The sequence below is a fragment of the Sminthopsis crassicaudata genome, chromosome 2 (assembly GCF_048593235.1).
Source record: "Sminthopsis crassicaudata isolate SCR6 chromosome 2, ASM4859323v1, whole genome shotgun sequence".
NCBI classification, from domain to species: domain Eukaryota; kingdom Metazoa; phylum Chordata; class Mammalia; order Dasyuromorphia; family Dasyuridae; genus Sminthopsis; species Sminthopsis crassicaudata.
The window spans coordinates 633627957-633770326 of NC_133618.1; the positions used below are offsets into that span (position 1 = coordinate 633627957).

General features: G+C 52.0%; 3 protein-coding genes across 3 annotated transcripts in view; 1 reads left to right on the forward strand and 2 right to left on the reverse strand.

Annotated features, from left to right (window-relative positions):
• Positions 1-15761: 15761 nt before the first annotated feature.
• PALD1 (phosphatase domain containing paladin 1) lies at positions 15762-99586 on the reverse strand. The gene is made up of 20 exons (XM_074296529.1): positions 99449-99586; positions 65425-65639; positions 63721-63823; positions 61744-61923; positions 61080-61244; positions 60378-60538; positions 59002-59077; positions 58611-58762; positions 56795-56894; positions 56558-56650; positions 53593-53688; positions 52072-52206; positions 51639-51755; positions 51362-51544; positions 50918-51100; positions 47621-47761; positions 47152-47223; positions 43997-44137; positions 21984-22139; positions 15762-16149 (listed from the first exon to the last, which is right to left on the reverse strand). Exons 2-20 carry the CDS (start codon positions 65607-65609, stop codon positions 16000-16002), a joined length of 2589 nt encoding a protein of 862 aa, XP_074152630.1. The 5' UTR covers positions 65610-65639; positions 99449-99586; the 3' UTR covers positions 15762-15999.
• Positions 99587-124774: 25188 nt separating this feature from the next.
• NODAL (nodal growth differentiation factor) lies at positions 124775-132724 on the forward strand. Its single transcript, XM_074296530.1, has 3 exons — positions 124775-124974; positions 129820-130544; positions 132213-132724. Exons 2-3 carry the CDS (start codon positions 129828-129830, stop codon positions 132363-132365), a joined length of 870 nt encoding a protein of 289 aa, XP_074152631.1. The 5' UTR covers positions 124775-124974; positions 129820-129827; the 3' UTR covers positions 132366-132724.
• Positions 132725-140867: 8143 nt separating this feature from the next.
• The window catches only part of EIF4EBP2 (eukaryotic translation initiation factor 4E binding protein 2), a 19590-nt gene continuing 18087 nt past the window's right edge, over positions 140868-142370 (reverse strand). Inside the window, exon 3 of the mRNA XM_074296531.1 lies at positions 140868-142370. This exon is cut by the window's right edge and continues 540 nt beyond it. The gene's annotated coding sequence lies outside the window, so the exon portion shown is untranslated.

Consider the following 142370-nt stretch of genomic DNA (forward strand, 5'->3'; position numbering starts at 1 on the left):
TGAGAAGAGCTAACGTCCAGCTTCAACCCTCCCCTCCTTTTTGGAGCTGATTTTGAAGTCAGGGAGCATGAGTGAAGGGAACAAATGAATGAAGCATTTATTAAGCACCTACTGTGTGCCGGACACTAAGCTAATCCCTAGGGAGATAAAAAGTCAGACAGTCCCCAATCTCAGGAAGCTCATATTCTAATGTGGAAGGTTTCAGATTCAAATCAGATGGAAAAATCCCATGGTCCTTAGGGGGAAACAGCCAATGACAAAACACCAGAAGAAGATGAGTATTTAAAAAAAAAAATGAGTCTCTGTGGTAAGAAGCAGCTAATATCATAACCATAATCATAATGGGAAATGATAAAAATGATGCATTCTCTGGTTTCAGCTCAGTTCAAGACAGTAGTGCTAAACCCTATGGCTTTATGGGCAGGTTGAATTTCCTTTAAGAAATACATAAAATAACACAAATTCTATCATTTACAACACAAAATTTTATAATGTAATTTATTGGTGTTTTTATTTTTAGACTATAGTTATTTAAAACATTTTTCTGCTCCTCTCCACCCCCTCCCCTTTGTGGGTGAGATCCTGCCTCATGACAAATAAAAACTGGTTAAAGTTTAGGGGTTAAGTGGGGGATTGGGCTCAGTTTTTTGGGGGTGTTAAAGCTCAGTCTGTGAGCAGGATTTTGACTCATTTCAGGGGCCTGAGTCGAGGCTTGGCTTGGGCAAGGGGTCAGAAGTTGGCCAGAAACAGATTTAAGCTTGCTATTGGGAAGAAATTCCCATGATCAGAACCTTCCCTAAGTGGAATGGACCATCTCAGGAGGTCAGGGCTTCCCCCTTCACTCAAGGCCTTCCAGCAGGTACAGGATGGCCACTTATTGGGGAAATGGTAGGGGATCCTTGGTCCCTTACGGAGTAGACTCTGCTCATTTGGTCCTGGGCCAAGACTCTCCTGTCCATGGTGTGCTCTTCTCCCAAAAGTCATGGGAACATGTAATCCTAGTGTTTTCCCCATTTTACAGACCAGAAAGTTGAGACCCAGAGAGCTGAAAGGACGAGCCTGTGATCACAATCTGTACACCAGAATCAGCAGGAAATGCACCAGACTCAGAAAAGGGGAACCCAGATTCATCGTGCCTGTGGCACTTACCAAGTCACGGTACCCCTCTGCGCCCAGTCTGTGTAAGACAAAGGGGTTAGGAGATCATCTCGGGGGGTCCCTCTTCTAGCACTCCACGCTGTGCCTCCCCTCCTGGGTGGGATGTCTGGGTAATCAAAGAGAAGGCAACAGGCTGAGCACTCCAGACTTCTACACCCACCGGGAGCCTCTGCGCCTCCTCTCACGCACTCTGCACCAAGAACGAGACGGTCATCCTTTACTTCCTTTCTAAGGGAGCGGTCGGGCACACTCCCTGTCCCCAGCCAGAGTTTTGAGGTAAGGTCTAGACAAACCACACAGATGCCAGAAATCAGGTAAGCGATCCTCTCTCAACTGGGGTTCTGCTCTGGAGGCAAATTTGGGTGAATCAGAGTTAGGGGAGGGAGAAAAAAGGAACCCCTGACCCAAATCATTAAGTGTCACAGCCAAAATGGACCTCAAAAATATCAAGCCCCTTCATTTTACAGCTAGGAAAACTGGAGAACCAGAAAGGGAAATGACTTATCCAAGATCACCCAAGATGGAGCTGATAACAGAATCTGGTCCTGACCTTTCATCACGGTGAACTGTTGTTCATCATCGTCCAGATCTTAGAGGCACAGAATATCAGAACTAAAGGGAACCTTAGAATATAGAATATTACAGCTGAAGAATATAGAATATTACAGCTGGAGGGAACCTTAGAATATAGACTGTCAGAGCTAGAGAAAACCTTAGAATATACAATGTCAGAGCTGAAAGAAACCTTAGAATATGCACAGAATGTCAAAACTAAAGGGAACCTTAGGAATATTATAGTTAGAAGGAACTTTAGAACATAGAATGTTAGCACTAGAAAAAGCCTTAAATATATGTAGACTGTCAGAGCTAAAGGGAACCTTAGAGTATAGAATGTCAAGTCTGGAGAACATTTTCGAATATAAGATGTCAGAGCTAGAAAGAACTTTAGAACACAGAATGTCAGAACTAAAGAGAATCTTAGAACATTGAACAGCTGGGACAAGCTGGAAAATTCTTTAGAATATGCACAGAATGTTAGAGCTTGATGGAATCTTAGAACACAAAATATTTTAGCTAGAAGGAACCTTAGAATGTCAAGTCTGAAAAACAATTTAGAATATAAAATGTCAAAGTTAAAAAGAACGTTAGAATCTAGAATATCAGAGCTGTAGGAAACCTTAAAACATAGAATGTCTATACTAGAAGGAATTTTAGAACATAAATATCAGAGCTAGAAGGTCAGGACTGTAAAGAGCCTTTGCATATAGAATGTTATATATAGCTAGAGGGAACCTTAGAACATAGAATATTACAGCTGGAAGAAAGCTTAGAATATATGTATATACATATATATATATATAAATATATATATATATATAGAGAGAGAGAGAGAGAGAGACAGACAGACAGACAGACAGAGACAGACAGACAGAGACAGAGACAGACAGAGACAGAGAGAGAGAGACAGAGACAGACAGACAGAGACAGACAGAAAGAGACAGAGACAGAGAGAGAGACAGAGACAGACAGAGACAGAGACAGGCAGAAACAGAGAGAGAGAGAGACAGAGACAGACAGACAGACAGAGACAGACAGACAGAGACAGACAGAGAGAGACAGAGACAGACAGACAGACAGAGACAGACAGACAGAGACAGACAGAGAGAGACAGAGACAGAGACAGACAGAGAGAGACAGAGACAGAGACAGACAGAGAGAGACAGAGAGAGAGACAGAGAGAGACAGAGAGAGAGAGAGAGAGAGAGAGAGAGAGAGAGAGAGAGAGACAGAGACAGAGACAGAGAGAGACAGAGAGAGACAGAGAGACAGAGACAGAGAGTCAGAGCTGGAGGGAACTCTTAGACATAAATTTCAATGCTGGGATGGACCCTAGAATATGGAATGCAGAATGCTAAAGCTGAAATAGAGAAAACTAAGGGTCTTTAGAACACATAGAGTATTAGTAAAGAGAAAAAGAATCTTGGAGATGATCTGGCTTCTGTGGATCGACTTCCAGGAGCTTGTACACAATATTGGAAACGTAGTTTGATAACTGTTCTTCCATTCAACTGACTTCCCTTGTAGTCGCAAGTGTTTTAAGTTGTGCATTTATTTTAAAATGTGATTCTGAAAAGGGCCCATCGGCTTCAGCAGGTGGCCAGAGGGGTCCAGGACACACACAAGAGACAGTCCCAAGCCCCTGGTCTGATCCAATCTCTTCATTGTTGTTAATTCTTTCTTGTTGCTGTTTAACAAGCATTTCTCTCCCTTCCAGCCCATCCCAAAAAGAAAAGAAAAAAGAAAAGGAGCCAAGCAATGAAAGCCCCACATTTTCCACGTCCAAAAACGCACGGCTCCTGCGTCTTGAGTCCATCGCGCCTCTCTCATCAGGTGGGTAGATGCTCCATCGCCGAGCTGCTGAGAGTGTGCCAGCTCCTTCCTTTTATAGCCAAGGAAACAGAGCCAGCCAAATGAAGTGCCTGCCCATGGCAGCTAGTGAGAAGTGGGGCCGACAGTTAACCAGGCCCCCTGATTGAAAATCCATGTTCTTTCCACTCCAAAGCAACGGGCTCTAACCACCCAATAGGAAGGGTAAGAAAAAGACCTTTCCAGATTGTTCAGAGGACCAAGTCTTTCCCTAAGTGCCCTCCAAATTCTCCTCACTGACTTTCCTGGAAGACAGACCCTCTCCTCCCCTGTCAGGGGGGCTGGGGGTAAAGACAGGGATGGCACAGGGTGGGTCTAGGAGGACCCCCAGACACCCTAGCCCAGAGAGCTCATCAAAGGCCAGACCCTCCCGCAGGGCCCAGAGGAAATTGTGGGAAGCTAGTCTTTAATTATACCCACTCTCCCTGCAGGCCAAAACTGTCTCCCTATTGTGCAAAGCGCTCGCGCGCGCGCACACGCACACACACACACACACACACACACACACACACACACACACACTCAGCCAGTCCCAGGACAACAGTGGGGGCCAGGACCTCCTGCTGGTGGGAGGAGGGGGGATCCAAGATGGGACCAACAGGGCTGGGCTGAGGGACTTAAGAGATTTTTTGGTTTGGTTTAATCATATCTGTCATATCTAATTTGGGGTTTTCTTGGCAGAGACACTTTACACTTTCTCCAGCTCATTTTACAGTCGAGGAAACTGAGGCAAATAGAGTTAAAGGGGTTATGTGACTTGACTAGAGGCGCCCAGCTAATAAATATTTATGGCCAAATTTGAACTCAGGTCTTCCTGACTCGAGGTCCAGCGCCTGCCCCAGCACATAAAATAGACTCTCAATATAGAGAGTATGTTACAATGGAAAAAAACTCCAGATTTGGAGTAAGAGGGTTTGGGTTCAAATCTTAGCTTTGCTGCCTGTTGGCTGTGTGACATCACATAAGTCTTTCTCGCCTTTATTTCCTTATCTGTAAAATTAGGGCGTTGGAGAGGGTGCTAACAACCTGCGAGGCTTCTTGGGATACCAACAATCCGGGAGGTTTCTTGGGGAGCCCAATAGTTTTTGAGGCTTCTTGGAGCACCGATAACCTGGGAAGCTGCTTGAACACCAACAGCCTAGGAGGTTCTTGGAGAGCTAATGGTTTGAGAGGCTTTGTGGGGTGCCCATGGCCCAGGAGGTTTCTTGGGGCACCAACAGCCCACAAACTTTCTTGGGGCACTTATAGCTTGCAAAGCTTCTTGGGGCGCTGATAGCCCAGGAGGGAGCTGGGGGAACCAACAGCCCACGAGTTTTCTTCCTCTGGATCTATATGCATAGGACCGGGCTGACTCCCTTTGAGGCGCCCTAGCTTCTCCACTTCTTCTGCCTTCCTCCTCCCCAAACGGTCCCCTGGGACAATGGAGATAGGGGCAGGGGCCACCCATTCGCCCTCTGCCCAGAAAGCTGCCAGCCTCACTAGAGAAAGCTCAGCTGGGTCGGGCTGGGCTCAGGCCCACCAAGGACAGCAAAGAAGGGAGCCAGGAATCAGGAAACAAGGAGTTGGCCAGGGGACAGCCCCAGCGCCTCGGCCTAGTGAGGACGCCAAGCCTTCCCTGCCCCTCCCGGCCCAGCGTTCTGCCTGGAGCTTCGTCCTCTCCAAGGCCCCACGGAGGGCAGGCAGGGCCAGACCCCGGGCCCGGATCCCGGATCTGGAGCTTTGCCTTGGCACGGGGGAGCCCCAGGAGCCCAGGTTGGGGGGAGGCCTCTGAGCAGGGAGTAGGTGGGTCAGCATCTGTTCAGGGGATTCTGGGCCATCCTCCCCGCTCCTGGGCCACATGCAGCTTTCCACATCTGGCCGCTTGATTCCACCAGGGACTCAGCCAAACAAGCGAGCTAGACCAGCCTCCTCCTGATGCCTTTTCCAGGTCTCCCACCGCCCCCAGGACCACGCTGGACTCTAAATAATCCCTCCCCCTGGATTTTGCAAAGTGCTCCCCTCAAACCACCCTGAAAGTCTGACAACTGTGAGCAGGACAACTTTTGGAAGGGAGTGAGAAGGGGGGGACCAGTCATTTCACTGGTGTGATGCCTTCAGAAGGAGAAAGGCTCCTCTGCCAACGCAGACTGGCATCTGCTCTTCAAGTTACAACCTCTTCCCGCCCTGTCTGAGCACTGAAAAGTTAGGTGATTTGCTCAGTTGTTCCATCAATTGGTGTCAGGGGCAGGACTTGAATCCAGATCCTCCCCCGCTCCTTTTCCACCACACCCAGCTGCCTCTCAAATCTAGCATGGTTATCTTTCATTGGTTTTAGGGTCACACAGGTAGAAATCGCAGCACAGAATCTGAACCCAGGGCTCATGACTGTCAATTCATCAATGGTTCCCCTTCTTGTAGTACTCCCAGTGGCTTACAAAATACCTTGCATACAGAAAGTGTCTAACTAATGCTTCTTAGATTGGAGATATTAGGGTACGTAGAAAAAGGGGGAAAGGATAGATTTGGAGGCAGATGACCCTAATCTTACAGTAATACTTACACCAATACTAGCTCTGCCTCTCCTTAAAAGGAGTTTTACTTATATATAGGGATAATGGTATTGCAATCCCTCCCTAACAAGAAACAGCTGCCAAATATAGAGAAGGAACTTAGAAAACCCTAAGGCATCGCTAGCACACCCCGCAGGTGGCTAATAAAGGATCGTTCAATGATTATGTAAATATAAAGTCTGTTTTTATTATACCATAACAGATCATTGCTTTTCACCTTTCTTTTACATAGCCCTTCCACATGGTTGGAGGAGGGTGCTCAGAAAAGGGGGAAGAGGTGACCCCATGAGCTGGAAAATCTACCTAAGATTGTTTGACCCTCTTTTCATACCAGAGAAGAAATTGTGTTTATTTATGGTGTTTGAAGATAAAATATGTTGATATTATATAATATTACACATACATGTATGAGTTTCTAAATGTTTTCTGTGCCATCTGCCGGCCTTCAAGGGTCATCTTTAGCATCCACAAAATTCCCCCAAAATTCCCATTTAACTTCTTACACTGACCCTCGACATATCAGAAACCCAGATTGGGAAAGTCAAGATGTGTGAGGGATGTATTGTATTCCCATTAGAATGCCTCTCTTGACTGGTAAAGAAATATAGATTGAATCTCCCTCAAAGCTTGGGGGGGGGGGGAGGGACGGAAGCAGTTTGGTTGAGTGACTTGCCCAGGGTCACACAACCACATCCTCCTAAGCCAACAATAAAGCCGAGGTCCTGGGGCTCCTCCCACCCCCACACAATGAGCTCACTCACAATTAGGAAAGGAACAAAAAGGAGGAAGATGGTGGGTAAAAAGGCAACTGAAGAAGGATGTTTAACTGAGAGGAGGACGTGGCAAAATGAAACTGAATGGGTCAAGCCAAGAGATAATCTGCTCGGCTGACTCACAGGAAACTCATGTTTCTTGTGGGTTTGGGGGTGTGCCTTAAAACAGACAGGGGTCTGAATCTAGAGGCGGAAATCTCCAGGCTTTAAGGGTTTCAACAAAGTTTCCCCTGTTGCCTCATGGCCCTTCTTTCTCATCAGGGGTTCCCCTGTTTGGCTTGGGGCCACCCTCCCTCCTCAGGCTGGGGGAGCAAGAAGAGCCAGCTAAAGAGAGAGCTTTTAGCTTAGCTGATGTCCATCCCCCCGTGAGAACATAGGTCAGGTCTGGGACAGAACTTAGAACCTCCAAGAAAGAATGTCAGATCTGGGAGAGATCTTAAAACCTAGAACCCACGAGAACCTCCAAGAAAGAATGTCAGATCTGGGAGAGAACTTAAACTCTAGGACACATGAGAACCTCCAAGAAAGAATGTCATATATGGGAGAGATCTTAAAACCTAGAACCCACAAGAACCTCTAAGAAAGAATGTGAGATCTAGGAGAGATCTTAAAACCTAGAACCTATGAAGAGCCTTTGGAAAAACAAGCCCACCAAGCTCATGACGGAATTGATCCAGCCAATCTGGGAAGCAATTTGGAAGCAGCCCCAAAAAATCTCTGACTCAATAATACCAATGCTAGACCTATACCCCAAAGGGATCAAAAGAGAATAAAATGACAGGTAACTACCGGCTCTTCTCAAATAATACAATATTATAAAGAAAAACAACTTTAGAACTCTGGTCAGTCCCATGACAGGACCAGAGATATGAGTACATAAAAAGCAGAATGAGAAATCGATTTGGGGATGTGATCCATGAGGGAGTTTGCTTCCCTTAATCAGGATTATTGGTTATAAGGGATTTCTTTTTCTTTTTTCTTTTTTTTAATTCAATGAAGAGTCCGGGGGAAAGGGAGAAAATAGATTATTTTAATTTTTAAAAGAATCCAATTGAAAATTTTAATTAACAAAACAATAGAGCTGGTGTTAGAATATAGAACATAAGATAATGCAATAGCAAGAGACTTTAGAGCATGGATTAGAAAATTTTGGAACTGGGAGGAACCAGAACATAGGACTGAGAATGCCAGCCCAACCCCTTCATTTTATATAAAAAGGAGGCAGTCAGGAGAGGTTCTAGCCCCAAAAGTTATTGCAGCCCAATGGGGGATATAGTTATCCGAGTATCCGAGGAGGGAGGAGTTCCCAAATAGAGGAGTTCCCAAATACCAGGGAAGAATAGGGACTAGAAGAGGAAGTACACAAGATTGTGAGTTTGATTGCATCCCCCAAACCAAATAAAACCGTTTCATTAACTGCTCTGCCTTCCTTTTGCTCCTTCCACCATCCTTTCTCACCACCACATATTTGCTCAAGCCAGTCCTTCCACCTGGAGCACCTTCCATCTCCATACCATCAACCATGATCCAGATGAGATCATCTGATTGATATTCTAGCAATCAAGTCCCCAAAGTCATGGGGATAGGAAATAGCAAAGTCATAATTAGAATGCAGGTCTTCTACCTCCAAATCTAATGATTTTTCCCATTTGCACTACAATGTGCTGCCTTCTTCAGGGCTAAGCTAAGGATGTCTTCTCAGAGCCCCTCTTCCTGCCATAAGCACCTCTCTTTCCCATGTGATCTCATAGCACTTAGCACACCTCCAATTTGCTCTAAAGAAATGGATTCTTAAGTCAGGAGGACCTGAGTTCAAATCTGGTCCCAGACACTTAACTCGTCCTAGCTGTGTGACCCTGGACAAGTCACTTAACCCCAATTATGTCAGCAAAAAAAAGAAAAAAGAGAAAAGAAAAGATATGAATTCTTTTGTGCCTGCCCTGGTGTTGGGTTCTGACTCTCATTCACTTTTATGCTGGAATTATGTTTCTGTCAAGTTTTCCTCATGGTCCAGGTATACAATGACACTTAATAATTACTTGGAGGGTAGTGCATCCAAATGGCACGGTGGTTGGAGTTCTGGGCCTGGAGGCAGGAGAACCTCATTTCAAACCCAACCTCAGACACTAGCTGTGTGACCCTGGGCAAGTCACTCAATCCCGTCTGCCTCAGTTCCCTCATCTGTAAAATGAGCTGGAGAAGGAAATGGCAAACCAGTCCAGTATTTTTGCCAAAAACAAAACAAAACAAACAACAACAACAACAAATGGGATCACAAGTGTTGGGCTGAACAAGAGCCAGTCAAGGTGCTCCTTACCACTGGCCAGGAATATGGCATTTATTGGAACCTACTTGGTTCTGGACTTTAGCAAAAAATAAAAGAAGAAAGCTCTTGCATTAGAATTCTAAGCCTCCACCCCCTTCATCTGTCAAAGGCCCGCCGATGGACTCAGGGAGCTCTGAGAGCCTTCCAGTTCTAAATCCGAGGACCTTCCGAGGAAAATTGAGAGGAAAAGGAAGGAGCACAGGGAAAAGCAAGGCCCAGGGAGCATTTCTGCAGGGACAAGCGGCCACCGAGAGGTCAGGGGACTTGACCGGATCAGCCAGGGCAGCTGTGCTAGAAGCAGGCACTAAGCACACTGACTCACCCATTCCTGTGCAAATGAAAAGCAGAACGGTTTGGGGAGGGGCGTAGCAGTGAGGTCCAAGAGCCCCAGCCGTGGGGGTGGCTGCTTTTGGGGAAAGCTGGGCTCTCCTCTACAGGTGAAGGTCTGGAGGATAGGAAAATGGTTCCAAGCTCAGCAGAACATTCTCCCAGAGGCCGGTTTCCTTGGAAAAAAGAAGGCAGGTCACCAAACCCTCTGCCTCCCCTCTGCCTGCAGCCAGGGTCGTAAAAGTACACCAGCTGTTTGGCAAATGGCAAGCGACTGAATCACTCACCATGTTGCTCCTGTGCTCAGAACACTCTCCTTGGTTCGGAGAATCGCTGGAGCTCAGATAGAATGAGGTCAGAGACCATCCCGGCCAAGCTGTAAGAATCCCCCAGAGGTGGTCGGCCCCCCAGTCACTGCTCGAAGATCCCGGCACAACGGGGTTCTTCTATTGGGAGGCACCCCTACATTAGGCCGAAATCTGCCTGGGCGACTCCATCATTATCCACTGGGGCCCAGAACCAAAAAGCTAGGATGGCCCATAGGGCCCCCACTGCACCCCATCCTACCCCCACTTTTCCTTCTCGCCCAGTTCTTGGCCTGAGCCTCCATCCCACCCTGGTTGCCCTCCCTGCAGTGCTCCCCACTTTAGCCATCCTCCATGTAATAATTGCTCCAGACAGAACAAACAGCAAGGCTCTCATCTCCCTGAGGGAGTGTCTTGGGAGAACCTTGAACTCTCTGAGCTAGATCCTTGAGGCCTTTCAAGCCCATCCCTCCCTGTCTCCACATGGTCACTCTCAGCAAGAGACCCCCTGCCTCCCGAAGCAGTCTATTTCTCTTAGAAATGACTGGAGATCTTAAGAAATGTCTCCCTATGTCAAGCCTCAGTTTACCCCTTTTGCTTTTTGGAGCCAAGGAAAACAAACCCCATCTTTCTTCTCCATGACTTCCTTCAGAAACTTGAAGACCATCATCTAAACAAAGCGTCATGAGGTGCTAGACTTATTAATGGGAAGGCTAATCCCACCCCCTCATTTGACAGCCAAGGAAACTGAGGCCCACTGGACGCCATAGCGAGGCAGCTTTGAATTCAGGTTCTCTAATCCCACTGTCCTTCCTTTTCAGAACCTTCACTGATCCTCTTCCCCCACTCACCCTGCTGCTTGTCCCTTTTCTGGATGGGCCCAGGTTTGGGGATGTCTTTCATAAAAGGGGCCCCCAAATGGTTGGGACCTCAGGGTGAGCCTGAGAAGGACAAGGGAACTTTGATGCCCCGGAGGGGGATGGTGACAGGGTCAGTTACCCCACATGGTCAGCTCCCTGAGGCATCTTCTCTGAGTCTAAATCTCCTAGTCTGTAGGGAAGAAAAAAGGTCCAGTGACAATGCTCAGCCAAAGAGTCAGGGAAAACTGAGTCCAGATTCCTGTCTACACTTGTGTAATTTTGTGATCCTGAGCAAGTCATTTAATTAACCCTTTAATGCCCCTGGGCAACTCCAAGATTATGCATTCTAACCAATTCAGAATGAGCTTTATTTCTAAAACAGTAAATACCTATAGATATAACCCACAGAAACAAAATCTCTTGGACTGACCCTCAGTCATTTTTAATAACAGAAAGACCCCGAGAATAAATGTTTGAGATGCACTGTTCTAAACAAATGGTTGCATCAATGTAGAGTTTGATGGCCTTATTGGGAATCCTTTATTTTATTGTATTTTTTTCCCTGAGGCTGGGGTTAAGTGACTTGCCCACGGTCACACAGCTAGGAAGTATTAAGTGTCTGAAATCAAATTTGAACTCGGGTCCTCCTGAATTCAAGGCTGATGCTCTATCCACTGCACCACCTAGCTGCCCCCTTGGGAATCCTTCATATGGACGAAATCCCAAGTATTGCTTTAAAATTTGAGGGTTAAGTTGCCATTTTTGTCCCCCCAATACCGCGGAACAGCATCTCCCTCATGAAATTTGCATTCGTTTTTATATTTTTTAGTCTTTAGACAGGGTGGCCACGTTTTCCTGCCAGACTGTAAGCTTTTGTCTAGTTCAGCATACAGTAGGGGCTTAATAGATGCTTGCTGGTGGACTGGTTGAGTCCATAACGGTGGCTTCCTGGCCATTCTTTCACCTATTGTTATCCCTGCCTTTCCACAACCTTGTAAGATACTTCGTGAGCCACTTGGGCGCAAATAATCCCGCCAGAACCCCTCAGATAACAAGCTGGGCTTGCAGATCTCATCGGCCTGGATCAGTTTGATCACTGTGACAGGGGAGGATGACAGGACAGGATGTGGTCGGTTGGGGGGCAGCAGAGGCCTTTGGCAGAGTCTGGAGGGGGGAACAACCACTTCCTCCTCCCACCATTCACCCCTCCCTGTATCCTACTACAACCTCTCCTGGGGCTCTCTGAGGACTGGATTTGAACTCAGGACTTCCTGACTCTAGACTTAGTACTCTAACCATTGAGCAACCCAGCTGCCCTACATGGGTGTGATATATTTGTGCATGTTATATCTGATCATGGGAGAGAGAGGATGGAACTTGAATTTAATAACCAGAGGGAACTCAGAGGATGAAAATTCCTTCCCCAATAAAGATCAATAATTGGCCTTTATTTTAAGAGTTTCTGAGCAGTTTGAAGATAAATGTCCTGGCCAGGATCACACAGCCTTTGTGTATCGGGGTGGATTTGAATTCTGGTCTTCCTGTGTAAGGCCAGTCCTCAGAGAAAGAAATGGGCCCAGCGGCTCTCAGTCCTGTCATCTCCCTCCTTCCCTCGCTTCGGAGCGGAAACCACCTTTGGGGCTACGTGTGGTCCAGCCCACAAGTCAACCTCTGGATCTCTTCTCGGGTTCTGAGCAAGAAGCATTTAGGGCCAGGCTCGGGACGATGGCAGCTCATTCCGTCATCTCCAGAAAGACCAGGGTGAGAGTTCCTGGCTGTGTGAGATGTCTCTGAGACTCAGTTTCCTTAGCTGTAAAATGGGGATCCTGGCAAAGGCTGGAGAAACAGAAGCTATTTATACCAGCCCTGTGTTCCAAGGGGTTCCGGCCTCCTCCTCCTCCTCCCCAACCCCAAACTCTGATATTTTAGGTCATAGTATCCAGCTTTTGAGGTAGGCTCTCATCACCTCACATGGACCTTTTACTCAGTAGGTGCTAAATAAATGCCCCAATGGACTGGAAACTGAGACTCTGTGTCTGACTTATTTTCAGCTTTCTGACACTCAGTTCATGGTCGACTGCGTATTTGGTTTGTGAGCCCAGAATGTTTACACTCCAAGGGGCCCGGCCTTGCTGGGATCTGAATTGCCACTGATGGATGAAAGCTGCCCTCCCGAGGGCCTCTGGGAGCTGAGCCCACCCTTTGGTGCTGGAGCCCACTCCTGGAGAGGGATGAAGTGGCTGCAGACAGCATGAAGCTGGGGGGCGGGGAGCCCACCCCTCCCACTCCAAGAAGCATTTCATCACGCCAAGTGGCCATTCTCAACGAGGGGGCTTTGGACCCTTTACAGTTTTACTAGTTACTGAAGACCCCAAAGAGCTTCAGTAGATATGGGTTAGTTCTATTAGTGTTTGCTCTATTAGAAATGAAAGCATCTTAATATCATTATGAAGACGATTTTGATCTCTAGAACCCCTTGAAAGAGTCCCAGCCCCAGCCTCAGGTCCCCCCCTTTTAGAATCCCTGGTCTAAATTTAGCAAGAGGAAGGTTTGGGTTCAAATCCCACCTAACTCTTACTAAGTGCACACTCCAGCTCGAGACAGCCCTTAATTTTTGTTCGTTTTCTCATCTGCAAAGCCAGGAGAACGGTCCCCAGCTCCCCGAGGTGACCGAGAGGCTGCTGACGTGCTTTGCACATTAAATCCTACAGGAATATGGAATATGTAACAACAGTTGTTATTATTGCCGCTCTCCATGAAAAATGCAGGATTTCCTCTTGTCCAAGTTCTTACTTAGAGCTGGTCTTAGAGCGGGATCTCCAGGAAGCCCCCAGCCTCTGACGCAAGCATTCACCCCAGGCCCCCACCGCACTGCCCCCCACTGCGTGAAACTCACGCCACCAACTTTGGGGCTCCACACCCGGTCTGGGGCCTTCCTCTCTTGCAAGCCAACACTCGGAGCCTTTATTAACCTGGAGTAAATGGGTCTATTCATTCAGTGATGGAGTGGCCTCTGTGAATGAAAGCCAAGGCCGAGTCTCACTGAGTCTGAGGAGGGAGGAGGAGGAGGGAAGAGGAGGAGGAGGAACAATTAGGGGGATGGTCACAGGGGCAACGAGGAGGCTCATGGATGCATTGAAGGAAGACAAAGGGGAGACTGGTATGGGGAGGAGGAGGAGCTTGCAGTAAGAGGGGGAGCACAGCTTGACCCTGAGCTTCCCGGGGAGCACTAGAGTGGGTCAGTGCGACAGCAGACAGAAGGACTGAGGCCTGAGCAGGCTGAACAGAGAGAAAGGAGGCTTCCAGTAGGAGCACAGCCCTAGAATTAGGAGAGCCCTTGGAGCTGATTTTACTGATGGGGGAGGGGAGCTCTCCAAGACCACAGGGTCCTCTGGTTTCAGACACCTGGACGGGCTCCATGTTCAAAACTGCAGCTCAAAAGCCCAAACCCAAACACGAGTGAACAAATCTGCCCGACAGGGGCACGTAGTGTTTTGTAGATGGGGAAACTGAGGCAACGGGGGACGTAAAGTGGGCGCTCCCGCACAGCTGCCCGGCCAGGCTAGCCGAGAGAAGCCCTGACCTCCGACCCTTCATTCAAACTTTGTCTCGACAGATAAAAAGACAAGGAAGAATTGCTCCTTAGGTCCGGCTCCTAGCCCAAAATTCCCTCTGCCCTCCCTGGCAATGTTCCCCAAAGGTACCCCCGTTTCTTTGTACCACTCGGGGGGCAGCCCCCCTCCAGACAGAGGTCCCCTCCCAGCCTCCTCCAGAGGAAGCCCCCTCCTCAGCCCCTGGGACTGCTCCTTCTCCTGTAGCCCCGGCCTTCCAGGCCTGGCTCACCCGTCTCCTCCAGGCGGTCTGTCCCTCTCCTGGACAGCCCTGCAGGCCCAGGTTATCCCAACGCCTGACCCCCTGCCCCCGCCTTCCCTGGGCTGCCACTGTGCCCACCGGGCGCCCGGCCAAGGGGGAGGCAGCCCTTGCCACCTGCGTGTCCCCTCCCCGCACCGGGCTGCAGCTTGGGCCCAGAAGCTCTGGGGCACGGGGGTCTCAGCCTCAGCACCCACAGGAGGCAGGACGGCGGGGGGCAGGACGGGGGAGGGGCAGGATGGGGGGGGAGACGGCCGGGGGCAGGATGGGGGAGGGGCAGGATGGGGGGGGGGAGGACGGCTGGGGCAGGACTCCAAGGCTCGGGGCTTGGCCGTCAGCTCCCGCAGCCCCTTCAAGGCCAGCTCTGATCCTCTCGCTTCCCTCTGGGACCCCTCCCACTTATTACAGGTCATGCTGCCACAATGGTCTCCCCCCACCAAACCGCAAGCTTGGGGGCCCATCCGTATCCTCCGGGGTTGGCCCAGGGCCCGGCCCACTTCTGGATCGCCTGGTTCTGGGCCCTCTCCTAGGCTGCCCCTCTTCCATGGGAGACACAAGCTGCTATAGCTCACAGTTACCCAGCATTTGAAGTCTGCCCGCAGACAGTATTCCCGTGAGTCTTTGGGAATCAAGCTTTAAATGCATAAAACAAAATATACCCCCTAGGATTGTTGCATGAACAGCTCCTGGACCGCAGGCTAAACCTTCTGCCTCTACAAGAGTACGGCTCTCCCCGTCCCGGGACCCCCTTCTCTGGCAGCTGCACCTGGGGCCTCTCCCCCTCCTCCTCCAGGTTGTTGGAGCCGTGTCCTGGCCCCTGAGCCCAGGATCGGAGATCAGAGGGTGGGTCAGGGTGTGACCACTTCCCCGGGACTCAGTTTCCTCATCTGTAAAATGGGCTGTTGGACTAGAGAAGACCTGGTATGCGACTCCTGCCCCGCCCCACGGCCCCGCACGTCTGCACACAGTAGGTCTGCACAGCGTTTGCGCCCAGAGACCAGCGAAGGATGGGGGGAGGGGGGCCTTCACGGAGCACTGCACTTGGGGGCGGGGGGAGGGCCAGCGAACATCAAAGGCCCAAGACTAACCACCCCACCCCACCCCCACCCACCCCCCCTGCGGCACACCGCGTGCGCCACCCTGCCGGCGCCCAGCCATCGCACGCCTTCCCTTTACAATGCGGTTTATTGTGTGGAAGAAGGTCCCTCTCAAAGCTCCCTTTATAAGTAACGCGGGTCCCCCCGCCCATCCCCCACCCGGCTCTCCGGGAAAGGAGAGGCCTTTTCCTTCAGGCCGCGGCCCCGCCCCTTCCTGCTCCTGTTAAAGACGAGGGGGAGGAGCCCCGGGCGGTGGGGGTGTCCCGGGAGGCGGCAGCGGCGCAGTGGGCGGGGCGCCCTCCTCCTCCTACAGGAAGTCCCCCAGGAAGGGCCCGGGGCTGAGGCTCTGCTCCTGCCACCGGTAGCGCAGCCTGGACAGGGACTTGTCTTCGATGGCCTCGAACTCCGTGAAGCCCAAGCGGTTGAGGATCTCGTAGACTCCGGCCCTGGCGGCCACCTGGGAAGAAAAGAGACGGGCCGGGAGGGAGGCGTCAGGGGGCTCGTGGGCCCGCGCGCCACTGCCGCGCTCGCGTCCCTTCCCCCCAACCCCCACGGTCCGCCCCGCAGAGCGCCGGGCCCTCCCACCCCCCTGCACCGGCGTCTCCATCCCAGGGCCTATATCTGTAAGGCGCTTAGCCCGGCGCCGGCATGCAGTAAGTGGCTAATAAATGCTCCTCCTCCCTTCCCTTCCTCTGCAGTCACAGAATTCTCCACAGAAAGGACAGGAGGGGAGGGGCCCGCACCCAGGGCTGAGGAGTCAGTTACACTTTCTCCAGATGGAGAAACCGAGGCCCAGGCCCGGGGGAGCCTCCCGGGAGCGGCCTCGGTGCGGGGAGAAAACGGGGGCCATGGGCCCTGGCTCCCACACAGGCCCGGGAGGACGCTCTGAAGCCCCTCTGGGGAGGAAGGGGCCACTGGAAGCGCAAAGATGCGGGGTCAAGTTCTGGCTCCGCCATTTCTGCGCTGATGAAGCCGACAGGAAACGGAGAGGGCAGGGGGGCAGGGGGGCAGGGGCAGGCGTTTGCCTTGGAGCGGAACCAGGGCCGGCCACTGCCATCCCATTTCCACGTGGGGCGGGAAACCTGGCGGCCACTTCTATAAACTGCAGGGCTTTCCCACTGCGGCTCTGGGGAGGGGACCCTAAAGCCACCTGTTTTATGGACAGGAGGTTTAGGACGCGGACAGAGTCTGCGGTGGGCGAGTCCCTGGCACTCCCCCAGCCGGACCTGCGCCTCCTGGCCCCGAACGCCTCCGGCCTTTTAAAAATGACCGGCTCTTCGAAAACGTCTCCGAGACGCCTTTTGTTTCCACAGTTGATAAAGATGGTTTTATAGTGTGTGTGGTTTATTCATCTACACGCCTGCTTTTAGTGTGTGTGTGTGAGACAGACCGAGACTCGGTGATTCTGGGTATTCCCCATCCACCCCCATGGAGCATTCTCTTTCTGACAAAAGGGGAAAGAACCAGCTGAGCCTGGATCTGGCACCGCACGCAGCGCTCCCCACCCGCGGGCCCCACCTCGCCAATTTCACCATTCAGCCAACTGCCGGGCGCTCCCTGACTCAGTTTCCTCCCGCTAACATGCGGATTCTCTCACCTCCCTAGTTAGTTTCCAGGGGGCCTTGAACAGGACTTCAGGAAACAGACCAGAAATAAGCTGAGTCACTGAATGCTGCATTTCAGATTCACCCAAAGAATTGTGTGCAATGTGCTATCCGAAGCTAACAGCTAAGAATGATCATTTACATGAAGAGTCCAAGTTCGGCACAGTTTGCACACATGCGCTCCCTCGATCCTCCCACACCCCGGAAGGCCGGAGTGTCTCCACTTCAGAGCTGAGGAAATGGGCAGACACAGAGGGAGGCGCTCGGGTCACGCGGGGGAGTCTCCGGCGGCATTAGAACTCGGCTCTTCCCGAGCCCAGCCCCGGAGCTCTGCGCGCTATGGCGCCGCCTGGCTGTCCTGGGCGGTAACACAGTGTCCCAGAAAAACCAAGGGACTTAGTGCTGGTCTTGCGGCCCCGGGGGATCAGTTTTCTCCTCCAGGAAATGGCCCCGTTCTGACTAGCGCCCCCCCCCCCCAGGACAGCCTGGCCAGTGGCGGGCTCCTCCTCAGAGTCTACACAATCTCAAAGGGAGCCAGTGCCATTCATTCGGATATTATCAGATTTTCCATCCAGGCTCATAGCCCCTCCCCAACTTCAGTCTGGGGTCTCTAAGATTCCTCCCTCGGCTCTAAACGCCCCGCCTCCCCCCTCCTCTTCCTGCGCCCTCCCCTCCTTCCCCCAGCCATCCAAAAGCCCGGACGCCCCTTCAGAACTCCAGAAGGGCAGAGCTCGGATCCCTCCTCCTGCCCCGAAGGCTCCGCCGGCCCCTGCAGGCCCTTCTGGCCCCGGGGTCGGCCCCAAGGCCTGTTGGCTTTGGCACTGCCCCAGGCCCACAATGCGGCCTTGTCCGAATGGCCGCCAGCCCGTGAGACCCCTCCAGCCCGGGCCCTTCTCTCCCCCCATGAGGAGGGGGCTGGGAAGAAGCGGAAGAGACCCAGCCCCTCACACTCACTGGCTCCTTTAATTTAAGCCAGGGCCCAAGAACAGAGGGGGTTTCAGGCTGTACCTCCGCTTGGGGCCTCCCTGGGGCTGCCAGCCCACTCCACCCCCACCCCCTTCTGACCTTCCCGCTTTTCAGGGAGAAGGGAGCAACTGAACGAAAGGGAGGGGAGGAAAGGGGTAGCCCTTCTGCCTTGCGTGTGAGATCACTCCCCTTTCTCTTACTATCTCTAAGGGGCAGAGGGGAAGGGCCAGGCCCCCCACAAGACAAGGTCCTAAGGGGCTCGTCCAAGGAGGCCCGGGGAAAGCCTCCCTGAGCCTCAGAGAGGGCTTGGAGGTCAGAGCGAATTTCAGGGGTCATAGGTCTCTTTCGGAGGTCATGGGTCTTGTCTACGTTTTGCATCTTGTGACAGAGAGAGGGCTGGGTTTGGAGGCAGAAGCACTGAGGGCTAGTCAGTCCAGCAGCACCTACTATGTACAAGGCACTGTTCTGGAAGATGGAGACCCAAAGCCAACCATTCTCCAGGAGGGAGACGCCACCAGGGTGAAAAAGGAAATGGAGGCCGTCCCAGAAGTCTCCGGCCACTGGGAACTCCTTAGTGCCCAACGACACTGGCCAGACTCTGGGGACCCCTTATGCCAGGCAGTCCGAGGAGGGACAGCGCGCCAGAGCCGGGGCCCAGGGAGGCTTCCCGGGGGAGTCACGGAGCACGGGGCCAAGTCCCAAAGGTGACAGAGTGAGCAGGGGGTGCACTTGAAGGAGGGGGGCCAGCCTGGGGACAGTCAATCTCACTGCCCGAGAGATGCGGCAAGCGACCTCCAGTGTGACCCAGCTTTCTGGGGCGATCTCTTAGCGACGCCCCCTTTTCTGCACTCCCAACCCACCCCTAACTCTGGCTCGGACTCCTCCAGGCCTGCCAATGGGGTTCAGTTAGACCAACTGGCCTAATTAGCCTAAGTGCCAGGAATCACTCCCCTCGGCTTCCAAAGAGACCTTCCTACCTACATTTACGTCTGACTGTGGCTCTTCCCCACTCACCCAATTGCTATGGCTCCCTAGTATCATTCTGGCACTGAAGAGCCTCCCCGGCTCTCCAATCTTTCCTCGCTGCTTTTCTAAGCAGAGTCACTTTCTAGGGCGGCCTTCTCTGGGCATCGGGCCCATCTGAATGTCAGCCCCTGGGGCAGGGATGATTTCTGGGGGTTTGCCTTTCTCTGTACCCCTGGCACACAGAAGCCCTTGAGAACTGCTTGCTCGTTAACTGATAGAGGTCCAGCTCCAGGATTCTCCCTGGGACTCGTGCAGCTCTCTCTGCACACAGTAGGCACTTCACAAATGGTGGCCGACCCCTGAACTACCATACTCTGCCTTAGAACTGGCCCTGGGACCTTCCTTCACCACTGAGGGCACTTTTAGCTGATGGCAAGCAAATCCGTGCCCATGAGCCCGGGACTGCTGTGGCCAGGGTGGCCACGCTCCGGCTGAATCAGTCCCGATTCATCCCTGTACCTGGGCCTCTGACCAGCCTGGTTGTCCGCTCACACCTCTCGGACGGGAGAGCCTTTGCTTTCCCCCCTAGATCCCACTTAATGAAACCATCTTTCCCTCTTGTCCCAAGGTTCTCACCCTTCATGGGCCGGCCCTAGGGCATGAACCAAGCCTGGCGGGGTCAGGGGTGAGCTTGGGAAACGGCGGGAGGGATGATAGACCTTCCTGCAGATGGGGTAATTAGCAGAGGGCTGGCCCTGGGGGAAGCCAGCATCATAGGGTACTCGGGTCATTCCAGGAGGCAAAGGCCCCTGGGGACCTCCCTCCTACCCACAACGTGGCTATTTCAGCAGCGGCTGCGGCTCGGAATAGGCAAGAGGAAACCCACGGTCTGGAAGCCTGTCTCCCCATCTAATTTAAAGTCAGGGGCCTTGCCCTGGAGAAGAATCCAGTCCCACTATTCTCTGGGACTCATTTACAGTTGCTTCTCCCCCTCATTAGATGTCAGATTGCTTATGTATTATAAAAAAAAAAGGGGGGGCCAAATTAAGGTTCCATCAGTTTTGAAACCCCAAATGTAGAAGGGAAGCATCCACAGAGGCAGGAGGCCAGGTTCAAATCCCAGCTCCAAGAGGCACTAGCAGGGTGACCCTGGGTCTGTCCTGGATTTTCCTGAGCCTCAGTTTCCTCATCTGTAAAATGGGAACAGGGTACAAATCAGAAGACCCCTTTAGGGACTGTCCCCTGCCTCCATATCAAGGCCCTCTGTTGAGAGGTGCTGGCTGTTTCTGGGCCCAGAGACCACCCTCTAAACACCACACTGGCCCTGAGGGAATCCACTGTGGCAGACACAGCAGCCCGAGGGCCCCCAGAAATCCAAGGACTGTGCAGGGGAGGGAAGATCCTCCTGGCTCAATTCCATAAAACTCCATCAGGGGAAGGACCTGAGATTTGCCAGGTCCTGCACTCGGCTCTGGAGTCAGAGACAGCAAGGAGCCAGGCTGGAGTGCAACTGATCAAACAGGGCAGAGATCAATAGTGGGGAGGGGGCTGCACAAGGGGAGAGAGCAAGGCAAGCAGGAGGGGAGGGATCGGACAGAACCCAGACACCGCCATCCAAAGGAGACTCGGGGTGGGGACAAGTTTTCTGCTGCAGGCTGTCACTGGGAGACTTTCTCCAGAACAGGAAGAACTCTAGCCTTGGGATGCTGAAGCTGGGAGTCGTGAAACCCGAGTTCGAATCCCTGCTCTGAGGTTTCCTCACAGCCCTGACACATCCAAGCCTGGGCAACTAAGACTATTTTCTTCATCTGTAAAATGGGACCATAATGCTTTCTACTGCCCACCTCCCAAGGCCACTATGAACAAAGTAGGTTGTACATTCTGAAGTATTCCATGTGGCATTGTGGGTAGAGTGGTGGACCAGGGAACCAAGAAGCCTTGAGTGTGAGTCCTATCTCCAGACACTTACTGGCCTGGACAAGTTGCCTCTCTGTGCCTCAGTTTCCTCTCAGTAAAATGGGAAAAATAAAATCACTTCAGTCCCAGGAGTCTTATGAGGAATAAATGTGATAACAGACTGCTAGGTGGATGGAGTGCCAGACCTGGAGTCAGGGGTCTTCGAATTCAAACCTAGCTATGTGAAGTCACTTAATCCTGCCTGCCTCAGTTTCCTCATCTGTAAAATAAGCCAGAAAAGGGGATGGCCAATCACTGCAGGAGCCTTGTCAAGAAAACCCCCATGGGGTCATGAAAAGTCAGACAGGAGTGAAATGACTGAACAAACTTTCAAGTGCGCGCGCGCGCGCGCTCTCTCTCTCTCTGTCTCTCTCTGTCTCTCTCTCTGTGTCTCTGTCTCTCTCTCTCTCTCTCTCCTTCTCTCTCTGTCTCTCTCTGTCTCTCTCTGTGTGAATCTCTGTCTCTCTCTCTCTCTCTCTCTCTCTCTCTCTCTCTCTCTCTCTCTCTCTCTCTCTGTCTCTCTCTCTCTCTCTCCCTCCCTCCCTCCCTCCCTCTCTCTCCTCTCTGTCTCTGTGTGTGTGTCTCTCTCTGTCTCTCTCTCTCTCTGTGTCTGTCTCTCTCTCATATATTATGTATACATGCACATATATTACATATACATATATATCATATGTGAGTATGTTGGGTCTCATTATTCCATATCCAAGGGGGACTAGCAGAACGCATGTCCCTCAGTAAGAAGGGGAACATGGGGGCCCTGCCCCAGCGGAGTGGGGTCCCAAGGTGGGCGGTGACTCACCTCCAGCATCCAGACACTAAAGGGCCGCTGCCAGGAGCCCGGCTTCTCCAAGTGAAGGTAGGCGTTGAAAAGGATCAGGAAGATGTAACGCTCCAGGTACTGCAGGCTTCTGAGATGCAGAGTCCGCGCTTCCTGCTCCTCCTTGGCCGTTTTTCCCTGGAATAAGGAAAGGAGAAGGTCTGGAGTGGATTTGGGGGAGGAGGGGCCGTGCAGGTGGACGTGTCCACTAGGACCCTTTCATGCCCTCATATCCACCTCTGTCTCCCGAAGGACCAGGCAGGCAGCCTGGAAGGACGGAAAGAGTCGGAGTTGCTCATTTTGGAGAGTCCCAGCCCAGGAAAACGAGCGCTGGATTTGGAGTAAGAAGGTTCAGATCCCAGATGCCCCCGAAATCGGCCTGCCATCATAGAGAGCTCAAGTCAGAGAAGACCTGGGCTTAAGTCCCCGACTTTCCAGTCTCCTCACCCACAAAATGGAGGTATTCTTGTACACCCTACTTTGCAAGGCTGTTAGTTGTGAGCATGCTTAAAGCAAACAAACCAAAATGGACATTCTCACAATGGCAGGGGAAGTAGAGCATGGTGGAGAGCCAGAAAGACCCGGTTTACAGACGCTGGCTGTGGGACCCTCGGCGAGCCACTTAACTATTCAGCCCTGCCCCCTTTTCCTATCATCAACTGGTAATGAGAGCCCTCAATGGGAGCTCCCTGACAGTCAAATCAGAGGTTCAGTCCCCTTCCTGAAACAAGCGGGCCAGGCAACAAACCACTAATACTTCCATCGGATGGGGAAAATCTCGCCAGGGGTTGGGAAAAAAGGCACTTCCCCCAGCCCGCCCTGTGCCCCCCGGCAACTCTCGGCCTTGCAGGGCCACACTGGGCAACCGCCTCAGGACAGCGTTCGTGCCCTATTCCTAAGTCACCATCTGGGTGGTTGCTGGTGGTTGTTCCGCAAGAGTGACCTCTGGGGCAGGCCCTACCCACCGGGGCGCAAGGGGAAGCACTTCACCTCTCCACCCCCAAGACCACCAGAGCCGAGGGCCTTGGCTCCGGGTCCCAGCACCAAGAAACCAGCGGGCTGACGCAGTTCTGCACAGCAGGAGGGCGGGTCCCCTCCAACAGCTGGACTACAGCTGGAGGCCTTTATCAGCCAGCCCGGGCCCAGGACATCTGAGCACATTCTGTTTCTCCCATGGGCTTCTGTGAGATTTCTGGGTCATCACACCCACCCTATCCCTCCTCCTTCCTACCCTCAAAGGGCAGGACGCCAGAGCCAGAAAGGACTGTCAATGTTCTGGACCAAGTCTGACATCGCACAGAAAAAGAAACCGAGGCCTTGAGTTCAAAACCAGGACAGACAGCTGGGTCACTTCCCAGTGTCCATGAGGGCTGCTCCATCACACACACCCAGGATCAAGCAATCCCTCCTCTACCTCTGTTTGTCAGCAAGATCAACAAGCCCCAGCCTGGGAGCCAGTGGGGAAGGGAGGGCCAGGTTCTGCCCCGGAGGCCATCCGGGAGAGGGCAGAGCCTCCCGGCCCAGAGGGACAAGGAGCCGAGAACCAGAAAAGCCTCGATTTGCTTTGGTTCCCTTGAACTTCATCTGGGCTTAAATTAATACAAAGGAACTGAAATACCAACAGAGCTGGGGAGGGAAGGGGAAGCATGTTGGCAAAAATGCAACTTCCCCCCCTCCCCTCTCTGTTAGTATTTCCTTCCCAGGGACCCTGAAGCTCAAAGTTCTGCATTCGAGGCCTCCGTCCTGTTCCTCACAAATCTGCTCCCAGGCCCTTTTCGTTGTACAGCCCAGAATTCAGGATCCTCAGGTCTGGAAGGGTTATTTAGGACCATCTAATTCACAAGATTACATTCATGTATAGGGGGAGAGAGTCCAAGAAAGGATCGATTCCCATTGGACAAGCAGTTATTTAGCACCTATTTTGTGTTGTTTGTGCTTGTGGCTCAGGGAGGTGGCCCCATGACACTCGAGCGCACTGCACTGGAGGGAGGGAGGGCTGGGCAAGGTCAGGAGCAGTGGCAGCCACAGACCAGGAAGACTGCAAGTGGTGCTGGGGGCAACGGGAGACCTGGGACTTTTTAACCTAAAGTCTTCAATAGGCCTCAGCAACACCCATTCAGTGACAAAGGCTACAACTAGGAGCTACAAAAGACCTGGCCCTCCAGAAGCCCTCATTCTACCCGGGAAGACCACCTGCATTCGCTTTTCTGCCGCTCTCCCAGGACCGAGTCAGTCTTTCTGCATCCTTCCAGGAGTCCTCGAGGAAGACTGACTGGATCCTCCTGGAATTTCACAGAGCCCTTGGTCTGGGCCTCTTTCCTCCAGAGACATAATTATTAAGGAACTTGTTCTCCCCTCGGGCAGACCGTAATCTCCTGGGGCCTGGGCTGTAGTCGTGGAACTGACCAGCCCAGTTGCCTATGGCAGGACAGGACAGAAAGGAAGTTCAAGCCCAGACCCCCTCACTCCACAACACCAGCGTCACGAGTCCAAACCTCACCTTGGACAGTTAGTATCCGAGGAACCTTGGAGCAGCTGCTTAAGCTCCCCGGGCTTTAACTGCAGCTCTAGAGGGCCTCAAATCCACGCCTCCATTCTGAAAGCTCCTGGGCTGGGGGTTCTCCTCCCTGCCCCCACCACATAGCCAGAGCATGCCCACCCAGCCCACGAGCACCCAGCCCTCAGCCTCCGGGCGGCCCTGCTCCCCACGCCTCATCCCTCTGACCGGGGAGCAGGAAAAGGCCCGGCCAACATCTGGGCCACTGTGGCCCGATCAGCAAGGCTGCAATTCACTTCTAAATTCAGGGTATGGTTTAAAAGCGGACGATTTCATTTTTCTCTCTCTTTTTTTTTTTAGCTCCGTTGGGACAGTGCGACACACACATCCTCTTGCTGAAGGTAAAAGACAATGACCTTTTCTTCCTACAAGGGTCTCTGGCTTTTTTAACTTCATCCGGGCCGGCAGAGTTTCCAGGACAGGACCAGACCAACTGCTGATAAAAATGCCCCAGCTGGTGTGCTGCTTGGCTGGGCAGTCACTCCGTAACCGAGGCTGGGACGGGCTAATGTTAAAACCTTAGGGATCCTTGGGTCCGACCCTGGCATTTGCAGCAGGGAATGAAAGCCCATAATGGTTGAGGAACTTAGGGAAAGTCACACAGCAAAAGGCAAAAGCAAGATGGGACTAAGGGAGTCAGCCTGGGACGGGCAGGGGCCAACTGGGCAAAACCCATCGGAAGAGCCACACGTTTGTGCTATTTAATCTCAGGGAGGCAAGCCGACTGCTCCCCAGATCTCTAATGGGTTTGGGGGCTCACTGTTCACGATGGCGTTCTCCTCCTCAGACTCTCCCGTGGCCCTGTCGCCCACCTCCCTCTCAGCTGAGGAGTGGCCTTCACCAAGAGACATGAACATGTTTGCCCTGACCCCCTGATCCTCCCATTTTCCTCATTTTTCACCTGAGACCCCTGCCCCATTATCATCTTGTCACTTATCTGCCAAGGCAAATGCCTCCCTGGCACCCCGATCCTCTCCCCTGCCTCGTCCACCCCCTCACCCGTTCACCTTCAATCTCTCACTCTCCTTGCCGATGTCTCCCTCACCCTCGGAAACCTTTCTCTAGCACAGACCGCCTCTGTTACCCACCCCCGTAATCTGAATGTCTTTCCCCCCAAAGTTCCCGAGAAAGATGGCATCTCCACCATTTTCTTTCCTTCCCCTTTCTGCAGCTTGGCTTCAGGGCTCAGCACCGTTGGAAGGGCTCTCTTCCCCCAATCCCCATCTCTACTCTGCAGCATCTGGCACCGAGTCACCCTCTCCTGAACACCGTTCCCCGGGGTTTGTGAACAGCACTCAGAAATCAGCTCGAACCCGAATCCCATCCCAGACTCCCAAGAATGGTTGAGGGAACAGATCGATCCCTCTAGAACCCTCTCTCCAAGAGAGCAGAACGGTGGCTCTGGCCCCAGCCTCCCACTTCCTCCCCAGCCTGCCCCCGACTCCCTTGCAGAGGGAGGAGTGAGGGGAGCAGGGGCCAGAATGTCCCACTTGGTGCTACAGGCAATGATAATATTCATCACCTTAAAGTTTGCAAAGCACTTTACAAACATCTCTCAGTTCATCCTAACAACAACCTAGGAGGCAGATGCTGTTATTATTCCCATTTAACAGATGAGACAGACAGAGGTCAGACTAGCTTGCCCAACTAGAGTCACACGGCTAATAAGTGTCTGAGGCTGGACTGGAACTCAGCTCTTCCTGAGTGCGCTACCCACTGCACCACCTAACTGTATTACACTATAGAACAGAGGTCCTGGGTTCGAATCCTGTCTCTGCCTGCACTGAATGACCCGAGTTAGTGTAAGAAGACAGGGATGGACTAGAGCAGGGCTTCCTAAATTTTTTTCTCCTCGTGACCCCTTTTCACCAAAAAAATGTTTACATGACCTCGGGGATAGAGGTATATAAAATAGGTTTACCAATCAGACATTTGCTGATAGTAAATCATAACTCGGTGACCCCCACATTTAGTTAGGAGACCCCAGAGGGGGTCATGACCCACAGTTTAAGAAAGGGGATCCAGACCCTCAAACTCTCCTCGTGCAGTCCTGCTCTCTAAGATCCCCACCTGACGTGCACCACTGAGGACTTAAGCTCACTGACTGCACCCCTCAGGAACACAGCAAGGAAATCTGGGAAGTGCTTTGCAGATGATAAATTGCCACATAAATGCTATCATCATTTATCATTATTAATACAGGGTTAGTAGGGAATCCCCTCCCCCCCAAATCCTGGCTGGCATCTCCATGGGACCCTCCCCCAACCCCCTCCCCCACCAACAACAGTCAGCGCAGCAGGATAGCCCGCCGGATCTATTTTGAGCTGGGTATTAAATGGTTTTGGAAAACGTTACTTCCCCTCCATCATTTTTATATGACAGCTCACGGCATTTGAGCGCCGCTCTAATTACACGGCCTGGCCCTCCAGACACGTTACCTGTGGGAATGGGATGGGGGGGGCACCCCCGCCAGGGCCTGAAGCTGAGCTCATCCTTTTTAATTCTGGTCTTTTTAGAGAAATATCCTCAGCTGAGAGTCCCCTTTGGTGCCTCCTGAGGGCACAGGGGAGCTCGGGCCACAGTACCGAACAATCGCAGATTAACTTAGGATGTGGCCTTAGAGGCCCGTCCTGTTCGTTTTAGGGATGCAATAACTGGCCCGGGAAGGTTTAAATAAGCTGTCCCGAGTCACAGGCCAGCAATACCTGAGGCAGCATTTGAACCCAATGCCCTATCTGACATACAAGAACTGGCCCTTCTCATTTGGCTCAAAATAAAGGCTGGGTCACAGCTCGGGGGTCCCATCCACGGCCCGGCCCAGCTTAGTGCAGCTCCCAAGATCCAGCCAGGAAGTAACAGATTTTCTTGACCAAACCACTCATTAAGACCGCCCATTAAAGTAATCCGTCCACCTCCCTGGGGTGCTGACCCAAGAAAAAGGAAGCATGGACCCCTGGAGCACAGCTATAAGGGATCCCATGAGTCCTTGGTGAACTGACCTGTGATCCCTGAGGTTGGCAAAATAATCCAGCGATGAGCACTTATTAAGCACCTCCTGTATGCCCGTAGCTGTTCGAGAGGCTATCCATACAAATCCATGCTGCTCTTCGGGCCATTCTCTGGCCTCCTGGAGTTTATATTCCTACTAGATCCCAACAGCTGACACTTCCACATGAAGCTTTCAGGTTTTCACTTTATGGACATTCTCCCATTTAACCCCCACCCTCCCTGTGGGGCAGGTGTTTTGATTTAACCCCATCTTACAGACATGAATATTAAGGCTACAGGCTTGGCTAGATTCACACAGCCACAAAGTGTATGAAAGAGGATTCGAATCCAGATCTTCCTCAGTCAATAACATTTATTAAGCCCCATTAGATACCAAGTACTCCCTTAGGTACACTAATCAGGAGTCCAGAGACCAGGACTAGGAAAACCCAGTTTTTAGCCTTTATTCCCTTTCTCCTCTCTCTTCTTACCCCCCTTCAGTCTGGCTTCCAACTTCATCACTCGGCTGAAACGGCTTCATCCAAATTTGCCGGTGATTGCTGCTAGAACGCCTTCACCTGGGTCCTCGGCTTCCCGACTTCTCTGACCCCGACACGGCCCAGCACCACCTTCTCCGGCACTCCCTCCTCTTGGAACATCAGGAGACGCCGATTCTCCTCCTGCCTGCCCGACCGCGCCTCCTCAATCACCCCTGCTGGACCTTCATCCATCACGCTCCTTATTGTTGGGTCCCAAGCCCCCCTCCCCAAGCCTCTATCTTATTCTGCTAGAGGATCTCCTGGATCCAATTAGAATCTCCTTGCTAATGATCTCAGATCTAATTATTCAGCCCCAACCTCCTCTCTCTCCCGCTGCCAGCTGGGATATCAGAGCTCTCCCCCCTCCGCCGCTCCAAAATGCAGTAACAGTGTCCACCCTGCCATTCCCTGCACAAAACTCCACGCCCTGCGTCCTCCCTGGGCAGGCCGGCCTTCACATAGGACATCCCTCTTGTCCGTCTCCTGCCTTCTTCCCTCCAGTCCCAGCTAAAATCTGCCCATTCTCACCCCTTGTGACGCTAGGAACTTATTTCTGTGGAGACGCCACCAGGCTACGCTCCCTGTGGCGAGTTTGTACCTAATTGTGTACAATTGCCCCGCCCCACCCCTAGTCCCTAATTTCTCAACAAACTAACTAATGTTTATTCTTTTTTTTGTCGGGGAGATAACACAATACCTAGAACAAAACAGCTGCTAAGTAAATGTTGACAGACTGAGCCTGGGGATGATCATCACAGCACCTACTTTGGAAGGTGGGCAGCTGGGAAGCATAGTGGATGGGCACTACACCTAATTGGGAAGGCCCGAGTTCAAAACCAGTCTTGGACATGAACTGTGGGATCCAGCCAAGTCACTTCACCCTATTTCCCTCAGTTTCCTCATCTGTAAAATGGGCCAGGGAAGGGAATGGCAAGCCAGTCTAGTATCTTTGCCAAGAAAACCCCAGAGTCCCAAAGAGCCAGAAACAAATAAAATGATGTAATAACTACCATCTTGAAAGCTGGTCGCACAAATCAAATGTGATCATCCATTTCATTAGCAAAAGAAACTCCTCAAGGGGCACAAATTTCTAACCACACAAGAGAGCACATTTTCTTAAAGGGCCTCCCAGAGCACGACGAGAGAAGTGACTCACTCAGGATGGAGTCAAAGGCAGGACTTGAACCCCCCTCTTTTTAGCTTAGACACAAGTCTCTGTTCACCAAGTCCTACCACCTCTGGATATATTCAAAGGGCTTTGCAAACATTATTATCCATTACAGTAACTTTGGCCAGAACCCCACAGATGACCCGTGCAGAGAAGCCCCGTCCCCTCAGGGGCAGAGCTCATCAAATGCAGCAGCAGCGTCAGTTTGGATTTCATGCTTGGCCAAGGGCAGATGAGGGATGATGTCACAGCTGGACAAGAAAGAAAGGCCTGATCAGAAGCCGTTGTTGACCCAGAGGTCACAGGGCCACAATCTGTCAGTGCATTCTAGGACATGGGCAGGGGAAAGAACGTTTAACTCACAGAATAATCCTAGTGCTGAAGGGAAGGCAGGACACCAAAGGGGGTCGGTGACCCTGTGCAAATGACTTGACCCTGCTTGCCTCAGTTTCCATATCTGTAAAATGAGCTGGAGAAGGAAATGGCAAACCTCTCCAGTGTCTTTGCCAAGAAAACCCCCAATGGGGTCACAAAGAGTCGGGCACAATTGAAAAACAACTAAATAACAACAAAGTAGTAGAAAGAAGTGTAATGTAAAATCAAAAAGACCTGGTTTCAACTCAAAGCCTTCTTCTACTCCCTTCAAGGACCTAATGGTCCTTGACTTCTGTTTTGTCTCTGTTAGAAAGTCACCCATCCATTTTTAAAGTTTTTCCAACAAAAAGTATAGCTTTACTAAACCCCTTAAAAATAAAATTTCTTTAAATTTTATTTACTTTTTAAGCCTTAACTATGCACATAATTATCATTAAAATATTCCTCTGAGGGGAAACATTTTGTTTTGTTCTTAACTCTTGGTACCATCACAATTAAATGTTTAGACAATGACTTCAAACTCCTTTTTAAGTTCTCACAGTCATTATGGCTTTTCTAAAATATAGCACATGGTACTGTCCCATTCAGAGGACTGCCATGATCTATCTGTAAAAGGACAGGCTATTGGAGACGTCTGCCCCCAGGATAAGAGCCCATCCCTAGGATGTTCCACGAGGGGCTTAACATCACTCATCTTTAAAGCTCTCTTAGTCCTAGATCCAAAGATAACACGGAATCCTGGGTAAGTTACTGCACCTGTTTGCCTCAGTTTCCTCACCTGTAATTCTCATTTAATATTTTTAGTCTTCAGTAAAATTCTGACTACATCCCTGGCTGACCATACATACAGATTTCCATTATCCTAAGTTGGGGTAGCTAGGTGGAGCCATAGTGCACAGGCCTGGAATCCCCTTCCTGAGTTTAAAATGGGCCTCAGCCACTTACTAACAGGATGACCCTGAGCAAGACTATAAGTGGGATTTTAATTTCAGGTCCTCGAATTTCAGATCCTAGTACCTTTACACATCTACACTGCTGGCTTGCCCGGGGTTACACAGCCGGTGTCTTGGGTGGAAACGCCAGATTTTCCTGATCACCAAGTTCAGCCCCCAGTAGGAATAACCATTCATCAGAGAGATCATTTCCAGTTTTTAATGCTCTTATTTTTAATGCCTTTTAGAATATGGCATCTCCCTGGAATGGGTGCTCCCTCCCCTACTGCAGATCTCAATCCCTCTCTGCCTTAATTGATGGCCTCCCTCCCCCCAGTTTACTCCATGATGGCCGGTGCTCTGGAGATGAATCTCTTCAAACTCACTAGGAGTCCTCAGAGTGACAGAGCCCAGTGCTGACCCTCTCCTCAAAACCTTTCCAACCCGGAAGACTCTGCCCCAGCTTCCAAGGACTTGGAAAACCCCCAGTGAAGGGAATTCAGAAGAAGGTGTCAGTGCCTCTGAAGCCACTTTAGCTGTATTTTAAAAATTGTTTTCCCAATAAAAGGCTGCAGCCAAATATATTCTGCTTCAGTTGAAGTAAAAAATGAAAGCAAGTGTAGTGATCCTGATCTCAGATCAAGCAAAAGTAAAAACAGATCTAATTTTAAAAAGATAATGAAGTAATATCAATACTAAACATATATATATATATATATATATATATAGCATCCAAATTCTCAGAGAAGTGAGCTGCAAGAAGAAAAAGACAGCAAAACTATATTCTAACCAAACAAAATAAATCTAACCACAAAATAAACAAGAAAGGGAGTAAAGAAGTGAATACGATATTAGAAGATTGAGTAGTAAGAATTTTGGAGAAAATTGAATGGGGATAGAAAGGAATATACCTTTTTCTCAGTGACGCATGGCACCTACATAAAAATTGACTATATTAGAGCATAACTTGTTTTCCCAAGAAAACAAGAAAGAAAAAAAAAAAAACCAAGAAGTGAGATCATCTGAATTTCATTCATTCATTCGTTGCCTAGATTTATGATTTCCTTTGTGTGGAGAACTCCTTGTTTGGAAACACCCTCCCTCCATGTGGATTCACAGATCAATTATAATTTATAATCTCAAAAGTTAAGTGACCTGCTCAGGGTCGTATAGTTAATATGTGTTAAGAGGCAGGATTCCAATGTAAATCCTTCTTACTCCAAAGCTGACCCTCTATCCACCTAGCCTAAGTGGAGTGTTAGATTTGGAGCCAAGAAAACCTGAGTTCAAATCCTGCCTCAAACACTTCTTAGATGTGCAAGTCAATCAATAAACCTAGGTCACCCTCAGATTCCCTGTCTCTAAAATGGGGACAATATCCCCTCCCTGGACTGTTACAAGGTTAAAATAAGGTAATATTAAAGCCCTATGAAAATGCTATCAGTATAATTTTTGTTGTTATTGTTATCAATATGCTTTCAAGCCTTGGCGTTTCGTTTTGTTTTTAATGTGCATTAACTGAGTAGCTATGGGAAAATCTAGCCTTCCGATACTGTCCCATATGCTCTGGTGAGACTTGTCAGGCATTCCTGTCCTGTAGCTGTGAGCTCAAGGAATTCACTGGTTGTGGGAGGGAGAGCATTGCCAGTGAGGGAACCGAATAAGCACATTCATGGAGTATTAGTAGGTAAACCCTTTTTTGTACTGTGGACCTCTTTGGCAATCTGGAGAAATCTACTGATCTCTTCTCAAAAATTTTGTTGTTGTTTTTACATTGTTTCAGTCCTGTCTAATGCTTTGTGATCCCATCTGGGGTTTTCTTGGCAAAACACTGGAGTGGTTTGTCATTTTCTTCTCCAGCTTATTTTACAGATGAGGAAACTGAGGCAAACGAGGTTAGATGACTTGCCCAAGATCACACAGCTAGTAACTGTCAGCTCTTCCTGACTCCAGACCCAGTGCTCTATCCACTGCACCACCTTACTGTGCTATAGAAATGCCACTATCATTAACATTATTCAAATCACTCAATCCCTGTGTGATCTTGGGTAAGTGACTTCCTCTTTTTTAGTTGGTTTCCTTCTCTGTAAAATGGGATTGGATTAAATTGGGATTTCTTCCTCTTTTTATATCAAGGACCCTTAGGGCAGTATGATAAAGTATATGGATTTCTCAGAAAACAATTTTAAATTCATAAGATAAAATATATATCATTACAAAGGAAATCAATTCTTTTAGGATATAAAAAAAAATTAAATCAGCTTTACAGATCCCAGGTTAGGAACTAGACTGTTGTCTTACAATTGCCTGTCTGCCCTGAACCATCCCTGAGTCTAGCCAAGAGCAGGAAGAACTTTTTCTCCTGCCTAACTGAGTTACGCAGTGTGACAGCTCCAGAAATTAGCCAGCCCCAGCCGCTCCCCTGGACGCAGCATCATTTCCTGAAGAATTCCAGAGCTTCTTTCCTGATTTATGGTAGAGGAGAGACCTCCAGAAAGCCCAGCACTCTCTTACAAACAGCCTCAGAATATTCTTGCCGCTGCAGGGAGGAAAAACTCTGAATCCCAGAGAGTATTTTTCCCTAATTGCTTATTATTAAAGCATGGTCTGACTGCCGATTGTGGAGAGGGGCCAAGCACCACATGGAAGAGGGGAAGAAGCTGCTGGGGAGAAGGGGAAGCGGCCCAGGAGAGAGAATGTTGTTATCCTTAACTACACCTGCCAAGAAATTAACAAGTCCTGCTACGTTTCAAAATCCAAGACTTATGGAAGCCTGGAAGGACTTTCAGATAAGCGGAATGTGGAGCTCAGCTCAGGACATTCCTGGCAAAAGCGAGGATGATGGGAGCTGCAGGAGAAGGTGTCTGCAGATCCCAGACCGAGGCGGCCGCCACAGCCGGACGGGCCTCTCCCTTCCCCGGCCCTCTCCCAGGGGTCCTGGGAGCTGCAGCCAGTGGCCTGGTGCCGTCTGTCCGGGGAACGGCCACAGCGGCCCCACTGACACATCACGATCCCCCCCAAAAGAACAGCAAGTCAGAACGATACCGGGTCCCACTTGGATTGCACCTTAAAGTTTGCATCTGTCTCTATTAACAGCTTTGCTCATGCCCCACCCCCAACACACACAATCACCTTATATCTACTTTGTGCGTGTGTACCTATATGTATCTATGTCTTGTGTTTTGTAGACATATTTGTATATACACACCATCCCCTTGTTATGGTTTGTATGTGTGTGTGTGTTTTTAGTGTGTATAAGCACACACACACAAATCACCTTGTATCCGTTTGGTGTATGTACACAATAACTGTATCCATTTTGGATACACATATGCATACAACATCACCTGTTGTTTTGTATGTGTATATATACATACCTCACCTCAAATTTATTGTTCTGTGTGTATATACATACACAAATCACCTTGTATCTATTTTGTGTACATACACAATAACTTTGTGTCTATTTTGTATATTCATATACACAAACATAAAATCATCTTGTATCTATTTTTGTGTGTATAAACATTTTGTGTACTACACAATAACTTTGTATCTATTTTGGATATACATACACACAAAATTGGTTGTTGTTTTATTTGTGTATATATACATATACATATACAGGTCACCTCATACTTATTTTTTGTGTACAAACACACACAAATCACCTTGTATCTGTTTTGTGTGTTACACAACCACTTTGTATCTATTTTGTATATATATATATATACATACTACCTTATATTTATTTTTTGTGTATAAACACACACACAAATTATTTTGTATTCATTTTGCATAAGTACATAATGATCTATTTTGGATATACATATGCACAAAAAAATCACCTGTTTTATATGTGTGAATACATACACATGTGCACATCGCCTCATATTTATTTTTTGTGTATGGATACACACATAAATCACCTTGTATCTATTTTCTGTGTATATACATAGTATCTATATGTGTTTGTCTTTTATGTGTATATGTATATACTTTGTTATGTTTGTGTGTATGTATACGTACCACACAATCACCTCAAATTTAATGTTCTGTGTGTATAAACATACACAAATCACCTTGTATCTGTTTTGTGTGTTACACAACCACTTTGTATCTATTTTGTATATATACATATACATACTACCTTATATTTATTTTTTGTGTATAAACACACACACAAATTATTTTGTATTCATTTTGCATAAGTACATAATGATCTATTTTGGATATACATATGCACAAAAAAATCACCTGTTTTATATGTGTGAATACATACACATGTGCACATCGCCTCATATTTATTTTTTGTGCATGGATACACACATAAATCACCTTGTATCTATTTTCTGTGTATATACATAGTATCTATATGTGTTTGTCCTTTATGTGTATATGTATATACTTTGTTATGTTTGTGTGTATGTATACGTACCACACAATCACCTCAAATTTAATGTTCTGTGTGTATAAACATACACAAATCACCTTGTATCCGTTTTGTGTGTTACACAACCACTTTGTATCTATTTTGCATATACATATTCACAAACATAAAATTGCCTTGTATCTATTTTCTGTGTATATACATAATATCTATATGTTCTGTCTTGTGTTTGTGTTTTGTGTGTCTATGTATCTGTACCACACAATCACCTCAAATTTATTGTTCTGTGTGTATAAACATACACAAATCACCTTGGATCCACTTTGTGTGTTACACAACCACTTTGCATCTATTTTGCAGATATTCACAAACATAAAATCGCCTTATATCCATGTTGTTTCTGTGTGCATACATACACACACACACACACACACACACACACACACACACACACATACACACTGCAGCTCCTTAAAGATAGGACTATATGACTTTTGGCACATAGTAGGCACTTAATGAATACACGCGTGCTGATTAATTGGACCTGATGGCTGTCGTTTCAGATAGAAAGGGATCTCCCTAAGGGCAGGAATTGTTTCACATCCCTGCCGGGCACACTGTAGACACAAAAAATGCTTCTGAAGGTCGGCGTCAGTCAGTAACCAACAAGCATTTACTGAGCACCTTCTCTATGTCAGGCGCTGTACGAAGTGCTAGGGATGCAAGGAAAGGCAAGATGCGGTCACACTCTCATGGGGAAAAGAGACAAGAGCTCCATGTCAGAGAGCAGAAATGATAATTATCTCCTTTTTTCAGAGGAGCTCGAAACAAGCAGGGTCACCCACCTGGAAGATGTCAGAGCTGGGTCAGAAAGGCAGCCTCCCAACCCCAAGGGTACCCATAATAATGGCTGGGGGAGGAACAGGGAGTGACCTGCGATTTCTCTGACCCACAGATGAAAACCGCCCTTCCTCACCCCCAGACTGCCACCTCCTCTGCCCCGCTGGGCTTGGGATGTTGCCTAGAGCGCCGAGAAGGAAGTCTTTTGCTCAGGGTCACACCCCAGGATGGAGGCAGCTGGGTGACGTAGCAGACGGAGAGCCGGCACTGGAGTTGGGAACATCTGACTTCTAATCCAGCCTTAGATGTCGACTAGCTTTGTGCTCTTTCACAAGGCAACCTAACTTCTGCTCACCTCAGTTTACTCCATTGTAAAATGAGCACAAGAAAGCATCTCCCTCTCAACATCGCCTTTGTAAAGCTCTTGGCCGAGTGCCTGACACTCAGTAAACGCTGTTATTATGTACCAAAGCAGGACTTGGACCGTCTTTATCCTTGACTGCCCTCATTGATCGATCACAACCGTAACCCAAAGCCCTTCCCATTCCTACAGAGTGTGAAAGGACATTACGTCCATGAAGAAAAAAAGTCTACAGCCCAGGTCTTGTTTCCCCATTACACAGATGAGGAAGCTGAGGCTCCGTGATCCTCCTTGAGTTCTCAGAGAAGTGTTAAAGTGGGAAGCGGAGCCAAGGCATCCGCTGATCCTCAGCTAGACTCCCCGGCCTCTGGCTCCAGCATTCTTTCCACTGTGCAGAGCGGGTCAGAGCCGTCTGGTTTGCGTAGCCCAAAAAGCGGTCATGGAAGGGTGAGGGCTTAAGTAAGCATCCAGACACAGCAGGCGAGGAAGCACGCTGAGGCCCCGGGGAGTCAATTAGGGAACGGAATGGGGGAGGAAGCAGGCCAGGCCATTCCCGGCCCCCTCCCACACTTGCAGTCACCTGAGATTAACATGAAATTGAACTCAAGAGCCGGCACGGAGCCCCTGCTGGGGGCTCGCCACAGTGTTACAAGCTGGAGAGACCGGGAGCAGCCAGGAGCCGAAGTCCCCCTACCATGGGTGGGAAATTCGCCCCCTCTCCCCACATCAACTAGCAAACTAGTCCGGAAGCTCCTCCCCAGTCAGCTGGCAAGTGTCAGCTGAGAGGGGGGAGGAAAAGGGATGCGAACTTGGGTTCCGGAGACACTGAACAGGTTTGGAGGAACGGGCAAATGGGTGGGGTGAAGTCTGCCTTCAAGGCCCATGAGCTCTCTCCTGGCTCTGCTAATTAAGGATTATGACCTGGTAAAGCTCTGATCTTCCAAAACCCCAAACTGAACTCCACACTCACTTCCAACTGCACTTTCAATTCCACACCCAGGGATTTCACCATTGACAAAGAGGGCTGTAGAATATCAGAGCTGAAAGGGCCTTCTGGGCCTCGGTTTCCTTATCTGTAAAATGAAAGGGTTGGATTAGAGAGCTCAACAAACCCTCTTAGTGGGTTCTAGATCCCTGTGAATGAAATACAGAGAATGTCAGAGTTGAGAGAACCTAAGAACACAGAATTTGTAATGTCAGAACTGAAAGCACCTTAGAAAGCTGAACTCAATGTCCCCTGCTGGAGGGGATCTTGGAACATTAGCATAAAATTCAGAATTGGAAAGGACCTCAGGATCTAGAATCTAGAATGTATGAACCTGAAGGGACCCTGGAACACAGAATTCCAAAACTGGAAGAGACCTGAGAATCTAGAGCCTGAAAATGTTGGGACTATGAGGGACCTTGGAACATGGAACACAGAATTTAAAAATGGAAAAAACCTTAGAACCCAGACCAGAACTAGAAGAACTAGAAGGGATCTTGGAACATACAACACAGAATTTCAGAACTAAGAAGGGACCTCTGAACCTAGAACTTAGAATATCAAAACTAAAAGGGACCTTGGAACATGGAACATAGACTTTCTGAACTTGAAGGAACCTAGAATGCCAGAACTAGAAGGGAACTTGGAACACAGAAGACAGAACTTTAAAACTGGAAGAAATCTTTGAACCCAGAACTAAGACCATCAGAACTAGAAGGGACCTTGGAACAGAATTTCAAAACTTGAAGGAACCTTAGAATCCAGAATGTCAGAACTAGACAGGACCTTGGAGTAGAGAACACATAATTTCAGAAATGGAAAAGATCTTTGAGCCTAGACCCTAGGATATCAGAACTAGAAGGAATGTTGGAACATAAAGTTTCAGAACTTGAAGGACCTCAGAAGCTAGAATATCAGCTCTAGAGAGGACCTTAAGACCTGGAACACAGAATCTCAGACCTGGAAGGGACCAGCTAAGCAAGTTAAGAACACATTGGGAGTAGGGCCTGTCTCCTGACCCCGCGTTCCACACTATGGCTCGACTATCCCTCTCCATGTAATCTTTTTAAGAACGTGTCTCAAGCACAAGTTTTCATTGACTTGCAGAGTAACTTGCCATGGAATGTGTTCTCCTTTCTTTGAGGGTCTGGATCCACGAGAGAGGCTGAGGCTCTGAGTCCCAAGCACAGAGGCCTCCGCACTCTCCAGCCTCCACCCAGGGCCATCCCTCCCTTTGTGTGTCCCGCCAAGGGCCCTCTGGGCACAGACGCTGGGGAGACCAAATTGCATGGTGGCTTTGTCAAGCAGATAATAACACCCCAGCACCCGGGCCACAGCTGCCCAGGGCACCTCCTCCAGAGCTCTAAATGGATTTAACCATAGGGGCCCAAGGGCAAGGATAACCCGGGCTCTGCTTTCCGGGGCCCTGCCCACGCTTCCCGCACAGACCCTCCAGTCTGACGCCCAAAATGGCTGCAGCCCAGCCTCAGAATCCCAGAGGCGGTCGGAGCTGGGGGAGAGCTTGGGGAGCCTGCAAGACCAGGTCTTGTCCTGGTTTGGACCAACAAGTTTGGAGAGCTCAGCCGGCTTGCTAGTGAGCGTCAGAGCGAGCTCCTGTTCTAACACCAAGCCTCTCACTGGGCCCTGTGGCTCTACCATCCATGGGGGCCCAGACTTAGAGTCCGGAGGGCCCGCGGAAGACATCATCTAAACCTCTCCTAAGACACAGAAGCAAATGGCTTGCCCAAAACCTGAACCCTGGGCCTCAGACTCTGAGCCCGGCCCTATCCTACACTGTCCTCCCTTTCGGCCGCTCTGTGATCCAGAGAGCTGGACTTGGGAGTCGGAAAGTGCCAAATTCAAATCTTGCCCCAAGCACTTACCAATAATTACTAACATTTACGAAGCACCCTCAGCTTTGCCATGGACTGACTATGTTGTCTCAGGACCTGTCCAGCTTGGCTCCAGAGGGTGCAAGTAAATGGGGTAAAGAAGCTGCCAGGAGACAGATTTAGGCTCAATATAAAAAGGAAGAAAGGTCCTGATAATTAAAGGGGAATAGCAACAGAATTGTTGTTCGTCCTTCACTTTTGACATCACGGGGTGGCATCTTGACTCAAGGGTGAATACGTTTAAGTGAGACACGGTCTGCCTCATTCTCTCTGCCAGAGTCATCCCAGTCCGGTGGCAGGACAAAAGTCCAGACTGGCAATGGCCCGGGACGCCACGGGCGAGCCTGGGAGTGTCTGACCGAGCCCGAAGCGCTCCCCCACGCTGCCTTCAGCCACCTTGGAACAAAGTGTTCCCATCCCTCCAGTCCTCCAGGGGAAGTCTTCACATGCTTAGGGTAGACTAAGCTCACACGCTTGGGGTACACGGGTCCCCCAACTCACAGCAATGGATTTAGGCTGCCTGGGGAGGAAGAATGTTCCTCCATCTGACCAACTTCCAGTGAAACCAGCATGACCACTTGTCAGCCCGTTGCCCAGAGGGATCCTGTTTACCCAGAAGGGCCCTGGGAAAGTCCATGAGAATATAAACATGGCGCATGTGGAGCCTCAGAGTGAGAGGGACTCCAAGCCCTCCAGTTGGAGACAAGCTTAGCGGGGGTCCTGGCCCCCTCCATTGCCCTCCCCTCGCCCCCATTCTGGCTAGTCCTGTGATCCTGTTCAAGGCCTTTGCCCCCTGGAACTTAATTAGGAGGCTGCACGAAGGGTCTCTCAGGCCCCTCTGAGCTCTGAGGCTCGGGGGACCTGAGAAACCCCGAGTCCCCCCTTCCTCCTGACCTGACCCGAACTCTGCCCCAGACTGCGCCGCCTCCAGCAGTACCCACATAAAACCTGCTGGCCGCCGAGCCCGCCCCTCTCAGAATGGTCTCTCTGTCTCTGGAGTTGTTTTAGAGACGCAGGGAACCCCAGGCCCTGCTAAAATCATTTTCTCCCCTTAAATTAAATATTTAGTGCCCTTTTAAAACGTGCTTTGTTTTTACAAGTATAATAAACTCCAGGTGCTCTGCAGTTAAAACTACCCATGTAGACGTCTCCCTGAGGCAATGGCCTTGGTCCTAGACTTGGCCATGAATGGGGGGGGGGGGGGGACTGAGGCTCCATCCCTGAGGAGGAGGGGCACCTCAGGGAGGGCTCAGGAGGAGCGGGTCACTCAGGAAAACAATATGTCACCACCCATTATGACGGCCCCTCCCTTCCACACCCTGCACACGACCCTTCCAAGGTCACTGAGCCAGTTCGAGGCAGAGCTGGGGCCAGCCCAAGGCTCAATTCCACAACAGCAAAAAGCAGCGTAAAAAAGCACCACCTCCGGAGGCAGAGGGCGTGGGCTCGCAGTGTTTACCAGCCGGGGACACTTCCCAGCACTCTCAGCCTCAGTTTCCTCCTCTGTAAAATGAGGAAATCAGCCTTGCTGGTCCTTACAGCTCTGCACTGGGGTTCTATGGCCCAGCTGTAGGGAGCGGTACAGTTTCCACGGAGTTACCCCAGAAAGAACTGTGGGAATACATGGTTTTCCCCACAATACAGATGGAGAGACTGAGGCTAGGAGAGGTGAAGTCACAGAGAATAAGGGACAGATGGAGGTAAGTGCTCCCTCTTTATGCTCTCCCACCACCCTCTGCGAATGCCAGATCCCCTCGCTGCACCCAGGTAGAGCCGAGAGTGAAAGGTCCCGGGGGGGGTCAGGAAGGAGTGTCCCCCCATGGCTTTCCCCTTCCCACAATCCTAATGCCAAGGGGGTAGCTGGGGAAGCCCAGGCCTGGGGAGTTCTTGTGAGTTGGGAGGCCCTGGTGGAGGGAAGCTGGCGTGGGATCCACCCAGAAGCAGGGGCATGTGTTACCAATTAGAGGAAGGCAGCAGAGGGGAGGGGACGAGCCGAGGGGCCCAGCCGTGCAGCCTCTGGGAAGCGCCCTCCGACTCAACACTTCCTGTACCCACCGCGGCCCACGCCAAATGGCCGGCTGACCTCCGGGCCCCTCCTCGGGCATCCGCTCCCCAAGGGCAGTCGTCGCCCACACAAGAACTGCCCAGACGGGGGCGCCGGTGCTGCTGCTGCCCCCAGGCCCAGGGCACCCGGGCAACATACAGGCTCACCCGCCCCGGCCAGCCAGGAGACCCTGAGCAAAGCCCTCCCCTCCAGGGCCCTCACTCTCTAGTGTGAGCACCCTCCCCGCCCGGCCCGGCCCCTACTGCAAGCAAGACTCCGTCCCTTCTGGGTGCGCAGGTTCCAAGCTCCCCGGCCTCTTACAGCTCGGACGGGCTACGCTCCGTTCCAACGTCCCCGTCCCAGGGCCCCGGACAGACCTTCCCCGATCTGTGTTCCCGGGTCCTGGTCCCAGGGCCCCAGCCAACTCGGACATTCTGTGATTCTGTGAATTCCGCCCTCGCGAGGCCCTTAGGACACCCAGACCACCAGGGGCCGGGAGTTGTCTGTCCATCCGAGGCCCTCCAGGCCACCCTCCCATTTGTGAACCTCCTAGACAGCAAGAGCACACTGTATCACGAATCACCTTGACTCCCAAGCCCCCCCACCGCCATCACTCAGAACCGTCCCTCCCTGCCCCCGGCGCCCCCCAAGCTCTCCTAAGTGCATGAAGAAGGCAGCTCCCAGCCTCCCAGCACCTGGTGGGCCATGCATAAAGAAACCCAGGGTTTTCTGGCAAAGGAGGGGGGGCAACCCCCTCCCTTGAGATTACAGCTCCAGTAAGAAGGCAGAGGTCCCTGTGCACCCTACATGACCTCTCCATCAATCAGCATTTATTAAGCACCTACTGTGTGCCAGGCACTGTGCTAAATGCCCTCCCAACCACCACAACTCTGGGAAGTGGGTACTACTTGTTACGCGCCCGTTTTATGACTGAGGAAACCAAAAAAGGTTAAAGTTCATGACCTCAGGGCCTGGCCAGAGTTACACAGCCACTAAGAATCAGGCTGGACTTGAATTTGCCTCTGGGCCCAGGGCACTAACCACTGAGCCGCCAGCTGTCCCTGAGGCTGTGACCTGTCCCCGATGACTCAGCTTAGAAGTACAGAGCAGGAGGCAAAGCCGGCCGCTCCTGACTGATTCTGTGGCTGGTCTTAGGGTGGGCTAGTGGGGAGTGGGCGTGGATCAGGCGGCTGAGGAACCCCGGTCCACCTGGGAGGAAGCTCGGGCCAGCAGCTGGGGAGCCCGGCTCGGGGTCTGGGGGCTTCCGGAGCCTGGAGGCCGCAATCCTCCAGACGTCTCGGGGCACTGTGGCCTCCAGGGGAGGAGGGTCCCCCAATGCCCTTGGCGCCTTCCCCTCCCAGGGCCAGGAGAGGTCTTTCCACAGCGAGAGCCGGAGAAAGCTCCGCCCCAGAGTTAGGAGGGGGAGGGACTGACCTCAGCTTTATTAAAAATCCTTAAGGGCAGACAGCGTATGAGGGTCTGAGTGTATGTGAGTGTGTGTGGGTAGGAAGCTGGGCGTCCCAGCCAGCAGGAGGGAACTCTGGGAAATCCCCACCCCATCCCCCAGCATTCCCAGGGGGCCCAGACTTGGCCACCCCCCCACACCCCAACACGACCCCTCTGCCGTAATCTCCCCGGGGCCGGTGGTGGTGGGAGAGACAGCATTCTAGAACACACCCCTTGGCAGCCAGAGCTGGGCCCCAAAATCTGGGCCCTCAGAGACACAGCAAAGGCAGGGCCAGCCTGTCCTCGCTCTGCCAGGTCCCTCCGAGGATCCCTAGGGAGCCTCTACAGGCAGCCCGGGCTGGGAAGCTCAGCGGGCACAACCCAGGGTAATGACCAATTCTCATTTGGCTTTTAAAGCACCCGAGGGAGCCCTCTTGTGGCAAACAGATGGGAAGACATGAGCGAGAGTGTCCTAGCAGGGATGCAGGGGACAGCATCTCCGCCAGTGGCTGGGGACGTCTGGATTTCCCCGTCTCCTGCAGTTTGGAGGCGAGGCAGAGGGTGGGCATCTACCCAGGGGCAGCTGGATGGCGCAGTGGGGAGCACCAGCCCTGGAGGCAGGAGGACCCGAGTCCAAATCCGGCCTCAGACATTAACACTTCCTGGCTGTGGGATCCTGGGCAAGTCACTTAGCCCCAATGGCCTCAGCAAAAAATCATCATCATCATCATCATCATCATCTACACAACTGTTTGAAATCCACAGAATCTGAAGATGGCTTCAGGGAGTTCCGACATGCGCCGAGGAACCTCCACTACCACAGACCCAACAAGTGGTGGGCGGAAGCCTCCCCCCTCGGGGAGCCCCTCGGACGGCCTTCCCGAGACCTCTCCCCCAAACCCAAGAGAAATTAGTCCCTTTGCAAACCCCACCCGTCTCCTCCCAGCCCGGCCCTCTGAAGCTGCACCAAACTGGGCGGACAGGCCCCACTCCGAGCCGCTCCACAAGCGTCCCCCAGAGCTCCCTCGGTCCTCCGCTTCCTTCTCAATCTGTGCCCCAGGCCTCCAGCTGCTTCCCGAGGAGGGCCCCTCGCCTCCCTGCACCTCCCCCCCTCGCCCAGCATGACCTCGGCCCCTCGGAACTCAGAACTACGGCTCTCTGGCCAACCCCCCCCATCTTGCTCTTCTGCAGTTGATTTTTTGGACCCAAACAAAGACCTGTATCTGACGCAGAGGAGCCCGGCCCCGGGGAACTTCATCTTATTTGATTCAGCCCACTTGCCCAGAAAGAGTTGCGGGCTGGATCCTCCAGGATCCCGAGAACAATCCTCCGGCTACCGCAGGCCCAGCTGCTGATCTGAGAGCCCGGGCCCAGGCTGAGCGCGCCTCGGGTCGCTGAGAGCCGACCTGCCCTGTGTCTTAGCTCGTACGTATGCCCCGTGCCATTCGGTGCCCGGCCCGAGGGGCAGGGAGGCTCACCTGGCGGTAGGTGCAGATGATGATCTCCCTCAGGTGGTAGTGCATCGGGGTCATGGTCTCGCTGACCATGTCCAGGGCCATGTCCACCTCCTTCTTTATCCGGTGCCCATCCGGCAGCAGCTGGACCACCTTCATCACCACCTGCATCAGAGGGAGAGAGAGAAGGGCAGAGGAGGCAACCCAGAAGTCCCTGACGGGCCGCCCCCTCCTCCGGGAGGGCCACCCCAGGCGGCTGCAAGGGTGGAAGGGGGCCATCGGTCACAACAGCTCCCACGGCTACTGCCCTGGGGAAGGTCTGCTTTATGCAAGCTCATGTGAGGCTACAGCAGCGATTGGGGCCGCCCTAGTGTGGTCAGGGAGCCTGAGCTTTCTGAGAAGACACGTCCTAGCTGCATGACCCTGGCCAAGTCACCGGTCCTGTCTGCCTCAGTTTCCCTCATCTGTACAATGAGGAAATGGCAACCACTTCAGTATCTCTGCCCCAAGGAGGTCACAAAGAGCCAGATGGGACTATGACATCTCCACAACAACAATCTTTGTGGAAAGAAACATTTGTGAAGCAGTGAACAACCATACCATTATTGTGTCCATTTAACAGATAAGAAAACTGATTCCCAGAGAAGATCTGTCCCAGGGGACCGACACAGAAAGAATCAGAGGCAGGACTGGAAGCTGGACCTTCTTGACCCAAAGTCTGGGTCTCTTCCACAACCCTCTGCCTCTCTTGGTTTATGTCTCATTTCTCTGCTAACTCCCGGATTCCCAAAGACGCTGAGCTGGTTTCTCTCGGGGTCTCCTGCTCAATCCTCCAGATCTTACGGAGCATTTCACACTGAATGCCCCCCACAAACATCTAAAGAGTGTCCAAGAGGCGTCGTTCCCTCTGACCCAGTCCTGCCCTCCAGCCTCATTCCACGGACTCCCTTTCGCTCACACCAGGGCGGCCAAACCGCACTTCTTCATGTTCCTTGTCTACAATATTCCGGCTCCCATCGCCACGCTTTTGCTTCGGCAGTGCCCCCCGCCTGGGATGTAGCTTCCCAGAATCCCCTCTGGGGCCATCTCCTTTGTGAGTGCCTTCTCCCCAAGGCCCCTCGGACTTACTTTATATAGGAATATGTGCCAATGCACGGATAGAAATATGCACAATCTGCACGTGGGAATATGTTTCCTTTCTACAGACACAAGGTCTTGCACTTCAATATTTTATTCATATCCTCGCACTCTGCATAGAAACTGGTCTAGAATTATATGCGTTTGTTTCTGTATATTATATACGGATGTAAAATATATATTTTGTATGTACTATATACTTCTGTATATAAATGCATAAAAAGTCATTTTGTTTCTATGTATTTACAAATGTCTGTGTATCGATATATTTATAATTATGCACATGTGTATATACATATTGATATATATGTATATGTGTGTGTACATTGATATGTTATACATACACACATATGTATGCCGGTGTGCACGGATGTATCTGGGTGTAAGAACACATTTATATATCCATCCCTCCAAATTTATACACATAAATACCCATATATGCACATACGTATACCTGCATTTTATATGTATAAATACGCGTGTATGTCTATACACACATAAATATACACCCTCTCACGCACTCACAATCACACATAAATATACACACACTCACACAATCACACACATAAATACACACACACTCACACAAATAAATACACACACACACACTCACAATCACACACATAAATACACACACACTCACACAAATAAATACACACACACATACACACACTCACAATCACACACATAAATACACACACACTCACAATCACACACATAAATACACACACACTCACACAATCACACAAATAAATACAAACACACATACACACACTCACAATCACACACATAAATACACACACACTCACAATCACACACATAAATACACACACACTCACACAATCACACACATAAATACACACACACACTCACAATCACACACATAAATACACACACACTCACACAATCACACACATAAATACACACACACTCACAATCACACACATAAATACACACACACATACACACACTCACAATCACACACATAAATACACACACACACTCACAATCACACACATAAATACACACACACATACACACACTCACAATCACACACATAAATACACACACTCACACACTCACACACTCACACCCCCGTTTCCTCCCTGTTAGAACGTGAGCTTCCCTCGGGCAGGGGCTGCTCTATCCCAGCTCTCTGCACCCAGAGGCCGCCAGGTTCCCGAAGGCCTCTCAGAAGGTCCGCGACCCTCCAGCTTAGTTCTAGTGACTCCGAACACTAAGGGAGGCATTGTGGGGCAGGGGGAAGCCCGCAGGCTTAGAGCCATGAAAACTTAGGTTCAAATCCTGACAAGGAGTGAATGAAAAAGCGTTTATGAAGCACCTCGTTGTCACTGAGTTGGTCAGCTGTGTCTGACTCTTGGTGTCCTTTGGGATTTTCTTGGCAAAGAGCCTTTCTCCAGCTCATTTTACAAATAGGGAAACTGAGGCAAATAGGATCGAATGTGTGTCTGAGGTCCAACTTGAACTCAGGAGGACGACTCTCCCCAGCCCCAGGCCCAGAGCTCCAGCCACTGAGCCACCCAGCTGCGCCTTCCTAAGCACTTTGGTTCCATGCCCCTGGGCAGCCCGCCGGGCTCTCTGCACTCTGGGAAGCAGCCTCCGGGAAGAAGGAAGCGACCATCGTGCCATCCTCTGCCCTGGCCCGACCTCTTGGTGCATCCCTGAAAGGTTTGGCCAGGAGCAGACTGGGGGGGGTCAGGACTGAGGGGGTCACTTAGACCCGAACATTCTTAAGGAAAAACCCCTCTAACAATAAGTGGCTGCCTGCCCCAAGGAGCCCCAACCTTGCCGAGCTTCAGCCAGATTTACCCAGAATTCTCTTCCCACTCCGAAGCCCCGGCGCTCTGGGCAGAGCCCCCCGGGGACCTCTCTCCCACCTCTCCCATCTCTGCTTTGTCCTCCCCTTCAAACGGAGGCTTCTTGAGGGGCCGCACTTTCTGCCTGTGATGCGCCCTCAGCCCAGTGGGGGTGCACGGGAGGGGCTCCTCGGGGGGCTCAGGGCAAGGATGGGGGCCCCTCACCTCAAACTCTCCCTTGGTGTACTTGGCATCCGGCACGCTCACGATCTCCTCCTCGCCCATCTCGGGGAAGGCCTGTGGGGGCAGAGCAGAGCGTGGGGCTGGGGCCGGCTTTCCCCGCTCATCAGGACCCCCGCTCTCAGTCCAAGGCCAGACCCCCTGGAAGTGTCACAAGCAGCCCTTGAACCCCGGACACTGTCCGGCACACTCACTGCTCCTCTGGCCGGGGGCCTTATCGCATCAGTGCTGAATGACCTTGGGGTCATTGATTCTCCCTGAGTCAGCCAGTCTTCCCAACACTCTCCTCCCACCCCCTAATGACTAATGACACCCAGTGGTCCTCCCACTCCCTAGTAGTCCTCCCCGCTCCCCAGTGGTCCTCCCTGACCCCCACCTCCGCCCATGCTAGGGATTCAGGCGGCTAAGGGAGACGGCGCCTGCCCCCCAGTGCCCCCCATGAGGCGGTACCCACGGTAATGTGCCACAGGGTGAGGACGGCCACCACCATGGCCGTCGTGGTCCGGCCCTGGCCACTCAGGCAGCTGAACACGAAGCTGGTGCTGGGGTCCTTGGCCAGTGCCTCCCTCACCGCCTGCAGGAGCCACTCAAAGTCCTGGGGAGCAGACGGACACAGAGGCTGGGGGCGGGGCGGGGGGGCCCTGAACACACAGGCCCCGGCCTCCTCACACACCCCGTGTACACACACACACACACACACACACACACACACACACACACACACCCCATGTACACACACACACACACACCCCGTGTACACACACACACACACACACACACACCCCGTGTACACACACACCCACACACACCCCGTGTACATACACACACCCCGTGTACATACACACACACACACACACCGTGTACACACACACACACACCCCGTGTACACACACACACACACACACCCCCCGTGTACACACACACACACACCCCGTGTACACACACACACACACACCCCGTGTACACACACACACACACCCCGTGTACACACACACACACACACACACACACACACAAACACACACACACCCCGTGTACACACACACACACCCCGTGTACACACACACACACACACACAAACACACACACACCCCATGTACACACACACTCACACACACCGTGTACACACACACACACACAAACACACACACCCCGTGTACACACACACACACCCCGTGTACACACACACTCACACACACCGTGTACACACACACACACAAACACACACACCCCGTGTACACACACACACACCCTGTGTACACACACACACACACACCGTGTACACACACACTCACACACACCGTGTACACACACACACACACACCCCATGTACACACACACTCACACACACCGTGTACACACACACACACAAACACACACACCCCGTGTACACACACACACACACACCGTGTACACACATACACACACACACCCCGTGTACACACACACACAAACACACACACCCCGTGTACACACACACACACCCCGTGTACACACACACTCACACACACTGTGTACACACACACACACACAAACACACACACCCCGTGTACACACACACACACCCTGTGTACACACACACACACCGTGTACACACACACTCACACACACCGTGTACACACACACACACCCCGTGTACACACACACTCACACACACCGTGTACACACACACACACACACTCACACACACCGTGTACACACACACACACAAACACACACACCCCGTGTACACACACACACACCGTGTACACACATACACACACACCCCGTGTACACACACACACACACCGTGTACACACACACCCCGTGTACACACACACACACCCCGTGTACACACACACACACCCTGTGTACACACACACACACACACACACACAAACACACACACACCCCATGTACACACACACACACACACCGTGTACACACACACACACACAAACACACACACCCCGTGTACACACACACACACACCCCGTGTACACACACACTCACACACACAAACACACACACACCCCATGTACACACACACTCACACACACCGTGTACACACACACACACACAAACACACACACCCCGTGTACACACACACACACCCCGTGTACACACACACTCACACACACCGTGTACACACACACACACACAAACACACACACCCCGTGTACACACACACACACCCCGTGTACACACACACTCACACACACCGTGTACACACACACACACACCCCGTGTACACACACACTCACACACACCGTGTACACACACACACACTCACACACACCGTGTACACACACACACACACACACACACACCCCGTGTACACACACACACACCGTGTACACACATACACACACACACCCCGTGTACACACACACACACCCCGTGTACACACACACACACACACACACCGTGTACACACACACACACACACACACACACACACACACACACGCAACACGAGTGCAACAAACACTGGCGGCACAGCTGGCGGCCCGGCCCCGCCCCCAGCCTGCACCTTGGCCAGCGCGGGCCCAGGGTTCCTGCCCCCCACCCACAGACCGGGTGCTCCCCCCGTGCGGCCTCTGTACTTCCTGCACCTTTCTGTCACTCCCCTGCCCCTTGCTGCCCCCCCCAGGGTTTCCCGGGCAGAGAGCCCATTTGCCATTTTCTTCTCCTGCTCATTTTAGGAAAACTGAGGAAACTGAGGCTAAAAAAGTCTCGGAGTGAGGAGACTCAGCCCGGTCCCTCAGCCGCTGGGGTCTGAGGCTGGATTCTCACTCAGAGCCCCTGACCCTGCCCCACAAGCCCCCATGAATCGGGGTGCCTTTTCCATGACATTCACTCGGGGCTGTATTGTTAGAAAGTTCCCCTAAACAGGGAGCTCTGGGGTGTGTGAGGAGGAGGGACCCCCCCATGTACCACACAGGGTGTCGCACACCTCCAGCCAAAGGTAGCCCGGGAACTCAGCCAGGCAGGGGCCCGGCCCCCTCCCAGGCCACACGGCCAGCCTCAGGCTCAGACCCCAGACTATCGGGACGCCGGGTGTCCAGGAGGTGGCAGCAGACACCCAGCGAAGAGCCAGCCCCCTCCTCCCCGCAGCACTGGGGCCTGAGCTCCACTTTCACCAGGAGAGGGGAGTACCTGCCCGCTCTTTCCTGTGTTCCTGGGGGGCGTCCCGAGCTCCGGGAGAAGAGAGCCCCTACTACAGCCCCGGGGTGCCTGCATGCCAGAGGCGGGGGGTCCGCATCCCCTGCACACAGGCCGGGGGCTGACCCTCAGCGCCCCCTCCCACCCCACCCCACAGGTCTGGAGGGGGGGAGGGCCAGCTGCCGACCGTGCTGGGAAAGGTTCAACAGTGGGCTGGGGGGGGGACACGTCTGATGCACTGCAAAATCAGCAAGGCCTCCCAGAGTTGGTTTGGGCCGGCTCCAACACATTCCCACTTCTGTCCACGCAGCCCCCGACCCCACAGCCACCATTTCCCATCTGCCCCCGAGGCATCGAGGTGACAGAGTGGCCAGAGTGCCGGACTGAAGTCCCATCTTTCTGAGTCTAAGTCTAGCCTCAGACTGTCTGCCTCAGTTTCCTCGTCTGTAAAACGAGCTGCAGAGGGAAATGGCGTCTGTTGAGGAAACCCAAAGGGGCTCCCAGAGCATCAGACGGGGCCAAAACGACGGACAGGAAGTAGCGGAGCCCGACTCCCGCTCCTCGCCCATAGCCCAGCGGACCCTGCCCACCCCCCGGCCCCGCTCACCCGCTCCCTCGGGGCACAGAAGTCCGGGATGGGGAGGCGCTGATAGGAGAGGTCCCGGTTCTGGCTGACGATGTCCTGCATGGTCAGGCACTTCTGGATCGGCTTCTGCTGGTCCCGGTCCGGGTGCAACTCGATCCGCTTGGGGGAAGCCAGCACGCGGGCCTTCAGCTGGGACTCCAATTTCTGGGGAAAGGAGGGAGCCTGAGAGGGCCGCTGGGCAGCCGGGGTTACAGGGTCCTGAGGGGATTCGATGTGAAAGGGGACCTTTTTTTACAGATGGGGAAACAGAGGCAGCTGAGGCTTGGGGTCACTTGTAAAACGGGGTCCAGAAGCCCCTCTTGCTGTGCTAGGATCCGACCCAGGACTCAGCCTGCTGTTTCTCCAGCACCCTCCAGGCCTCGGGGCGGATGAAGGACCCGACTGGCGAGGGCTCGCGGCGCTCACCTCCAGCTGCTCAGGGGGGAGCGCGGCGGGGCCGGGCACGGGCTCCAGCAGGTTGCCCCGCTCCCGCAGGGTGTAGGTCTGCCCGTCGCACTCCACGACCGCCTCCTCCCGAAGGTTGATCCAGCTCACCCGCCCGTGCTTCCTCTTGGAGTCCGTCAGGTAGGCCAGGACACTCCCCACGGCCTGGAGAGGGAGGAGAGGGCGGTGGGCAGGTCCCTCCGGGGCGCCCCATCAGCCACCCACGGGGGAGCCCCTCCTCCCAGGCCCGACCGGTCACCTTGGCATTAGGCTGGGCCATGCCATAGACGGGCATCTTGGCCACCCTCCGGAAGTTGGCCACGTTCATCTCACGGGCAGTGCTGAGCACGTCGGGGGAGAAGGGCTCGTCCGCCACCTGAAAGGGAACAAGCTCAGGGGAGTTCTGTGCCCATTGCACAGATGACAAATGGCGGGGCCCAGAGGTGGCCCAAATGGGGCTGTGGGCAGCTCCAGAACCCCTGTCCTGGGTCTGAGGCTTTTCCCCTGGCTCCCGCCGGCTGCCAGCCATAAGGAACTGTCTGCAGATGAGCAAACTGAGGGCCAGCAAGGTCAAGTCCAGGGTCACACAGGTGGCTCCAGGGATAAGCAGAAAATGGGACAGGAGGAGCACCAAGGGAGAAGCAGGAAACTCTAAGGGAGGACCAGGGACGAGGGCAGAGAAGGTGTCTCACCAGCACCCACGCTTCCTTGGCAGGCGGCTCCCCGAGGACCGCGGGCTCCTTCGTGCTCACTTTCAGCTGCAGCCGGTACAGCTCCGGGTGCCCACACATCCAGCGGCTGAAACTGAGGGCAAAAGCCAGGGGGTACTGGCGGCCGAGACAGAGACCCCGCGTTCAGGGGTGAGCTATTGGGCACCCGGCCCAGCCGGACCCACGCCACCCGGGACCCTCGGGCGGCTCCTGCCCCAGCCCTACGACACATCAGGGCAGAGGGAGGACTCCTGCCTCAACCTTCTCAGGGTAGGAAACCGAGGCCTGGAACAGGAGACCAGGAGCCCGTCTGAGGCCACGCGGTGCCCTTCTGCTCCCGCTCGCCCCCCGGACCAGGGCTCCATTCCCACCCTATGGCAGATTGCCAACAGACTCCCCACTTCCAGCCCCCAGCAAGGTGCCCCACACCCCAGAGGGGCCAGCAGGGAGGCTGCGGGCAAATAGAGAAGGGTGTGGGGCAGATCTCGGGCCTGTCCTCGGCCAAGTCCCGGACCTAGCCAGAGCACAGAGGAGGGAAGGTGGGGAGGGAGCCGGGATGCTACAGCTAGCGCCTCTTCCCCAGCCACCCACACTGTCTGTGGCCCACCCAGGGGGAAGGCCGCCTTGTCGCCCTGTCCGGCCGGCAGTCACCTCAGCTCTCTGCCCCCACCCCCGGACCCTCCCAGAGCTGAGACAAAGCACGTGGGGACCCTAAAACAGGTCTGCAAAGAGCAGGCTGCTCCCCAAAGAGCATCTCACACCTGGGCCACAGCCCACCCTGCCTAGCCCTAGTCCTAGCTCTGCCCCGTCTCCATTCACACAAACACAGGCAAAGGAGCCCAGACCAATACTGAAGGTCATCCAGCCGCCTGAAGGAGGCCTTTCCTGGGCGCCCCCACCAGAAGCACCCTCCCCTCCAAGGCTACTGGGGATAAGTTCCGGGCGTCTGCCCAGTACATTCATATCGGTTCCTCCATCTGAACGTAAGCTCCCTCGGAGACTGAATGTAAATCGACACATTCTACGTTCCTTTGCTTTTCTTTATTCTTATGTTTTTTCTCTCGGGTTTTTCCTTTTTGTTCTGATTTTTCTCTCCCGACATGATTCATAAAGAAATGAGTATTTTAAAAATTACTGGCCATGTATAACCAGAAAAAAATAAATAAATAAAAAGGGGGAAAGAGAATCTAAATTCCCCGAGGGCAAGGAATATCTCTGCTTTTCCCTTCTGCTCACACATAGCTAAGTACTTCTGAGATGCTTTGGATTGATTTTGGCCAAATTGGCTCATTTTGCAAATAAGGAAAACTGAGGCTCACTCCCATTTTCTCCTCAGGTCCCGCCACAGGCTCCAGAGCCAAGCAGAAGCAGAGCCGGGCCCCCCACGAGCACACTCCCTCACCCCCCCCTCCCAGCTGTTCTCCCTCAGGTCCCGCCACAGGCTCCAGAGCCAAGCAGAAGCAGAGCCAGGCCCCAAAGCGCTGGCTCCAAAGGCTGGCTCACCTGCTCATGCAGGTAGTAGTTGAAGGCAATCAGGTAGAAGTAGCGTTCCAAGCTCTGCAGAGTCTTCTGCTGCTGGGGTTCTGGACCGCCATTTCCCTGGAGGGGAGGAGAACTAAAGGGAATTAAGTGGCAGTCACGGGATGCTCGAGTATCAGCCCTGAAGGAGCTCTTAGAACAAAGAACATCAGGGCTGGGAAGAGTCTTAGAACAGAACACAGAGCTGGAAGGGAACTTAGAACACAGCTGGAAGGGAATTAAAAACACACTGTCAAAAGTGAGAGGTACCTTAGAACACAGAGCTGGGAGGGAACTCAGAACACAGAATATCAGAGGTGAGAGGTACCTTAGAACACAGAGCTGGGAGGGAACGTAGAACACAGAATATCAGAGGTGAGCGGTACCTTAGAACACAGAGCTGGGAGGGAACTCAGAACACAGAATATCAGAGGTGAGAGGTACCTTAGAACACAGAGCTGGGAGGGAACGTAGAACACAGAATATCAGAGGTGAGCGGTACCTTAGAACACAGAGCTGGGAGGGAACTCAGAACACAGAATATCAGAGATGAGCGGTACCTTAGAACACAGAGCTGGGAGGGAACTCAGAACACAGAATATCAGAGATGAGCGGTACCTTAGAACACAGAGCTGGGAGAGAACTCAGAACACAGAATATCAGAGATGAGCGGTACCTTAGAACACAGAGTTGGGAGGGAACTCAGAACACAGAACATCAGAGGTGAGCGGTACCTTAGAACACAGAGCTGGGAGGGAACTCAGAACACAGAATATCAGAGATGAGCGGTACCTTAGAACACAGAGCTGGGAGAGAACTCAGAACACAGAATATCAGAGATGAGCGGTACCTTAGAACACAGAGTTGGGAGGGAACTCAGAACACAGAACATCAGAGGTGAGCGGTACCTTAGAACACAGAGCTGGGAGGGAACTCAGAACACAGAACATCAGAGGTGAGCGGTACCTTAGAACACAGAGCTGGGAGGGAACTTAGAACACAGCTGGAAGGGAATTAAAAACACACTGTCAAAAGTGAGAGGTACCTTAGAACACAAAGCTGGGAGGGAACTCAGAACACAGAATATCAGAGGTGAGAGGTACCTTAGAACACAGAGCTGGGAGGGAACGTAGAACACAGAATATCAGAGGTCAGCGGTACCTTAGAACACAGAGTTGGGAGGGAACTCAGAACACAACTGGAAGGGAATTAAAAACACACTGTCAAAAGTGAGAGGTACCTTAGAACACAGAGCTGGGAGGGAACTCAGAACACAGAATATCAGAGGCGAGCGGTACCTTAGAACACAGAGGTGGGAGGGAACGTAGAACACAGAATATCAGAGGCGAGCGGTAGCTTAGAACACAGAGCTGGGAGGGAACTTAGAACACAGAGGTGGGAGGGAACGTAGAACACAGAATATCAGAGGCGAGCGGTAGCTTAGAACACAGAGCTGGGAGGGAACTTAGAACACAGAGGTGGGAGGGAACGTAGAACACAGAATATCAGAGGCGAGCAGTATCTTAGAACACAGAGGTGGGAGGGAACGTAGAACACAGAATATCAGAGGTGAGCGGTACCTTAGAACACAGAGCTGGGAGGGAGTTCCAAAGGTGAGAGGGACTTTAGAATACAGATTATCAGACTGGAGAAAGCTTAGAACACCGAGCATCAGTGCTGGAAGACGGAGGAAGTGGGATTTCTTTAAATCTACTTTGTAGATGTACTTTTAGTGAGCCTCCCTCCAGCTACAAGTGCAGTCCACTCACCCTCCCCACTCTTTCTCTGAAAGCAAAGTGGAGACGAGGGAGAGGAGGGGGGAAAACAGGGGATTTCCTATTGGACGGCCTGAATTCACATCTCTGCTCTGCAGTGACAGCCTGTCTGACGGACAGAACGTTCCCTAAGGGATCCTCCAATGATCAGAAATGAAAACTAAGAGAAATCTGGAGAAACAAAGGCAGAACTCTAGAAAGTGATGCAAGAAGGCAGAAAAACAGGACCAAGCTGGTGACAGACTCCGAGGTCCTTCCGGCCCAAGAGCCCCCACTGGGAAGCAGCTGCGGCTTCGCATAAACACGGGCTGGTGAGAGGGCCGGAACGGGCGGGCGGGCGAGCAGCAAGACAGGGGCCTGGGATCCCTCCAGGAAGGGCCTGGACTTTAACACGGAGCAGCAGGGCCGGCCGCCGGCCCGCTGAGACACCTTCTTCTATCCTGTTTATGTCAGGAGGCCAGAAGGCCCAGGCAGAAAAATAAACTTCCCCTCCTCCTTTCCTGTCCTGTTCCCATCCTTCCTCCAGGGCTGCGAGCCTTCACCCTGTCGGAAGAGCGACGGGCGGGGGACGGAGGGGCCCGGACAAACCAGGCCGCTCCCCGCACCCTCCGGGCAGAAGCCTCAGGCCAGGGAGACACAGGGAGCTTTCTTCCTGTGTCTGAGCCGCCAAGTGGGAGGCCCGACCTCGGGGCCTCTAGGCCTGGGACCCAGCTCTGTGGTCCCGGAGTCCGGGGCCCTGCCAGGCCATCTGACCCTCCCGAGGCCCGGGGTTAGCCCAGTGTCTGAGGCCCCAAGTTCAGGCCGAGCCTTCTCTCCTCCACCTCAGAGAAGGAGTCGGCCTCAGCCCGGAGAAGCCGGAGCCATGATGGTCTGCGCCAGGAGGGCCCAGCCCGGGACGTCCGAGGGAGGAACGCCCCAAGGGGAGCACGGAACGCCAGAGCCCGCAGGAGCCTGAGACCCCCAAGCCAGCCCCGCGACCAGGCGCAGGATGTGGGCGCACGGTCAGCGTCTCCTCACCCGGGGCACCACGGGGATGTCTCAGCGCGGGAGAGCCGGGGACGGTCCAGACCCAGCCCAGCCGTGACCCAGGGCCGCAAAGCCCGAGGGCCCGCGGGGGGGAGGGGGGCCACACTGCTGACGGCCCCCGGCCTTTCTGAGGAGAAAGCTGCCCTCACCTGTGGCTGGTCCCGGCCCGGCCCTTCCAGCTTCTCAAAGAGCGCCTCCTTCAGGTCATGCAGCTCAGAGCAGGCTGCTATGCTGTGGTCCACCTGAGGGGGGGGGAGCAGAGGGGGGCGTTGGGGTAGAGAGACAGTCATGAGGGGGAGGGGAGGGGGAAAACCCAGCACCACAGAGAGAGGGGAGGGCCTTGCCCACCTCCCCCGGCCCCCTCCCATCCCCCAGGACCCCCTCACCTCCTCCACAATCTGCCTCCCCTTGGGGACCATGCAGATGAAGCTCTGTACCAGCTCCGAGTGCTCCGGGGGCCGGGCGTCAGGGTGGGAGGGGGCTGCCCTGCGGGGGAGGGGAGAGACAAGGAGACAGATACAGCCTCGCTCCCGCTGGCCCTGCCCAAGCAAGGGAGGGAGGGAAGAAGCCTGAGCCCTCCTCCGCCCCCACAGGCAATACCAGGGCAAGGGGCACACGGGCCCAAGCTGGAAAAGCTCCTCCCCAGCAGGCAGCCCCCCACTCAAAGAAATACCAGGGGGTGCCCCAGGCAGAGCTTCAATAGGACTTCAGAGCTGTCTAGTCAGAGCACAGGTTGTACTGTCTCTCTCTCTGTCTCTCTCTGTCTCTCTCTGTGTCTCTCTGTGTCTCTCTGTGTGTCTCTCTCTCTGTCTCTCTCTCTCTCTCTCTCTCTCTCTCTGTCTCTCTGTCTGTCTCTGTCTCTCTCTTTCTGTGTCTCTCTCTCTGTCTCTCTGTCTCTCTCTCCCTTTCTCTCTCTCTCTCTCTGTCTCTCTCTGTCTCTCTCTCTCTCTCTCTCTCTCTCTCTCTCTCTGTCTCTGTCTCTCTGTCTCTGTCTCTCTGTCTCTGTCTCTCTGTCTCTCTCTCTGTCTCTCTCCCTTTCTCTCTCTCTCTCTCTGTCTCTCTCTGTCTCTCTCTCTCTCTCTCTCTCTGTCTCTGTCTCTCTGTCTCTGTCTCTCTGTCTCTCTCTCTCTGTCTCTCTCTCTCTCTCTCTCTCTCTCTCTCTCTGTCTCTGTCTCTCTGTCTCTGTCTCTCTGTCTCTCTCTCTCTGTCTCTCTCTCTCTCTCTCTCTCTCTGTCTCTGTCTCTCTGTCTCTGTCTCTCTGTCTCTCTCTCTCTGTCTCTCTCTCTGTCTCTCTCCCTTTCTCTCTCTCTCTCTCTGTCTCTCTCTGTCTCTCTCTCTCTCTCTCTCTGTCTCTGTCTCTCTGTCTCTGTCTCTCTGTCTCTCTCTCTCTGTCTCTCTCTCTCTCTCTCTCTCTCTGTCTCTCTCTCTCTCTCTGTCTCTGTCTCTCTGTCTCTCTCTCTCTGTCTCTCTCTCTCTCTCTCTCTCTCTCTCTCTGTCTCTCTCTCTGTCTCTCTCTCTGTCTCTCTGTCTCTCTGTCTCTCTCTGTGTCTCTCTGTCTCTCTCTGTGTCTCTGTCTCTTGTCTCTGTCTCTCCTCCTCCTCCTTTCCCCCTCCCCTGCCCAGAGACAGCTAGGCGGTGCAGCAGATGAAGCCCTGGGCCTGAAGCCAGGAAGATCCCAAGTCTGGCCCTCAGCCACTTCCGCTCCGTGTAACCGCCGTCTACCTCAGTTTCCTCCTCTGTAAACTGAGAATGAGTAAGCCCCGAGCCCCCGCCTGGCGCACAGTAGGTGCTCCATAAAGGCTCGCCATCCTTAGCCATTAAAAGGGATCCTGTTGCAGCCCACGGCGCCTTCAGGGCACCTGCTTTAAGCCAGAACGATCAGACACCATCACACGTCTACAACAGGCAAAGTGTCCCAAAAGTCCTCGTGCAGCTTTAAGCCATTAGCACAGAAGTAATCCTGGACACTGGAGCCTGAGCCCCCACCAAGGTCCAGGCCGGGGGGTGGGGGGGCATTAGGGGTCCCCCCAGCAGCTCCTCCCCCTCCAGGCCCCAGGGTCCCAAAGTAGGCAGGGGTAGGGCCAGAACCCAGGCCCTGGGAGCCCGGTCCGCGGCCTCCTTCCCCCCCAGGCCCCTGACTCAGTGGCAGCCCCCACCCCCTCCCTGCCCCTCCCATAGTTTCTCTGTGACTTGCCCACATACTCTGGCCTCTTGGCCGGCCTCCTGCAGTGAGAGAGCACCAGAGTGCCCAGGACCATGCCCAGGTTGGTCCTACCGATGCCGGTCTGGCAGCTGAAGACCAGGGCGGGGGGCGTCCCCGAGGGGTCCCGGAGCGGCAGCAGGCTGGGGTTCTCCTGGAAGCAAGACACTGTCAATCACGTGACATCACGGTCTGAGCAGCCCAGGGAAGCAGGACCCGCCCTGGGCACGACGGCCAAGCCCTCTCCCGCCCGCCTTCAGAGCCTGGGCCGGCGCACAGCAGGGGCTCTTCCCGCCATCCTCTCCCTCTCAGCGGCCAACCACGGCCCCCAGCCAGAGGGGTTCAGACCCCACAAATGGCGGCCCCCCATCCTCCCCCCAATCCCCTGCTTACCCGGAGGAACCCAATGAAGGCGTCAAACTGGGCTTCTAGGGGTGCCCCGGCCTCTGGCAGAGGCAGTCGGTGGTACCTGGCGAGTCAATAACACTCATCACTGGGAGACCCCGAGGTGAGCAAAGGGCTCAAGGAGGAGACCCCTGGGTGCGGAGAGGGGGCTGAGAGACTCCCTAGGTGAGAAGAGGGGGCTAAGATCATGTGGAAGTGGAGTCCTCCAGTTCTCCCCTTCAGGACTCAACTGGTCAGAGGAATGAAGGGGGCCCTTAGAAATGGTCAAGTACGTCCTCCCGTTTTAGAGAAGACTGAGACCCACAGAGAGGAAGCAATGTGTCCATGGCCACATGGCAAAGGCACCCAACGCTCGGGCTCCCTCCGGCGTGCCCGGCTATCCCAGGTCAGCCCAGTCCCCAAAGAGGAAGCTGGCTTTCCTCTCTGCGTCCTGGTGGGCACCAGCATCACTCCCAAATCTCTGCCCAGAAAACTGAAGTGGGCAGAGACCCCCACGATCGACAGACTGGCTGCTTTTGCTGAACTAATTTTCTTTCTTTTTCCCTCTGCCAGAGACGGCTCATGGGGAGGGAAGTGAGAGGGGCATCGTGCCGGAGAAGGGAGGGTAGAAACGTTTGGAAATGAACAAAATTCTTCAAAAGTCTCAAAGCGTCGGGCCCAGGGATATTACATTCTCCGTGTCTGCCTTATTCCCCAGCCAGACCATAAGCCCACAGGGCAGTGGGAAATATATAAAATTTAGATTTTAGATTTCTTTTTAGATTTCCCAATGCCCTGAAGCAAGTAAGCACTCATAAATGTTTGCTTAATAGAAAAGAAAAGCGACGACTAGCTGTAAAAATAAAAGGCATCAATAAAAATCTTTTTAAAGAGATGCTTTTGTGTGCTCGCAGTTTGCTTTCTTTCTCATTTTCTCCCTTTTTGATCTGATTCTTCGCGTGCAGCGTGATGAATGTGGAAGCGTGTATAGAAGAACCGCACGCGCTTAACATAGAGTGGACCCCTTGCTGTCTAGGGGAGCGGGGGCAGAGGGGGAAAATTGGAACACAAGGTTTTGCAAATGTGAATGTCAAAAATTACCCATGTCTGTGTTTTGAAAATAAACGGCTTTAACTAAAAAATAAAGAGATAAAGGGAGAAGGGGAAGGCATAAACAATCCTCCATATGCCCAGGGGTTTATTCCAAAGATTTGACCCCATGTGCATTTGCAAAGTATAGTAAAGGAGAGGATGGAAATAAATCAGCCCATTATGCAAGTAGGAAAACTGAGGGCGTGGGTAGGAAGCCCCTGCCTAAAGCTCTCTCTCAGTGAAGGTAGGACCCGGGAGAGGGGCCGACGGCCTGGAGCCCCCCGGGCCGCTACCTGTAGGACGGCAGCAGGAAGATGGGGCGCTTGTACACCTCCTCCGTCACGTGGATGTCGTCCTCGCTCTGGATCTGCACCGAGCGCGGCTCGTCCCGGAAGTGCTCGATGTCGTGGTACACGTGGTACGTGCCCTCGCCCAGCTGGGCAAAGTCGTGGATCTGCACCGGGAAGGGTCAGAGGTCATTCCCTTGGGACGGGGTCTTGGAGGCCCGCTCGGCCCCGAGTCAGGAAGACCCGAGGTCAAATCTAGCCCCGTTTGCCTCAGTCACCAACGACAGAACGGCAATGACAGCTCCCACACCCAAGGGGTGTCGTGAGGATCAAATGAGATAATGTTTGTAAAAAGCGCTTAGCATGTGTCTGGCACATAGTAGGTACTTAATAAGCGCTTACTCCCCACGAAGTCCAACCCCCTCTGGGGTCACCCATGAGATGCGTAGCACAGCTCGTAGGCATCGGAGGCAAGTTTCGCACCCAGGTCTTCTTGCCTCTGAAGCCCTTGGAACGATGGAAGGGGCCAAAAGAACTGGATTCAAATCCAGCCTCGCACATCTCCTAGCTGGGTAATCTGGGGCAAGTGGCCCCGACGGGTGCCTTTTCCTGGCTGTCAAATGGTGGGCGAGGTCCTCGCAGACCTGAGCGATGGCCCTGCGGCCAGCCTGCGCCTCCTCTTCCCCCAGGGCCCTCCCCCACCGTCACCTCCTTGCGGATGGCCAGCTCCAAGCTCTCGGCCCGCACGCCGGGGCTCGGGCCTCGGAGATTCTCGCGCAGGCTCTGCTTGTCCCGAGGCGTGTAGGACACGAAGTCATCGTCCAGGCGCAAGAACAAGACGGGCTCCTCCCGAACACAGAAGAAGATGCACTCCTGCCCGAGTCCGAGGGGAAGGGGCCGTTACAGCAACCGCCCCCTCACTACACATGGCCATCACCCCTGTCATCGCCCCGTCACTAACCCCACCCCCACCCCCACCAGCACCCCCATCCAATCACCATGGCCATCACCCCCCCCCATCGCCCCGTCACTAACCCCACCCCCGTCATCGCCCCCTCACTAACCCCACCCCCATCAGCGCCCCCTCACTAACCCCACCCCCATCAGTGCCCCCTCACTAACCCCACCCCCATCAGCGCCCCGTCACTAACCCCACCCCCATCAGCGCCCCGTCACTAACCCCACCCCCACCCCCACCAGCACCCCCATCCAATCACCATGGCCACCGCCCCTGCCATTGCCCCCACCCTGGCCAGCTCCCCGTCTTCCCCGTGCACCCTCCCCCTGTCTCCCATCCTTCCCTCTTCTTGGGTCCCCCCACCCCCCCCCAGACCAGCTCCCTGCATGGAGGAAGGGGGTCGGCCCCGCCCACCTTATGGCCGTCGCTCTGGAGTTTCTGGAGGAGCCTCCTGAAGCCCGCCAGGCTGGGCTGCCCCATGCCGAACACGGCGTGCCCTCCCCGGGCCTGGCGGAAGTTGGGGGCCCCGCAGCTGCCTGTGGTGTTCAAGACGTCCATTTTCCCTGAGACGTCCCGGACCATGAAGTAGCGCCCCTGGAGCAACAGGAGGGAAGGGGCAGAGCCTTGGGGGGCGTGGCGGGGCCCCCCCCCAGGCTTCCCGTCCGCCTCGGGCCACCAGCTCTGTCTGAGTTACCACAGGCCGCACCCACTGTCTCCTCTCTTGGGGGGCCGGCCCTGAGGGACGGAGAGACCAGGCAGCCCAACCTGCGGTTTACAGAGGAACCCAACAAGGCTCCCCAGTCACTCTGAGAGAACCGGGATCTGAGGCTGTTCCCGGTGGGGGGTTCAGCCTCTCCCCCCCACGGGGAGCTGATTCCTCAGCGACGTCCACCTTTGGGGGCAGCCCCAGGCAGGGAGAGGAGACCCTGGCCAAGTGCTCAGAGACAGCCTATGAGGGCTGAACTCCTGTTAAAGCAGGACAGAGGGGGAAACCCCACAGCCACGCCTGCCCTCAGAAGGCTTCCATTCCAATGGGGGGAGGGGGACCAGGCGGAGGGGGTCCTGGAGGAGCCCCCGCAGCTAAGAGCGGGAGGGGGCGCGGTGGAGGAGGGGACCCAGGCTATGTTGGAAATGAGAGGATGGGAGGACGGCACCGGAGCCAGGATGGAGATAAGGAAGGACTGGGTTCCAGGAGCGGGGCAGGACGGTGTAATCCACCAAGGGAGAACAGGGCAAGATTGGGGCAGCGGACAGTCCAAATGGGCTGGAAACTAGGATTCGTAACGGGAGAAACAAAGGGGAGGCTGGAGTTCTAAGGCAGAAGCTGCCGAGGGAAGCCGGAGCCGGAGAAGCAGCGGAGGGAAGCCCCCCGAGGCAGAATGAGCAGCGCCCGGCGGGGCCTCTGCCACGGGGTCTGGCTGGAATCAGGGCAGGGCAGGCGGGCATGTGCCCGTCCCCGCCAGCGGTCTCCTCCTTGAGGGGCGCTCCCGTGGGAGGATGGGCGGTGGGCCACAGAACCAGGGCATTCCCCTGGCTCAGCCTCGGCGTGGGAACATCTGAGAAGTCTCAGGCCTCGGGAGCCGGTCCCCCCGCCCCGTTCAGTGGCAGGACAGACAGCACACGGATGCACAAACAAAAATGTTCCTTTCCAGGCCTCCAGGAGTTAGGAAAATCCCCAGCCTGGCTCATTTTTCTTAAACCCAGAGAACAAGCTACGCCAGGGCGGGGGGGGGGAAGGGCCAGAAGGACAGCTGGACAGTGAGATTCTCCAGACGCGGCAAGATGGAATGGCCAGGATGCTGCGGGAGGGCAGAGAAGAAATGCGGCTCCTCGGTCTGCCCCGCGTCTCGGCTCCGCTACTGCCCGGCTGCGTGAGCTTCGCAGGCAGCCTAGCTCCTCTGTGCCCGAGCTACGGAAAGACTCATGCAAAGGTCTCTACGGCTCCTCTGGCCGTCGACAGTGGATTAGTGTCTGGCCCTGGTAGCCCAGAGGGACTGGGCCAGAAGACAGGGATGAGTAATACACAACCAGGGGTCGGCTCCCTGCCGCAGCGCTCGGGGAAGGGCCCAGGGTGGAGCGTGGCCCGAGAAGCCGGGGGCCTCGGGCGGCTCAGGAGAGCCCCCCAAGAGGAAAGGGCTGCAGAAGCCCGAGGGGAAACAGGGCAAGGGAGAGAAGGAGGAAGCAGGAGGAGGGAGGAGACAGGAGGGCGGCGATTCCCATTAGTGGGAAGCTTTTCAAAGAAAAGAAAGAGGGGAAAGGGGCAAGAAGTCGGCACAATGGAGGGAGGATGAGAAATAGAGAAGAAACGAGAGGAGGAAAAGAAGGAAAAGGAAAAGAAAGAGGGAGGTAGAGGAGGAGGGGGGAGGAGTGACGGGGAAGGGCGGGCCTCACCTGGACCAGGAAGTGCTCCTGGGTGGACTCTGAGATCCGGCCCACTGTGTAATGGGCCTTGAGCACCTCATCGTGGATCTGGAACTCCTCTCTGCAATTGTACCTGTCCCAGGGAGCAGTGACGGTCAAGGGCAAGGTCGCCCATTGCCCGGAGCTGCCTCGAGCCATGCCCAGGAGCCCCTGAGACTCCCCCCTCCCCTTTCCCTGTCCCTCAGCCCTTTTGGCTCCTTCCTTAACAGGGAAGCCCTAACCAGAGAGTGGGGACACCGCCTCCTAATCTGTACAATGAGTCCGACAAGCCCGCACTCCCCCCGACCCCCCGGGGCCCCTCGGGGATGGGCGGCAGAAGACTTTGGGAGCTTTAAAAGCCCCATCCAAATGGAAGGACGACATCATACACGGCAACAACCAGACTGTCCCATGATCAATGTGAGTAGAGATTGGTCACTCCCGTGGACCCACGCCTGGCGCCCAATCAGAGCCTGGCACACAGTAGGTGCTTAAAAATCCCCAGAGGGATTGGTCTATCCACCAATCAGCCAAAGGCCATTCTAATTCTCCCCCTGCATCCCGAGAAGTCTGGTGTCCTTCAAGGGTCTTCCTCCACCGGCCTACTGGGACCACATGGACTGAGCTCCGGGCCTTCTGACCCCCCAAACGGGGGCCCAAGGTCCCCTCCTGTGTCCGGGCTGGGCAGGGGGGTCTGGAGCTGGAGGCTTCTCCGTCCCTCCACCCCTGTTCCCCATCCAGAGAATTAACAGCCTCTCCCTACTCGCCCAGATGTGGTCCTCGGGCCCAGCTCCACGGCACAATCACGTGACCACAGCGGCCTTCCCTCTTCCTGACTAAGTCCCAGAATCACAGGACTTACAGCTGAAAGGGCCCTTGGTCTGCTCCAACCACAGTTAGTGAGGAGCCACCCAGGCACTGACACTAGCAGCAGCTCGCATTTTTACGTAGTGTTTTCATTTTTGCAAGGTGGCAATGGGTGGCTCAGTGGGTAGAGCAGCTGGTCTCTAATCAGGAATACAAATAGTAACTGTGGGTCTGGGTAAGTCACGGAACAGCTGTCTGCCTCAGTTTCCCCCTCTGTAACATAGATAATTACAGCACCTGCCTCTCAGGGTGCTTCTGAGGATCAAGTCCAAATACTTGGAAAGCACTTAGCACAGTGCCCAGCATACAGTGGGTACTTAATAAATGCTTGCCCCTCCCCCCATGGGCTATTTCATTTGATCCTCACAATTGCCCTGTGATGGAGGTACACTTATTATCTCCGTTTTATAAATAAAGAGTTTCAGAAAACTTAAAGGCCTCGCCCAAGGTCCTTTGGCTAATGAGTGTCTGAAACAGGATTCGAACTCAGGTCATCACAAATTCAAGTTTTACGCTCTATCCACCAGGAAGCCAGCCCTTCCACAAGCACAGAAGATGTCCTCCACAGGCCCGGGAGCCAGGACTTTACTTTCCTATGAGGCTGGCTAAACTTCCGTTGTAATGTGTGTGGGAGCCCCGGGGAAGGGGCGTCAGGTCCCGTGGAAACCCGCCCTGGAAGACGCCGCTGCTCAGGACCTGGGTTTCAGAATTCCGGCGGAGCTCAGGGATCCCTTCCCCCCCAGAGGAGGGAACGGCCTCCCCGGGCACAGGCGGCCGCCCGGCCCTTCCATCCCAGCCCTCCTGCCCGTCTGCTCGGGGGTCACTCACGTGATCACGACGGGGGCCACTTTGTTGGTGATGATGGACTTGGCGCGGCTGTTATGGGGGCCAGCAGTCTGGAAGGAGTGGATGCTGAGGGAGTGGCGGTCCTCCATGCCGCCCTGGAGGCCCTCGAACGGGGGGCCCGACACCGCCGACGCTGTCTGCTGGGCGGTGCTGGCCGTGGTACCCATGCTCCGGGGACGGCCGCCTCAGGACGCAATCTGCGGGGGGAAGGCAGAGGGAGGTGAAGCGTCCAAGGGCCCGGTGCCGAGAGGGCTGCTCGAGGCCGGGGAGTGTGGGAAGCAGGATCTGAACTCGAGCCCTGCTCGTGGGATCGCGGGAGCCTCTGACAATGACGGCGCACTTGCCGAAAGCTCGAGGTGTCCGGGGCGTCCAGCAGGGACGTGTCGCAGAGACCCTCTCCCGACCCTGTGCTCCGGGGCCGCCCAGGAACTGCACTGAGGGCCCAGCCCCCTTTCCGGAGCGCGGGACCCAACCGCTCCTGGGCTCTGGGTTCCGGTCCGGGCTGGGGCGACTGGCCACGCTCTGGGGCGGCCTCCCTCGCGGCCCCTCCCAGGGCTCGGCCCACGCTTTCTGGTCTGGAAACCGCTTCCTCCTCTCTTCCCCGGCCGTCAAAGCTGACAGTTCCCAGCAGCCTCCCTAAGACAGCTTTATCAACACACACACCTTGTGTTTACGAGGGCCCCTCTGCAAAGGGCTCCGGTCCCGGCCCAGCTCTCTCTTTTTGGTCAAAGGCAGAAGGGCTGAGGCTCCAGGAGGCCCCCAGGAGCCGGGGGGGCAGCCATGCTCCGTGGGAAAGGAGAAGGCCAGAGGGCTTGGGTTTGCTCCTAGAACAACTTCTAAGAGGGCCCTCACAGCCAAGGCCACTTCTCCCCTCCCCGGGCCTCAGTTTCCCCATCGGTTACATAGGGGGAGGGGACATCAGATGGTTCCAACATTGAACAGGATGAGCCTGAAATGTCATCACAGGATCACCGACTGTCAGAGGCCACACTGAATGACAAGCCACAAGAGCCTCCAGCTCTGCGGGAAGCCCTCCGGAGAGGGACTCACTACCTGCAGGGACCACCCCTTCCCTGGGGAGCTGCTCCTGCTGCTGGTGAGGAGCCTGGCCCTGACTCTTGGCAGCCCCGCTCTCCCCCCCAAGGCTCCCGGCTGCACCCTCCAGGGTCAAGCAGAGCGAGGATCACGGGGTCCAAGCCCAGCGTTGGCCCCTCTCCTCCATGACAAGCCCTAGGATACCTCAGACGGACAGCCGGCTCCCCATGCCCAGCCCCTCCTCCTGCAGACTAAACATCCCGGCCCTGCTACTGACCCCAGGGGGCCCAGGCCCGGAGGCCGCTCATCTCGGCCACCCTCGCTTTATCCCTGCCTGCCCAATGACAGCCGGGACAACCACCAGGGCCTCCGCTTCCCAGGCCAGGACTCGAGCAACGTCCAGAGCACCAAGCGTCTGCCTCCTTGGGCCTCCCAGCCTCCAGACAGCTGGCCTGGGCCAAGGGAAGCGAGAGAGGAAGGCACAGAGGAGGGACAAAGAGGGGAGGAGAGGGGTGAAGGGTGCAGAGAGGAAGGAGAAAAAAGGGAGGGGAGGGGGGAAGGGAGGGATGGAGGGGGAGAGCAGAGGGAGGGCAGGTGGGGGAGGGAGCCAAGCATCCTGGGGAACAGCTGGCCACAGCTGCTCCCGGGCAGGCTCAGACATCCCCCAAGCAGGAGAGAAGAGCCGCTGCCTCTCCACAACCTGCCTGCTCTGCCGGGCCTTGGCTGTCCCCCCACAGCTGGCAGCCAGCCACGCTGAGAGGCAACCCAGATGTTTGCAGCTGCAGACCCAAGGCTGGCTTGGGGAAATGGGGCCCTTCCAGAGCCAGTGCCTCCATCAGATGGCTCTGCAGTGCCTGGAGCCTGACCTCAAGGTCCCGGTGCCCTCTGTCTGGAGGGAAACCAAATTCCTTTCCTGAAATCTCCCCGCAGCTCCTCCTCCTCCTCCTCCTCCTCTCTGCAGGGGAGGCCGTTCTCATGGCCTCCAGGGCCCCCATCAATGGCTTCATCCTCTTCCGGACCCCACAGAACAATGCTGCTGACAACTGCCATTGCTTCTGTGCTTTGCGGCCTGGAAAGGCTGCCCCCGAACAGCCCCAAGCAGCAAGCGGGGGATTGTCGCCCAGAAGCCCAGCTCGGAGGGTCTGCCTCACCTCCCCTCACGTGCACCGAAGGAAACCCCACCAGGAGGGCATGCCGACTTTACATGTGCACACGTCCCTCACAGTGGCTGCTCTGTCATGGCTGACCCTGGCAATCCCGTTTGGGATCTTCCTGAAGGACCCAAGAGGGGAGGCTCGGGCCCCCAACGGCCCAGCCTACCGTGAGGGTGAAGGCACGGGATACTTCCCTTAGGGGGATCCAGTGCCGGTATCAAGTATTGGAAGGGCTGAGGTGAGGAGAAGGGCTCAGGCCAGCTTGACTGGGCCCCTGGGGGCAGAACCAGACCCCCGGACAGAACCAGAGCCCTGGACAGAACCGGAGCCCAGACAGAACTGGAGCCCCAGACAGAACCAGAGCCCCGGACAGAACCAGAGCCCCAGACAGAAACAGAGCCCTGGACAGAACCGGAGCCCCAGACAGAACCAGAGCCCCGGACAGAACCGGAGCCCAGACAGAACCAGAGCTCTGGGCAGAACCAGAGCTATGGCAGAACCAGACCCCCGGACAGAACCAGACCCCGGACAGAACCAGAGCCCCGGACAGAAACAGAGCCCCAGACAGAACCGGAGCCCAGACAGAACTGGAGCCCCGGACAGAACCAGAGCCCCAGACAGAACCAGAGCCCCAGACAGAACTGGAGCCTCGCACAGAACCGGAGTTCTGGGCAGAACCAGACCCATGGCAAAACCAGACCCCCGGACAGAACCAGACCCCCGGACAGAACCAGACCCCCGGACAGAACTGGAGCCTCGCACAGAACCGGAGTTCTGGGCAGAACCAGACCCATGGCAAAACCAGACCCCCGGACAGAACCAGACCCCCGGACAGAACCAGAACCCCGGACAGAACCGGAGCCCCAAACAGAACCGGAGCCCCAGACAGAACCGGAGCCCCAGACAGAACCGGAGCCCCAGACAGAACCGGAGCTCTGGGCAGAACCAGAGCCATGGCAAAACCAGACCCCCAGACAGAACCAGAGCCCCAGACAGAACCGGAGCCCAGACAGAACCAGAGCTCCGGACAGAATCGGAGCCCAGACAGGACTGGAGCCCCGGACAGAACCAGACCCCAGACAGAACCAGAGCCCCGGACAGAACCGGAGCCCCAGACAGAACTGGAGCCCCGGACAGAACCGGAGCCCCAGACAGAACTAGAGCCCCGGACAGAACCGGAGCCCCAGTAGAAGTCGCAGAGGTGGCAGATTCATGTTCAGCAGAAGGGAAATCTTGGGTCCTTCAGGGATCGATATGAGAGAAGACGCATGGTGGAACGGGATGAACACTGACTTTTCAGTCACAGAGCCAGATTTACAGCCCATCTCTACTTGTACCGATGGCCCTATACAGCCTCAGTTTGCCCATCTGTAAGACAGAAGGGGCAGGATAGACAAGAGACGAGCTGGGAGAGGTCTGAATCCGAGCCGCTTGTCAGGGCTCAGGTGGACAGGTTCATGACCCCTAAGATCCCTTCCAATCCTGAGGCTCCATCCTTCTGAGTCACGGTCTGGGCCGAAGAAGGACAGCACTGAGCTTGCCAACTACAGACCCTCCCACCTCAGCAGGGGCTGAGCATCAGGGGAATGGGCGTGGGAGTCACGTCCGGCTTGTGGGATCATGGGCAAGACTGCTCTCTGAGCCTCAACTTCTTCATCTGCAAAATGGAAACGATAATACTTGTCTAACTCAGGATACGGTTGCTACTGAACTACAAACCAACATGTGTGGAGAGGAGGGAGGAAGGTGAGAGCGGGAAAGAGGGGAGGAAAGGCTGGAGGAGCAGCCTCTGAAGCAGGGCGCAAGGGCTGCCCCAACACAGTCCGCGACACCACGGGCATCACAGCGTCTTCTCTAGGGTTCCTGCAGCTTAGGGACTCCCGGGTGAGCATTTTCAGGGCTTGGGACCCCAGGGTCCCATGAGCTCCCAGGTTCAACTTGCTTAGCTCTCTGACCCCTGACCACTGACCGAACCTCTAATCCCAATCCCACAAACTGGATAACCAGGATAGCATTCACGCAGAGACTTAAGGTTTAGAAATCTTAATCTCATTTGATCCTCACAGCCTGGGAGGGAGGTGTTATTATTATCCCCCTTTTACAGATGAGGAAACTGAGGCAAACAGAAGTTAAGGGTCATCTGACTGGTAAGTGTCTGAAGCAAGATTGGAACTCAGGTCCTTTTAACTCTTAACATTGCCTCAGCTGCCTCAGAGAAGGAAGGTCAGGGACTGAGTCTGCTGTCATTGATAGTTCCCAGAACCTGGGGGGAGGGCAGTCTAAGGACCTACTCTGAAAACTGGCAAGGGGGGGGCAGAATGCCCAAGACAACATTCTCAGATCCTGAAAGAAGTGTAGACTCCCTGAAGGTTGGGGGGGGGAGATGTCAAAGGTGGAGAAGGGAAAGGAGGGATGGGTAGGGGATGAGAGAGGATGAATGAGGGCAAGGGGAGGGGAGAAGGGAAAGGAGAGAGAACAGCAAGAGAAAGGAGCTACAGGAGAAAGACTGGGGAGGAAGGAGGAGGAAAAAGGAGCAGGAAGGGAGATGAGAGAGACAGAGAGAACGACAGAGACAGAGACAGAGAGAGAAAGAGAGACAGAGACAGAGAGACAGAAAGAGAGAGACAGAGAGAACGACAGAGACAGAGAGACAGACAGAGACAGAGACAGAGAGAGAAAGAGAGACAGAGAGAAAGAGAGGAGAAGCAGAGTCAAAGAAAATGAGAGAAAAAGAAAGAGACAGAGAGGGGAGAGAGGAGAGAAAGAGAAAGAAAGGGGATGGATGGAGGGAGGGAGAGAGAAGCAAAGGGAGAGGGGGAAGGGAAGATGCCATCTGCATAAGAAAAAGGGCAGGGAGAAAAACTCCAGAATCGGGGCAGGGAAGGGAGGAGCCCAGGCTTTGGGGGCAAACAGGAGAGGCGCCTCCCGCTCCTCCTCCTGCTCCTCCTCCTCCTCACAGACCCAGGGACACAGGGGGGGGGGGGGAGGGCAGGAGGCCTGAGGAGAATGGCTCGGCTGTCCCCGCTGCTGCCTCCGGCCCCTCCCCCCATGGGATTCCGGAGCATAAAGGGCCCAAGTCAGGGAGAGCCCCGCCCGCCAACCTGTCATCCCTCCTCAGGGGACACAAAGGAGCAGGATGTGCCCGGCCTGCAGATGAGGGGGGAGGGGCTGGCAGGAAGCCCTTGGCCGGGGGTGGGCGGCCAGCCGGCACCTGTCAGGACTCCCGGGGCAGTGTGGGAACTGACTCCGACACTGAGGGGGCAGAGGCCCGGAGGCAGCGGGGCTTTGGCAGCGCTTCACGAGGGGGCTCACTCCGGCCTCAGCCAGGCCCTGGGCGCCCCTCTTCTCCCCCGGGGCGGACGGGCAAACCGAGGCTGAGAAGCGGGGCCTTCCCCAGGTCGCAGGCGCCTCCACCCAGCTCCTGATGCTTTCCCCGGCCCCATGTCGCCTGCCCGAGTGAGGGCGTCTCGGACCGAGCCCAGCTGGCGGGACAGGGACGGCCACGGAGCTTCCATTGGGAAGGGGACCCTCGCCCCGCCCCCACCCCCATGCCCCACATATGCCTGAGGTCACACAACTAATTGCCCAAGGGGTCAGAATGAGGCCCAGCCCCCCTCCCCGGGTCAGGGGTCACAGGCCCCAGTGCACCATGGTCACCTCAAAGCTCCAGCAGTGAGGCCCTGATGGAGCTGAGGAAGGGGGAGGGGGAGGGGAGGGCCTTCCCCAAAGCCCCATAGGTGGTCAGAGGAACAGAGACATAAAGTCAGGGAAGGCCCTGTGGGGGGTCCGGGGGACGGAGCATCCCAGCTGGGACAAAGCACCGGCACACAGTAGGTACACAGTGCTCACCGGAGACTAGTGTGGGGCCTGGCACATAGTAGGTGCACAGTGCTTATTGAATTCGATGACTGGGAAATCAGGTGAAGACTGTGGTGGAAGCCCCTGGGCTGTAATTTCCCCTTTGCGGGGGGACACATATGATGTAAACCCTTCCCAGAATAATCCTCTGATGGTCCTTTAAAATCTCAAGTTTGATTACCTTATCTCATTTGATTCTCCCAATGACCCGAGGAGGGAGACGCTACAATTCTCTTTTTACAGATAAGGAAACTGAGGCTGGGATGCAACCCAGGACTTGCTGGTTCCAAGACTGGCGCCCCTTGCGTCCGTGGTCTTTAGGATTTACAAGGGCTCTTCCGCCCACGGGCCTGGGAGGTGCTGGGAACAAGCCTCACCACCCCCTTTACACAGAAGGAAACTGAGGCAGGGAGACACCTGGCCCATGGGCCCGGACTCCCTTCTCCCGATGCCACGTTCTCTGCGGCCCACAGAGGCTCAGAGATGCAGAGGCTCGTCTACTGGCCGCCCAGGGCCAGGCCCGGACCAGCACTCCGTGCTCCCCACTCCCACTCCCAGACCAGCACTCCATCCTCCCTGCCAGGCCCGGACCAGCACTCCGTCCTCCCTGCCAGGCCTGGACCAGCACTCCGTCCTCCCTGCCAGGCCCGGACCAGCACACCGTCCTCCCCGCTCCCGGACCAGCACTCCGTCCTCCCCACTCCCGGTCCCGGACCAGCTCTCCATCCTCCCTGCTCCTGGACCAGCTCTCCATCCTCCCTGCTCCTGGACCAGCACTCCGTCCTCCCTGCCAGGCCCAGACCAGCACTCTGTCCTCCCTGCCAGGCCCAGACCAGCACTCCATCCTCCCTGCTCCTGGACCAGCACTCCGTCCTCCCTACTCCTGGACCAGCACTCCGTCCTCCCTGCCAGGCCCAGACCAGCACTCCGTCCTCCCTGCCAGGCCCAGACCAGCACTCCGTCCTCCCTGCTCCTGGACTAGCACTCCGTCCTCCCTGCTCCTGGACCAGCACTCCGTCCTCCCCACTCCTGGACCAGCACTCTGTCCTCCCTGCCAGGCCCAGACCAGCACTCCGTCCTCCCTGCTCCTGGACCAGCACCCCGTCCTCCCTGCCAGGCCCGGACCAGCACTCCGTCCTCCCCGCTCCTGGACCAGCACCCCGTCCTCCCTGCCAGGCCCAGACCAGCACTCCGTCCTCCCTGCTCCTGGACCAGCACCCCGTCCTCCCTGCCAGGCCCAGACCAGCACTCCGTCCTCCCTGCTCCTGGACTAGCACTCCGTCCTCCCTGCTCCTGGACCAGCACTCCGTCCTCCCCACTCCTGGACCAGCACTCTGTCCTCCCTGCCAGGCCCAGACCAGCACTCCGTCCTCCCTGCTCCTGGACCAGCACCCCGTCCTCCCTGCCAGGCCCAGACCAGCACTCCGTCCTCCCTGCTCCTGGACTAGCACTCCGTCCTCCCTGCTCCTGGACCAGCACTCCGTCCTCCCCACTCCTGGACCAGCACTCTGTCCTCCCTGCCAGGCCCAGACCAGCACTCCGTCCTCCCTGCTCCTGGACCAGCACTCTGTCCTCCCTGCCAGGCCCGGACCAGCACTCCGTCCTCCCTGCTCCTGGACCAGCACCCCGTCCTCCCTGCCAGGCCCGGACCAGCACTCCGTCCTCCCCGCTCCTGGACCAGCACTCCGTCCTCCCTGCCAGGCCCGGACCAGCACTCCATCCTCCCCGCTCCTGGACCAGCACTCTGTCCTCCCCGCTCCCGGTCCCAGACCAGCACTCCGTCCTCCCCGCTCCCGGTCCTGGACCAGCATTCCGTCCTCCCTGCCAGGCCCAGACCAGCATTCCGTCCTCCCCGCTCCCGGTCCCAGACCAGCACTCCATCCTCCCCGCTCCTGGACCAGCACTCCGTCCTCCCTGCCAGGCCTGGACCAGCACTCCGTCCTCCCTGCCAGGCCTGGACCAGCACTCCATCTTCCCCGCTCCCAGTCCTGGACCAGCACTCCATCCTCCCCACTCCTGGACCAGCACTCCGTCCTCCCGGCCAGGCCCAGACCAGCATTCCGTCCTCCCTGCTCCCGGTCCCAGACCAGCACTCCATCCTCCCTGCTCCTGTACCAGCACTCCATCCTCCCCGCTCCTGGACCAGCACTCCGTCCTCCCCACTCCTGGACCAGCACTCTGTCCTCCCTGCCAGGCCTGGACCAGCACTCCATCCTCCCCGCTCCTGGACCAGCACTCCGTCTTCCCCACTCCCGGACCAGCATTCCATCCTCCCCGCTCCTGGACCAGCACTCCGTCCTCCCTGCCAGGCCCGGACCAGCACTCCATCCTCCCCGCTCCTGGACCAGCACTCTGTCCTCCCCGCTCCCGGTCCCAGACCAGCACTCCGTCCTCCCCGCTCCCGGTCCTGGACCAGCATTCCGTCCTCCCTGCCAGGCCCAGACCAGCATTCCGTCCTCCCCGCTCCCGGTCCCAGACCAGCACTCCATCCTCCCCGCTCCTGGACCAGCACTCCGTCCTCCCTGCCAGGCCTGGACCAGCACTCCATCTTCCCCGCTCCCAGTCCTGGACCAGCACTCTGTCCTCCCTGCTCCTGGACCAGCACTCCATCCTCCCCACTCCTGGACCAGCACTCCGTCCTCCCTGCCAGGCCTGGACCAGCACTCCGTCCTCCCTGCCAGGCCTGGACCAGCACTCCATCTTCCCCGCTCCCAGTCCTGGACCAGCACTCCATCCTCCCCACTCCTGGACCAGCACTCCGTCCTCCCTGCCAGGCCCAGACCAGCATTCCGTCCTCCCTGCTCCCGGTCCCAGACCAGCACTCCATCCTCCCCGCTCCTGTACCAGCACTCCATCCTCCCCGCTCCTGGACCAGCACTCCGTCCTCCCCACTCCTGGACCAGCACTCTGTCCTCCCTGCTCCTGGACCAGCACTCCATCCTCCCCGCTCCTGGACCAGCACTCCGTCCTCCCCACTCCTGGACCAGCACTCTGTCCTCCCTGCCAGGCCTGGACCAGCACTCCGTCTTCCCCGCTCCCAGTCCTGGACCAGCACTCTGTCCTCCCTGCTCCCGGTCCCAGACCAGCACTCCATCCTCCCCGCTCCTGTACCAGCACTCCGTCCTCCCCGCTCCTGGACCAGCACTCCGTCCTCCCCACTCCTGGACCAGCACTCTGTCCTCCCTGCCAGGCCTGGACCAGCACTCCGTCTTCCCCGCTCCCAGTCCTGGACCAGCACTCTGTCCTCCCTGCTCCTGGACCAGCACTCTGTCCTCCCTGCTCCTGGACTAGCACTCCATCCTCCCTGCCAGGCCCAGACCAGCACTCCGTCCTCCCCGCTCCTGGACCAGCACTCCGTCCTCCCCGCTCCTGGACCAGCACTCCGTCCTCCCCACTCCTGGACCAGCACTCTGTCCTCCCTGCCAGGCCTGGACCAGCACTCCGTCTTCCCCGCTCCCAGTCCTGGACCAGCACTCTGTCCTCCCTGCTCCCGGTCCCAGACCAGCACTCCATCCTCCCCGCTCCTGTACCAGCACTCCGTCCTCCCCGCTCCTGGACCAGCACTCCGTCCTCCCCACTCCTGGACCAGCACTCTGTCCTCCCTGCCAGGCCTGGACCAGCACTCCGTCTTCCCCGCTCCCAGTCCTGGACCAGCACTCTGTCCTCCCTGCTCCTGGACCAGCACTCTGTCCTCCCTGCTCCTGGACTAGCACTCCATCCTCCCTGCCAGGCCCAGACCAGCACTCCGTCCTCCCCGCTCCTGGACCAGCACTCCGTCCTCCCCGCTCCTGGACCAGCACTCCGTCCTCCCCACTCCTGGACCAGCACTCTGTCCTCCCTGCCAGGCCTGGACCAGCACTCCGTCTTCCCCGCTCCCAGTCCTGGACCAGCACTCTGTCCTCCCTGCTCCTGGACTAGCACTCCATCCTCCCTGCCAGGCCCGGACCAGCACTCTGTTCTCTCCGCTCCCGGTCCCGGACCAGCACTCCGTCCTCCCTGCCAGGCCTGGACCAGCACTCCGTCCTCCCCGCTCCCGGACCAGCACTCCGTCCTCCCCGCTCCTGGACCAGCACTCTGTCCTCCCTGCTCCTGGACCAGCACTCCGTCCTCCCTGCTCCCAGTCCCGGACCAGCTCTCCATCCTCCCTGCTCCTGGACCAGCACTCCATCCTCCCTCCTCCTGGACCAGCACTCCGTCCTCCCTGCCAGGCCCGGACCAGCACTCTGTCCTCCCTGCTCCCAGGCCCATGTTTTTTCCATGACTTTTTCCCCAGCCCCCCACTTGACTCTAAGCCCCAAAAGGAACTCTCCGGCTTCTGACCCCGGGGAATTGGCCGGAGTGAGGGCCCGAGGCCTGGCCAGGCCCGCAGCCCTTCTCTCAGCCCTCATTTGCATGCTCCCGAAGCCAGGATGGCCCGGTGCCCGGGGCCCCTTCACAATAGGGCTAAATATAGGGCAGGGTGTCAGCTCGGAGCGAGAGAGGAAGCGCTCTCCAGCTGCAGGATACATCTGCCCGGCGCAGCCCCCAAAGAGGAAGCAGGAGCCCGCTCCTCCTATTGTGCTGCAGGAGAACGGCAAACCTTTCTGGCCCGCACCCCACCTCGGGAGGTAAGAGCAGGCCCAGACGTCCCGACCCTCCGAACCACTAGCGGTCTCGAGGTTCGCAAAGCACCCTTTACCTCTATGCTCAAAACAACCCTGCAAGGCGGGTGTTAGTGTGTGACTCTGCCCATTTTACAGAGGGAGAAACTGAGGCACAAGGTCACTCAGCGAGGGCGGATGGACCCCCTCCCTTTCCCGCTGCCTCCACAAGAAGCCTTCTCAGAGCCCTCCTTCAGGGACAGCCGGTGGTGGGGCTGGCTGCTGGCTGGGAATAATGGGGTCTCACTGGCCGTTAAAGGGAGGCACACGGCTCAGAACGGAGCTGAGGAGAGGCTGACAACGGCCTGGGGCTGAACGGGACCCTGACTTCCCAGGTCCTTAGAGGCGACTTCTTCCTTCCTACTGGGGAGCCCAGAGAGGGCAAGCCCAGAAGCCCAGCAGCGTGCAGTACAAAGCCCTGGCAAACGCCAGCTGTCATCAGCCTTGACCACTATCCGCGGGAGCTTCGTTCCCCTTCCCCAGAGAAATCACCCACCCGGCCCCAACAGGCCAGAGAACCGGCGGCTCTCCACGGCCGGGAGTCAAGGGTTTTCAAAGTGCAGGTGAGGAGACTGATTACATGCCCAAATGCTCCCAGGGAACGATTGTCAGAGGCCGTATTTGAACTCCAAGGCCAGGATGTGCCCCTCCTCCTCCAAGCGCACAGTAGGCCCTTTAGATGAACGAGTCCGAAGGCCTCATGTTACAGATGAGGAAACCGAGGGCTCAGGAGTTGTTACCTTTTCAGGGTCACCCAGGGGTGTCTAAAGTGGAAGGAGCCCAGGTCCTCAAGGTCCCAAGCCTTGGCATCTTATCCATCAGCCCACACCAACTCCCTGTGACTGATTAATCAAGGAAAATGATATTTATGAAGAATTTAAAAAGAAAAGAGGATCAACTCCCATGGCTTCTTCACTGACCTGCCTAGAGGCAGGGGGCTGGGCCAGATGACCTTCAAACTCTAGGACTCCTAGAACGAATGCGTGCTGGGTCCCTCCAACCACACCACAGCATGGGACAGCCCGGTGGGCAGGAGCAGAGGGAGCCCTCCTCCCCATCACCTCCCTGAACCCCTTTTAAAGGGCTGGGAGTGGGTCACTGGACTAAGACCGTGGCTGTATCCGTGCCCCCCGAGCCGCAGGAGCCATTGACGGAAGTCCGTCCAGCTCCTTCCTCATCCCCAAAGGACCGTAACACCAGCAGCCCCTGGAGCAGACTGAACTTCACAAACTCTGCTTCTTCCCTTTTTTGTGTCCTGACTCCTCTTCCCAGAATCCCGCTTTTAAACGCACACCACAAAATACCCAGGATTACAAGGGAATATTAAAATATTAAATATTAAAATATAATACAAGTACAAAAATAAGATACAAATACAATCATTAAAACATTTTTTAAAACTTTCAAGGACTCCAGGTTAAGAAGTCCTGGGCCAGCCCACACACTAAAAAGTACACATCATCCCAGTCCTTCCCCCTTCTCTCTCTCTCTCTCACACACACACACACACACACACACACACACACACACACACACGCCTCACAGTGCTCAGGAGCATGAAAACCTCCAGAATATCAAAACTAAAAGAGCCTCTAAAAGCCTGATTATTGGAGCTGGAACACAGGATGCCAGAGCTGGGAGAAACCTTACAATGCAAAATTTCAAAGCAGAAAAAGACCTTAAATGCAAAATATGGGGCAGCTGGGGGCGCAGTGGATAGAGCACCATCCCTGAAGTCAGGAGGACCCGAGTTCAAATCCGACCTCAGACACTCAACACATCCTGGCTGTGTGACCCTGGGCAAGTCATTTAACCTCAGCCTCAGGAAAAAAACAACACAAAATACAATTGCTCGAAGGGATGTTAGAAGAAGAAATGCAGCCAACAAAAAGAATCCCCATTATAACATAACTATGAGGAAGCTAGTAAACTTTGAACAACCAGCTCTTCTAAGTTTAATCTGCATCGTGAATATTTTTCCATCACCTTCTCAAATCCAGACAATCCACAAAACAATAAGTCAAGTCCGCTCTGTAAGGTTTTTTTTTTAAGAGTTTTTGAGGTAAAAATGCTCCCCCTGAAAATTCGGCGATCACTGAGCTGGTATGACCTGGCTCCGGGACGAGAGGTCATCCAGACCATGTCGGGCCTGCGCCTTCCCTGGGCAGCTGTGCGGGGGAGGATCTGCGAGACTAGCTGAGAAGTGCTGCTCTGGACACGGTGACGCTGAGCTGTCCAAATGATGGGCAGGTGAGGAGTCTGGGGCTCGCGCAACGCCAGAGATATAAATGCTTTTAACGGCCTGGCGTCTAGAGTTCAGAATAAGCAATGATGGAACGTACGGGAGTTAACGAGACGAACAAGGAGGATACTGTGGAGGGAAGGACAGAGAGTCGGGGACAGAGAGAAGGGAACCTTCTCGATTTGGAGGCAGAAGTGAGCTCCTAGCTCTAACACAGAGAGAAAGAGAATTAAGTGAGCAGATGCCAGAGAAACCCGAGGGGAAAGAGTGTCCAGGCAGATGGAGGCGGCCAGCGGGGTTGGAAGCTGCTCAAGGAAAATGAGGCCTGAGAAAAGGCCACTGGACTAAGCAATTAGAGAGCACTCCCTGACAGCCATCAGTGGAGGGGGGTCAAAGCCCCCGACACTATGAGGGAGGGGCAGAGTGAGCAGAGGGTGGTGGGGAAGCAGAAGACACATGGCCTTTCCAAGGATTCTAGCCCTGACTTCTGGGAGGCCGGGTGTAGGAAAACAGCTTGAGGGGAAGATTTTTTTGGTTTGTTTGTTTGTTTTTTTGGCTGAGTCACTTGGGGTTATGTGACTTGCCCAGGGTCACACAGCCAGGAAATATTAAGTGTTTGAGACCAGATTTGAACTCGGGTCCTCTTGACTTCAGGGCTGGTGCTCTCTCCACTGAGCCACCCAGCTGCCCCAGGAAGATTTTTATTTAAGGTATCTTGGTAGTCAGGAAACATCTAGGAGCTTGGGAAGCACAGAGAAAGTCTGGAGAAGGGGGACAAGGAACAGCTGCAGGAGTAAGTACTGTCATCGCTGAAAGGGGCCTGAGAACATTAAACACATGTCCGACGTGGATAGATGGGGCCTGAGAGCCAAAGGCCAAGAATCTCAGTTTACAGAAAATGGGCTCGGAGAGATGAAGCCATTTCTCTTCTGTGGGGAGCCACAATCACACACACCAGCTGTTTCCCGACGTCAAAGATCCATTTTGCCCCTGAAGGACACCGAGTCATTAACCGCCTGCGTACGCGTGACCTCATCTAATTTTTCAAGGTAGGAGGTAGAATATTCTTGTGCTCGGTGCACAAACGGGAAAACTGAGACCCAGAAAGTAGGAACAGTGACTCCCTTAGGTGGTAAAGAATAGGGGCAGGAATCTTTCTTTTAATTCTTTAACATCACACACTATTCTTTCCACAACTACAACATTTTTAATATTTATGTTGATCTATGTTAATATCAAGATGAAACATAACTAAGCATTTATTTTATGTTATTTGTTTATTGAAAATTTATATATTTATAATTCCCACTTAAGATTTTATTCACCCTTTTTGGGTTTTATCCCATTAATCCTGTCACTCCTCCCAGAAAACATCTCCTTATGACAGAAAAGCAAAAAACTAAGTACGAGAGCCACCAAGTATGACTGGGCACACAGCATTCCGTCTCCGTGGTCCCCCCCTGTGTCCCAGCATCGGCTGTCTGGACCCAATACCGATCGCCGCCTCCAAACAGAATTCTCATTGTTAGCACGGCATCACTGAGTCAATTCTCCACCCTGCTTCAGGTCACTAAACAACTGGGGGAGCAGTGGATAGAGCCAAGGAATTAAAGTCAGGAAAATCTGAGTCGTGGACCCTGCCTCCTGTGTGACACTAGGCAAGTCCCTGAGCCACTGCCTCAGTGTCCCCATCTGTAAAATGGGGCCACCTCCAGGGCCACTGTGACAATCAAAGGTGCCATATGAATTCTGGCTATTCTTATTTCCATTTGTCTGTATCATATGCCTTCCTATATTTTCCATGATATTTGTTAACATCAATCCTCACTACAAGTGGATCATGAGAAAGACATCTGATAGACCTTAAAGGACCCTAAAAACGGGAGGTATTGTCACTCAGGACAGCTGCCACTGCACGGGAAATATGGCCTGATTCTCAGCTGCTGGGCCAGGGCCCGCTCCCAGACGGCAGCAGGGAGGGGCTGCCTTTGGATGGGTGGTCGCTGGCCACCAGAGCCCAGCGCCCATCCTGTCCTGAGCTTCCTGCTTCCGCCAAAGGGCCAAAGTTGGTGGGCCCCCAGCTCGAGATGGAGGCAGAAACAATCCGAGGGAGAAGCTGGCAGGACAGATCGTACGTTCCATCACATTCCCTTGTGACTTACCCCATGACCGATCTGGGGTGTAAAATCAGACCTTGGGAAGTAGGCTGGCCTTGGGAGAAAGCAAAGGAGGGGGCTACCGACCCCACATTATTTTAGCCACCCCGCCCTCTCTTTATCTCCCCAAGAACAATGCCTTTCATTCGAGAAGGCACCAACCGCAAGTATCCCTGGGAGGGGTAACTCACTGGCACAGATGAAGTCCCCTGGTATCCTGAAAGCCAGGACCCACAGGCCATTCCGCCTCAGAGTCAGTCTCCCAGACAATCTTCTCACCATGGGCCCAGCTGGGCCGAAAAAAGAAGAGTCTCAGTGTGGGAATCCCAAGATCGGAACCTGTATACTGACAACACAATTTTCTGCTCTAAATGGAAAACATTGGACTATGTGACCTCCAGGATCCCTGCCAGCTCTGCCCTGGTCATCCAGGTGGCTCAATGGGTAGAGTGCTGAGCCTAGAATCAGAAACACTGACTTTCAGACACTTACTAGCAATGTGATCCTGGACAAATCACTTAATCGCTTTCTGCTGCCTCAATTTCCTCATCTGTAAAATGGGATAATAACAGTGCCTCCTTCCTAGGATTACTGTTAGGATCAAATGAGATCATATCTGTAAAACACTCCGCAAACCTAAAAGCCTAGATATCCTACAATCCTCACAGGAGAGAACAAGATCCAGAGAGGCCGGCAGCTTCATCAGTGTCACACAGCATACTAGAGTCCAAGGCTTCCCAGTCTCTGGCCCTCCTTCTAGCTTGATTTCTTTGTATTCCCTCATAGTTTTTGCAGGTCACGGCACCTGGATCCCACCTAAACCCAATCTCCTTCCCTCCCCCCTCCCAACACTCCCAAAGAAGGAACTGGGCAGGAAGGGCAGGAGGGGATGGGGAAAGCTTTCCCAGCAGGAAGTGAGCTCAAGGGGCAGACAAAGCAACATTCCATCAGGAGCCACCCATCTGCTGATGACCCCAAGGGTCATGGGAGACTAGCAAGGGCAGGGGCAGGGGGACGACCTCTTGGCTAGGCGGAAGCCAGATTTATTGTGGAAACTGAGGAGCGGCTGGCAGACCTGGGAGGGAAGTGACTTCACCTCACATTCTGTCCTGGGCCATTTCCTCCCTAGCTTCCTACGCAGGGAGAGAAGGCCAAAATGTGGAACAATTAACCCTATGGAGGCTGCTTCTCAGTACAATCACATGCCTAATCAGGGGGCAGAGAAAGGGCCAGCCCAGGGCCTGGAGGAAGCCTGATTTGGGGCTAATGCCCATCCACTGCCCCATATGGACTGTCTAAAGATAATCTAGGTGAGGACACTTGATAATAAAACCTGAACCTCTTGCTCATAAACTGGGAGATCCCCAGGGACAGAAACAACCCAGAATCCCTTGTTCTGAGGACCCAGTATCGGTTTAAGCAGTTACTAGCTTGGTGGTGCAAGCACTGGGTTTGGAGATAAAAGACTAGAATCCGGTCTCACTGTGGGACTCTGAGCAAGTCACTTAATCTGTGCCAGCCTCAGTTTTCTCTCCTATGAAATAGGAATAATCATAGCACCCAACTTCCAGGATTTTTGTGAGGATCAAATTGCACATATATCTACGTTTGTATATACACATATATATGTATATAGCATAAGCTTTATAGCATTATAAATATTAGCTATTATTTTTATTACTATTATTTTGGACCCTATGTAAAGGAACAATTATTCTTAGGAACAGAAGGCAAGACAAAAGCCAAATGTCCATATTTGCCATTAATCCATCGGTCAAAGACTTTAAAGAACACCAGCATCAAATGTACAGATTTAGAGATGGAAAGAAGCTTTGGGTTTCACCTAGTCTCCTCTTTACAAATAAGGAACTCCAAGCTTCCTGGAGGATGATAGACAGAAAGAGGAAAAGGCAGGAGTGACTTTGAGCTGCAAGGGGCCCAGATAAGTTGTCAACACCCTCAGGACCAATTCAGGAGGACTCACAGCCTTCAAAGATGTTGGAGGCTCTCCTCATCAGTAAGAACAGATGTGGTATGAAGTAGCCCCCCTTCTCCCACCCCACCCAGTCACTGCAAACCAAATTCACTTTTCCCATTTAGAGAAAAAGCACGGCCAATAAAGACTTGGCAGTGAGCAGATTGAAGGCCCTTCCTGGCAAAGGGGGGGAGCGCATTTTCCAGCATCCCCAACCTCAAAGCGGCAAAGGGAAGAAAAGAGTCTCAGGAACAGGAAAATAAAATGTTTCTCCCTCTTCCTGTTTATCTCTCAAGTTAATCCAGAAACTCCTGGTAGCTGTTTGCTAAGGGGACAAGCCAGGCCAAGGGAGACAAGCTCCGCTCTGGCAAGCGCCGCATAGAGCCCACCCCCAAGTCCTGTGCCTCGTCAGCACAACTCCTGTCCCAGGGGGGCATCTGCCACATAAAGAGAGCTATTCATCAGAGCCCTGGGAGCAGCAGGAGAGCTGGGCGGTCTCTTCAAACACACTGGCTGAGTCAAATTCCTAATCAGGAGGGCAAAGAGCGGGCTGGGCACTCCAGGATTGTGGTGCTCCCCACTCCAGCTCTGAGCCCGCCACTAGTACATGCGCATCTCCTCATCCCAACTGGAGGGACCCAAATTCCACCCCTCCCGCTCCCTTCACCATTAAGACATGGAGGAATTTTTAACACTTTCTATAGAGTAATCAAGGGCTCCCACAGATCTGCCCCCATACAGAGAAGAGATCCCCCCACACCGTGCCATGGGTCACATGCTATACAGTGGAAATCAGAATAGGATGGGGGTTCAAGTCCGGGAGAGTCTTGGCTTCCCCAACTTTTAAATCACTGCTTGGTGGTGAGGCCCAAAGCTCTGGTACTCACTCTCTGAGGCCCTGGGGAGCACAAAGACAAAAAGCGAACCGTCCCCGTCCTCATCCGTGCCCTCACGTGGCTTACAGACTGCTGGAGGGCACACCCAGAAAACATTGTACAAAATATCTACCAAGTGAAAACAAAATCATTTCACCTCAAATCGCGGGGGCCAAAAGAGTCATTCTTTTGGGGGTACCAAGGCTTGAGCTGCGCCTAGGAAGGAATGAGGAGTTCCCAGAGGCAGAGGTGAGGAAGGAGAGCATTCTAGACATGGCCATTCTCAGGGGGCAAATAGCACTTACCCTCTCCAGCCTCAGTATCCCCATCTGTAAAACAAAGGTCAGACTATATGATCCCTTCCAGTCATAAATCTATAATCCATCTGTGCCAGGTAAACCTCAAAGTGCCATCAAACCTCAAAGCAACACCTATTGGTATGCAGGGTGTCCCAAAGGTCTCCACAAAGTGATAAGCTTTAATGGGCTTTAATAAGCTGGATGTCACACAATCCAGGCAATAAAGTAATTTTGGTTTTTAGTTATAGAACAGATCTTCAGTTACCTTGGGAACTCCCCCCTTAGATCAAAACTTCTTAAACTGTGGGTAATGACTTCATACAGGGCCACGTAACTGAATGTGGAGGTCGCAAAATCTCTGGCAACTGTAAAAAGTATCAAATATTCCACCAAGATTTAATTCTTTATGTAAAAATAAACAAACTAACAAATCCCACTAACATGCAAATTTGCCTTCAACTTCAATAAATGGTAAAATTATATATGTACCAGAGAATTGTTTTAAGATAAAGTTCTTTATGATTTACTATCAATAAATGTTTGATTAGTATGCCCACATACCCCAGGCTGCGTAAAAATTTCTAGGGTGAAAAGAAGGTCGTGAGTGGAAAACAGTTTAAGAAGCCTGGCCTTAGAGAATCAGCAGAGCCATTGATGAGGTAAGTGACCCAGCCAGGATCACATACACAGAGGAATTCCTAGCAAGCCCTTCATCTACTTCGTCACTCTGCCTCTCAAAAGAACAATGCACATGATTAATAGTTACTAACAATATATTATATATATTCTAATATATTAAAATTTATATAAATAAAAAGTTACTATAAAAATAGCAAATATTATTATAACAGTTATTATATGTACAGCAATAGAAAACTAGCTTGGGGCCAGGAAGACCTGACTTCGAATACTTTCTCTGACTCAAGCCGGCTGTGGGGGCCTAAACAAGCCACTCAACCTTTCAGGGCCCTCGCCAAGCGCTGTCTAACCCACCCTGATGACATAAACAGCATTGAAAAGTAACTGGGCAACATTTAACAAAATAAAAATACGATAAAACCTAGATAATGTCAGTTTGTGGTTTTCTAAGCCAAAACAGAGCAGCAGGGATTCTTCTGTTGGGTTCTATGGAATTCCTCTAAGCAACTCTCCTAAAAATGGGGATTCTTAATGGGAGCCTAACAGGAAGTCTGTGATCTTGGGAAAAAATTTTCTCTTTTCACTCAAAGGTTTCCTTTGTGATCCTTTTTATCTTATGATATGCATGTAAATGTATTCATTGAGTAAGAGGTCTGTAGCCAGGACATAACATGAGTGACAGAAAAGGTTCCCACCTGCACCAGGAAAGGATGTTTCCTCACCTGGAAGCTCCCTATACTAATGACTCACAGGTCCAATCTTTCTCCCCATCTCAATATGCCGTACCACGTGGAGAACATGTTTTAAATAGGACCTTATATTGACAGAGCTACTTAAAAAGCACTTTCCATCTATTATCTCATTAAACTCTCACAAGCACCCTGAGAGGTAGGCATAATAATAATAATAACCTAAAGATAATTACAACTGTCTCGCTATTTGTCTTAATCTGGGGTAAGCCGCAATCCTCAATAAAGTTCAGTTTATCCATCTGTACAATGGAGATAATAACAGATGTGGTTTAAAATACCAGGATGACTGTTTTCAAGTCTTAGAGCAGGGCTGGGGAATTTTTTTCCTTGCCAAGGGCCATTTGAATATTTTTAACATAATTTACAAATCAAACAAAATTATCAACTTATAGAACTCAAGCAGTAGGAGATTGTTGTCCCTAGCTCCCAGCTCATCATCGCCTGAAGATGCCTTGGCAGGGACAGACAAAATGATTTCCAGGTCCACCCTGCCTTAAAACATGATCAAAGACTCTGCCTTTAGGAACCGTAGTTTTAGAAGAATTCATTAGACAAGAGGCAGGGGCCATATAGGAAGATAAAAAGAACTTATTTGATTATATAGAATTGAAAAGTACAAACAAAATCAAATTAGAAACTGATGGGAAACAATTAATTGGGGTAAATAAAATCTTTGCAGCAAATTTCTCTGATCAAACTCTCATATCTGGGATACAGGAAATCTGACACAAATACACAAGAACAAGAGCCATTCCCCCAGTAGATAAATGATCAGAGGAAATGAATAAGCAGTACTCAAATGAACAAATGAAATCTTTCAAGCATACGGGAAAAAAAGCTCCCAGTACTTGATAATAATCAATCAATGGAATTTATTAAAGGAAGGCAGGAAGGAAGGGAGGAAGGAAGGAGGAAAGGAAAAAGGGAAAGAAGGAGGAGATGGAGGAAAAGAAGAGGGAGGGAAGGAGGGAAGAAAGAAGGAAGGCAGGGAAGAAGAGAGGGAGGGAGGGAGGAAGGAAGGAAAGAAGAAAGGAAAGAAGTAACAAAGAGAGAAAGAAAGAGAGAGAAAGAGAGAAAGAAAGAGAGAAAGAGAGGAAGAAAGAAAGAGAGAAAGAAAGAGAGAGAGAGAGAGAGAGAGAAAGAAAGAGAGAGAGAGAGAGAGAAAGAAAGAAAGAAAGAAAGAAAGAAAGAAAGAAAGAAAGAAAGAAAGAAAGAAAGAAAGAAAGAAAGAAAGAAAGAAAGAAAGAAAGAAAGAAAGAAAGAGAAAAACAAACAGAGAGAGAGAGGGAGGAAGGGGGGAGGAGGGAGAGATAACCTCAATAAAGTGTTTTTAAAAAACACATAGGAGCAGAAGGAAGTGTGGAAGGGGACAGACACAAACGGCAATTGTGTTTCTATCTAGTGAAACTTAATGTACCCCTAACAAGCTACAAATAACAGAGCTTCGTACACAGATTTTTTTGTTCCTCTTTGAGTACTGTTTGTTGATGACTAAATTTACAAAAACATTTTAATGAGTAATTTTAAAGGAGCCCTCGGGTGCTGGGTCCCCTTTACCTTTCCTGACCCCCCAGGCACCCCCCTTCTGTTTTGCACGTACTTCTAAGTGTCCTGTAGCCTCCCCAACAGAAAGGGAGGGGCTGAGGGCAGGATGGGTCTTTCTATTCCTGGGGCCTAGCACAGGGCCACGACAGATGTGTTAAATTAATTATCAGGATGGATCAATAACATTATTTTTGTTAAGGTTAAAAAGCAAGAGAGAATGATGGTGAGTGTGAAGGTGGGAGAAGGGCTCTCCTTCCCCACCCCCATCCCCACCCCAACTTGCTCAACCACCTTCCTTTCCCAGGCTGCCTGGGGCTGAGATGTTGCTCCAATACAGTCCCACAGGGGAAAACAGGAACAAGAGCACCAAGTGCCTGTCTCACAGTCATGGGGTGCAAACTACCTCCTGGGCCCAGACTCCAACATCTCCCCAGGACCTCTGAGCAGAGCTCAGGCCCTACCTGCACTAGAAGAGGAGCATGAGGTCCAAGATGCCCCCAGCACCTGCAGGAAGGTCCTTGATGACCACACGTCAGAATTTGGGACTAAAAGGGACCTTCTAAGTTGCCCACAGACCCCAGGAGATCTGAAAACTGAGAACCAGGAGGAAAGTGATTTATTTTAGGTCACAGTCAGAAATCAAAAGAACCATCATTTGAACCCCCATCTGGGACGCCAAATCCAGGTCTCTCTCCCTTCATTTACATTTTGTAATTCACAGAAGGGCAGATTTTGACTAGAAGGGCCTTCAGAGACGTTCTCCTCCAACCCCTTCATTTTACAGAGAAGGAAAAAGAGATTAAATGATTGCACAGGTCCCCTTGCTGCCGTCTGAGGCAGTATCCGAACTCTGCATGCCCCATCTCTCCACTCCGCACCCGAACCAGCCTTTTATTCTAGCCCATGCTCTCCCACAAGTCTTACCATGTTTCTCTGCCACACGGGCACCCTCGCCGGCCCCCCAAAATCCGGGCCCCCAAAGCACACCTCAAGCCTGTCAGTTCCAAGGGACTCCCCCTCACCCACGCAAGGGCAGGGTGAGAAAGGGAGAAGAGTCCCCAAGGGACTAGATGACTATGAGTAGCCCCCCTAAGCCATTCTATGGCAGCTGGGTGGCCCAGTGGGCGGCACACTGGCCTAGAGTCAGTGCTTCAGCCACGTACCAGTCGTGTGACCCCAGACCCTTGTGTTTGCCCATCTGTACAATGGGAGTAATAACAGCACCTCCCCAGTTTGGGGCAAGGATCAATGAGATAATAATTGTAAAGCACTCGGCCTAGTGCCCAGCACATCACAGGAAACGTTAGTCCCCCTTGCCTCCACTGTCAAATGAGGGATGAGACCGACAAGCTTCCATGTCTACAGTACACTACAAAGCTTCTCTCACAATCAGCCTGCTGAGAAGGCCATGAAAATACCCATATGATGGACGGGGAAACTGAGGCCTAGAGCAGGAAGGTGATTGGCCCAGTGGCTGCAGGTTGGCCGGTTCGGTTATTCCATATTAACTATGTCACAGCCTCTCTGGGTCTCCACGCTCTTCAGGGACGGGAGGGGACCAGAATCCCTGCCTCTGGTCACCTGGAACATGTGAGAGGCACCTGGGTGCATTTAAATTTGGCTCGCCATTGACCTTGGGCCGTGAGATCTTAGCCAAGTCACCTTCTCTCTGAACCTCTATTTCCTCATCAGCAAAATGGTAGCTTCCAACGTCCCTTAATCTCTGATTCTAGAGAACACTCATTAAGCACTTACTGTATCCCAAATACTGGGCTAGGGACTGGGAATGCAAATGCAAGCAAGACAATCCTCAAACTCACATCTAAGAATGAGAGACTAGCAGCAAGGAGGGGCTGTACCTGGTGCAGACACGGGGAGGAGGTCAGCCCACACTCTCCTTGGGAAAGCCAGGGGCTCCCCAGGCCTTGAGGCTGCCACATGCTTACGGAATTCTAGCTGGATACTTAGAATCGCCAGAAAGTCTTCCCAGAACTTCAGCCATCACCCTAAAAATACATCTATAGGGCCTCTCTGGGAAAGAGTTTGGAGCTCCCCCCAGAATCAGTCTCTGCACCTTTTGCCATTCCTGGGACCAAACAGATCAAAAAGGTGGAAAATAGCCCCTATACAGGGTGCCCCCAAAATCTTAGTTAAGCCACTAAAACATAACCTAACGCTGCCTGAGGATCTGGGGGTGTCCCTTACAGAAAAACACTTATAGCAAATAGCTTTGTAGGTGGTAGTAACGAAATTAAAGGGCTGCCCATCCACTGAGGAATCGCTGAGCAAATGATGGCAAATGGGCGGCCTGTACTGTAGGAAACGATGGAGGGGACGGTGTCTGAGGAAACTGGGAAGATTTCGATGAACCGAGGCCGGGAAGTGAGCATTTATACGGCAGTAATTCTGAAAGACTCAGGACACTGACTGAGGCAATGACTGACATCCAGGATCCTGGAGAACCAAGGATAAAAGGAGCTCTTGCTTCCTTTTTGTCCTATTCGGGCTAAGAGGGCAGAGGAAAGATGGGGAATCATGGGAGCTTATCTTCAGGGACCCTTGACAAACACTCACGGAGCCCTCAGGGAGCCATCCTCTGCTGGGCACCCCGGAGGAGACCCACGTTCGGGAAGAGAGCCCCGAATCCTCGGGGTGAGGACCTGGACTCAGGCTGGCACTATCTGGCCAAGCTGGTCGCTCTCTCTGGCCTCAGTTTCCACAGTATGTAAAATACAGAGAATTGAAGAAGTGATCCAACGTCCCTCCTGAAACCCCCAGGGCCGAGGGCAGCCCCCGCCATCAGTCTCACTGAATTTTAACCCCAATGAGGCGGCTCCTCACACGGAACCGGGGCTTTGGCCTTGGCTCTGCCTCTGCAGAAAGAAAGGGCCTTGTGGTCCTTCCAGCTCCTATGACTCAGGAAAGGGGGATGGGGACTGCTGGCTCAACCAAAAAGAAAGACTTTCCCCCTTGACTCCCCCCTTTTGCTTCAAAGACTTCAAAGCTTCTCCCCGGCTGGGCTCCACTTCTCCTTGGGAGCTCGGGGCTGGGGATAGAGCCAACGTTTGTGGCCTGGGAGCAGGAATTCGGCCCGTCGCTCCCCACGCGGGCATTTCCCCGTTGGATCTGGGAAGAGTGGAGAGTGGGATCAAGGCCCCCTCCCCAAAGGAGCTGCCTCCAGGTCACTCGAGGTGATGCCACTCCCCCTTCCCCTCCCCTCCCCCAGGGGACGAGGGGACAGAAAAGGAAAGAGTTTTTTTGGAGGACGAGACCTGGATTTCTGGCGAGGTCCAGCTGCAGGCCAGGAATCCTGCCAGCCCCTGACTCTTTGATCTGGAATTGCCCAAAAAACCCCAAGGAACCGGAAGATAACAGAATGTGGCCCCAGGCTCTTTCTCATTATTATTATTATTATTACAGTTGCTAATAAATAATAATCCACCAAGTTCTTTTCGGCGGCTCCCGCAGGTGCCAGAGGAATTTTCCCACAGCACAACTCCAAGCCTGTCACTTCCCAGAACAACAAATTCCAGCGGCTCCCGTTACTTACACAACTGAACACAAATATTTCTGGTGGGCACTTAAAGGCTTTCACACCCTGACCTACTGCACCTTTTCAGCCCTGCTTTGTTCCCTTGTGCCCATTTTTCACAACCCCATTCTGGGTTTTCTTTCTTTCTTTCTTTCTTTCTTTCTTTTTTCTTTCTTTCTCTCTTTCTTTCCTCCTTTCCTTCTTTCTTTCTTTCTTTTTTTGGCTGAGGCTGGGGCTAAGTGACTTGCCCAGGGTCACACAGCCAGGACGTGTTTAAGTGTCTGAAGCCCAGATTTGAACTTGGGTCCTCCTGACTTCAGGGCTGGCACACCATCCACTTCGCCACCTAGCTGCCCCCAATTTTGGCCTTTTCTTGGCAAAGATATTAGAATGATTTGATATTTCTTTCTCCGGTTCATTTTACAGATAAGGAAATTGAGGCAAATAGGCTACGTGACTTGCCCAGGGTCATACAGTTAGTGAATGTCTGAGGCCAAATTTGAACTCAGGTCTCTCAGAGCCCGGCACTCCCTTCACGGCACCATCTTGCTGCCTTGTTATGGTCACATTGCTGATTACTTCCCGTTCTTCCTGGCCATTCCTTCCATCTTCCTCTCTGCATCGGTCCCAGGATCCTCCTTGGGGATGCCCTTCCCTAAGCTCACTTCCTTTTACAGGAAGTCTTCTCCGATCTGCTGTCTCCTTCCCCGCCCAAATAAAAGTTACATGCATTATTCTGTACACACGCTACCTATATTTTCACAAGCACATAGATCAGGTACCTAGAACATGGAGTAGACCCATAGCATGGAAGCCTGTCGAGGGTAGGGGCTCTCTCTTTCTTTCTCTCTTTATATACCCAGAGCTTAACACAGGACCTGACACACAGTAGGTGCTTAATAAATGCTCGTCAACTCAACTCTCCAGGCACTGAGCTGGATATCAGAGATATAAAAACACAAGCGAGGCTGTCTTTGACGGTCCCTGCCGGAGGAGACAACGTGGACCCCTATTCGAGGTAAACAAGAGGCACCAGCATCTGAAAAAGATCTGGGGGATTTAGTGAGCTCCAAGCTCAGTGGGTCAATAGGATGAAACAGTAACAAAACAACAAACACTAATCAGACGGTGCGATTGTCAAGAAAGAGCCAGGAGAGCCCTCTGAGGACAGAGGCCAATTCTGGGCACAGCACGGGTAAGCTAAAGGAGAATGATGGGGACAGGAGGAGGGATGGGCCGGATCACTCCCAGAACCTCCTTCCCAGAACCCCCCTCCCGGAACCTCCTTCCCAGGACCCCCCTCCCGGAACCTCCTTCCCAGGACCCCCCTCCCAGGACCCCTCCTCCCAGAACCTCCTTCCCAGAACCCCCCTCCCGGAACCTCCTTCCCAGGAAAACCCTCCCAGGACCCCCCCTCCCGGAACCTCCTTCCCAGGACCCCCCTCCCAGGACCCCCCCTCCCGGAACCTCCTTCCCAGAACCCCCCTCCCGGAACCTCCTTCCCAGAACCCCCCTCCCGGAACCTCCTTCCCAGAACCCCCCTCCCAGGACCCCCCTCCCGGATTCCTCCGCATTCCTGACTGTCCTAGAGATACTAATCTTGTGACTTCTGAGCCAGCCTGCAGCTCCTCCTCCTGCAGCATGGATGGCCAGTCATTTCCTCTACTGAGCCACCAGACCACTTCAAAGCTCTCATTGCAAAGTCAGGATTTGGGGTAACATTAATCCAATGAATGGCTGCAAGCCCAAGCTGAGTGAGAGGGAGGAGGCCTGGGGAAAGGAGAGAGGTAAGGGCTGGATGGAGAGTTCAGGGAGGGGGGAGATGGAAGGCCCAAGGAAGTCAGGAGACAAATCTGGGCTCTGTCCCCGTCTGGGCTGTGACTTCGGCAAAGTGTCTTGGCCTCTCAGAGCCCATCTGTAAAATGGGCACAGTAATTCCTGGGCCTTCTCTGTCACCATCAAGTGTGGCACACAAAGCAGCTTATAAACCCTACCAGTCCTAGGTCTCCCCAGGGATCCCCACTCCCCCACAGCTGGCACACAGGCTCCTTCCTCGGGATGAGGTACCAGCCTTCCCTCTCAGCCTCGGGGCCTGGCCAAAATGCTGCCCAGTGGAGCGATCTGGTCTAATAGGTTTGGAGCGTGGGGACCCAAGCTCAGACCCAGCTTTGCTACTGATTGCCTGTGAGACGGGGCCTCGGTTCCCTCCTCTGACATGGGGGGCAGCAGGGGGAGGGAGTGATCAGAGGGTCCCCGAGTTCCCGTCAAGCTGTGAGCCTCAGGAGCTGACACGAGGCTCTCGGCTCGCACAGGGCAGCATCACGGGGGATCACGGGGCTTCCGTGTCCGGCCTTTGCCGACAGGAAAGGTCTGTCTGCAGGCCAAGGTCAGCCCGGGCTCAGCCCCTCCTCGGCAGCACGGAGCACCCCACTTCCCCAGCCACAGGGGGATGTTCCCAGAAGCCAAGACTAAGTGGTGGCCGGCCCTGAGCCGGGCGATAGTTACAGGAACCAGAGAAGGCAGCGAGGAGGATGGTCGGGGCGGGCCGAGGTGGCCCCTCGGAAGCCCAGAGCTGTGATTTGGGGTCTATTCTTAGTAAGCCCCTGGCTCCCCTCCCAAAGGGCCCTACCCAGGGCAGGCCGGCGTTCCCACACTCCTGCATCCGAGTCCCTGCCAAGGGAGTGGCGCCGTAACCTGGGAGACGGCCACAGCTGGGCACCCGAGAAGGGGGAGAAACCCGGCTTCTTCACGGGCCCCAGACTCACACCAACCCTCTGGCTTTGCTGCTGGCTCTCGGGGCCTTGGATTTCCTCTGGGCCTCAACTTCCCCATCTGTAAAATGAGACACTTTCTTCTAAGTCACTGCTCCCTCTCTCTCCTCTTGTCCTCTCCAAAATCACAGCCATCTTTCGACAGTCCCCTCAAGGCCCAGGAAGAACTCCTCTGAGAGGATCCAGGCCCCCTGACCCCCAGCTTCAAGTGCCTCCAGTGTCAGCCTCCCCGCCCCGGCTGGACCATCAGGAGGGCAGGGACTCTGCCACAGACAGGCTCCTCGGCATCTGCCCAGGGGCAGAGTCCCAGGGAGGATGTGGGACAGGAAGAAGCTCTGGGTTCGAGTTCCCCATCTTAAAGGAGCATGATTTTGGAATCGCTGGGGACTTGAAGCCACCCAGCCCAACTCCTGCATGTAACCCGAAGGGAGCCAAGGCCCAGATTGCCACGGCCACAAGGAGGAGAGATCTGAACCCAGATGCTTTCACTTCTTCCCACACCAGGTTGTCTCTCAGAGATTCTCTGGCCCAACCCTCTCCTTTTACTTTGGGTCAAACTGAGGCACAGAGAGAGGTCCAGAATAAGGAGCCTTCCCCAGAACCCCTCGGAGTCCCAAGCCAGCTCTTCCTGGAGCAGCAGCAGCACCCCAGGCCCCGCCAGGGACCCCAGGATCACACAGGTCACCCCAGGACAAAGCCCGGAGCCAAGAGGCACACGGATGTGGGCAAAGGTCCTCCAGCACCAAGAGAGGAAGGGGGCGGAGGGCAGAAGGGGTTCTGGGGGAGGAGGGTCAGGGGCCCGGAAGAGCTCAGGGAGAGACTCTGAGGAAAGGGGCCCACAAGGTCTCTGGACACACACACACACACACACACACACACACACACACACACACACACACCTCTGCCCTCCTCCCCGAGTCACTCGTGATCACGGTTACCCCACCTGGCAGGGATCCCTGGAATCTCTCTCCCCTTTGGGGGGTCACGGCCCTTCTGGGGGTGGCTTTTCCTGGAACCTCTGTCTGGGGCCTGGAGAAAGGAGGGTGACAAATTCACGGCCTCAGAGAACAACGGTTTGGGAGCAGACAGAAGGCCAGCTGTGATGTCTGGAGCCCTGGTTTCAAATCCAGCCCTGCTCCTGACTAGAGGGCTGCGTCCCGGGGCTGTCTCTGGAGGAAGCTGACCTAGACCAGAAGCTCTCGGCCTTTTTCGCACTATGATCCCTCTGGCAGTTTGATCTGCGGAGCCCTTTTCAGGATGATATTTTAATTACTTAAAAGAAAATGCGCAGGACTACAGAGCACCCCGAGTTCTTGGAAAGACAGTTATTCAAGCAGGTATTTCTGGGCCGAGTTCACAGGCCCTGGATGACAGAGCCTGCCCAGCGGATCAGCACATTGAAGGCCCCTGAGCCCGGGTTTGGGGGTGTGCTGACTCTGGGGGAACAGAGCCTGGGGGTGCCTTGGGCCCCAGAAAGTCCCACCTTTGCCAAGACTCTCAGGACCCCACGAGGGTCAGCCACGGAGCAGTGACATCATAGCCTGGAGGGCAAGTTTGTGGGGACAGCTCCAGACTGAGGAACCTGGTCATTGGTGCTGGCCAAGAACCAGCTCTAGGTCTCCCTGAGTCCACCAGGGCCGGGTCAGAGACAGGAAAGAGGAGCAGGAACAGAGCGGGTGACACATTTCTGAAAAGCAGGAGAAGGGAAGCAGCCCCGCCCCATGGCCTGGCCCAGCCGCCCCTCACTGCAAGACTAGGTCAGCCGCACGCTCCCAGGAGCACAGACTCAGACAAGCGGGCCTGTGCGCACCGGAAACTGCTACGCGAACATCTCAGCCTCCCCCCCCGCTGCAGCCAGCTCCTCAGAAAGGAAGTGAGGGCTTCCTCACCACCTGCCCCAGACTCTCTCCTGGATGCCGGGACCCAGGGGAGACACAGGAAGGCTTGGAACAGCTGAGCCCTCGGCCGGAAAAAAAATCAAAGGGCCCTCACAACACAAGCTGCCTTCCTCCGTCAGCCACCAGCAGCCACTCGCCGCTCTCCGACACCGGCTGGGGAAGCTAGGAAGGAAATGCTTCTAGAGCCGGTCTGGAGCCGGGCAGCCTTGTGGCCTGGTGGGCTCTATCTGTAAGGCCACAGTAAAAAAGCCCGAACTCTCAGTCGGCTCACCACTATGGCCTTCTCCCCTCATCGTGGGTTAATGTCTTACTCCCCAGGCATGTACGGGAAAAGAACCTCGGGGTTTATCAGGGCACCAAGGCAGCAAGCCCTCCGTCTCCTCATCCGTATGGGATGAACAAGCCCGGCACATACAACAGCACCACAAACACAACAGGTGCTAAATAAACGCTCACTGGCTGTTTGCCACTAAAAAGTTTATGAGACAGCACTCACCACCTAATTGGTGATGACTGATGGATCCGAAATTCAACCAAGTAAAACGTTTCACCCATCTGAGTGGTGACCATCCCTACTGTGAAAGTGTTTCCTGCTCCTCCCAGTGACAACTCTTTGGAAAGGGAGTGAAAGGATAATGATCACAGGCTGTTAGTCAATCAGCCAATAATTTATCAAAGCACCTACTACGTGCCAGGCACTGTGTGAAGTGCTGGGGTTACAAAGAAAGGAGTGAAAATATTATGATCATAAATCATAGGATGTTAGTCACACCAATCAATAATTTATTAAAGCACCTACGATGTGCCAGGCTTTGTGAGAAGTGCTGGGGTTACAAAGAGTGAAAGGATGATGATCATAAATCATAAGCTGTTAATCACGTCAACCAATAATTTATTAAAGCCCCTACTATGTGTCAGGCTTTGTGCAAAGTGCTGGAGTTACAAAGGGTGAAAGGATGATGATCATAAATCACAGGATGTTAGTCAACCAATAATTTGTCAAAGTACCTACTACGTGCCAGGCACTGTGTGAATTGCTGAGGTTACAAAGAAGGGCAAAGGACAGTCCTGCCTTCATCAAGCTCCATGGAGTTACTGTTGAGGCTGGAAGGCTCCTCTTAAGCTTTTTAAACTTGAAACTCAAACAGGGCTTCTTAAACTTTTTCCACTCACGACCCCTTTAAAGAAAGTTTTACTTGTTCCCAAGCATATAGATATATAAAATAGGTATCCAAGGCACACATTTCCTGATGAGAAGTCATCATTTCACAACCCCATATTCATTTACAAGACCCCATATGGGGCCGAGAACTAGTTCGAGAAGCCGGGGGTCCGATTCCATCATTTTCCTGATAGGGCAAAGGGAGCCCCAGAGAAGGGACAGCTAGCTAGGAAGTGGCAAAGCAAAAAACGCTGAGCTCTTGCCCAACATCCCACAATCTCCAGTTAGAGGATTAAGAAAATGAAGATACAGTTGCTAGGTTAAAAGGGAATTCCAAGGTCAAAAGTCACAGAGTAAATGTAAGCATCTGGGCCCCCAGGGACAAGGAAGGAAGGAAGGAGCCGCTGGCTTCCAGAGGGGTCCAACTGAGAGCAAAGTCCATAAGAATTTAGGATTTCCTTCCGAGCCTCTTCCCCCAACAGAACACAAACTCCTTGGGTTCTTTGACTCTTATCTTGGTACCCCCAGGTCCTGGTACAAAGTAAGTGCCTAATAAATGTTTACAGGTCCAAACCAGACCCAGGACAGTGGTGGTGAGCCTTGAATTTGGCTTAGAGAATCAGAGAAGTGTTAAGACTTTGGGGCTTAGAGAGAAGATAGATTTTCCAGAGGGAGAAAGCAAGAGCTTGAATTCTGGAGTTGCTCAAACAGCTAGCAGGACATCCAGTCACCTATGATTAGGGTTTGACAGCAGGAAGAGGCCATCAAAGAAATCTAATCTGTCCCCCTTCTTTTAAAAAGAAGGGGAAACTGAGGTGCTCGGTGGGGCTTGACTAAGATATAAAGCCCATTGGTGACTGTCAGCCCCACTTAAGCTGGGGGCTGAGCCAGAAGAAAGGTGACCCAGTGACCATGGCCCTCAGGCTGCCGCCCCCAGCAGGCTCCCAAATCCCAGAGCCTGGGCTTCCCAAAGAACGAAGCCAGCTTCAAGTCTGACCGGAGGGAACCCCCACACTGGAAAGGCAACCCCGACTGACTATGACCAAGGCAAGTGAGCATAGTTTGCTGGAGATTTCAAAGCACTTAATGAAACAGCTCATACTGCTACTGGGCTCCCAACCTGCCGCTGACAATACTCCTAATGAGGTGAGGAGCACTTCCAAGTTTACAGTTTAAAACCACAACAACAGAGTGAGGAAGATCTGAGTTCAAATGCAGCCAAGGGCACTGACCAGCTGAGGGACTCAGAGTGGGGACCTAACCTCACTTTGCTGGAGTCTCCATAGCTGCAAAATGGGAGTGATGATAGCAAACTACCGTGTCGAGTGCAAATCTTAAAGTGATAAACAAATGTCAGCTATTACTATTCTTATAAAAGAGGAAACAGACTCAGGGATGGGAAACAGCTTTCCCAAAAGGGAAGAGATAGCCAAAAGTCCAAATCTTCTGACCCTGTCGCCTTCTGCCTTCTACCCCATCGGTACCATAGGAGAGCCAGAGCAGAGGATGCTCAGCACCCATTCAAGGACTGGCTTCCTCCTCTTCCTCCTCCTCCTCTTTCTCCTCCTCCTCCTCCTCCTTCTTCTCCTCTTCCTTCTTATTCTCTTCCTCCTCCTCCTCCTCATTCCTGGTCTGGATTCTTCCCTCTGGCTCTCTGGCAACAATCCTTCTTTCCAGGTCCTCCACCATTCCCCTTTGGCAGGGAGAAACCACAAGCCATCTTAGAATGGTGGAGTTGGGAAAGAAGAGACAGGAAAAGGTGCTGAAAAGAATAAGTAGGGGCTGAAATCTGGGCGTGGCTCCTTAGGACTTGATCCCCCATTTCTCCATCTCAGCTTCAGCTCCCCAAGCGTAAAATGCAAGTGTGTGTGACAAGGAGATGCCATGAAAACTCCCCCACCCCCAGCAGTTAGGGGGCAACAAGGGGAGAAAGCTCAGGGCTCGGAGTCGAGCCTGTATAGTATAACCCTTTATATATAACCCTTTATAACTATTAGTGGCTGGGTCTCCTTGCCTCATCTGTAAAATGAGAGACCTCCAAGTCCTGAATCTCGGATCCTCTCATGCCATGAGCCCAGACAAGCCAGGCGTCAGAGGGAATAGCAAATGCCCTGTCTGCGTGACATCGTTTGGCGTCCCCTGTGGCGGGGAGGACGATGCCTTAGCTTCCAGAGGAAAGCACTCCAACTTCTTCCATCTCACTGTGGGAAGGGAACAAACTGGAAAGACAGAGTGCCCGCCATCATGGAGAAGAGACCCAGGCTGGGACAAATCCGGCAATGTTGAGGCCGTGTTAACTTTAATACATACCAAAAGGGAGTAGCCACATGGAACAGTCACGCTTTCTCTGGCGCTTTTAAATGGAAATGTTCATGTGGATGATTTTCTAGTTCCTAAAAGCTTTTTTTCTTCTTAAAAGAAAGTCTAGGCTTGGAGCCAGAATCCTGGTGCTACAACTAGTGGCAAATAACTTTGGCTCTCAAGATCCTTCCCTTTTCTGGGCCTCAGTTTCCTCCCCTGTAAAAGGGAAGACTTGAACTAGATGCTTCCAAAGGCCATTCCAGCACAGTAGCCTGTGGTTTCTCTCCCTTGGTCCTAGGAGGATTTCTAGTTCATCCAAAGTCAGTCTGACGTCCTTGGCCCAGAAGAAGAGCTGAAAGGATTTCCTGGGTCACCCAGTCTGAGCTCTGGCTCCACAGGAACCCCATTTTACAATATCCTGATCAACTGGCCTCTTCAGGAAACCCAACCAGAATGGGGAGCCTCCTGCCTCTCTAGAAGGTTACTTGGGAGCTCTCCAACTCCCAAAATCCCCAGCTCAAAACAAAATCTGTCTCTTGTATTTCCTCTACCCCACAGCCCACTCCCACACCCCAGTGCTCCTTCTAGAGCCAGGTGGGACAAGACCAATCTCCCTTCTACAGGAAGTTACTCTCCACTCCAGCCCCCCCCCAAAGTCTGCTGTAAGCTGAATCCCCTACTTTCCTTCCATGGGTCATCATATTGCAAAAGGAAAACCAAGGAGAAGGCAGAAATGATGGGAGCACGGAATTTAGAGCTGGAAGAGACCGCAGGGCGCAACTCAGAGTCACACAGATTCAGAGTAGAAGGCGACCCCCACCCCTTCCCAGTCCACATAGGGGGAGGTGTTCTACTACCATAAAATGGGGAAATTGAGGCTGGGAGGAAATAGGAACTGGCTAGTGCAGAGGCGTTCCACTACAGTAAAATGGGGAAACTGAGGTTGGAGGGGAATGAGCTGGTTAGTAGTAAAATGGGGAAACTGAGGTTGGAGAGGAATAGGGGCTGGCTAGTGCAGAGGCGTTCCACTACAGTAAATTGGGAAAACTCAGGCTGGGGAGAAGAGGCGCTGGCGAGCAGGGACTGAACTCTTCTTCACTCCAGGCACCTGGGACACCCCCGCCGGGGAGAGTTGGGGGAGGGGCGCAGAGAGATCCCAGCTAGTTACCTACCTGCCTCTCGGCGACCCCAGGGCACATGGGCTCCGCTCCTCCTGGACAGATGGCTGGAAGGACCGACGGCGGGACGCACGGCCGGGCGCACTCTCGCCCCTCGGGCCTCCCCCGCTCGGAGTTAGCAGCGGCCGCTCGGCCCGGGTGGCCCCCTCACGCTGCCGGCCCCTGCCCACTTCCCGGGGCCCTCCATGAGGCGGCGGCTGGCGGGCCGGGGCTGCCCCGCGCGCGGGGAGCGCAGGGGCGCGGAGCGGGGCGCACGCCGCCTCGGGAGCTGCTCCCCGGCTGCGGGCGGCGCGGCTGCCTCTAGGCTCGGCCGGAGCAGGCAGGGGCCGATCGGCGGCGGCGGCTCCTCCGGAGCGCCGGCTGCGCGCACGCAGAGGCAGGCGGGCAGAGCTCGGGCAGGCAGGAGGGCAGACGGGCGGACGGGCGGGGATGTGGGGGCGGGCGGACTCTCGCTGCAGCCGCCGGCCTCTCCTGCCAATCACACCCTCCTGCCCGCCCGGGGACTCCAGGCAACGGAGAGCGGAGGGAGGGGTCAGTCCTCGGGCACCTCCAGTCCTCGGAGGGGAGACGGAGAGGAGGAGCCAAGGCGGGTCCGGGAGGCCGGCCGCGCCGGGGCAGGGGGAGGGGGCAGCGCCGAGGAGGGGGCGTCTCCAGCCGCTCCCCGCCCCCTGGACTGATCGGCCGCCCCACCTCTCCTGGGCCGGGGCTGGGGGCTGGCTCGGGGCTGGGGAAGTGCCCTCCCTGTACCCCTCCGCGTTCGGCTCTTCTCCCGGACCGGCTGCGCCTCTCCCTCTGCTCCCCATCTCCTCCCGGAGAGGAGAGAAGGGAAAAGATGGGGTGAAGGAAGAGAGAAGGGGGGGGGGGATGCGCTGGTACGTGGTAGGGAGAAGAGGAGGAGGAAGTTGAAGGAGGCCAAGGGGAGGGGGGGAGGAAGAGGAGGAGGAAAAGTTTTATGGTGAGGCTTGTTGCTTGCGCTGAGTTTGGGGGTTTGTTTGTTTTTTAAAAATTGCTCAGGGAAAAGTCTTTATTTCCGCCCCCCACAACTCTGCTAGCTCTGGATTCAGCCCAAGTCCCCCCACACTGAATCCAGCCCCTCGGGAGACTTGCAGGCAGAAGAAAGTTCTTTCAACACCAGGAGGGTCCGCTTCCCTCCCCTCCCCCCATCATCCCATGCGGAAACTTCTGCGGCCAGAATGGGCTCTCCAGGGAGGAGGCCGGCCTCGGATCGGCCCGGCTCCCTTGTCCAATTTTTTTTCTGGAAAGCCAGTTCAAATCCCCACCAGTTGGACTCAGAAACTCAGCAGTCCGGCCCCTGTCCCACGGCCTCTTCCCACACAAGCCACCGGCCTCCATCCATCATCTTCGCCGCTGACCAAAAGAACAGTGCGGGGGGGGGGGGGGGGGGGGGGGGGGAAGAGAGGGGAGAGGAGGGTCCTGATTTTAAGAACTAAAGACTGTTCAAAAAAAAAAGTTTCTTGAGTGTTGATTTGTGAGGGGAGAGGGGCGTCTTTGGACTCATTCTCCTTATCCATAAAATGGGAAGGAAGGAATCAAGCATTTATTAAACACCTTAAGCTAGTGAATGGCAACTATTACCACATTTAATTGAAATGGGGGAGATAACATATACAGTAGCAGAAAGGGCCAGTGAATGTGGACCTGCAAATCCCAGCTCTCCCACCGGCAGACAGATGGCCATTACGTGGCCCTGAACATGGCACAGTCCCTCCCCAGGCCTGTTTCCTCTTGAGGAAGAAGGAGCTGAAGTAGGCAATCTTGAAAGTCCCTCCTGGCTCTCAACCTCTGACCTTTCCCCTTCTCAGTGTTGATGGGAAAAGTCCTAGAGAATTGCAACTTTCTATCTCTTGAAATTAGTTTGTATGTTTATTTAAATACTTTGTAATTATTTGTGTCTCTGTTATTCCCACCTCCCAAGAGAATATAAACTCCCAGAGCTTGTATTTTGCATCTTTGGCAGCACCCAAGCTGGGACAGAGAATACTTTGTAAAAGTTCATCGGATAGAAAAGGGAGCAATTTAGTTTTTGGAGCAGCGAAGAACAGGAAACAAAGCAGATGTCCCCCATTGGGAAGTGGCTCAAGACATTGTGGTCTGTGAATGTGATGGATTCCTGTGCTGCATGAGCAGGATGAATCCAGAGAAATATAGGAAGTCGTATATACGAACTGATAAGATTGAAGTAAATACAGGCAGAAAACCGATATACTATAATCCTGACAAGGAAAAAGCAGAAACCCAAATGCTGTGTGCTCCTAACGTTCAAGCTTGTCGGAAAGGAAGCGGTAGGAGACACACACACACGCTCAGACTCACACACACACACACTCACACACTCTCTTTGAAGAAGTGAGAGGATGTGAGACTGCAATGCTGCACATAGTGACAGATGGGATGGATGCCTTGATTGATGAACTTTTCTTCTTTTTTATACTTTGTCATCTAGGATGGCTTACAGGAAAGAAAGGTACAAAGCAAGGAATGGGGTACAGGTGAAAATAAAAGATAATGTTTTGAATCTCAAAGAAAGAAATAGGAGCTCTTCTTTCACTAATTTCACTGGGTGAGCAGGAAACCCCTCAGCCCCAGAGGAAGAAGAGGAGAATGACAAAGAGAAGCCATTCCTTCCATTCTGCAGAAGGAGAGGGGGCAGCAGCCAAGGGTTCCCAGTGGGCGACAGCGACCTCCCTGGAGGAGAGGACTATCCTCAGGGCCATCTGTCTGCCTACCCCAAACTGAGGAAGGTCAGAGGCAACAATGGGCCCGATTCATCATCCAGTCTGCTGTCTTTTCCCCCCTTAGCACACACTGGACACTCAGAACCCTGGATTAGGGGAAAGCAGGTCCATATTCTAACCAAAAGCCTGATCAGCTCTTTCCCTTTCTAGACCTCAGAAAGATATTGGGAGATGGCCAGATTATCTAAAAGGCCCTTTAGTTGTTCAATCAGTATATATGTATTAAGCACCTACTATGTGCTATGCTAAGCCTTGAGGAAACAGGAAAAAATGCAGAATGATCTCTACATCATATATCCCACCCTTCTACCTTCAGGAATGTATGTGCACACTAGGCACCCAGATGTGTGTGTGTGTGTGTGTGTGTGTGTGTGTATACATGGGGCACATTTATGGACTGTCATATGTGCATCTCATAATCTATAACGTGCACACATTAGGCATCCTGTGTGCATGTACACATTCTTGTGCAGGTGTTTGCAGAGATGTGAGTACACATTTGTACATCCCTGAGCACCTCCAGGCCATGTGTGCACAAACCCCAATTCATTTTTTTCTGCAGGTCTCCTTTTCCTGCTGTTTGATCTACAATAGAGATAGTTTGGTTTTCTATAATTGAGTCACTTCCTATGCAAGTGCAGCCCTTCTCGGGAAACAACCTCTCCCCTCTCCTTACTCCTAGCTTTGCTGTTCCTCTCCCTACCTCTCCCAGGGTGGGCTTTGGGGAGGCACACTGTATCCAGTTCTGATGTAGAGTCCTTCAGAAGGACGTGTCCACAGGAGGAGAATCAGGGCAGGAAGACACTGTAACTCTCCTACTTCTCCTACTTGAGGAGACACAGGACACCAAAGAAGGGAGCTTATGAGTGATTAAAGGCCATCATTCATTCAATAAACATTTATTAAGTGCCTCTTTCCTATGTGCTGGACACTGGGCTAAGAGCTGGGGATACAAAAAGAGATTTAAAAAAAAAAAACCTAGTCCCTTCCCTCAAGGAATTTACAGCCTAATCATGAACATAATGACCTCAGCTGTCCACTCAGTCCAAGACCAACCCTGAAATATCCAGAAGTCACCTACTTTTTCTTTTAAAACAGCTCCCTCAATATTATTGTTCTGTAAGAAATGATCAGCAGGATGATTTCAGAAAGGCCTGGAGAGACTTACACGAACTGATGCTGAATGAAATGAGCAGAGCCAGGAGATCGTTGTATACTTCAACAACAATACTATATGAAGATCAATTCTGATGGATGTGGCTCTCTTTAGCAATGAGATGAACCAAATCAGTTCCAATAGAGCAGTAATGAACTGAACCAGTTACACCCAGTGAAAGAACTCTGGGAGACGACTATGAACTACTATGTAGAATTCCCAATCCCTCTATTTTTGTCCGCCTGTATTTTTTATTTCCTTCACAGGCTAATTGTACACTGTTTTCAAAGTCCGATTCTCTTTGTACAGCAAAATAACTGCATAGACATGTATACATATATTGTATTTAACTTATACTTTAACATATTTAACATGTATTGGTCAACCTGCCATTTGGGGGAAGGGGTAGGGGGAAGGAGGGGAAAAGTTGGAACAAAAGGTTTGGCAATTGTCAATGCTGAAAAATCACCCATGCATATATCTTATAACTAAAAAGTTATAATAAAAAGAAAAAAGAAAAAAAATACAGCAAAAAATAAAAAATAAAAATAAAACAGCTCCCTCACCTTGCCTTCAAGCTTTGAGATCTTTCTGGGAGTCCTAGGATAATTGGGAGACTGGTTCCTCCCAGAGAACCTGTAGGCAGGGCTTTAAGGCAAATAATGTCTTTTTTTAAAAGCTTTTCAAAAATAAATTTAAAAAAAAACAAAAAAAAAAAACTTTTCAATTTGTGTTTGTTGAGGCAGTTGGGGTTAAGTGACTTGCCCAGGGTGACACAGCTAGGAAATGTTAAGTGTCTGAGGCTGAATTTGAACTCAGGTCCTCTTGACTTGAGGACTGGTACTCTATTCATTATGCCATCTAACTGCCTCATTCAATTTATTTTTAACAAGTACAAAATAAAGGGGGAAAAATCACCATGTACACAGCAGAACACAAGATTCAATATAAAGTGATAAATTTTCATTTCAAAAAAAGCTATATAATAAATACTATACATTATTTTCAAAGCTGTCCAGTTTTTCTTTGCTTCCTTTTAGGTTTTCTTTTGCTCTCTGTGGTTCACTTTTTACAACTTTGTTTTTTTCTCTCCCTCTAAGAAGATTGCAATTGAGAGTAGATATATATATAATATGTGTGTGTTTGTATATATTTATACATATGTATAAACATATACATATATACACACATATATCTTTATATAAAATAATATCATGCTTATTTCTTGTCACCTATTTCTCTGAAGGTCAATAGCATCTTCTTTCCTAAGTGCAAGTCTTTCCATGTTTTTCTAAATCTACCAGTTCATCCTTTTCTATGCCACAGCAATATTCCAACCCAGTCATGACCTGAGAGATTATCTATGAAAGTTTTTTTCCCAATTTTCTGCATTACTTCTATTTTAGGCTGCATGGCTTTTATTTAGAAAATAAATTTTCATTTAAAACGATCAAAATTGTCCATTTGAACAGTGCTCTCATCTTATAATATGATTTAATGACTGATACTACTAAATCTGTTTCCTTTATATCTTTTTCCTCTGGTTTCTTTGAAGTTTCTGATCTTTTGTTCTTCTAAAGGAAGTTTGTTATTCTTGTTTTCTAAGTAAGTCAATTTTTTAGAAATTTAATTGGGATGGCATTACATGAATGAATTAGCTAGATAAAACTGTTTTTTAAATTATATTGACTTTACCTACCCATGAACAATAAATATTATTTCAATTACTTAGATCTAACTTTATTTGTATAAAAATATTGTATTTTTTATATTTGTATAGTTTCTGTGCCTTGTTTTGGCAGGTATACTCACAAGTATTTTTTATACTGTCTAGTAATTTAAAAAAAGACTAAATATTGAATAATAAGGCTGGAACACAGTCTAGTTTCCCTATTTCTCTTTTGATTAAATCTATTTTGCTTTAATTTTGTCTGAAATCATGATCACTACCCCTGCCTTTTTATATAATAAATTCCACTCTTGACCTTTATTTCACTCATTTTTAAAGCATTTTCTGAAAGCAACATATTGTCGAATTCAAATTTTTAATTTGCTGTCAATTTCCAGGAAGATACATCTTAATTAACCCCACAGCCCAGCGTCTGCTCTGTGCAAGATCTTGTCTGAAAAGAAGGATAGACATAATTAAATCCAGGATATGGCGAACAGAATAAAATACTAGAGGAGAGGAGCAAAATGATGGCAATCCAGAGAAGGGAGAGCTCATGGTAGGGAATAAAGGACTGGAATCGAAGAAGGGATCCCTGAAATGGGAGCATTTGAAATGGCGAGTCTTTCAGAGAGGAAGGATATTTTTGTGGTGACAAGGAACTGGAAACTGAGTGGATGCCCATCAGTTGGAGAATGGCTAAATAAGTTATGGGATATGAATGTTATGGAATATTATTATTGTATAAGAAACTATCAGCAGGAGAATTTCAAAGAGACCAGGAGAAAGTTGATGCTGAGTGAAGTAAACAGAAGCAAGAGAAAATTGTGCAAAGTAACAAGATTGTGTGATGATCACCTGTGATGGACGAGACTCTTTCAAAGATGAGGTGAATCAGGCCGATTCTGACAGACTTGTGATAGAGAGAGCCATCTGTACCCAGAGAGAGGACAGTGGGGACTGAGTGTGGATTGAAGGAGAGCAATTTCACTGTTTGTTTGTTGTGCTTTGTTTGCCTGAGTTTTTTTCTTCCCGTGGTGTTTTCCCCTTTTGATGTGTTTTTCTTGCACAACATGACAAAGGAAATATGTTTAAAAGGACAGCACATCATTAACCTATATCAGGTTGCTTGCTGTCTTGGGGAGGGGGTGGCAACAGAGGAAGGGAGAAAAATTTGGAACTCAAAGTTTTGCAAAAATGAATATTGAAAACTATATGTGTATTTAGAAAAATAAAATATTAGCAAAATAATTTTAAAGGGGTGGGAGGAAAGGATATAGCCACAGGATGGAGGAGCAACAAATAGCAAAAAAGGGGCTTTGGTCTCAGAAGAACTGAGTTCAAGTCCAAGCTTTGGGGCAAATTATTGCACCTTGCTGAGCCTCAGTTTTCCTCCCTATAAAATGGATTAGATCAAGAGTTCTTAATTTTTTTATTATACTTTATTTTTTAATTAATTTTATAATTACAACTTTTTTTGACAGTACATATGCAAAAAAAAAAAAAAAGAGTTCTCAATTTGAGACCCTGAAACTTTTTTTTAAAGCAGTTTGGTAACTGTCTCTCTCTAACTTGCTTCCTTTGTAAAACATTTAGAAATAGTCTTTGGTTTTCCCGATTTCTCAAGGGGTCCAAGGTGCACAGAAGCCTTGGGGGAGCCCCAGACCACATGGCCTCTATTCTCATATGCCAAAGGCCCTGGAGGTCTCCTCAGCGCGAAGGACAAAAGCAGATCCTTGGAATGGGAGACAGGAGCCGCAACCCCAGCGGTGGTGATGGGGTGTGTGAGTGTGAGTGTGTAAGTGTGTGTATGAGTGTGTGTAAGTGTCTGTGTGTGTGAGTATGTGAGTGTTTGTCCCTGGGGAAGACACCCCCGAGGGAGGCCCAACACAGTAACCCCTTGAGAAATGTTGGTTGGCTGATTAATCTATATATTTGGGGAAGTCTGGGGATAATCAGAATGGACACAACCAGGACTCCAGTATTCCCGGGGCTCCACCCCCACCGAGTCCAGCTCTGATTCCCTTAAAGGACGGTTCCTGGGGAGGAAACCTGGAGCAGGACGACCTCCACTGTCCACCCCACTGCCCGCAGGTTCCCTTTAAGCCCTTCTCAGCGCCAGACCCCAAGTGTCTAGGCAGAGTGCCTGGGTCACAGGGAGACCCCGGGAGAAGAGGAAAAGGTGTGTCAGTGTAGTCTGGGACCCACCCAGAGGGAGCAATCCAGGGGGCGAGGGGATGGGTTTCCCGGAGGAAAGTCGGGTTTTCCAGAAGCCCAACCTGGAAAGCAGGAGGCCTGGGCCCCCAGGGATGCAGTGCCTTCCAGCTCCAACATTGGATGACCCAGAGAGCCACAGGCTGGAGGCAGATGAAGCTCTCCATTCAGAATCCACAGTGGGGGCTTTTTAAAAGTCTAGGGGGAGTGAAAAATCTTTGACCTCCTTGCCATCAATTCCCCTTTACAGGATAGCTCGAAAGAAATTGGCTCAATCAATGGTCTGGAGCTAGGAAGACTGGAGTCCTTATTAGCTGTGACTTAATTCGGCTTGCCTCAGTTTCCCCATCTGTAAAATGAGCTGGAGAAGGCCACTTTGCCAAGAAAACTCCCAATGGGGTCCCAAGGAGCCAGAAGAGCCATACTATGTGCTCCCATCCCAGAATCGTGGCCTTGGAGCTGGAAAAGCCCTTAGAGGCCCCTCCTCATTTAACAGGCCAGTAACCCGAGGCTGGGGATGAGTGAATTGCCCAGGAGTCACCTGGAGGGTAAAAGAGGCAAAATTCTCACTTAGATCTTGTGGACGCCACACACCCCCATCTATCCGCAGCGCCCCCTGGTGGTCTCTTCTGGAGGATTCTCAGGAGAGATTTCCCCTGTGAGGAATAGCTCCCCAGGTCAGGTTAGCCTTTCTCATATTGAATTTAAATCAACCCACCAGCCTTTATTTACCGCCTTCTGTATGCAAGACTAGGCACTGGGGATACGAAACCAAAAAGCAAAGTTCTTGTTTTCCAATCAGTGCATTCTATAGGAAGAGGCAATGTGTCCATAAAGAAGCATAAATAAAAATAACCAAGAATAAAAGAATTAAAAGAAATAAGAACAGGGTCTTTTGGTAGAGGGAATCGGGTTCCCCGCAGTGCCCACTGAAACACTGCTTCCGAATTTGTATTATCCTGCTCCAGTGCAGACTAAATGTCCCTGGGCCTTTGCTCTGAGCAGAGCTGGATGTTCGGCCCCTGCCGGGAAAGGTTCAGCCCTCCCCAGGAGAGAAGCCGGGCTGCAGGAGGAAGATCTGGCTGGTCCGAGTGTCCCAGAGGCTTGGCCGGCTCAGCCCGGTGGGGAGAGCCGGAAGCAGTGGGCCCGAGTTCTGGGAAGGCAGATTACCAGAGAGCCTTGGACATCACAGGAAACAAGGTGTCCAGAAGCTGGGACAAGGATTCTGGACCGTTAGGAAGCAGGCGGGCCAGGCCTGGAGGTCCCTGACGCCTCTGAGATTGGGGGGGGGGGGCTGGGAAGGATCAGAACGAGTCCCTTCTCTCTCTCCCGTCTCAGCAAGCCTTTCTCCCTCCCTTCACATCCAACTGCTGTTTCCCACACTAGAAACCTGTGAAGAACACCTCCTGCTGAGGCCTTCTCAGGTAGAGCAGCCAAACCCTGGCCTCCAGCTCCATTCCCACAGAATTCCCATGGGCGGTGAAACGGGAAACAGGAGACCTGGCTGGGGAGCGGGGGCGGGGATGGAGGGAGACGTGGCCGGACAAAGAAGGGGGGGACTTGGGGGTTTGGCCTGTGAACTTTGGGACTCACAAAGGGTCCCATTCTGAGGCCCGCTCTCATCGGTGCCCCTCCTGGAGACAGGGTCATGTTTGTGGCTCTGTCTGCTTTACAAAGCTCAGGTCTCCCTGAGAGAGGAGGTTCCCGTGTACATCCTAATTAGCCCCTTCTTCTAACGGAGGAAAGCCCCCAGGGCTGGAATCGGGAAGCCCTGAGTTCAAATCCAGTCGCGGACACTTACTAACTGCATGACACTGGGGAAGCCACTTGCCCCCATCTGCCTGGAAAATGGAGGTCAGCACAGACTTACCTCCCAGACGTGTGAAGACCAAATGAAATACACTTGTAAGGGGACTTAGCCCAGTGCCAGAAACACAGTAGGAGCTCTAGAAATGCTTATTCCCTCCCTCCTCCCTACATTTTCAGGAGCCTTCCAGCCCTGTGCTTCTGTAACCTAGCCTCATTTTTTCTGCAAATAAAGTCTTTTTCTAGTCTAAATCTATGATCCTGTCAATTAAGTCATTTAACCTCTGAGCCTCAGTTTCTGCATTTGTATGAGAAGAAAGTTGAATTCTGTGGCCTCTGTGCTCTGTTCCAGCTCTCAGTCTAATTGTCCCACTCCCTACTGGGATCTGTCGGCAAAACCGAGCATGTCATGAACAGAATTATGGATCCTTGAAAGTAATAGTAAGGGTAACGATCGATTCCCACTTTTACAGCATTTTAACAATCAATTCCCATTTTATGGCTTTTTCAAAGAAGTTTCCAAAACTACACTTTGTGTGGCAAGGAGCACAAGTATTATAAAGTAATCTCTCCTTTCCAGAGGAGGGAATGGAGGCCCGGCCACTGTCCCGTCCGTACAAATTAATGCTTTGGTCTCTGAGATTTGGGGGCCAGGAGTTCATTACTCTGCCTGGCACCCAAACCCCCATACTCAGTCCAAACCTCTGCACTGTGAGCCCCTAGGAACACAAAGGGTGGGTGCAGAAACATGAGGAGGGTCTCTGTGGGAGGGGGAGCTGGTCCTGGGGAAGGTTTTTGCATGGATGCCCTCGGGCCATGCTATAACTGCCCCCCAAGAGCACCCACGGTCCCCCAGCCCATGAGCCTCTGGATCAGGATCAAGGATAAAATCTGTGTCCCAAACAGGCGTCTCTTCTGGCTCAGAGACTATGGCTCTAGCAGCCCCTGACCGCAGAACCTCAAGGTGGGCCCCTTCTTTTGGTGGGGATCACCAGGGGAAACCCTGGAGTCTCAGCCAAGGGCGCCCACAGCCCCCGATTGCTTCCACGACAACACGTTCTGGGGATTTGAATGAAGTGGGCTTTTCCCCTGATTTACACCATGTGCCACAAAACCAGAACCACAACCCCCTGTGTGGGCTTGATGCTTGAGGGAGGGGCAACGAAACATGAAAGGGCCTTAGAGACAGGCCGTCTAGTTCAACCTTCCCATTTTACAGATCTGGAAACTGAGGCACTGAGAAATGACTAACCCAATGTCACACAGGGGGTCCTGCCTCTGATACTGTGGGTGAGACCTTGAAGTCCTTCCCTCTGTGCCTCAGTTTCCCCCTTTGGATTTCTAGGTGGGAAAGGCCCTTTTTGGCTCTGGCATTCGGTGCTCTGACTGCCCTCCCAGCTCATCCAGCCTCTGCTTCTCCTACGGTTCCCTTCTATTGTTTCCAGCTTGGGGAAGATGGCAGAAGGCTGCCTCTGGGGTCTGTCTTTGCCTAGGGGGGGGGGGGGGGTCTGCTGTCCTACACTGCCACCTGCTGGTCACCCTCACGAGGCTCCATTTCCTCTCATTTTGAGCTTCACCTTTAGGTCTTTCTCTTAAGAAGAGGATTAGCAGCCCCATCATGCAGTTGGGAGAAACTGAAGTTCAGCTAGTGACCTGTTGTTGGGAGAACAAAGCCCAGGCCCTGCCCCCAAGGTGCGACATTGCAGGGGCGGAGAAGGACACGCAAGGAATCAGGCACATCCACGGGAATCAGGACAAACAGAAGAGAAGGCCCCGGCCACCAAAGGGACCCGAAGGGAGGGCTGAAAGATGACGCTGATGCCCGACTGTGACGGACATCGCTCTCCTCAGCAGTGAGGTGATTCGGGCCAGCTCCAAGGGTCTTGTGAGGGAGAGAGCCGCCCGCGCCCAGAGAGACTGCAAGGGACCCCCGCCCAGGACTTCCACCTGTCTGTTGTTGTTTGTTTGTTTTTTCTCATTTTCTCCCTTTTGATCTGGTCTTTCTTATGAAGCAGTGTAAAAATATGCATGGAAGACTCATGCATGCTTATTGCTATCTACGAGAAAGGGTTGGGGGAAGGGAGGGAGAAAAGCTTGGAACACAAGGTTTTGTGAGGGTGAATGTTAAAAACTATCTTTGGGTTAGCTGGGCGGCGCAGTGGATAGAGCACCAGCCTGGAATTCAGGAGGACTCGAGTTCAAATCTGGCCTCAGACACTTCACACTTCCTGGCTGTGTGACCCTGGGCAAGTCACTTAACCCCAATTGCCTCAGGGAAAATAAAATTATCTTTGTGTGTATTTTGAAAATAAAAAGCTATTTAAAAAAAAAAAAAAAGGAGTCTTTATTTCCTTGTCTCGACTAGTTCTAGCCCATGGGACTCAGTCTATCTGGAAATCCTTCTCATCCTTCTAGGCCCATATCAAAGCCCACCTCCTCCTTCAGTGATGGCCAGTCTTGTCCAGCCAGCAAGAAACGGATCCCTGAAGGCCTCCTGAGTCGGCCCTCGGCAGTTTACCCGTGTGGCTCAGTTGCCATGATTCTCAGACATGCCCCGCCCCTGACCGCTCAGCTATCTCACATGCAATGCCTCCTCCTACAGGAAGCCTACCCTGATCCCAGCAAGGTCCCTGCCCCTGCCTCAGTCTCCCCAGCTCTGCAGTCCAGGCTCCCAGATTGCCTCTGTGACTCTCACAACAGGGAGGAAGCTTAGAGAAGCTTAGAGCCCCCTCCCCAACACTTTGCACCCGTCCCAGCCTAGTTCTAGACCAAGGAGAGACCTCAGAGACCCCCGACTCTGGCCAGGGGAGGCTCAAAGGGACTTGACTGGGCCAAGGTTACATAGGCGGGCAATGTCTGAGGCGTAGTTTGAAGGCAGGTCCTCGGAGCCCAGAGTTCTCCCCACTCTGCTCTGCTCCCCCAGCTCCTACTTATTTATTAAGCTCCTACTATGTGCAAGGCCCTGAATGATGAAGGAAAACAGCGTCGGCCTTTCAGGGCGCTCCGCTCTGCCAGGCCAAGAAAACACATACAGATACGTGCAGGAGATTCCACTAGACTTGGGATGGAAAATGCCGTCATCCTCCAGAGATGGAGGCTGTGGGGGCTGGATGCAGGAGGCCTTTTCGCCTCCGCTTGGTGGTTTGCTTTTTCTTTCTTGTGGGGTTTCCCCTTTTGGTCAGATTTTTCTGGTCCAATATGACAAACCGGAAAATGCATTTAAAAGGACTGGACATGTTCAGATTGTTTGCCATCTTGGGGAGGGGGAGTTAAAAGAGGGAGAGAGAAAAAAATGGAACCCAAAGTCTTACAAACATGAATGTTGGAAACTCTCTTTATATGTATTTGGAAAAATAAAATACTATTGAGGAAAAAATAAATCTAAAAAAAAAAAAAAAACCCAAGTATAGAAAAGGATAAATTCTCCCAAAATGCACTGTGACTGGGGGGAGGGGAAGGACTAGGGAAGACCAGAAGGCCTCGGGTGTTGTAGGGAGATTGGGAGCAAAGCCACTTAGCACAGGAGCTGAGCCATAGAGCAAGCAAGAGTCCTAGAAGCCAGAGAAAGAAGGTTGGGGGATCTTGGCAGGGGAGAAGGGGCTGAGCCTGGGAAGACTCTGGAGCAAGATTTAGGGAAATAATACAAGGTCAAAAACCCTTGGGGTAGGGTCAATGGGCAGGATGCAGAAGTCAGGAAAACCTGAGTTCAAATCCAGCCCCAGACATGCATTAGCTGGGTGACCCCTGACACTTAGCCTCTCTTTTCCTTAACCCACTGGAGAAGGAAATGGCAAGACACAGCGGTATCTTTGTCAAGAAAAGTCCAGGGGGCAGCTAGGTGGCGCAGTGGATAGAACCAGCTCTGAATTCAGGAGTACCAGAGTTCAAATCTGGTCTCAGACACTTAACACTTCCTAGCTGTGTGACCCTGGGCAAGTCACTTAACCCCAGCCTCAGAAGAAAAAAAGAAAAGAAAAGAAAAGTGCTTATGGAGTCAAAAACCAGACAGGACCCAATGGCTGAACACAAATTGGGATTCTGGGTCCTGGAGCTGGGTTCAAGCCTCACTTTGATGGCATCGTGGGCAATTCAAACTTTCCTCCCAGGACCTCAGTTTCCTTTTCATGAAATAAGGAGGTTGGAGGTGCCAGAGATTGGAGTCTCCTGTGACACATTCCCAAAATCTTGTATTCTGGTGGCAGAGACAAGAAGCCACAAATACAACAGGGCAAGCAATGACCTAATGCACCGGGAGCCTTAGCTTCTTCTTGTGTAAGACGAGAACCGTAACTCTTCCACCCCCCCAACACCTGGGACTGTCAGGAGGAAAGAAAGGGCTTTGTAAGGCCTCGAGATCACAGAATGCAAAGTGGAAAACAGCAGGAGGAACATGCTGCCCCCCCACCCCATTCACACTAACCTCCCCGCCAGGATCAGTCAGGCTGGAGGCTGATCCTTCCAGGGAGCCATTGAAAACTCATGCATGGATACTTATTCACTTACACCCAGAATGCCAAGCAACGCTGAATTGGTGGCAGTAATATTCAAGGATGAGCCTTTGAAAAATTGGTATTAAGTAGCTTTTCTTTTTCTATCCCCTTCATTGCCCATTTCCCATTTCCTTCCCCATAACCACTGGCCATCATTTTTTGTTTGCCTCTTTTGCTCTTTCCATTTATAATGTTCATTTTTCAATAAAATATTTTAAAACATCATTGAATTATGAGGAATTGTTAGTATATGCCATGATAATAGTTAAATGCAATATAGCATATATTATAATATACCCTAATATGATAGACTTTTGAATATTAACATATTACAAATTAGGTTGTACAATTATATAATTATAATACATAGAATGCTAGCCTGGGCAGGGTAGGTTGAAATTTGAGCTCCAATTCATTTTTACAATATGCATTATTATAATATACCCTAATATAATGATGTATCATAGAATATGTTAACATATTCTATATTAGGTTGTATAATTGTAGTATATAATTATAATAGATAGAGTGCTAGCCTAGACAAGGGGGGTTGAAATTTTAGCTCCAAATATTATTGTTCTGCAGGAAATGACGAAGAGGAGGATTTCAGAAAGGCCTGGAGAGACTTACAAGAACTGATGCTGAGGGAAATGAGCAGGACCAGAAGATCACTGTACACTTCAACAACAATACTGTATGAGGATGTATTCTGATGGAAGTGGAAATCTTCAACATAGAGAAGAGCTAATTCAGATCCAATTGATCAATGATGGACAGAATCGGCTGCACCCAGAGAAGGAACACTGGGAAATAAATGTGAACGGTTTACATTTTTGTTTTTCTTCCCAGGTTATTTTTACCTTCTGAATCCAATTCTCCCTGTGCAACAAGAAATTCGGTTCTGCACACACATATTGTATCTAGGATATACTATAACACATATAACATGTATAACACTGCCTGCCATCTGGGGGAGGGGACGGAGGGAGGGAAGGGAAAAGTCGGAATAGAAGTGAGTGCAAGGGATAATGTTGTAAAAAATTACCCTTGCATGTGTTGTGTCAAAAAAAAAAGTTATAATAAAAAGATTTTAGCTCCAATTCATTCATGCAATATGTATTATTAGAATATACCCTAACATAATGATATATCATTTAATATTAACATATTCTATACATATTAAATTGTATAATTACAGTATATAAATATAAGAGAGAGTGCTAGCCTGGACAAGGGCTTGAAACCTTAGCTCCAGCTCATCCGTGGTTGTGTGTCTATCTCTCAATCTGGAAGCCAAAAATGGCGCTAAGAAATTCTGAGCGCTGTGCAGAGCTTGGACTAAGGCCACGCGAAGAAAGCACTTTGTTATAATTATTCTAAAGTTCCCTCCCAGAGATGGGCCGGCCCCCAGTGAGTGTCATACCTCTCTGTTAACACATGTAAAATAGACACGCTTAGCAATCTCCCCGGCTCTCTTAAAGATTCTGACACATCTGAGACTAGGAAAGCCAATGAAAAATTCATGGGAAATTTCTTCCCAATGACCACAGCTCCCACATAAAAACTTCCTGCCCTCTCAGGCCTGCTGCTTAATCATATTAGTCCTGGGGAGCCCTGCTATGGCCGGAGTCCAAAGAATGTGCCCCATCCCAAGCACCTTTGAAGTGGCCCCCTTTGATGTGAAGGGGGTGTGAGGGGTGTAGAAGACCATTCCCCAAAATGGCTACTCAGGTCACTCAGTAGAAAGCAGTACTGCCCACTATTTCAAAGTCCGATTCTTTTTGTACAGCAAAATGACTGTTTGGACATGTATACATATATTGTATTTAACTTTAACATATGTAACATGTATTGGTCAACCTGCCATCTGGGGGAGCAGGTGGGGGGAAGGAGGGGAAAAGTTGGAGCAAAAGGTTTGGCAATTGTCAATGCTGTAAATTACCCGTGCATATGTCTGGTAAATAAAAAGCAAAAATAAATAAAATAAATAAATAAATAAATAAGAAAGAAAGCAATACTGGCTCAGTCAGTAAGGAGGGTCCAAGACTCAGACCCGAGCAACAACTGTGGTGCTAGTTAAAGCCGTTCAGGGCGTTTCCTATCACCAGAGGTCTCCAAACCCAGAAAAAGAGGAAGCTGGAAGAGAAGGGAAGCTTTATGGCTAATATTCAATAATAATAATAATAGTGACAGTAATAATGGTTGTCTCCAAAAGTGTGTTCTGGGAATATCCCAGAAGCACTCGGTCTTTGGCTAACAGCCGCCTCTGATAACAAACGCCTGGCTCCTCGAGCTCGGGGCAGCTCAGCCAGAGGATGAGCTCAAGTCCCAATGGAGCCGAGCCTAAGTAGGGCGGAGGGGAGAAGCAGGGACAGAGCCCTGAGGGTCTGAGGCACTGCCTCCCGGTAGTTCTAATTTGTACCTCTCTAATCTCCGGGAGAGGGGAGGGTGGAAGCACCTGCAACTTAGGGGAAGGGTTGTGTGCCCAGAGAAGATGTCCGGGGTTATAAAGATCTCAGCCCAGGAACATCTTTCTGTCTCTCTCTCTCTCTCTCTCTCTCTCTCTCTCTCTCTCTCTCTCTCTCTCTCTCTCTCTCTCTCTCTCTCTCTCTCTCTCTCTCCCTCTCTCTGTCTGTCTCTCTGTTATTCTCTTTTTCTTTCTCTGTCGTTCTCTCCCGGTCATTCTCTCTCTCCGTTGTTCTTTCTCTCCTTTTCTCTCTGTCTCTATCTATCTCTGTCTCTCTTCTTCTTCTTCTTCTTCTTCTTCTTCTTCTTCTTCTTCTTCTTCTTCTTCTTCTTCTTCTTCTTCTTCTTCTTCTTCTTCTTCTTCTTCTTCTTCTTCTTCTTCTTCTTCTTCTTCTTCTTCTTCTTCTTCTTCTTCTTCTTCTCCTCCTCCTCCTCCTCCTCCTCCTCCTCCTCCTCTTCCTCCTCCTCCTCTCTCTCTCTCTCTCTCTCTCTCTCTCTCTCTCTCTCTCTCTCTCTCTCTCTCTCTCTCTCTCTCTCTCTCTCTCTCTCTCTCTCTCTCTCTCTCTCTCTCCTCCTCTCTCTCCCTCCTCTCTCTCCCTCCTCTCCCTCCTTCTGCTACTCTATCCTTCAGGTCCCTCTTGGAAACTAAACAGGGAAAGTAGTTTGGAACTACCTGGAGAAACTAATCTTGTTTCTTTGCACTTCAATAAGTCCTTAAGCCCCCACTGAGCTAGGACTTTCAGGATCCCAGGCCGGAGCCCCAGGGCCTTTTCTCCATGAGTTTAAAATCTCACCGGAAGGAAAATATTCATATATTCCACCGCAAAGGGAATTTTTCCATCATTTAGAATTTCCTGCCACCCTGTGTGCCAAAGCTCATCCTTCCCTGCCGACCTTTGCCACTTGCCTTTCCACAAGTGGAGGCTGCGTTCACTGAGCTGAAAGGCTGGAATACTCTCCCGTCTTTCTGACAGGACTAAGGTTTTTTATCTGTCACATCATCTGGCCGCCTCCAAGTGACTTCCCCAGAGTAAGCAGATAACAAATGTTTGAGGCCAGATTTAAGTGAGATCCTCCAAACTCAAGTCCACCCTGAGGAGCAGACCCCCTGCTTCTTCCTTCTGAACTTGACAGCTCCAGAGCTTTTCAATATGCTGGGGGTGTTCTTTTAAAAAAAAAAAAAATCTACCTACTGGAATCCTACAGAGGGCTTCAGAGTAGGGGGTGGGAGGGCATTGTAAGTAAGAAATGCCTTCCCCCTCAGGCTCTCCCCAAAGCCCTTTCTCCTCCGAAGAAACTAGCCCGGATGAGGAAGAGAGAGAAGGTTCTTTTCCTACTCTCCCCCAGCTCTAACAAACTGGTTCTGGCACGGTCAGTTTGGGTTTTCTTCCGCTAAAAAGACAATTCAGAACAGCTTTGTGAGAGCTGATTGTTTAAATTCTCGACGTGAACATTTACACCCTGAAAACCAGCAAAAATCATGGCTTGATCTGTTTATATTGATTTGTCCAGACTTAAGAAAATGATAGAGAAAATGGTAAATATGAAAATGAAGTGTGTCGAGCATAATTATGTTTTGTTCTGGTTTTCCTCCCAGAGAGGCAATAGCTAAATATTTACCAGCACACGACGCTGACTATATTCTTCTTGGGGGGTTGTAGGGGGTGGGGTGGGGAGAGAAAGGAAAGGAATTCAGTCAATCCACAAAAGAGGCTTTTATGAAGGGGCTTCTGTGCCTGGGGCACCAGGTGCTGGGGATGTGGGTGAAAGTGTTAACAACATTAAAATAAATTTTCAATAACCCTTTTTAGAAAGCAGGATCAGACAGGACACTAATCGTTCTGGTCCTCCCAGTCCTGCCATGCTTGTGTTCAAAGGTCCCCTGCACTTCTGATCTTCTATGTAAACCTTCTCTGTGTCATTGACCTCCTGGCAATCTGGGGAACCCAGGGACCCCTCCTCGGCCACGTTTTTGAAATACACAGAACACAAGGGTTCCACGTGGAATCATTATATGAAATATTAAAAGCAAAATACTAAAGCCAAAACACATTCCTGGGTCCCAAGTGAAAAGCCCCAGCATAAATTGGGTTCTGTCCCTTTAAGGGCACCTTCCAGCAGGGGCCATTCTGGGTCACAGTGTACTTTGCCACCCTCTGCTCTGACATTCCATTTTAAAGGTTCCCCTCAATCTCAGTATTCTCTATCCCGCTCCTTTTTGGCTGATGTTCTGTGCTCTCCAAGCTGAGGGTCTTTCAGCTATTACTAACATTCTGTGACTTTTAACACAGGTGATATCATTGTTTGACTCCAAAAAACTGCACATCTCTGTAGCTCTCAAAGTACCCCACACAGCGCCGGGGCTGCTGACCAAGGTCAATATTTGTCGAGTGAATGAATGAAGGACAATTGGAAACAACGGTTGACTTCATCAAATGTCCCCCTCCCCAGAGCACATGACCCCCTTACTCTAGGGGTGGCCCCTTGGGAACCACCTCATTCCCATCTCCCCATCCCAAGGGAAAAAGAAAGCAGAGTGAGTATGAGAACCCTGCTCCGGTCAAGACAGGAGGCAACAAAACCGATGGAGGGAAGCTCTTTGTGCCTTTGGCCAACTGCCCTGAGTGACTTCATGCTGCTGAGTGAACTGGGCTAAAGGAGGTCAGACAGGCAGACCGACAGATAAGAGTCAGACAGAAAGACGGTAAGATATACAGACAGAAAGACAGAGATACAAAGACAGACAGACAGAAAGATAGTCAGAAAAATAGACAGAAAGATACAGTCAGACAGAAAGCCAGACAGACAGCTAGATACAGTCAGACGGAAAATAGATAGAAAGATATACAACCAGACAGAAAGACGGTAAGATAGACAGAAAGACACCGTCAGAAAAAAATAAAAAGATACAGTCAGACAGAAAGATGGTAAGATAGACAGAAAGATACCGTCAGGCATAAAAATAGAAAGATAGATATAGTCATACAGAAAGATGGTAAGATAGACAAATAGTCAGACAGAAAAATAGACAGAAAGATACAGTCAGACAGAAAAACATGAACAGACAGAAAAATAAATAGATAGCTAGACAGGAAGACAGAAAAATAGACAGACAGATAGAAAGATATACAGTCAGACAGAAAAACATGAACAGACAGAAAATAAACAGGCAAATAGGAAGACAGAAAAATAGGCAGACAGAAAGACAAACAAACAGGAAATACAGACATAACCAATCAGTCAGTGAGCTTATTAGTTGATTGGACAGTTTGTCAGTTACTTAGTAACATGGTTAATTGGCCAATCGATGGGCCAGTCGCCCATTTGGTTGGTCAGTCGGTCAGTCAGTCTATCAGCTAATGTTAGTCAATTGTATGATTGGTCAATTACATCATCCAGTTATTCAGTCACTTTGTTAGCTGACCAATTTCCCATCTGGAGGGTCAAGCGGGTCATTTGCTCCTTTAGTTAGTCAGCCAGTTTGGCAGGTGGCTGACCAGTTGATTGGTCAATCGATGGATCAGTGGGTCAATCCATCAATCATTCTGTCAGTCGGTGAGCCCATCAGTTGGCTAGCTAACCTTTAGTCTGTTCTGTTCATTAGTCAGTGAGAGAAAAGTGATTGTGTATCCGCTGGACGTGGAGAGAGTGCAGCGAAGAGAGAATACAGGCAAGGGAGCTGATAATGGGAGGAACCTCCACCCACGATGATATTTTCTCATCTGATTAAAAACAATCCTCATTCTCTGGAAATGGAGCTGAAATCTGTCTGAGGCCTTGACCTCCAATGCGGGGCTCAGGACAAGGTCTCAGGGAAAAAGAGGGGATGAATGTTTCTTTCAAAGGAGGGCAGCAAAGAGAGCAGCTTCCGGAGAGCAGTGCTCCCCAGCCCCTCCTCTCAGACCCCATTGGGTGCGGGGTGCTCCATTTTAGCAAGGGCAACGACAAGCTAGAATTAGCCCCAAATGTGTGGGATGTGGGGAATGGCCTCAAAGCCCTGTAGTCTCACTGCTTCCTTTTACAAAGGAGGAAACTAAGTCCCCAGAGAGCAGAAATCAAGGGTCCTGAGAAAGTGAACAACCTTGGGATCGCGCCATACAAGGACTAGTTGAAGAAATTGAGATGTTTACCCTAAAGAAGTCAATCAGAAGCCCACAAAGAGCTTATTAAGTACCCACTGTATACGTGGACGGGATGGCACTAAGTGGGGGGGGGGGGTGGGAGGCGGGGATACAATAAAAGGCAAAAACAGTCTTTTATCTTCCCAGAGCTCATTGCGGGGGGGATGAGAAACATCTAGTGCCATACATATAAAATACATAAAAAGTATAAGGAAAAGACAATCTCAGAGGGAAGGCAGGACCAGCGAGAGAGACTAGTGAAGGCCTCTCTGGTACAGCCAGGAGAAAATCCATTCCAGGCATGGGGGGACCCAAAAAAGGGATTAAAGTGGGCCATGATCGCCACTTTTCCCAGAAAGGAGGTTAATCTTCTCTGCTTGGTCTCGGTGGATAGAACGAGGAAAATGTCGACAAAGTTAGGTGAACTCTAACAATCAGAGCCATCACAAGGTGGGGCCCCCCTCCCCAGAGAGGTCCACGCTGCTTGTAGAGGGAGGCTGGCTCAGATCCACTTTGTACGAGGTGAGCTCCCAGTCCTTGGGGATTCCCTGCCTTGGCTTTACATAGGCCATACAGCACTCACCCACTTCCCCAATTCCCCCGCTCCCTCCTTTCTGAGGTACAAGTCCAGGGGGTCTCCCCATGACTCCCAGAGCTAAGCAGCATTGAGCCAGAGGAGCTTGGAGGACTCCCCCAAACTTCCAAGTCCTCTACGCTCATGGGCCTCAGACCCCCGTCATCCCCCTTCCAACAGGCCTACCACAGAAAGGCAGAACATCCACATTACCCATTGCCGCCTGAGCTCCACATGGGGAATCCATCTTCCTCGGCTCCACTGGCCTTCTCCCGTCCCTTGCCAGTCACATCCATGGGCCATTCCTGTGAACTCACCATTTATTTGGCTCCAGGGAAGGTGTGGAGGGAGTCACTCAGATGACTTTGGGGCCGGATTCTGCATGACCTTGTTACCCTGCTCTCGTGCTTCTCTGCTCTACGTCTCACGTCCCTGTGCCCGTGTAGGCCGCGTGCTCTCTCCGGCACCTTCTGGACACCTCAGCACCCAAACCTCTGCACTCCTCCACTCCCAAGCTGGAAGGGGGACCTCCCAAGTCCAACCCGTTCATTTTGCAGAGAAGAAATGTACGTCCCAGAGAGATTAAGGGACCTTCCCGGTCATGTGGCTAAGAAGGGTCTGAGGCAGGATTCTGACCTGACCACCCTCTGCTGCCCCCCAGGACCCCACACCAGTGGGGTGGAGGAGGGAGTTTCAGGTTCCCATCTAGGACCACCATGAGCCCTCCTAGTGCTCAGAACTTTAGGCAAGAAATGGGAAGGGATTATGGGATGTAATCCGGAAGCCCCAGAAAGCACTGAGAGCCGTTGGGCCCAAGGACACCCCATTAAGTCCATTCAGAATTGAAGACTAAGGCTTGCTACCCACTTTTATTGCATGAGGGAGCTACTGAGCACAGTGAATGGGGCCCTTTTGCAGGTCCCATGGGACGGAGTTCTTCGCTTATTTTGAGGACTCATCAGTTTGGAGCTGGAATGGACTTGGAAGGAGGTGGAGTTGGTGGTGAATTCGAAGCCAAATTCTCCCTGTATCACAGTGTCTTCCTTTGATCCGCATGACACACCTATTCTCTCCTAAGGCTGACTAGTCCACATGGAAATAGCTCCGATCCTTCCCATGTAAGTTTCTTGTTATAGCAGCCTCAGTTTGTCAGAACCTTCCATGATCCATGCTGCTGCCATCACCCCCCCCCCAATCCGTGGGGAAATGAGTAGAGCTGACCATATCCCTCGGTTAATTAGTGGTGGGTATGGGCAGACGTAGGCTACAGTGTCTACTGGCCGACCCTAGATACGAACAGTTTCACATTCCAACCAGTCACCCAGCCGGCCCGTCTCACCATCTGCCTGTCAAGGGATGTAGCATCAGCTCTGCCCTTTCCCATTTCCAGGAAAAAAAAAAAAAAAGTGTTCCCTTTTCTGGCCATGATTCCCCTATAAATTGTTTTTTCCGATTAGAAAGTAAGTTTCATGAGCTGTTCCTTTGTTTGTTTGTTTGTTTGTTTTTGTTTGTTTCCCTTCTCAATAATATTTTCTTTTTCTTTCTTTCTTTCTTTTTTAATAGCTTTTTATTTACCAGATATGTGCATGGGTAATTTTACAGCATTGACAATTGCCAAACCTTTTGTTCCAACTTTTCCCCTCCTTCCCTCACTACCCCCCCCCCCTCCATGGCAGGTTGACCAAAACCTGTTAAATATGTTAGAGTATAAATTAAATACAATATATGTATACATGTCCACACAGTTATTTTGCTGTACAAAAAGAATCGGACTTTGAAATAGTGAACAATTAAACCTGTGAAGGAAATCCAAAATGCAGGCGAACAAAAATAGAGGGATTGGGAATTCTATGGAGTGGTTCATAGTCATGAGCTAAGAAATAAAGGACTCTTCCTTTAAAAATAAATTCAAATTCTTGCACTCCCAGTGCTTAGCACAGTGCCTGGAATATAGTTGGTGCTTAATAAATGTTTTGGGTTTTTTTTTCACTCATTCACTGTTCAGTCTGCTACTCCTCTTGTTGCTATTGAGTGATTTTTCAGTCATTTCAGACCATCCATGCCCCGCTCGTTTTACAGATGAGGAAACTGAGGCAAACAGGAGGAAGTTATTTGCCCAGGGTCAGAAAGAGCATATCCACACTAGCTGTCCCCACTACTCTCATTTCAAGCCAAAAGAATAAAAGGAACTCGACCAATGGCTTTAGTGGCAGGAGACAGTCCACAGCTTTTATTAAGCCCCTACTGCGGCCGGGCTCTGCGCTAAGGACTCATGGCCGGAGTAGGGGTCGTGGAGGGGGCAAAAGTTCATGAGCTCGGAAAGGAACCGTCTCTTCCTTTGTGGTCAAACCTCCCTGGGCGCCCCCGATCGCCCATAAGACAGGACACTTCACACCTAACACCCAGAGTCATATCCCTAGATTCGCTCCCCTCACCTCTGGCCGCCCCACCCCCACCGCACTGCCAAGATACTCGGGCCAGAAGTTAGCGGGGACATCTGGAAAGTGTCTGAGGTCAGAACTCTGCCTGACTGGACGGCTGTTCACAGGCTGGGTGTTTGAGGGCTGAGAAATGACTCCAACTCGCTTGGAGCGGGCTCTCCCGTTAACGAGAAAACTGGGAAGAGAGATGGGCGAGGTAGAGGATGGAGGGAGCGCTGGAGCAGAGGCCGGCATGGAAGAATGGCGGAAGGAGAGAGTGCCAAGGGCTTGGATTTGCACATTTGGGCCGTGGAGTCGGAACCCTAAACGTCCGACTTAAAGCCCTCCCTGGTCCCATGCGGCCACAAACTCTGGCTGGGGCGGGGGAGGGGGGAGCGTAAAAGCATCTCTGGGAGGAGAGAGGCCTGGCTTCTCGCTGAGATTCCCCCGCGCCCCTCCCCGAGCTCGCCTCCTTCCCTGAGGTTCCCCCCGGTCCAAGAAACGCCCCATTGGTGTCAGAGATGGGAGCGCAGCTCTCCTCTGTGACTGGGGCAATGCTTGGCTCCCACGGCTGTTGGAAGTGAATCTTGGGAAAGGTGCAAGAGAACTCCAAAGCCTTCTGGGAGACTTGGAGCTGAATGGGGAGCGGGATCTCACCCCGATGTTCTCAAGGGGTGCCGGGCCTTGGCTGGGGGAATAAATACCGCCTTATTTTCCTTAACTTTTCATGGAAATGGAGCATTTCCTTTGATTATGCGTGAGACCACAAAGCATGGCAGAATTAGCCTTCCCCAGACTGCGACGGGGTCCATGACAAAAGAGAGGTTATTTAGAGCCCCTGATTTAGGGATCTAACGCCCGGGGAAGCGCAGGGACTTAAGTCACGTCAGCCTTAGTGTTGTCACCTGCAAAACGGAGTCGTAATATGTTCCCGCGGATTCAGGGATAACAGGACTAACCGACATAAAGCACTCGGCAAACCTTAGGGACAGGAAGAGGGGGAACTTGGGTACCCATTTAGCTGCTTTTTATTATAGCTTTTTATTCACCAGGTATACGCATGGGCCATTTTTCAGCATTGCAAACGCTCCTGTCCAACTTTTGCCCACCCCTTCCCCCAGATGGCAAGTAGTCCCGTACATGTTAAATATGTTAAAGTATATATTAAACACAATATCCATACAGTCATTTTGATGCACAAAAATAATTGGACTTAGAAATAAGAGATTCCTGAGAAGGAAATCAAAAATGCCAGTGGACAAAGCAGGAGTGGGAGCGCTGTCGTGGTCCACACTCGTTTCCCGGTGTTCTTTCTCTGGGTGTAGCCGGTTCTGTCCGTCACTGATCAGTTGGGGCTGCTTTGGATCCTCTCACTGTGGAAGAGGCCACGTCCGTCAGAAGTGATCCTCAGATAGCTGTTGTTGAAGTGCACAATGATCTCCTGGTCCCTCCCAGAGGATGAGCGGCAGGGAAAAGCCTCCGCTCTTTGAGATCCTCCCCCTGCCCCCCCCTCCTTCCCCACCCTGGCTTCTCTCCAGGGTGCCCTGCTGACCTTAGCCCTGGCAAGCAGAGGAGCGGAGGAGGGATTCTAGAACGCGTGAAAGGGCGGGAAAGAGGCGCATATAAGGGGCGGCGGCGGCCGCTGCCCTTGGCTCTGTCTGGGCTAAGGCTGCTGGGCTCGGGAAGATGCGAGAGTTTCTCGTGGGTCTCCTGCTGCTGGCCTGGTTGGCCGCGGTGCCCGCCGTGCCCCTGGCCCTGCCCTCCTCGCCTTCGCCCCTGGCGTACATGCTGAAGCTCTACCACGGGCACCAGCCCCGCGCGCACATCGTCCGCAGCCTGCAAGCCCAGGTAAGGCCGGGGGCGCTTGGGTGGGGCCGGCGGCTGGGGCTCTCTGCTCCCGGGGAGGGCGGCCTTCTGGGAAGAGGGTCACTATTAAGAGGGACCTCCGGGTTTCCGCCGGGGGGAAGGGGGCTGGCGCTTCCCCGGGCTTCAGCATCCTCGGCAGCTGCGTCCCTGGGGCCTGAGGGAGCCCAGGGTCCTCGCGGCCGGGACCTCGGAGTCAGGTGGGCTTGGGGGCGTCCCGGGGAGCCCGCGCCTGCGGAGGTGTCAGTATCAGGGACGCTGCAGACGCGCGCGCGGGTGTTTGGGGGGAGTTCCTGGATTTTGTGTCTCAGGGTCAAGGGCGTCCCAGGGTCCCGAACGCCCGCACTGAGGGGGCTCAGTCCGTGCATCCCGGGCCGAGGGAGCAGTCAGGCTTTAGGGGGACCTTCCGTCCAGACGGTTCGGCTCGCTGTCACGAGCGCCCGGGGCTCGCGCCGCGCCGAGGTCTGTGGTGAAGGTCGGAGCGGGCTGCAGGATTGGGGGCGCCCTACACTGAGATCCGCTGAGTGTCGCTGGGGCTTGGGGTGCCCAGGTTTTGGGGTGCGGAGTGCTCGCAGCTAGCTCGCCTCCGCCCCGCTCCGCTGACAGGCCCGGAGATGAGTGATGGGGAGTCAGGTAGCCGAGAATCGCCTCCCACCCTTGCCCCCGGGCTAATAGACCCCAATCCACATCCCGGCGCCGCTGGGGGCGGGGCATCGCCCTTTCCTAATCAAAGGGCCCTCCCCTCCCCCTCGGCCAGACAGCGGCGCCCCCGAGGGCTTCCCCCGCAATCCACATCCCCTAATCTGAAAGGGCCCGAGGGCCCGCCCCCGCCGGAGAGGAGGGGGAGAAGGTGAGAACGGCCTCGTTTCCTCTCCCCACTCCACGGGAGATCGATCCCGAGCCCCGGGAGCGTGAGAACCCGATTCCTCTGGGGAACCCAGTCAGCTGACTAAGAGCCCCCGCTCTCCCGACCACGCCCCGTCCTGCGGAACCTCGGCCGTCCGCCCTCGCACCCCGCCCCAGCCCCAGCGGGGCAGCGTCCCCACCTTGCGGTCGACCTCTGGGCCTCAGTGTCCCAGGGGAGTAAGCCGACCTCCCTGGTCTCTGGTTGGAGTAGATGGTTCTAAGAGCCCTTTCTAGGGCCAGCCCTGACGGCATTGGCTCACAGTCAGCTTTCGGTAAGCGCCTACTATGCGCCAGGCATAAGAACCGAAGAGTCCCTGCGGCGCGAGCGGGGGGCTGAGCAGAGCTCCACGCTGGGCCCGCCTCAACTGTCCGTCCTCCTTCCTTTGGAGAAGAGGGTGTGAGCCCTCCAAGCGGGGGCTGTCGGTCACGTTTCCCCCTCCCCTTTGAATTTTTCTGTTTTACAAGGAACGGCTTATTGGGCAGGGAGCAGATGATGAAAAAGCAAAAGGCATCCCTAGGGCTTAAAAAAAAGAAACAGAAAGGGAAAAGAAAGGCTGGCACTGAGCCGGAGGGCCGCTCTCGGCCCGGGTCCCAAGCTCCCTCTCGGCAGTGACTGAAAATTCAGCTAATAACGCCTGTCACCTCCCGGAGCAGCTCCCCGGCACTACCTCCTTAACGCCCAGAGGCGATAATAGGAGGGAAGAGCCATTTAGTGAAAGGGGACCTCCAGAGGGGTGAGGAGGGAGGAGGAGGAGGAGGAGGAGGAGGGGGAGGAGGGGGAGGAGGAGGAGGGGGAGGAGGAGGAGAGAGAGGAGGAGGAGGGGGAGGAGGAGGGAGAGGAGGAGGGAGAGGAAAAGGAGGAGGAGGGGGAGGAAGAGGGGGGGAGGAAGAGGAGAGGGAGAAGGAGAGAGAGGAGGAGGAGGAGGAGGAGGAGGAGGAGGGGGGAGGAGGGGGAGAAGGAGGAGGAGGAGAAGGAGGAGGAGGAGAGAGAGGAGGAGGAGGGGGAGGAGGAGGGAGAGGAGGAGGGGGAGGAGGAGGAGGAGGAGGGGGAGGAAGAGGGGGGGAGGAAGAGGAGAGGGAGAAGGAGAGAGAGGAGGAGGAGGAGGAGGAGGAGGAGGGGGAGGAGGAGGGGGAGGAGGAGAAGGAGAGAGAGGAGGAGAAGGAGGAGGAGGAGGAGGAGGGGGAGGAGGAGAAGGAGGGGGGGGAGGAGGAGGAGGGGAAGGAGGAGGAGGAGGGGAAGGAGGAGGAGGGAGAGGAGGAGGGAGAGGAAGAGGGAGAGGAGAAGGAGGAGGAGGAGGAGGGGGAGGGGGAGGAGGAGGAAGAGGAGGAGGAGGGAGAGGAGGAGGAGGAGGGAGAGGAGGAGGAGGGAGAGGAAAAGGAGGAAGAGGAGGAGGAGGGGGAGGGGAAGGGGGAGGAGGAGGAAGAGGAGGAGGAGGGAGAGGAGGAGGAGGAGGAGGAGGAGGAGGGAGAGGAGGAGGAGGAAGAGGAGGAGGAGGGAGAGGAAAGGGAGGAGGAGGAAGAGGAGGAGGAGGGGGGAGGAGGAAGAGGAGGAGGGGGAGGAGGAGGGAGAGGAGGAGGAGGAGAGGGAGGAGAAGGAGGAGAAGGAGAGAGAGGAGGAGGAGGAAGAGGAGGGGGAGGAGGAGGGAGAGGAGGAGGAGGAAGAGGAGGAGGAGGAGGAGGAGAAAGAGGAGGAGGAGAGGAGGAGGAGGAGGGGGAGGAGAAGGGGGAGGAGGAGGAAGAGGAGGAGGAGGGAGAGGAGGAGGAGGAGGAGGAGGAGGAGGAGGAGGAGGAGGGAGAGGAGGAGGAGGAAGAGGAGGAGGAGGGAGAGGAAAGGGAGGAGGAGGAAGAGGAGGAGGAGGGGGGAGGAGGAAGAGGAGGAGGGGGAGGAGGAGGGAGAGGAGGAGGAGGAGAGGGAGGAGGAGGAGGAGGAGAAGGAGGAGAAGGAGAGAGAGGAGGAGGAGGAAGAGGAGGGGGAGGAGGAGGGAGAGGAGGAGGAGGAAGAGGAGGAGGAGGAGAAAGAGGAGGAGGAGAGGAGGAGGAGGAGGGGGAGGAGAAGGAGGAGGAGAGGGAGGAGGAGGAGGAGGAGGACAAGGAGAGAGAGGAGGAGGAGAAGGGGGGGAGGAGGAGGAGGAGGAGGAGGAGGAGGAGGAGGAGGAGGAGGAGGAGGAGGAGGAGGAGGAGGGAGAGGAAAAGGAGGAGGAGGAGGAGGAGGGAGAGGAGGAGGGAGAGGAGGAGGCATCCTCAGGGGGGCAAGGGAGGGAATTCAAAGCTCAATTTCCCCACTCAGTTTCGCCCAAACTCTGAGGATTTGCCTCTTACTCTGCAGTCTGGAACAGAGCTGCCCTTTTCTCTTCTCCAAGGGGGAAAAAGGGGCCCAAGCGGTGGGCGGCATTAAAACATCAAAATTCTGAGCTGTCCAAGCTAAGGGCAGGGCCGAGGACCTGGGTGCAGAGACTTGCCTGCCGCCCCAAGTGCCTCAGAAGGGCCTGGGAAAGACTGGGAATGGGAGTCCTGGGCTCAAATCCTGCCCTAATATTTTCTTTTTCCACTTTAAGAATTGGATTGGAAGAGAATATACTCTGAGGATACTCCCGATTCTAACACTGAGTATGAGCTGAATAACAGCAACATACATGAAAGCTGTATGATAACATATATGTGTGTGTGTGTGTGTGTGTGTGTCTGGTGTTGGCTTATAAAGGGTCCCTCGCCTCTTATCTCATTTGGTCCTTCCAACAACTCTGGGAGGTAGAGGCTCCAGATGAGGGCCTAGAAGCCCAGAGCGGGGCGCCCATTTACCTAGGTCACAGGCTCCTCGGAGTCTGGGGCAGGACTGGAACCCGTCTCCTAAATCTCCCCGCCTTGTTCAGTGCTCTGAAATAACTCTCCTGTTTTAAGCCCTACAAACCTCTGGGCTCAGAAGCTTGAGAGGAAGCCCAGGCCAGTGAAGAGCACCCATGTCTGTGTCACTCCTTCCCTGTGGTGCACGGGCCCCGTGGAAGCAGGCAAATACTTTCACTTTTCAGGCACATCTCGCTGTTTGTAAAGTGCTGGGTTAGATGGTCAGTTACTGCTCTGACTACAAGCCTTTGTGGGTAGTGCAAATGTATTTAAAAAAAGAGGCAGGGAGGGGCTATGACTTGCCTAAAATGACAGAATCAATGGCAGAATCAAGATTTAAAACCAGAGTTTTTCCAACTCCAAATCCAGCGAGGTTTCCCCCCAATTAGGAGGGATGGGATCTCTCCTCTCTCTGTCTCTCTGTCTCTCTCTGTCTCTCTCTGTCTGTCTCTGTCTCTCTCTCTCTGTGTGTGTCTCTCTCTCTGTCTCTGTCTTTCTCTCTCTGTGTCTCTCTGTCTCTCTGTCTCTGTGTCTCTCTCTGTCTCTCTCTCTCTGTGTCTCTCTGTGTCTCTCTCTCTGTCTCTGTCTTTCTCTCTCTGTGTCTCTCTGTCTGTCTCTCTCTCTCTCTGTCTCTGTCTTTCTCTCTCTGTCTCTCTGTGTCTCTCTCTCTGTCTCTGTCTTTCTCTCTCTGTGTCTCTCTCTCTGTCTCTCTCTCTCTCTGTCTCTGTCTTTCTCTCTCTGTGTCTCTCTGTCTCTGTGTCTCTCTCTGTCTCTCTCTCTCTGTGTCTCTCTGTGTCTCTCTCTCTGTCTCTGTCTTTCTCTCTCTGTGTCTCTCTGTCTGTCTCTCTGTCTGTCTCTGTCTCTGTGTGTCTCTGTGTGTCTCTCTGTCTCTCTGTCTCTGTGTCTCTCTCTGTCTCTCTGTCTCTCTGTCTCTCACACACACACTCACTCCCACAACTGCCGCACACCCCTGAGGGACCCAGCGGGGCTCTGGGAAGACCGAGCACGCAGCCGGTCCCCAGGGCCTGGAGGCCGCCCTCCCCTCACCCCCCTCATTCCCTGTCCCTTTGCTTTTCTGCACAGATGTGGTGATGGAGGGGCAGCACTGGACTTTTGCCTTTGACTTCTCCTTCCTGACGCAAGAGGAGAGGCTGGCAGGCGCCGAGCTCCGGCTCCAGCTGGCGCCATTGGGGGAGCCTCCCGCCGAGGCCCCGATCTTGGTCGAGATCTTCCACCAGCCGCGGTGGGAGGACGAGGACGAGGACGAGGCATCGGCCTGCAGCGAGAGACGTCAGCTGGCCTCCTTTGTGGTCACTGATTCCGGGGTCAGCTTCTCCTTGGACGGCATGGTCCTGAGGGTGACAGAGCCCCTCGCCAAAGGCCTCGCGGCCCTGAGCGGCGCCGAGGACGGGCCGAGCCCAGCCGCGGGCCGGCCGGACGCAGTGGGCAAGGAGTGCGGGCGCCGGGCGCCGGAGCCCCCCGTCTCTGACGTGCTGCTCACGCTGTACTCCAACATGCCGGAGCAGCCCAGGCGGCCAGGAGGCTCCACGCTGCTCTGGGAGGCGGAGAGCTCGTGGAGGGCCAGGGAGGGCCGCGTCTCCCAGGAGAGAGCCAGGAAGAACCCCCGGCGGCGGAACGGGCTGGCCAGCCAGCAGTGCAGGAGAGTCCGCTTCCAGGTGGACTTCAACCTGATAGGCTGGGGCTCATGGGTGATCTACCCCAAGCAGTACGAGGCCTTTCGCTGTGAGGGAGAGTGCCCCAACCCCATGGAGGAGAGGTTCAGCCCGACCAATCACGCCTACATTCAGGTATGGCCCCAGAGAGAGTGGGGTGTGTGTGTGTGTGTGTGTGTGTGTGTGTGTGTGTGTGTGTGTGTCTCTGTGTGTCTGAATGTGAGTGTGTGTGTGTCTGTGTGTGTCTGAATGTGAGTGTGTGTGTGTCTGTGTGTGTGTGTCTCTGTGTGTCTGAATGTGAGTGTGTGTGTGTCTGTGTGAGTGTGTCTCTGTGTGTCTGAATGTGAGTGTGTGTAATTGTGTCTGAGTGTCTGTGTATGTGTGATTGTGTGTGTCTGAATGTGTCTGTGTGTGTGTCTGTGAGAGTGTGTCTGGGTGTGTCTGTGAGTGTGTCTGTGTGATTGTGTGTCCGTGAGTGTGATTGTGTGTGTGTCTCTGTATGTGTGATTGTGTATGTATCTGAATGTGTCTGTGTGTGATTGTGTGTCTGTGAGTGTGTGTGTGTATGTGTGAGTGTGGTGGAGGGGTAAGAAAAATCCTCAAGCTGAGAGGCCGGAGATTGGCGACCATATTCATCCCCCTTCCTTCCTAAGTTGAGGGTTATTGCTCCCTTGAGTTCTGGAAAGTTAACAGAGATGACTGCCAGCCATTTCCCCTCTGTGTAGCTTACTGTGGGGAAAGAACAGAAAGAAGAAAGGAAATTGAGGGGAGATGGGCAGAGGAAAAGGGAGGAATGTGCTTTCGCTGGTTTTCCAGCTCTCTGCAATTCCTTTGGGGTTTCTTGCAAAGGGACAGGAGTGGCCACTTCCTCCTCCGGCTCATGTTCCCATATGAGGAAGTGAAGCAGCCCGAGTTCGAGGACTCACCCAGGCACCCAGCCAGTATGCCTGTGAGGCCAGATGTGAATTCAGGTACTCCTGATTCCAGGCCCCCCATGCACAAAACTGCCCAGCTGCCCCATGAGTAGGGTGACCCCATCCTGTTCTGCTAGGTCAGATGGGATGGCTCATTTGCATAGTGTTTAAGTGTCCTCACAAGAACTCTTACAGGCAGGTAAGGGGGAGCATTCTTAACCCCACATTAGAGACTAAGAAATTGATACTGGAGTTAGAAATGCCTTGCCCGAGGTCACACAATTCAACAAATGTTAACCTGGGGCACTAACAGGTAAAGTGACCTTAAAATCACTCATCTGGCTCATGTAGCCAGTCTGCAAAACTGGAACCCAGAGCCCAGGTCGCCTCCACTGAGGTAGGCCCACAGTTCCTTTCCCTTTTTTTTGGAAAGAAGGAGCTTTTCTCAACAGGGGTTCCCTTGTATGGATGGAACCAAAGGCCCACGCCCTGTCCCTGCTTCTGACCACATCGGAAGTTGTCTGGGATAAATAAGTTCCTTCCCGTTCTGATATACACTGAAACTATAAAATTTATTGCTGAAAAAAAAAAAAAAAGACCAAAATCTACAGGCTTTTACAGCTTATTAGCTCCTGCTATATATAATCAACATCAGGTGCCATTCTGACTGGGCCAATATATTCCTGAAATCCAGGCTGTTGACTCCTTCCCGCTCCAAGAATAAGTGACTCGGTATTGGGAGCTCCTTTAAATGTGGTCCTCACTTTCCCCATTTCTGAACTCAGAGACCCCCGCTTTCGCTCTGTTCGGTTTAAGGTAATGTTCAGTTGCACTCCTCCTGATTCTGTCGGAGCCATGCAATTCTGACCCGCCCTCCCTCTCTCTGCAGAGTTTACTGAAGTTCTACCAGCCCCACCAAGTGCCCTCCACGTGCTGCGCTCCTGTGAAGACCAAGGCTCTCAGCATGTTGTACCTGGAGAACGGCAAAGTGCTCCTGGACCATCACAAGGACATGATAGTGGAGGAGTGTGGTTGCCTCTGAAAAGACCACAGAGACGTTAGAGGGCTGTTCAAATCTCAACTCTCTGCTGTTGGCGAGGTTCCCCGGAGTGGCGAAGAGGGCCAGGGAGAGAGAGTAACACGAGAAGGACTCGGTGCCCACCAGAGTTGAGGTGATTTGAATCTGGCTCAAGAGACAATTTTTGGAAGAAGACAACGGGACATTCAAAGCTCCGGTTGAGGAGCTTGCCCTGTTTCTTCCTCAAAATGGGTCCCTTCTGATTTCTGAGGCTGGTACTTCAGAATGATGCTAGGGCGGGCAAGCGTGTGAGCTGGTCTCTGTTAATGAATTGTATATGTATATATTTATATCTATATCAATAAAATTATTGTGCTTCTCCCAGGTGCCTCTGGTATTTCAAGGAAAGAATAAGATTCTTCTCTAGTGGGTTTAGGTATAAGACTGGAAGATGGAAGGGATCTTCACTATTTTGGGGCCACAATCCCTGTCAAAAGGTTTTGGGGCTTTTTTGTTTCCAAACAATTTAATCAGCTTTGCCAGTCTTGAACAGCTCATGTTCCTTCTATAGACCTTAGTTTCCTCATCTGTAAAATGAGAGGACTGGATTATTTTCAAGACCTGTGGCCTAAAAGGATGTTTACAATTCAGGGCTGGAAGAAAAAAACAAGAACCCAATCCTCTCTTTTAAACTACATAGAGGGAAAGTGAGGCCTTGAGAGGTTAAGCGATTTGTCCAATATACAGAGCTAATAAATGGCAGAATGTGGACTCTACTATCCAGCTAGAGTGAGCGGAGGACAGCAAGGCAGTGCCCCGTGTACGTTTAAGGTAACTTACATTTCCATGGTGCTTGAAGTTTTACAAACCGCTTTTTCCTCTGAGGTATGTTATGAGGGATCAAGCATTTTCCTTACTGAACAGATGAAGAAACAAAGGCTCAGAGGTAAGAACGAATATTGCCAGGAAGTGGTGTAATCAGGAAACTGCACCAGGTCTGACTCGTTATGTCCCTTTCCACTATATCATGTTCATTTTTTCCCCTGGGTGTTTGTGTGTGAGTGTGTGTGTGTGTATGTGCATATATATGCACGCGCACACACACACACACACACACACACACACACACACACTGAGGCAGTTGGGGCTAAGTGACTTGCCTAGGGTCACCCAATTAGGAAGTGTTAAGTGCTTGAGGTCACATTTGAACTCAGGTAACTCCTGACTTCAGAGCTAGTGCTCTCTCTATCCACTGCACCACCTAGCTGCCCCTTTCAAGTTTTATATTATTCCTTTCTGCTGCTTCCCATGGAAGGTGTGTGTTTGTAAAAGCCAATTAGCCCTAGACGTCTTGCCTGAACTAGACCCTAGTCCCACTGCCAGGTCACAACTGGTCTCAGTTTGGACCAGACTTCATAGCACCATGGCTGAACTCTCTCCAGAGGTGCCATTTGGTAGTAGCTCCCAACACAAGGTTCCAAGCCTTCACTAGACCCCCCAGAGTCATTTCCTTTTATCTATTCATGGAAGGGCTGCTGCCCATTTGGGTGGAACCACCAAGCTTCCATAAACCCTTTGCATGAGGGTCCAGGACCTTCAATTACTCTAACTGCAGAATAAACCTGTAATTCCCCCTGGGGTCTCCAAGAGGCTGGCTTAATTACGTGTTAGTCCCGGAAGATGATACAGAAGAGCAGCAGCCCTAGCTGACTAGGGCCTAGAAGGAGAATGGAATTGCCTCTGGCTACAGTGAACTCAATACCCCCAGTCATCACCAGATCTGATGCAGCCAGTCACCACCTGGGCTAGGTGGAGAGGGCCGCCAAGGCCAGAAAGGATTTTATATTTGATACCACTTGGCTGGGCAGCCTAAGTCTCTGCTTTGACTTAGCCTGCAGTCAAGAATGCAGGCATCTTGGGCAGCTAAGTGGTGCAGTAGATAGAGCACAAGACCCGAGTTCAAATGTGCCCTCAGATACTTAACACTTCCTAGCTGGGTGACCTTGGGCAAGTCACTTAACCCCAATTGCCTCGGCAAAGACAGATGCAGGTATCTGGATTATTCTCAGAAACACTAGACCAAATTATACCCTGAACTCAATCACGCTTCTCAAATAAAACATGTAATTCCTGAAAAGGAATTCTACCCCAAAAGCGTTTCCAACTCCTGGGGCCTCCAGAAAAGCACCCAGTGCTAGAGAGGATAATTTAGCAGCCCCGTAAGATCTGGGAGTTAAAGATCAGTCTATCTGTGGCTACAGTGAGGAGTCCTGCCAGAAGACCTGCTCCACTCTCCAAGGGAACTCAGAGCCTGGAAGACAAGACATAGTTTTATAGAAAGCTGAGAGCCCAGCACGAGGATACCACACAAAATGAAGACCTGCTCTTGAGTGAGGGGAGCCCCAAAAGGCTTCAGAGATCACTTGGACACCAACTCCGCTCTTCTCAGCAAGGCCGTCCTCCTACAAGTCCTTCTCAATGGATCAGTAATTGGGGGGGGGGGGGAGGTGGAGGCGGGTTAGGGTCTGCTTCAAGGAGCCACTTGTTTTATCTGAGCAGCCAGAGGTTCAAAATGAAATCTAAAGCAAAAGGGCCAATAGACACAGCGCAGACCCAAGACATTTCCTAGGAACCAGTTCCTGGCAAAGGCCTAGAGGCGATCAGCTGCAGTCTTGGTTCCAAGAGCCATCAGCAGGGCCAAACAATACCGCAGAGTGCTTACTGGCAGGTCTACAGAACGGGCATGGGGAGAAGGGCGAGAAAGGGAGGGTGGCTGAAAAGGGAGAGCGAAGAGTACTCAAGGTGAGGAGCGATAGAATTCCATCCTGCATCAAGGGAATGCTGCTCTCACCCCAGAGCTCACGCTGGCCGGGCAACGCTCTTTGGGGCACAATCTGCTGCTCTAAGGTGGTAAACTTCACCGAGGTCATAAGAGGATATATTCAAGCACTCTACACACATCAGGGGTATCTGGAAAGGGTTCACTTCACCCACCAGGCTGGCAGCCTAGCTGAGGTCAAATCCCACATTTACGACTGATTTGGGGCAAGTTAACATGATCTTGTTGGGTCTGTAAAAGAAGAGAGGAGATAAATGTCTAAGCCCCCTCTTCTGGCTCTAAATCCATAATGCAAGCTTAATAATTACTTCCAAAAATGAGTATGGACCACAACATAACATTTCCACTCTTTATATATATACATATATAGTATACTTTAACATATTTAACATGTATGGGACTACCTGCCATCTAGGGGGAGGGGATGGGGGAAGGAGGGGAAAAATTGGAACAGAAGGTTTTGCAAGGGTCAAGTGTTGAAAAATTACCCATGCATATGTTTTGTATATAAAAAGCTATAATTTAAAAAATAATTACCTCAAAAATGATTCTGAGGTTTATGATACCTAACTGGATGAGGCGGGTAGTACCATAGGTAGCTTCACTTACTGATGCAAATCCAGGTCTTCAGACTCCCAAGACCAGTGAATTAAAACACCTCTCAGCTTGCTCAGCTTCACACCTAGTATTGAACCCAGCTCCATCCAGTGCCCTTCCCATTAACTCAATGTCTCTTACAGGACACAAAGGTAAAGCAACTGTGTTGAGAATTCTTGGAAGTCAAGATTACACTTTAGGCCTTTTACCAGAAAAGGACTCTCTAAACCTGTAGGGTCCTTTGGATGTATCTTCTTCAAGAAAACAAAAAAGTCGCCCCGCCCAAGAGCCTCATTCCCAATCCTAATGTCAGGAGATGTAAGAATAGTGAGGCCGTGCTGATGAGAATTTCGCAGGGCTACTTGGAGCCCTGATTAGCAGACAGGAGAGATGTCACTGAGTGCACGCTTGTGTCCGAGTCAAGTTTCAGCCTCCAGCTGTTGGAGTAACAAACACTTGCATTAAGGAAGCACTGACTTCCCAGAAAGGAGGTGACAATTTAAATTTTATAAGGAAGCACTGACTTCCCAGAAAGGAGGTGACAATTTAAATTTTACAAGGTGTTTTTTCTCCCTCTTACAACCATACTGTAAGTAGGAACTGTGGTGTCATCCCCATTTTACAAATGAGAACATCAAAGCTCACTGGCAAAGGGATTTATTCATTTGTGAGCACATAGCTACTAAGTTTTGAGTTGATTCTTGAACCCACGACTCCTGATCCCAAAGGGTAGTGATCTTTTTCCAATAGTGGCCCGACTCTCCTGTGCCAATCCCCAACTTTAAGGATACCACTGATATGCCAGTTTTGAGCCTTAGATTCAAAGGAGGTTTTTGTCTTTCATTTTAATGAATTAATGAACGCTGCCGAGGTGCTTAACAATTGATAAGAGTGCAAAGGAGGAAAAAAATTTCCAAAACCAAATTTTTAGTCAAGATCTTTATTGATCTAACTAACAGCAACCATTGGTGAGTTTTCCTATGTTTCCAAATACCTGTTGGTTTTGAAGAATAATTAAAATAAAAACCAAAGCAAAAACAAAAGAAAAACCCCACAAAACCCAAGGAATTATACAGAAGCGCCTAAAGGCCTTGGCTGGCAGCCTCTGATTTCCATTCAGAATGATAATGAAAAGGAAGGGAGGGGGAAAGATGAGAGGGTAAGGAGGTGGCCAGGGGCAGGGGAGGTGGCACAATTTCTAGCTAGCCATAGCCTTTTTGATTCAGAATGGCACTGAAAAGGGGCAAGAGGACAAGGGGGTCGACTGGACTGGGCTAAGGGGAATGAGCATTTTCTTTATAAAAGAGGATTTTAAAAGAAGCTTAAAATGGATACTCAACATGCAAGTGTCCTTTGGGTTCTCCAAGACACCTTCAAGGCCTACCTTGCCCCCCTCAGGAAGAGAGCAGTTTCACCAAGGTAGAAATAGATGGATTCCATCTTGAGGTGAAGGAAAGGCACTGGACCACCAATGCCCGGTGATACTAACACAGACATGGGGGAGTTAGTAAATGAGATGGACCATTCATCCTGCTCATCTAATCTGATCTCTATCCTACACATAGGAAGGGGCTAGTCCCATAGTTTCAAGTAAATTACCCTTGGCACAGATGGATTTGTTTTAAGATCAGGACTAAAGAGTAGGGAGAAAACACAGGGGTTAGAATGGGCATACCATGCTTGCTTGATTCATGGAGTCTTCAGAGTTTGGGATGGTGAGTAACTCAGGTTCAAGAGCCAATGCTCTCTAATACTGAAGAGGAGACTTCCCTTTCTAGAACCCCATTTGGCCAGATGATTATCAAGTTTCCAGGCATCTCTTCACCTGCTCTAATCATTAGGCAGGAGGCAGAGTAAGAGTTTAAACACCTCAGGGAACTTGGTTCATCTCAGTCATATTCCCCAGAGCCTTGAAACCCCAGGCATAAAATGCAGTCTGCCAGGTCTGCAGAGTTCAAGGAAAGAAGTATAGCAAGATTAATGAGAGACCCAAAAGACCTTTCATGTACTTGAGATTTAAGGGATCAACTTCCAGGACCAGCCCATAGGAAGCACTTAATATTCCTCAGAGGGATAAATGGGAAAATAAATAATCCACGTACCAAACAAATTCTTCGAGTTTTGAAGGGAAATTTACAATTTTGACTTGGCCTCCAGACTAATGGCAGAAGAACCTCAATTCCAAAACAAAAACCATGAGTAAAACAATGACAAGACTCAAGTCCCTGGGAACGGGGGCCCACTTGCTCTTGGTTCAGAGTCCATCTTTATTTAGGGAAAGTGAAAAGCTATGAGTTATAGGGATGGTCCAGAATCCAATCAGATTCCTAAGAAGGAGGCACTCGCCTCAAAGGAATCCCTTTTACCAATGTGATTGGGTTACGCAGATTAATAAAGATCCCACCCACTGCCCACAGACCTATGGTCCAGAGATGTGCAAAGCGGGGAAAGCTCTGAACCAGTGAGAAGGGAGCAGGGGAAGCGCTTTGCTTTCCTCTGAGGGATGATTGCCAAAGGAAGGGGAGGTTCAAGTTCCAACTCTGCAGTGGGGGTAAGACACTGCCCTCTGCAGGCCAAATGCAGGCTAACAGGACACAGAGATCTCTCATGCAGGATGCCTCCTAATGCTACCATTTCTGTGGTTAAAAGCACAAGGCAAAGTGCCAAAAATGGTTTAGAAGGAGAACCCTGAAGCAACTGCTCCAATAGTTAAGCACTGAGCTTGGGAAGAAAAGAGAAGGAACTTGAGAGAGGATTCCTATCTAAACAGTCACAAAGACACAGCCACCCAAAGCAAAAATTTTAAAACTGAGTTTTAAAATGAGTAGAACTCTTGCACATGGCAGACACTTGATAAATATCTGATGGCTGAATGACCGATGATGAGAGGAATAGACAACAAGTAATTTTGCAGCAGGCAGGGCTTCAACCTTCAAAAGAAATGGTGACTCAGCACAATTGTGTTGCTGGGAATAGAGAGGGAACTTAAGCCCAGGCCCAGTGAAAGGATCCTCTTTGAAAGCTCCCACACAACATTAAGAGGGCTGCTGAGCACTTTATTAATATCTACTTTCCCACAAACGGCAGAAGATGCTAGATCTGATACTGCCTATCAAGACGAAAATGCAAGGAATAATTGGAAATTATGGAACAGGTGCTGAAACTCTAATAATTGATAAATGTTGACACCCAAAAATGTAGATAGCATTTTAAATGCAAGAATCTCTAATGTCTATAAGGGAAGAAAAATGTCTGCTGAGAAAAGCAGGAACCACAAAATTTCAACGGAGATCAAGAGGCCGATCTCCCTTTAAAGACACATTTACCCAAATAATGTAGGTGTTTTAATTGGAAAACCAAGGAAAGATAGAAGAGGTCTTCAGGTGCAGCCAACCACTTAGGGCCTCTACTCTTGCCTCAGCTGATCTTGCTGTCCTGCCCCCAATCCTGCCCCATTTCAATCTAAATCCTAGTAGGGCACTCCCTCTATCTCAGCTCATTCTAATTCCTGATATTCTTGCCTTGAGCTTGGCAAACACCAAGCAATCCACTATGTTTCTGAACTGGCTTTTTATATGCCATGTCTGCTTCTCCTTGAATCTTGATCTGTTAATCACATCCCATTTCCCAACTGAGGTCACTGCTTAAAGATCCTGGTTTGACCCTGTACTGTTCCCTCAATTCAGATAGTTCTATCACAACTTCCAAGAAAGAATGGCCTGAATCCCTTGACCTGGCAATTACTGAGTCATACTCATGAGATCTAGAACTGAAAGTGACATTAGAGGTCATCTGGTCTACCTCTTTCTTCTTTTACAGATGAGGAAGCGGAGGCCCAGAGAAGTTAGGTGATTTTCTGCAAGTTAAGCGAGAAGACTACTCTAGTCATCAGAAATGAAACCCTGGCCTTTAGGACAACGAGGAGAAAAATGTAAGCCTCTGTGACTATGACAGGGCAAAAGGGCCCTGGCTTGCTGAAAGTCAGGAAGAAATAAGGACTTGTCTCCTCCTTAAAGGGGGAGCCCATCCTTACTCATCATTCATTCATTCATTCACCATGTTTGACAGCAGTCGCACTGTGGGGAACAGACTGAGGTTTAAGACTTCAGAATACTCTTTTTTTCTCTTATTTTAGCTTTTGGCAGAGTCAATCATGTTTAGTAGCAATAAATCCTAGAGACATAGCTTAAGCTCACTGCTTTAAGCCTTAATTTCAGTCTTTTTAAGGTGTAAAAAAAAAAAAAAAAAAAAAAAAAAAAAGATTCTTGGCACCATATTCCTGGAAGGGTCATTTCACTAAATCCTGGTGGTCTTCAGCATCTGATCACTTATTCAATAAAGGAGAACATTAAAAGTATATTTTGAATCCGGTGAATCAAATTTAGAAGAAATCCGATTCTTGACCTTCCAGATGTTGCTGTTACAACTGACTGAAAAGTGGGTTGTCTCCAGAGACACAGAAGGAAAAATACAAATTAAGGGTCACCTAGACTGCAAGGGCCCTGTTCCTACAAGTTTCTTAAATACCACCTTAAAGACATGAACTCAAGGAACTTCCAGGAAGAAGATATATCAGCCCAAAGCATCTCCCCAACACACATTCACTCGCTCACTCACACTCTCTCTCACCTGATCTTGGCTGGAGCAGTGTATTCAGGCTGGTGTCTTGACCTAGCTTAATTAAAACCATTTAATGAAAGAGATCAGAAAACTTCTTGGGATCAGCATCAAAAGAGCACTTCTTACAGTCTCACATTTGGGGTTGAGATGTTCGGTCTCAGAGTGAGGGGAGGCGAGTTTAAAAGAGGAAAAAGGACTTGGTTGCAGTCCTCTCCTCAAGAGAAAACAAATTATCACAATAGTTCCTTGTTTCAAAATTGAGTTTCTAATCAATACTTTTTGTTCAATGAAACCATCAAGCTTTCCCATATTAACAATGAAGCTCAAACCCATCAATAGGCTGGATGTTGGACTGTAGCCCACATAATGTCGATTTCTGCACAGGATCAAAGAGATCCCAATAGGGCCCATTATGCATGCAACTTAAAAGTTTTTTAAGAACATGGAAAGCCAACAAAGTGGGGATGTAATTTTTTTTTTGGTATGGCCACTTTTCTCATCTCCAAATTTTTACACACAAAAATTCCCTAAACACTGCAGATGCAGCTTATTCCTGAGAAACATCAATAATTTCCAAAGATTTCCGCTCCTTTAACTATTCACATTTTGTAATAGAAAACAGAATTAAGTTCCTAAGACATTCTTCTGCCTCATGTGAAAATATATTCACCATCAGGGTCTTTTCATACTTCAGAATGAAAACAAATAGTTTTTTAAAAAACCGCACAGGCTGAGTGAAAATCAAGGAGCTAAGCTCTCAGTATCAGAACTTAGGACTCTGAGGAACCACCAGAAACTTAATCAACACAAACCAAAGAGTTCTATGGAAGGATGGGTGGGGACAGCAACAGGCGGTAATCAGAAGGGATTCAAAAGGGAACCAACTGTTTAGAGCCAAGGAAGAAAAGGGAAAGAACACGAAAAAGAAGGCTTTGCCCTTTGGCAAAGCGCAAGGCAGAATGGTCTGGTTATACAGAATTACCCACTACAAACCCTAAACATGCACACACACAGTCATGGAGAAAGGAACAAAAGTAGGTATCAAAAGTATTGGGTGAAAATAGGAGATGAGGGCTTGAGAACAGCAAGCCTGTTCCACAGAGACCTCTCACCTTCCTGATACCGGAAGATGTTTAATGAAAAAGTTGCTGTTCAAAATTTGACTGAAAATGTTTCTAGAAAATAGGTCTGTAGTCATCTTAAAAATAAAGGTTCACTCCTAAACTAGGAGCATCAGATGTTCTCAGGTACCAACTGAGATCAAGGTACCTTGGATGTCAGGCTGCAAAACAGACTGGCAGAGTTACAAGAAAATATGGAGAAACAGTAGTCCAATGGGAAGTGTGGAGAAGACAGGGGCAGGGAGAGAAAGACAGCAAGGGTGAAACTAAGCCCATGTTTTTCGCCAGTTCTATATCTGCCAGCTACAGTGGGCAGCACAATGTCAGAAGAAAGTCTGGGTCAGTTCTAAGATCGTCTCCAGCTTTGTGGAGTACAAGACCATGAAAGCCAGGGCAACAGAGAGAATGGAGAACTCGTTCGCCAACCTGAGAGAGAAACTGACTCTTGAGACTGGGTCTCCCAATGTAGCCTGAGCCCACTGGGAAGAGGTCATTTTCAAGTTTAAGTCAAAGAGCACAGTGTAATTCATCCACCAAGTAGATGCCCACGCTGCCTGAGTTGTTGCCTTTACCTTGGTGCTGATGGAGAAGAACAAGGGAAATTAGTTTCTGCAAACAGGAAATTCAGGGGAAAAGATAAGAGAAGAGGCCCAATAGTTGGGTACTAATGGCTCCCTTTAAGTACAAAGTTTAAAAAAGTTTTGTTCAAATAGGGAGGTAAAGGGAAAGGATAGCAGGATGGGGGGGAGAGGTCTTGGACAGCGGACATGACACCCCAAAAGGAAAGGAGGTGGGGACAGGGAGAAGAGTTAGTTAGTGGAGGACACAGAATCAGACCCCGGGACTCACAGA

Coding starts and splice junctions, on each gene's coding strand:
- PALD1 (XM_074296529.1), bottom strand. CDS start 65,609: ATGGGTACCACGGCCAGCACCGCCCAGCAGACAGCGTCGGCGGTGTCG. Junction 58,763..59,001: donor CCTTCATTGGGTTCCTCCGG/GTAAGCAGGGGA, acceptor TCTTGCTTCCAG/GAGAACCCCAGCCTGCTGCC. Junction 47,762..50,917: donor TCTGTGCCCCGAGGGAGCGG/GTGAGCGGGGCC, acceptor TCTGCTCCCCAG/GACTTTGAGTGGCTCCTGCA.
- NODAL (XM_074296530.1), top strand. CDS start 129,828: ATGGAGGGGCAGCACTGGACTTTTGCCTTTGACTTCTCCTTCCTGACG. Junction 130,545..132,212: donor CCAATCACGCCTACATTCAG/GTATGGCCCCAG, acceptor CTCTCTCTGCAG/AGTTTACTGAAGTTCTACCA.